The sequence below is a fragment of the Protopterus annectens genome, chromosome 7.part0, assembly GCF_019279795.1.
Source record: "Protopterus annectens isolate FY-2018-M chromosome 7.part0, PAN1.0, whole genome shotgun sequence".
Classification (NCBI taxonomy): domain Eukaryota; kingdom Metazoa; phylum Chordata; order Ceratodontiformes; family Protopteridae; genus Protopterus; species Protopterus annectens.
This window is the reverse complement of record NC_056739.1, coordinates 1,937,706,682-1,937,850,860: the sequence shown is the minus strand read 5'-3', so window position 1 is coordinate 1,937,850,860 and position 144,179 is coordinate 1,937,706,682.

Sequence of the window (144,179 nt, the reverse complement as noted above, 5' to 3'; positions counted from 1 at the left end):
GAACACCGGTCACCCATGTTGGTGATGACCAAGTCCAATATGTTGTCATCTCTGGTGGGGGTCTTGACCAGTTGATCCAAGGCGTTCAAGTTTATAAATTCTAGGAAGCATTGGGCAAGGGAGTTAGTACTTGAGTAGTTCTCCCAGCTAATGTTTGGGTAATTGAAATCACCCAATATTAGGCATTTGGTAGGACCTTCATATTTTCCAGTGTCTCCAGAAAACCGGAATGGGAGTCCTGGGTCATGGTGGGTGATCTATAGCAAGCTACAATTTGAATTGCAGTTTTGCCTGTTGTTAGTTGCACATGGATGATATCTGAGGCCTTGTGCTGTGCCACTAACCTGGAGATGTGAGTATTCTTGATGAATATGGATGCACTCCCACATTTTGTGTTTCGGTTCAGGTTCTGTGGCCAAAAAGTATGGTATGAGTTATAGCCTGGTAGTGCTGGGGTGCTCTCTGGAGACTTAAACCAGGTTTCTGTTACTGCACAGATATCAATGTTCTCCATACTGAAGAGTGGCTCGAGTGCATGCATTTTGAGGTTTAGACTTCTGGCGTTAAGTAGCATTACCCTCAGTTTTTGGTTACTTGTGCTATTTATGGTGGTGGGTTTGTCTTTTGAGTCTTGCCTAAAAAATGGCACTATGGGGGCAGCAAAAGCCTTGGCCAGTATTCAAAAGCCTAAGGGTGACAGGTGCAAGCCATCTCTTGCGAAGCAACATGGCTTATCAAGCATGTCATCCTAGGTGGACAGATACTGGATTCCCTTTGAATGACACTAGAAACTTAGCCAGTTGTTGAAATTGATCATTTTTCTTTATACTGTGGCATCATTCTTGGTGAGGACAGGATGCTACTCAGGGTCAGGGTCATACCAGCATGGGCTATGTGATCAGAGTGCTCTTCCATATCTCTTTTCGTGTAGTTCAGGGAGGTACGTCGCAGGTCATTCACACCAATATGGACAATGACAGAATCATATTTGTACTTGTTCTGGAGTAACCTGAGTGCTTGTGCTATGTGGCAGATCCTGGCACCCAACAGGCAGCTAACTGTAACCTTCTCCTTGTCCAGCCTAGTTTGTGGGACATCAGTGTGCCTGACTATAGAGTCACCTTTTACTAGTGTGTTGGGTATGTTAATTTGCCTTAAGGGCTGTGATTGTGTGGCACACTGATTATGTGAAGTATGTGTTTCATTAGCTTGTAAGGACGAATAGAGAGTCTTGCCCTTTTGGACAGTATAGGGGGTCTAGTGCTAGGGTTAATTAGTGCTTGCTATGAGTTTTGAGCAAGTGCTGGGCTGTGAAATGAATGGTTTGAGTGCTTAAGTTGAACATTTGTCTAGTTCCAAGGGAAAAATTGAAGAGCAGACTTCATGGAGCTAGGAATAGTTTAACCCTAGCTAACCGGCACTGCCCGGTGCGCAAAACCGCACAAATGCAGTTTTTATAGCAGGGAAATGAAAGAGATAGAAATTTGCTCACAAAATGGCCAATAAACTACTTACTTCTGGGCCACAGCAAAAAAGGCACACAAATTTCAGAAAGAAACAGATCAAATAAGCAGGCACAATAAGCCTTTAACCAGAAATTCCCAGCTCATAAGGGCATAATCTAGCCTCTCCTCCCACAAGAGTGCAGACTACAAACCTTCTTAATGTGAAATAACTGGCCTGAAGCCCAAGTGCTTAAACCAGAACTAATACACTTTTAGAATAATAGACACTGAGCCTTCAATTTGCAATTCCCAACTTATAAGGATGTAAACTACCTGTCCTGCCACAACAATGCAGTCCACAAACCTTCTTAATGTAAACTAACTGGTTTGAAGCCCAATTACTTAAACCAAAAGGCTTAAAATAACAGTTACAATTTACTCAGGCTACTACCAAGCAGTAATAACTGCAGCAGAATAATACAATTGAGTATTTTTAAGAAGAAGCACAAGCAAAATAAGGTAATAAAGTGGGAAGAAACACAATTACAGTAAAACAGATGAATAAAGTTACTATATATATATATATATATATATATATATATATATATATATATATATATATATAAAAAACAATAGAAAACAAGCAAACTGTCTATTACCCAACTAACCAGTAAAAAAACTCAAAACTGAGCCCTGTTCCAGCAGTCTTCAATCTGACAAGTTCTAACTGTACACTCCTGACACTAGGGTGCAGGGTAACCTTCTCCAGAAAAGATGGCCTGGATTAGTGCTCAAGTTATGCAAACAAAGCTAGATTCAGCAGGCCTGAATCTAGTCTATGCTAGAGCAGACAAGGCACACCGATATCAGAAAAAAACAGTTCAAATGAGCAGGCACAGTAAGCCTTTAACCAGAAATTCCCAGCTCAGAAGGGTAGAATCTAGCCTCTCCTCCCTCAAGAGTACAGACCACAAACCTTCTTAATGTAAAATAGCTGGCCTGGAGCCAGCCTACAACAGAAACTGTATTGCGGGACTAAAATATGGAAGCTAGCCAAATAGTACTGACAGATAGTGAAAGACTTTACAAACATTTAGACATGTGCAGTGTTTTGATCACAAGTAATGTTGTATATAAGAAGCTGGAATAAGAGTAACAGTTTTCCAAGCCCCTACCTGCATTTCTTTTGTTTCACCTGTGCGTATCTTCAGTATGAGCACATAATACATGCTTAATAAATCTTACTTTAATATTGCTGATTAATATCTTTAATATTGCTAAACCCTGCTATGGATTAAAGTAAATGCCTGATTATATTTGCATTCGATGTACATTGCTAGAAAAAAATCACTGTTTAGTGATCATTGTGCAAATAAAGCATCGGCAATGAGTAGCATTCTGTCATACTCAAAACTAAAATACTTTGACCTGAGTAAATAATTAATTCTTCCAGAAGTCTTCCATATAAGCAAGTTTACCGGATCTGTATATAGATAACCAATTGAAACAGTTACTACAAAAGGTAACAGTGATAAACAATGCAAGGAACTATACAAAACTTACTACTCTGTTTTGTTGAGATAGTCACTGTGTTATTAGCATAACATTTTCCCTACAAGATACAAAATTTATAAAATGTAAGGTTTTGTAGGTAGTTCAGTTGCTTCAATGGCACAAAATAAAGAGATATACTAAAGGAACTACTGATTCTTCAATGTAGTATAAAGATTACCTTCAAAATTATTCCAAGCCGTTAATTCTAAAGTCTGGAGAAATCTAACAATTTACTTAAAAGCTTGTCATATGCATGGCATAAGTGTCACAGTAGTTATGCATGTTCAGAAAAAAATATATTTTCAGATTGCATGTGAATGGGTTTGAAGCCATAAATTATTAGAAAACTGGTTTTACTTTAAGCTACACTACTTCTTCGGTGCAGGTGTTTGACATTTAGGATACCAAGAAGTAAGAAGGATTGTGCTAAAATTACAGAGCATTTTTTCATGCCTTGGGTTCCAGTAATCAAATTTCTCGAGTGGATGTATATGGCTGTACAGCCCATTGCGAGAGGCTTCCATAGAGGGGGACTGACACTCAGCATCCAACCATAATTCAAAAACAATGTACTAAATGTTTAACTATGCTATAAAATGAGGAAGCTCGCTTGTTTACTGTAATTGTATATTCAGTGGTACTACTATCACTGTCAATCATGAATGTTAATCACTTACTTTGTATTTTCTATAATACCTATGGATTAGAAGGAATAAATGTCTTTCTTACACTGATGAATTGAAACTCTGTTTATTAAGATGTAACATCCATTTTAAAGCCCTTAGCCTCACAGTTTCCTACTAGGTAGTTGGTTTGGGCAACCATATACAGTCAAGCTATGCAAGCCAGAGAGTCTACCCAAAAGATTTGGCACCCTGTGCAGTAAGGACCTTGCTGCTTAGCATAGGAATTAAATTTGTTAGTACACATCTGATCTTCAAGGCAGAAATTCAAGGAAATAAATCTGTTACATTGTTTATCATGAAAGAACAGGTTGTTTGATAGAGAGGAGATTTGTTTGGTGAAGAAACTCTATCTCTGCAATAGGTCTTATGTTGTGATCAGGGGCTTGGGTACCTGGGTCGATGGTTTCCTCTTCTTTGATCACAAGATATCAGCTGTAGTCCAATAATCCTTCTACATCTCATAAGTAATCAGAAAATAATTAATCTAAAATCAAGGAAGTTACTGTTCCCTGTAGTCTGCCCTGGTTATGCCATTTTTTAGGTTATGCATTTCATAGGTTTGTAGGTATATACTAAACTAATAACAGATGGTGCAGTGGTGTAGCAGTTGCATTGTTGCCTCACAGCAAGCGGTTTTCTGGTTTGATTCTCAGCTGGGGTGCTTTCTGTGTGGAGTCTGCATGTCCTCCCCACATTCATGTGAGTTCCCTGTGGGTGCTCTGGTTTCCTCCCACATTTCAAAAACATGTGACTGGAGTGTTTCTCCCTGGGCCTCTGCTGAAAATTGGCTTCTTTCCAAGTTAGACTTTCCCTGTAAGCAAATGTTAAATAAATAATGACAACCAGGGTCTTTATAAGTCTAGCCATGGAACCCAACCCAATTTTGTCATGTATCACGGGTATTCATTAGGAGATGGTAAGTCAGGACATTTCTAGAGGTTTTCTCTGGGTGGTATGTTAATTTGGGCATTAATGTCTGCTTTTGTCTATCAGAGACAAGAGAGCGAGACCCAGGGTGAATTTCTGATTTCCCATCCATTTGTCAAGGTTACGCTTAAATAGGGTTAGGGATGGGGGGATCCTCAGAGATGCATATCTATCTTGCCAGCATTTCTTATTAATGTGAGAAGTAAAATTTAAATCTTTAGATCTAGTGGTTCTGATGGTGTTCATTTTGTGGATGTACAAAAGGTCCATCTTGGCTAGATTCAAGGATGCCTTGTATGTCAGTCATAGATCATCTCTCAGTACCCTGCAAGAGACCAAGTGTAAAGATAGGGCTTTAAGGTGATCTGTACAGGACAATGTGTTTATACCCTGGATTCTCCTGGTAAGGAACCTTTCTGGGCATTCCAACTGTTGCATATGTCTGGTCAGGTACATGCCAGAGGGGCCATTATACTCAATAATGGGTCTGATAAGGGCTGAATAAAGTGGGACTATGACTTCTTTGGACTTGGATGTCATGCCCTTGATTATAAGTTGGGTGACATAGAATAATGTTCGTATATATACAATATAATTTGTCCTTTGGCATATATCTCACTAAACACATCAACAAATCTTGAAAAAACACCAGATTTCCTAACAAAAAATATCTTAGGTCTCAAAAATCTTAGTTATCAGGAAAGGCTAGAATTTCTATTCCTGTTCTCTGTGTCATAGAGACTTTACTGGGGAGACCTGTGCCTTACTTTCCATACACTGAAAGATCCTAATATTTATGACCTCCTCTTTCTCAATATATCAAATAGTGTAGCCAGCATTAGGAAAAGAGATATGAGTTTACATCAGGTAATAAAAAAAGTAAATTAAGAGATAGTTCATTACCTAGCACCTCCCTGGAACAGAATTCCTTTGCTTGTCAAGCAGTGTGACCCCATATCTAGCTTTAAACATAGTTTATATTAATGAATGGGTACTCCAGGATTTACAGGCCTTGTCCTCATTCAAAAGGTTGGTTGACCCTGAAGGTGGCTATTGGCAAGGTATGCATGGCCTTTAGCTGAACAGCTTTGTATTTCCTATGATTGCTATGATTTCTATGAAGGTTGATGTCTGCAGCAAGTGTTTTCAGCATTATCATTATTTCTGTGAAGTATTTCTCTTTAATTGAGAAGTAAAGAAAAAAAAACTTCATGTATGTTTTAGGATCAAATATCTGACATTTCTGGGTAAAAAGAATAAACATAAAACTCTTGCCTAAAACCATTTCATAATGAAGTTATATAAGACATGTATAACATGTTGGGCAGAAAAGCATGCATTTGGAAGCAATAAGACACAATGGGGTATGCAGTTTACAGATAGCATGACACTCCCAACGGTGTTTTCGAGGGGCATGTCCATAGGATGAGTACATTACACATCTTTGGGTGTACAAGGATATCTGTACAAAGCACACCCATGGCCACCTTGGTGCATTTACAAAAGGAGCATCTGTACTTTTTATCTAATTCAAATTATCTAGTTTTATCTAGCCAAATAATGCATTTCATATTATATTTGTATATAACATATTATATTTGTATATAACATGATTAAAGTGTAGCTATCATTCAAGTCTTTTGGATTAAGCACTTGGGCTTCAGACCAGTTGTTTTACATTAGGAAGGTTTGTGGCAAGCACTGTGGTGGCAGGACAGGTAGCTTTCATCCTTCTAAGTTGGGAACTGCTGATTGAGAGCCCAGTGTCCAAGTGTATTAGTTCTGGTTTAGGCACTTGGGCTTCAGGCCAGTTATTTTACATTAAGAAGGTTCGTGGTCTGCACTCTTGTGGGAGAAGAGGCTGGACTCTGCCCTTCTGAGCTGGGAATTTCTGGTTAGAGGTTTATAGTGCCTGAATATTTGAACTGTATATTACTGAAATTGGTTCACCTTGTTTGCTCTAGCATAGACTAGATCCAGGCCTGCTGAATCTAGCTTTGTTTATATGCTTGTTGTTTGTTTGCTTGTTATTTCCCTGGAAGCTAATTCCACCTAATACGCAACTTCTCAGCGCTTCTGTGGATCACTAGTGATATCTGCATTGCTTACTGTACTTATTTCCTTGTTTCACTTGAAAGAAAGTTACTGTTTGTCATTTTTGCATTTAGTTACTTGTAACACATTGCACTCAAGTTACCTGGCACTTGCTCACTAAAGCAATTATATAAGTCAGCACTAAAAATTAAAAGCACTACACCCTCACTCCCCACTGGCCCTTGTTTTCAATTAAGGAATTCCCAATATTATTCTAGCATGTCCAAAGGTCAGTTGTCAATCTTCTCTCCGGTCCAGCTGGTGAATCTGGGAATCTTGAGGCAATGTTATAACTGCCTCATGTACACAGACAGCCCTCTCCTCCTCCCACATAACACAAATACTCACGAGAGATGCAGCTATTTAGCCAAACTGGAGGCTGAGCTCTCTCAACTCAGGACTGGCAAGACCAGACAGGAGGAGAAGGCAACTACACACACCACAAAACCAGCCTCACATAATGCTACCACTCCACTGAATCAAACACATAAACACACAAAGACATACTCGGAGGCTCTGAGTAAAAATTTACCTAAACAGCAGAGGCCTCCAAAGCAGACACCCAAACAACTGCTACCTCAAGACACCCCACAAGCAACACATAAACCACAAAAGCAGTGTGCAAAGCAGTCACAGCCCTTAAGGCCAAATACAACACCAAACATACTTGTCATAGGTGACTCCATAGTCAGACACACTGACGTCCCACTCACCAGGCTGAACAAGGAGAGGGTCACAGTAAGCTGCCTATCGGGCACTAGAATCCGCCACATAACACAAGCACTCAGGTCACTCCACGGCAAGTACAAATATGACACAGTCATTGTCCATGCTGGTGTGAACGACCTGAGATGTACCTCCCTGGACTACATGAAAAGAGACATAGAGGAGCTCTCTGATTATGTAGCCCAGGCAGGTATGACCCTAACCCTGAGCAGTATCCTTCCTTCACCAAGAATGATGCCACAATATAGAGACAAGATGATCAGCTTTAACAATTGGCTTAATGTCTGGTGTCATTCAAAGGGGATCCAGTGTCTGTCTGCCTGGGATGACATGCTTGACAAGCCACGCTGCCGCAAGGGACGGCTTGCACCTGTCACCCTGGGATTCCGGATATTGGCTAAGGCTCTTGCCACCCCATAGTGCCTTTTTAGGCAAGGCTCAAATTCTAAACCTACCACCCTAGAAAACAAAAATGGGAAGAAACTGAGGGTAATGCTGCTCAATGCCAGAAGTCTAAATCTCAAAATGCACGCACTCGAGGCCCTTCTCAGTATGGAGAACATCGATGTCTGTGCTGTAACTGAAACCTGGTTCAAGGCTCCAGACAGCACCCCAGCACTGTTAGGTTTTACCTCATATCATGCGTTCCGGCCCCAAAACCCGGACCACACCACAAAAGGAGGGGGTGTATCCATATTCATAAAGGATACCCACACCTCCAGGTTGGTGGCAACTCACGAAGCTTCGGAAACCATCCAGGTGCAACTAACCATAGGCAAAACAGCTCTACAAATTGTAGCATGCTACAGGCCACCCTCTCAAACTCAGGAATCCCACACAGCCTTCCTGAAGACACTGGAGGGTATAAATGTATCTCCAAACACCATCATATTGGGTGACTTCAACTACCCGAATATAGACTGGGAACATTACTCAAGCCCTAACTTTCTAGCCCAACGGTTCCTGGAGTTCATAAATTCAAATGCCATGGAACAGCTAGTCACTGTTCCCACGAGAGGAGAAAATATACTAGATCTCATTGTCACAAACATGGGGACAAAATGCTCCACACCGAAGTATATCCCTCTTTGGTGAGATCTGATCATAAACTAATCTCACTGGAAATCCACATCCCGCCCCACCCCAAACAAAAAGACCATAGTGAAGAACTTCTCTAAAGCAAACTTCACACTACTCAAGACTGGTGTGGTATCCTTCAAGGCCCCTGAGCCAGTGGAAACCACAACCCAAGCTGTGGAAGCCCTTACAAATGCCTTCTATGAACACCTCCAGGACTGCATGGATCAGGCAATCCCAAATAAAACCAAGACTCTTTCCACAAAGGGCAAACGTCCAGTCTGGTGGACCCCAGCCATTAACAAACTTTACAATAAGAGGAGAAAGCTATTACATGATAGAACAAAATCCATAAAAGGGAAGTCACCCTGATCATTATTAGTAAAAAATACGAGCACTCATAAAATCAACTAAGGCCAATTTTGAGAGAAAAATTGCCATGGATTCAAAGGACAATCATAAGGCCTTTTTCAGCTATGTTAGGAACCTGGGTGGAAACTCCCAGATATGCTCAGAATTAGTCCAAAATGATACAAAATCACTGAACCCACAGACATTGCCAACATACTGGCAGACAGGTTCAGTGCAAACTTCACCCCTCTCCCCTAAAGGAGAGATAACTATCCCAGCCGAGTGTAGCCTCCCGGACATCTCAAATGTGCAGGTGAAAGCTGCTCTCTCTAAAGCTAAAAACACAGCATCAATGGGACCAGATGGTGTCCCCGGCTGTGTGCTACATGAGCTAAATGAGGAATTAAACCCGCACATAAGGCAGCTGTTTAATCTCAGCCTTACCACAGGATACGTGCCCAAGGAGTGGCGACGGCAACTGTGGTCCCACTCCACAAAGGCGGCACCTCTATGGACCCTGGTAATTACCGCCCCATAAGCTTAACAAGTCTAGTCTGCAAAGCTATGGAGAGGATCATAATGGAGCTCATAAACAAAGATATAGGGGACTTGCAGACATTGGACCCGACCCAGTTTGGCTTTGTCAAGGGAAGATCATGCCTTTTGAACTTGGTCGACTTCTTCGAAACAGTCACCAAGGCCATTGATGAGGGAAAGGCAGTCCATACAGCCTACCTTGACCTTGCAAAGGCTTTCGACACAATACCCCACTCGGGTATTGTAGAAAAACTTACCAGCTTAAATGTAAACCCATATGTCACAAGATGGGTTGCAAACTGGCTTAAGGACAGAACCCACAGGGTTAGAGTTGCTGGCGCTGTGTCAGACTCCAAGCCGGTCACAAGTGGTGTCCCCCAGGGCTCGGTCCTTGGCCCCCATTTTTTGGCATCTACTTCCCAGAAGTACAGGCCAACATGGGGGGGCTTTTGCTGACAAAGTTTGCAGATGACTGCAAACTGGGCCATAGTGGAAAGTGCATCGGACACGGATATCCTTCAGAAGGGACTCACGGAAACAGATAGCTGGTGCCAGAGCCATGGCCTGAAGTTAAACGCCAAAAATGTATAGTCATACCCTTCAGGAAAAACAAGGTAACCCCAAGCTACCATATAGGTGGCAATCCACTAAGCACAGAAGAGGTTATCAGGGACCTGGGGACCCAGGTTGACAGTGGCCTTTCTTTTGACACTCACATTGCTAAAGTGGTTAGAAAGACCTTCTACATTGCCCACCTGATCATGAAGGGATTCACATCCAGATCTAGTGAGGTCATTGTTCCCTGTACTCTTCACTTATCAGACCAATGATCGAGTACAATGCCCCATTCGGGATGTATCTCACCCGACATCTGCAGCAATTGGAGAGACCCCAAAAGTTCCTCACCAAAAGGATAAAGGGACTCCAAAATCTGTCATATGCTGCCAGATTGAAGAAACTCCAGCTCTATTCAGTCGCATACCGTCTGCTCAGAGGTGACATGTGCCTGACATACAAGGCCATGTCCAACCCGGAATTAATGGACATGCTCCACCTCAAAAAATCCAAATCCACCAAAACCACTAGAGCAAGCGACTTAAACCTTAGCACGGATATAAATAGGACGTGCTGGAGGGATAGATTTATCACTCAGAGACTCCCTATGCTGTGGAATAAAATCCCGGTCCATGTGAGGCAGATCACCTCGCTGACTCTGTTCAAGAGAAATCTAGACCTGTGGATGGGAGATCGTAGGTTTACCCCGGGAATCATCTCTGTGTCACTGCTGGACAGAGGCACAACAAACTAATGGGCACAGTATTTTTTCATATAAGGGGTGGTGTAAGCCACAAAAATTTGGGCTAGGCTTATAAATGCCTTAGGGCAGATAGCCTAGTATAAACCTATGAACCTATGAACCTATGAGCCTCTCCAACAGTGATTGCATATGACTTTGAGATAGTGGAGAACATACTTCTCTCTGGATTTTCATGCTGACTGATATTAGATTTGCCTTAAAATGGAAATAAACATATTCATGCTTACCCAATAATCACAGACACAACTGTGCTGAAATGAAATACCCACTAACATTTATTTGTCAAGCCATTTGGTATTAAACTTCAGTTAAAGCCAAATATGAAATCATCTGCAGTCAATGTCAATCAATCAGCAGATGTGTACAAAGAGCAGGGCAAGGAAGGAAACTAATCAGCACAAGGTTAATAAAATACGTCATAATAATAAGAAGCAACCTGTAGAAAATCTGAAAATCAACTCATCCAATGTAAATAATTGAAGGAGACTATAGAAAACAGCAATTGCCTGCTAGACCCTTGTCTTAACCCACAACCTTGCCTGCTATGAAGTTAAAGGTACAAGAGTCTTCCTCCCCATCAATGCACCGAGGTACTGGTGGTAGCAGCTTACCCAGTTGAAGGGACTTAAGCTGTCTGAACTTGTTCCCCATTATACCATGTATCCACACAACTGTATCCTTCCAAGCCTGCCCTTATGCTGAACCATGTCTGCAATGACTCTGGCCTACTTTCTCTAACAATAGCTGAGGAGGAGAATCCTGAAAAATGCAAACTTTGGGGAAGAGGATAGCATTGTTTCCCACTCAGTTTCTATGTCTGTAAGGACCTTACCTCCCTAACCTAGATGCCTTTTTCTTTTTTAAAGACACATACATAGGTGTGTGGCTTTCTTCTTTGCTCTCTCATTTTTTTTCTGTCACTTGTACTGAAACTAATCAATGTCCACCTGCCTCACAAGGTCTATTTTGGCAGCTAGCTGACTATTCAGGCCCCACACTCCCTCTTCTGTATCACTTACATCCTGCACTCATGTCCTTATTGTTTTCTTCTCCTCCCCCCCTCTCTTATTTTGAATGATTCCCCCACCCCGGGCAAATCCACTTGCATTCAGTTACGTGTCCTCCTAACGTAGTCTTAGGATGGATATAAACATGCTTTTACCTACCCAATAACCACTGACAAACTTTGAATGAAATTACTTACCTGCCACCATGTACTTATTAAGCCAATTAGTATTATATGCCAATTAAAACCAAATACTAAACACCACAATGAGTCAATGACAGTCAATATCCAGATGTGAACAAAGGACTGGACTTGGAATGAAACCAATCAGGCCAACAAATAGCAACCATCTTATGAAAATGAGAATTATTTGTTTGAGCCTATACTCCCATTCACCCCTCAACAAGTTTAGCCTTTCAGTTCTGACCTTCCACCAGGAACGTGACCCTTCATCTTTTCCGAAAAGCACATCTGACAGAATTTCAATGAGCCATTTCTGAAAATCACATACAAACTTTGATATGCCTTGTTCTGATGAATGGCTCCCATCCAGCCTTGGCCACTCAAATGCCTGCACACTGACATCTTGATGCTGAGCTACTGTTCAGCCTAATGACTATAGTACATCTGTTGTAAGGATCCTAATGATTTCTTCTGTTCACTTGTTTCTAGCTGCCTCCATTTCTAAATCCAAACTAGGGTCCACAGGTGCACTATCTTGCGTAGCCCTTGTCTGAAATTTACACCTGTCTTTTGAAACTGCCCTACTGAAAATTAGAGCATATGCTGAAGTCTGAAGTTAAAGCTATTCTGTACCAATGTGCCTATTGCATCTGTAAAGACCTAGCACTCCTGATTTTAAATATTTTTCTGAAAAAAAAAAAAAGAAAAGCATTATTCAACCTCTCAAAAGTTACTCCCAGGTAATTCTGCATTTCCTTAAAGACTATTCAAGCTGTGTTGTTGTTTGCAGCAGCCCCTGTTCCACACTAGCAATTGAGGCATGAAAGATCTTCCCATGAGAATGGTTCTACATGTAAAGTTCATCAGAACTGCTAGGGACAATAACTCCTTTAGAATTACTTTCCTCAACCCCTTTACAATGTTTGTTTATTCCTATACATTATTATCTTATCTAATGAAATTGGTCCACCATTTCTTTCATATCAGTCTCTGTCCCCAAGAAGGCCAACAGAATATGAGACCCTTCTGTGGTATTTTCAATTAAGGGTATCTCATAAACATTGAAGATAACTCTAAACGCTCATGGAACTGTGACACACTTCTCTGGTGCTGCAGTCAAACAAAAAGTCTAGAAAATGTGGAAATGACCACTTCCATGCTTCTTGTCTAACTCTCACTCCAGAAATGAGCTGAACTTCTGAATGACTGGATAAGCTAGTGCATATTCTGTAAGCACACAGTACTCCACAAACATTTGTAATCTACTTCAAAGCCCAAAGCTCATGACATTGCTTAAGAGTGGGCAACAACAACAACAAAAGGCAGAATTACTATCCATCTTTAATAGGAGTGTCCTTTCTCCCCTTGTCCTCAGTATACTCAAATTCTTGCCAAAAGATGACTAGGGCAGTGAGGTATCCTCTTTCAGTATGGTGTCATTAACAGATGCCACCTATGAAAAAATATAGTTAGTGAACAAACCTAAACTTCATGGCACTATTACTTTGACATCAATTAATTAAATTGCTACATAATGATAGGTCTGTGTGATCTTTTCTCATGTTTCATCCTTACTGATTTTAAGTTGCTTATTTCAAATCTTTTTTTTTTTTCTGTTGCCCCTTAAATGCTATCACAGTTCTCCTTATAAATCCCACCTCAAACGTATTATATGGATAGAACATGGTTCCACTTTTCTATAGGGACTGGAGAAGATAGCCTCCCCAAAAACTACCCCTCTCTTTCCTTCCTGATTTAATATAGTTAACAAAGCTGTGCAGTCTCCCCATGGGTATAACATACACATTTAAACTGGCACTATTCTTTAAACCCCTGGCTTTCATTGAACTAGAAATAGTGCATTTTGTCTTCCCCTTATGTTGTCACGCTCAGCACATTTGCAATTCTCCTATATTCATGATGTTTTTTGCATAATGGGAAAGCTACAGTCAGCATGCTGTTCCCTGTCCTCATAACCTATGTTCCACAAAAGGGCCATGTCTATCTTATCCCATGGTATAGCTAGCTAAATATTCTTAAGGCACCAGAATGCCTTATCATACTCTAGCCTTTCAGACTCTTACCTGTTAGCTGGCATCTTCATAATACAGCACTGATACTGATTTATTTATTTATTTATTTTATTTTACATTTCTTTACTGGGAGTGTCCAATTGAGCCTAACAGGCCTGTTTTCAGATGAGCTCCGAGGAGAAAAGCTCCTAGTTACATAGTAAACAGTAAATACAATTGAACTGAGTGAAAAAAATAATAAAAACAGGGGTCTGTATTAGATAGATGAAGTTCCATAACTCCGAACACCTAATGGTCGAACCATTATGTTCGAAGTTACAGAACTTCGAGTATCTAAAAAAAAATAACAGCACACCGCACAAAACAAAAACTGGTTTTCAGCAGGACGCAAGCCCCCCTGCATCCCCCTCATGGGGTGCTGCACTCCCATCACCCTCCCGCTACTTAAATATACCAACTTCGAGATCGCACCACATTGAAGTGAATGTAAACCTCCGCTTACAGAGATTTCCATTCAAACGCTCGAACTTTTACAAATTCAAACATATGATCTCGACCATATGTGGTTCGAACTTGTAAAAGTTCGACTACGTGATAAGAACCCTAAAAACAGTAATACAATTGAACTAAGTGAAAAAAAACATACAACAATAAAGCAAATGAATAAAAAAATGCTTAGTTCTTGATATTACAGATTATAAGTGTTGGACACAGAATACATGACATAAGAACAAGACATTAATATCTTTCTACTTAGGGGGTGACGTGGTAGCCTCACCAAATTAAGCAATTACAATAAAGATATATTGTAATAAGCTAGTGATATGTTGAATAAGGAAACAAAGTAGTCAAAGAAATGACACAGACAGGAAATATTGTAGGATGAAGATGCTTGAAGTAAAGTAGAATTACTGAGTGGCCTAGATATGACCTTATGCTTTGTATGTTCTTTTGTGAACCCATTATAAACTGGGCACCTACTAGCCAATTCCCCATGTGTATCAGATAAAGGGGTTCATCATCTGATTTACCTCCTTGTCCTCTTCTTTATCTTTTTTTCTCTTCACCTTTAGGGCAGTTCAATAGGTTAAAAGAAATCTAAAAACTCAGCTTTTGCTGTTTGTTGCATGCTTTCTGTTAATTTCTTGCCCAGTGGTCCAGAAACTGAAATATATGAAGTTTGACAAATCATCTGCTCTAACCCTGTCATATGCCTCTTTTCTTAGAGCTGTCATAAACGGTTTACCTTCATGTGCGCGTATTGCACACAGGAGAACGGCAATTGTCTGAAAGGCAGTTTGCAAAGTTTGCAAACGCCGAACAGAAAAAGGTTTGAATGTGCAATGAGCGAATGCACAGTGACATTTACTCGTTGCACATTCGATATTTTGGGGCAGATTGCACTATAGTGGGGATCGGAAAATGGTCCCTTTCCCCACTGTAGTGCGATTTCGGATTTAGAATATTAAACTGGGGGGGGTGTGCAGGGGGGCTTGCCCCCCTGCTTTACACTTCATTAGATTGTTTTTCAACATTAATGTTTGAAAATCAGCGAATCTGCTTTTCAATTTGCTGATTTTCGAATATTTAAAACTGTCGCTGTTTTAATTTATATTAGGATTTTTTTCGATATTAATGTCGAAAATCGGCAAATCTGCTTTTCGATTGGCTGATTTTTGAACATTTAAAACTGTTGCTGTTTTCATTTTCGTGGTTACGATTCGCTCATATTAGCAATCACACCACTGTGATTCGGCTTTGTAAAGGTAAACCGTCATAAACATTCAACATTGTCTCATACATGGTCTTGCACAGTATAGTCCTTCAAAAACTAAAACTCATAGGTTTCTCAAACTCAGCTATACAATGGATCAGTAGCTATATTTCAAATAGACATTAAGTGGTTGAGTGGGAGAACAAAATCCTCCTTTCTCCTAGATACAGTGAGTTCAGTCTTCGGCCTTAATATTTTGATATTTTCAATAAAGGACCTTTAGACAGACAGTGTTTTCAATAAAAGACCTTCAGGCAGCCTCTAATTATGCCATTCTGGAATAATATGCAGATAACTCAGTGGCCAATCTGTGCATCAGAAAAATCTTAACTCATTCCAAATAAGAATTTAAGAATCAATTCCCCTATGGAATCTTGCATCTTCCAACTCCTGCTAAATCCCCAAAAGACCAAATTACTCCTCTTCACAATCAAATCATGCAATGATACCAACCCAGACAATTACTTCCCTGAGCAATGTTAAAATTCAACAAGTTACTCACATCAAACTCCTCTAGATCACTATCAATGATTGAAAACGGTCACCAAAGACACGACCAAATGACAAAAAAGCAAACTGAGTGGTACATATAAAAGTCAGCACACTTTAATAAATGTAAAAAATACAAAAAGGTAAGCACTTTCACATTTTAACAAATGCTTCTTCAGACCAATAATCAATTCAGAACAAAATGCTTAAAAACAATAGGCTGATCAGCATAACCAATCAAGTACCACAAGGTAGTTCATTTATAAAAACTAGTCACATGATCCATCCATATCCAATCAATACATTGCATTGTATTTAAGCAGTTTGTTCTGAATTGATTATTGCTCTGAAGAAGCATTTGTTATAATGTGAAAGCACTTACCTTTTAGTATTTTTTACATTTATTAAAGTGTGTTGACTTTTATTTATATATATATATCTATATATATATATATATATATATATATATATATCTATATATATATATATATATATATATATATATATATATATATATATATATATATATTGCTGAGCTTGTTTTTCCCACTTCGTCATATCTTTGGTGACAGTTTTCTTTTGCCTTTATACTTAGTTCATTTTGTCAGTCACCAAAGTTTCTTCAGTGTTTTTACATTTTATTTCAATAAAATTTGACTTATACATACAGGAAGTAGTAAAAAAAGATATATCAGAAGCTCTGGACCCTAAACTGCATACTAAATTTCTTACTGAAGACAGCAGCAAAACTGCAGCCCGTCTTCCTACTTGCATCACTACTTTATGCATCTCCCATACTGACTTCTTCTTCTTCTTTTGGCTGCTCCTGTTCGGGGTCGCCACAGCAGATCAACTGTTTCCATTTCTTCCTGTCCTCTGCATCTTGCTCTTTCACACAAACCAACTGCATGTCCTCTCTCACCACATCCATAAACCTTATCTTAGGCCTCCCTCTTTTCCTGTTACCTGGCAGCTTCATCCTTAGCATCCTTTTCCCAATATACTCTGAATCCCTCCTCAGCACATGTCCAAACCAACGTAATCTTGCCTCTCTGGCTTTGTCTCCAAACCTTCCAACCCGGGCTGACCCTCTAATATACTTATTCTTAATCCTGTCCATCCTTGTCACACCCAGTGCAAATGTTAACATCTTCAACTCTGCCACGTCAAGCTCTGACTCCTGCCTTTTTGTCAGTGCCACTGTCTCCAACCCATATGACATAGCTGGTCTCACTACCCTCTTGTAGACCTTCCCTTTCACTCTTACTGTTACTCATCTGTCACAAATCACTCCTGACACTCTTCTCTACCCACTCCATCCTGCCTGTGCTCTCTTCTTCACCTCTCTTCCACACTTACCATTACCCTGAACTGTTGATCCCAAGTACTTAAACTCATCCATCTTTGCCACCTCTGCTCTCTGCAGCCTCACCATTCCTCTATCCTGACTCTCATTCACACACATATATTCTGTCTTAGTCCTGCTGACCTTCATTCCTCTTCTCTCTAGAGCATATCTCCACCTCTCCAGGGTCTCCTCCACCTGTTCCCTACTCTCACTACAGATCACAACGTCATCTGCAAACTTTATGTCTGATCTCGTCTGTCAACCTGTCCATCACCATTGCAAATAAGAAAGGGCTCAGAGCTGATCCTTGATGTAATGCCACCTCCACCTTAAAGGCATCCATCACTTCCACTGCAGACCTCACCACTGTCACACTACCCTCGTACATATCCTGTACCACTCTTACATACTTCTCTGGTAATCCTGACTTCCTCATACAATACCACAACTCCTCTCTAGGCACCCTGTCATATGCTTTCTCTAAATCCACAAAGACACAATGCAACTCCTTTTGACCTTCTCTGTACTTCTCCATCAACACTATCAGAGCAAACATCACATCTGTAGTGCTCTTTCCTGGCATGAACCCATATTGCTGATCACTAATCATCACCTCCCATCTTAACCTAGCTTCTACTACTCTTTCCCATAACTTCATGCTGTAACTGATCAGTTTAATCCCTCTGTAGTTACTACAACTCTGCACATCACCCTTATTCTTAAAAATCGGTAACAAAACACTTTTTCTCCATTCTTCAGGGATCCTCTCACTTTCCACAATTTCATTAAACAATCTAATTAAAAACTCCACTGCCATTTCACCTAAACACCTCCATGCTTCCACAGGTATGTCATCTGGACCAACAGCCATTCTGTTCATCATCCTCTTCATAGCTATCCTTACTTCCTCATTGCTAATCCACTGCACTTCATGATTCACTATCCCCACATCATCCAATCTTTTCTGCCTTTCATTCTCTTCATTTATCAACCCCTCAAAGTACTCTGTCCATCTGCTCAACACACTCTCCCATACTGACTAATCTGTATAATATGTTCACTAAACTATAGGAATGCTAAATAAAACTGCAGAATTTTCATGCTATCTTCCTTATAGGTTTAGTCATTTTGTAACCCTTCAAAAACTCAAATGGCTGGAAGTACCTTGACAACTCAGCTATACCTAACCCCTTATGGCACACAGTCTACCAAAACAACAATTCTTCCATCTAAACTATTCTTATACCATACATACTAACAAAAAGTCTGTGTTCCACATGCAAATCGATAATAAGCATACACAAAGCTAACAATTCAGCAGGTGAAGTTCTATATGATAGTCAAATTCAGAATATAGAACTCTCCCCTCTATATCTAAGTATCCATGACAACCTTTCCTCATTAAAAGAAATGAAAATCTATATAGCAAGTTTCATGACTATATCCTTGTAACACACCCGGATAATCTCAACATTCCCTTTCCTTTACTTCGCCATCTTTGACTTCATCAGCTATTATCGTGATAGGTAAGCCCCATGCACCCCCCATGTGTTGGGCAGAGCCCCACACCCTCCAGTCTTATATACCAATTCTGATATCACTATACTTTGGAGAAAAGGGAATAGTCTGAGAAATGACATCTCAGACTCAATATATTTAAGTCTGTTCTTTTAGCTATTCAGTCTCCATATTTCATGAATTGCTTTAGCAGCTCCAGACATTTCAACTGTTTACCCTTCTGTTTCACTAAAAGCTCACTTACCTTGTCTAATTTCCTTTCTGTTACCCTTTCTCCAGCTCCTATTATATCTTCCTGACCCCCTCCGTTATGTGTAATACTCCTAGTGTGAAATCCCTGTATAACACAAATTTATCTCCCTTTAGTCTCCCTTTCAGTCTCCCTCTCCTGAACAAATGTGTATGACTACCTAACGAGTTTTGGTTGAAACTTTATATTTAGTATTGTTTTAAACCTAATCCCATGGCCTATTGTTTTTAGCCATTACTTCATCAATTACTTATTCACCTTGGTCTGATATAGAGTCATCCTAAATTGTCTTTGGTATTTCCTCCTGCTTTTGCCTCTCAACGACTCAAATTGCACTGGCACAGGTGCTGCTGGCCCTTCTGCTTCCACTTGCCTAACTGGTTCTGAAAGTGGCAAACAAACCTTTTCAAACCAGTATCTTAATTTTTTACTTAGGACATCCTGTAGGTAGTGTTCAGATTTGCCAGTCATAGTTCTTTGAAAACAAGAGGAATACTTATACAGACCAAAAACAAAACTCAATATTTTATTTTATTTAATTTATTTGATAACAGATGGAGAAGTTGGAAAAGGAATTGAGAGAGGGGAGACTGTGGAAAAAGAGGGGATGAGTACAGAAGAAGATAGTGTAAGGTGGAATATCAGTAGGTTAAGTAGGATAGGAACAATGTGACTGTAGCTGGTGATCCCTATGTTAGTTTAGGTTCACATACTGAGATTAGCTAAATGAAGAATGAAGGTACAATGTTAAGTTATCCTCCATGATGGGAAGCAATGGAATTCAACTTCTTTAATTTGATGTTTTCATAGCATGCAGAATTTTGGGTATGTGGGGACTGATTTAAGATGAGGGGCTAAGATTGCTAGGACTGTGGATCCAGCAGTGAAAAGCATGCTTTGTGGAATGTATCTTGGTATGAGGGATCCGAAGGCTAACAGTAGTAGGAGGGATGGATCTGAATTTGTAGAGCATGGAAATTTGGAAGAGTCTGCTAGCAAAAAAGTGGAAGGTGTTTATAGATAGGTGAGCATATACAGTACACAGACGCCTCTTGCACCTTTAATCAAAAAGTTTCAGTGGGGTATCCCTTGAGTTCCCTTTTGTGAGTGTTAGAGTCTTTATGTATAGCTGCATCCAACCTCAATACCTTCTTCCAGTTCTAAACTGGATCTATCTTTCACCATTTTAGTGCTTCAATGGATTAGCAGTCAAATAGTCAGCCTAAGTAGTACAAACTGATAGGGTACAGTCACATCTGTTTAACTAGTATACCAACATGCCATGAGTAATATTTGTAATCTTAATTATTACTATAATAAAGCCACTCCAAGATATACCAGCATAACTGCATACCTTTTTACAAGTGCTGAACCTATGCAATTGCCTATATGTTTTCCTTTAGGTATGCACTCATGATTTCTACCTATGCCTACTCGTTACACTTCCAGTACTTTACAGCTATGCAGGTAAGGTTGATACACATAATGTAACCAGAAGTTTATAAATCATAGTGGAAAGGGATGGTGATGGAACATGGTGGAAGTTCAAGAAAAAAGTAGAGAGAGGGATTTTGGATGCAGATCCTTAAAAAGAAGATGAACAACAATGCAGAATACTATATTCATAAAGTTGCAGGAAGTATTCCAAGAACTAAACAGAATATGGATGCAGTGAAAAGAGAGTTTGATAATAGGGATAACTGCAATTAAAGATATGGAAAATAGGCAAGAGTTACATATGGAGTGGTGGTACTTATGCACATGAATGGGGAATCTGTTCCATAGAAGGCATAATCTCTGAGACACATACCTGTCTCTCCAACATGTTTTGTTTATGTCACAGATGAGGTTCAGATCCTTAGAACAGGTAATTCTAGGTAATTCCATTGTTGTTTGTTTTGTGAATGTGTAGCAGCTATATCAGGGTTGTATTGGAGAATACCATGTAAGTTATGCATAGATCACCCCATAGCAATATGTAGAATGGAGAATACCATGTAAGTTATGCATAGATCACCCCATAGCAATATGTAGAACATCGAATAGAGATACAAGTTCTTGAGGCACTCTGCACAGGACAAGTTATTTACTCCTTGTATTCTTTTACTGAGGAACCTCTGTGGCAGTTCCAACTGTTGTAAATGCCTGGTGAGGTACATGTCAAGACATACATTGTACAAGATTATTGCTCTATGGAGGGTTGAATATAGTAGTACTATGATCTCCTTAGACATGGATGCCATGCCCTTACTTATAAGTTATGCCATGTAGGAGGATGTTCTCACCACCATGGACATATGGTGATCAAAGTTCAGGTTACTGCCAACTGGAGTTCCCAAGTAACTTACCAGTGGGTCTAACCTTAGGGAAGTATTATCAATGTTGTAATTCACAGGGCTGATCATCTTCCCAAAATGAATAATTATGAATTTTTTGCAGTGAGTTTTATGCCATGGTTCTGGCACCAATTATACGTGTGTGTCAGGCACCCTTGTGAGATATCGAAATATTTGGAGGATCCAGTGATAGAAGACCTGTGCAAAATTCCCAAAATCACCTGCAAATTAACCCAACAGTGAGGGCTCCAATATTCATCTCCAACTTTTTGAAGAACCTAAACAGCTGCATAGAAAAGTCAACACTTGTCCACTTTAAATATTATGGTAAATTCTAGAATATACCTCTCTAATGAAACTTCCATATTAATAAACTGTATAATGCACATTCAATTCTCAGTTAGAGCATCTTCTGTGTGTCGACATGCGTGAATGGGCATTCCTTCATTGAAGGTTGTGCGTTAGGCCCAGCAAGCCAGCACGGAAAAATCTACTGCCAATCATTAGCAGACCGGAGTTCCGCTGTGGCGACCCCTAACCGGGAAAAGCTGAAAGACAGTTATAACAAAAGAAGGAAAATGATGGAAAAGATGTTAGAAATCCCCATTCCCTTAGCAGAGGAACAAACTGAAACATGCCAGCAAGGAACGTAAGAGAACTACCAGGAAATGTAAAGCAGATTATGTGCTTAAGACTGCTAGTGATGCCAAAGGAAACTGCAAATATTTTAAACAAGTGAAGTATGACCATGTTGTCTGTGCAACAGGACTCATAAAGTGCTGTGCTGGCTTTCAAAGCCAATAAAACATCTTGCCCCTTCTTTTTCTGTAACTGACAGTACAAGGAGTAAATAAAATTCCATGCACTACAAAAACTTATGATTAGGTCTTACTAATCCTAACCATTTATAATGTGCTCTTAATATGGATGGCAAGATTCACCTCTTAATCTTCTGTCTTGAGGTGAATTTCTAGGAATCCATATCAGAAACACATAATACGGTTACAGTTGGAGACCTGATCATTATCCCATTGTGTTTATCATGAAATATGGGGGTCTTGTGTTTAACTACTTATGTTTCCTTAAAAAATATAATTTCTTCTTTCTAGCTGTTCAACAATTTCCAAGGTAGCCATTCAATACCATGGTCCACAATGATTCATCTCCTTGTTAATTATATAATGGAAATAAATACTTCACAAAATTTTTTTGTTGGTTCTGCAATGTTTCACTATACAAAGAGCTATCAAAAAAACTTTATGCCATTTAAGGTGAAGCAGCACATAGGAATTAACAGGCTGTGCATTTTTGAGCACACAAACACAGTTAGACACATACACACACACACACACACACACACACACACACACACACACACACACACACGCAGGGAAAGAGCAGTAGGTTAACCTTGCCAGCTAAATCCAAACAAAGTTCTAGCAGTCAAATCAATTTTAAGAAAAAAAAACAAAAGCAGCTCTATATTCAGTAAATATTTCTGTAGCTAAAACAGGTCAGCTGTGCTTACCTGAAGATAAATACCAATTAAAACAGACAGAATGAAAATTCCAAAAGTTTAAGCAGTTATTTGCTCTTCTAAGAACAATAAAGGTCACAGTAGTCCCTAACCTAGGCACTTTATTACTAAAAAAATATTAAAGCTATGTCATGAAGGACAAAACAATTTTCCTGTTTTCCTTCCTTCCTTTCCTTTAATACTAGTTGTAAAATTAGAAAGTCAGTGTTTTTAAGACCAACAGCTAAAGCATATTTTAAGTTCATAGATATACCAGTAGAAGAAAAAAAATAAGCAAAATGAAGAAATCCCTCAGTCTTGTCAAACCAAGGCTAAAGAAAAGAAAATGTTCAGGTGGTTTACTTTTAATTTGTGCACAAAATGTACAGACGGTTACTGAACATGGCATGTTTTAAGCATGTTTAATCAATATCAGATCTGGTGAAAATATAAAATGTGTGCTTGTTCCCAAAGTGCTGCTCTCTGGTATGTCTAACAGCAGAAATGTACAAGTAAAGTATATATGCTGTTATTTATAATAGGTTATGTTGTTTATTACAATCCTTTTCAGTCTAGCCACAGTGGAAAAGCCATCTTTCAGGTATATATATAGCTTTCAGATATATATATATATATATATATATATATATATATATATATATATACATGCATAAACTTCAAATGTAAGCATGGAATAATTGTAGAAGAGAGAACATTGATTGCATGGGCTGTATTATCATTCATGCCTATTATGTCCTGACAATGTCAGAATTTTTTTAAAATACATGTAAAATCCTAGACATATGTGATACCTTTCTGAACTAGTAATGCAATATAATGGAATAATTTCACAATTAAGGAATAATATAGACACGTGCATGTCTTTCCACAAAAATGTGCACCTCAGATGCATTTACCATTCTCTGAGTGGCAGTCTACCTAACATAACTGCTTGGCAGAGTCAATGACTTGGGAGTACATTATTATAGGTAAGTGGTTGCCATGCATTACTTTCTCAATAAATTGAAGCCAAAATATTTATGTGAGCAAATAACATGCAAAACAGTTTCACTCACATACTTGAGCAAATGGCCACAACACACTTCAGTCACATAAAAAATGCATATGCTAATGTATGTATTTATTTACATTGGTCAGAATTTGATTTCATTTTAAGACATACACAGAATAAAAATAAACATTTTAAAATTGATCAAAAAGTTATAATTTCATGGAAGGATGCTTACGACTGCACACTGTAAATCTGTGTAGAATACTCAAAAATGTCATTTTCCAGAACAGTCATACTCTTACTAGGTTAAGTATCTTGCAGGTTAGCTGTAATCCACGTCTCACTTCTAATCAATAAAATATTTTTTTCTCTAGCTGTTATAACATGAATGCATTATTTGTATCTTCACAAATAATTTGTGCCACTAAGTGTTTCTGTATGTGCCATGTTTCTTGCCACCTATTGTGATATCAGTTTGAAAGACTTTAGTATACATTTAAGTAATTTAGTATTATGACATGCAATATAAGATAAGTTTAAGAAAAGAAAGTGTGCATCTCTTTGTTTGATATGAAAATTAATAATGAATATATATGGTCTAATGCCTAAAAATCATAAACATCTACATTTCAATCTAGGAAACTTTTTTGTTTCATTATGTTACAAAATTGTAGACTTTGGTACATCAATATATGCATATATATTTTTCTTTCTCATACTTAAGTCATTTTGTGACAGCTGCAATTCAATTTAATCCATATCTTTTCTTATTATACTAGCAAATCATTTTATACTTAGATGCTTTGCTAATTAAATGGATTACTAGAAGCTACAAAACAGCAGAGGTGGACATTTCATCTTTGTCCGTTTATCAAATGGAAAAATATACGGGAATGACCTGTTTTTATGTTAAACTGCTTATTATTCTTTCATCTTTTAACCCAGATTTGCATTTGTCATTTTTTTTTTCTTTCTGTAGGATGACTTTTGCTTCAAAGCTTAAGCAAAGAAATCAGGACGTATGCCCATGAAAAGGATACAATCTACTTAGTATGTTGGGCTAATATACATAATGTTAGCTATAGTTAAAGTCTGAAGGTGGAATAACAAATGTGCAAGAATCACTGCAATGGAAAAACATCTGGATTCTACTGGCATTTTCATATGTACTTTGTGTTTCTGCAAATGACCATTGAATATGAACTGTCATTAAGTCAGTGAAGACATTTTCGTAAAAAAGCCATAAAGACAATAAACTATTATTGTACCTTTATGGACTATTTGAATGGCAAGATTCAGATAAAATATACGTATCAGTGTCTAGTATCTAAAAGGTATTCGTATTAAACTTATTACAATTAAAGTATTTTTGTTACTCGATAACCATTTATGTAAAATACAGACAGCAAAGAGGAGGCAGAAGGCCACAGGCAAGGCTGTGGGCTGTGCATATACCTTATACAGACAAGTGATTATAGATAGCTCTAAGCAGTGGGTGTCTGAGACACAAAGGTATTTAAAAAGCATCTTTGCTTGCAGTAATTTACTTGAAAGGAAACATCATGCAATGTGAAATTCAAAAGCATCTATACTTGCAAGTAATTGACTTGAAGGTAAAATGTCGTACAATGCAAAACACCCTTTTAATAAAAGAAGATACAATTCCAGTCCAGCTACACTAACAACTTTATGTAATTTGTAATTTTTTATGTTTTAAGCACTGTTCCAGAATCCAAAATGGATGCCTAAAATATAATATTAAAAGAAAACCACAAGGCATTTTCTATTTGTATAGATAAAACCAGTTATTCTGGCTTGAGATGAAGAACTGTCCTAGACACAGGTGTAAAAGCTGAAAATGTCTTATGCCAGACAAAAGAGTACAACAAATGTTTCAATACAACCTTTACACATCTCATTTTAATTAAGTATAACTAAATTGTTACAACAGTTAAGACACTATTAGATCACGTAAATACTTAAAACTAGATAAATGTAATGGGACAGCAAAAATTCTCACAAATATTTTATCAAATTTTGCCATGGCCAATTTTATTTATTTATTTATTTATTTATTTATTTATTTATTTTTAGTTCAGATACATGGGATTACAAACTCGGCACAACTATGGAAAGGAATCCATCCAACAATATTATTAGGCTTTTGGCTTCTGCTTCCTTGCAAATAAGATCTACAGATGCTGGGGTATTTCTGCATATATAAGAGATCACTAATGTTATGGTTCTCCCCACCTAGCTCTGAAGAGTGCACAGCAAAATAATCATATATTTTCTAAAATTAATGCTCTGTTATTCCAGGTGTTGCAGTACTTTATTGATTCAAGACATATGTAGATTAGATAATTCTAGTGAAGTGCATGATGGGAGCATCAAATCTGATAAAGGGTTAGAATTTTTTTTTTTTGTCAAAACCATAATGTATAGAAGAGGAATTTGTTTAATCATTTGATCTATGACATCACCGTGGTGTAGTGGTTAATACTACTGCCTCATAATTCTTGTCTTTCCCTTTTGTTACCTTAATCATGGCTGGTGGGGAGTGAGGATTCTTTGTGTAATCCTCATGTTCTTTTTCTGTCCTTATGGGGTTTTGAAGGATGATTTAGTCCCCTCCTGATTCCTAAGGATATGCTATAGGTGAATTTCATAATTACCTAAACTGTCTGTAGGTGGGCATATATATACACACATATATCTTCCTCTAGATAAGTGAGGAAAGTGAGTACAAGAGCTGTTTTACTCTAAACAAGTGAGGAAAGTAAGTACCAAAACTGTTTTCCTCTAGGTAATGAAGAAGGTTGAGTGCTGTAGTAATTAATAGGTTATTTAGTGCTTACATGTTCTGAACAAGTGCTGATCATGAATAAGCAAATTCAAGTGCTAAAACTAAGAATTTGTATCTGGGCTAAACTAGTTACAGGAAAGGGGGGAAACAAGTGCAAATGCGGGCATTTAAATCAACAAGTGGAGAGAGATGGAAAAACTGCCCAGATGGCCAATAACTACAATTTCTGGGCCAGAACCCCTCCTTATGTGGTAGATAGGTAAGCTAGTGCTTTCCACTCCCACTGATAAGCTAGAAGGCTTCCCTCCAACACAGAAAGCTTGAGGGGGGGGGCTCAGAAGCTTACATACAGTTCTGGATACAGCAAATCTGAATCTGGACTACACTAGTTACAGGAAAGGTATTTATATATATATATATATATATATCTATATATCTATATATATGTATATATATATATCTATATATCTATATATATGTATATATATATACAGAAAAGTAGCTAAAACAGCAGTAAAAACAATTAAAATGCAATGCAAGCTAGCACACTTGAGTATGTAGCAATGTTAGACCAAACAGTTTAAAAAATGCAATTAAATTAAAAATGAGGAACTTTTCTCCCCGGGCCTCCGCTGAAAATGGACATACATCCAGTTGGACTATCCCGGTTAACAAATGTAAAATAAATAAAAAATAAATATAAAAGTGTATGTGTGGGTGGGTGGATCTACTGAAGGTAGTCTAAACTTCACTAGATTGGCATTAAAAACAAGAACCACAAAAGGTCAAAGAAAAACAATCGATACCTAGGCACAACCTCCGACCCAGCAAAGGAAGTCTACTATTTTTTTGCCCTCCCTTCTAATTATGTATAGTTACTACCTGTCAACCATCTGTTTTCTCAACCAAACTGTGCCGACAAAACACAACTGAATGAAATTTAGGAGTTTTACTTACACACACACACACACACACACACACACACACACACACACACACACACACACACACACACACACATATATGTCAGCTCTTATAATATGTATATCTCTATATTTATCTATATATATATATATATATATATATATTTTTTTTTTTTGAACACACACACACACACACACACACACACACACCCACACACACACGTGTCACCTCTTATAATATGTGTATCTCTATATTTATATATATTTATCTATCTATATATATATATATATATATATATATACATATATATATATATATATATATATATATATATATATATATATATACACACACACACGTGTGTGTGTGTGTGTGTGTGTGTGTGTGTGTGTGTGTGTGTGTGTGTGTGTGTGTGTGTGTATGTGTGTGTGCATTTGTATGTCCAACCTGTGATGGACTAGCTTCCTATACAGGGTCATCTTTCACCAACTAAGTGCTGTGATAAGATTTAGCTGTCTTATGACCCTGAATAGAATAAAATCGACAGCGAGAGTAAATTAATGAAATAAATGTTTGAATTGGAGTATGCTTTGACTTTGGACTTTTTATAATTGAAATAGTAATAACCAGTCACATTCAGAGTTGCTACCACCTGAGCTGTATTAATTTTTATGAACTGGAGAACGAGTCAGAATTCATTATTTGGTGAAAAAAGTAAATGCCATTTTATAACCTATTATAGCTTATGAAGTCTATTACAAGAAGGAATGTTTAAGTTCTGGGAAGTGGGTCTCATCTTAGCTGAGGAAAAGTCATTCATTTAATTTCTTTTTGAAACGTGATATAGTCTGTCACCTGTTCACAGATTATTATGGCATCTTACATTTTATAGAATGACTGTATAACTATTAACCAGTAATAATATATTTTCAATTAATATTTTTATTAAAATTATAATATTCTTAAAAAGCATTTGAGACATACACATCAACTATATGGATCTTTATTGTTTCTTTGATCATATAATGATAGATTATAGCAATTACCAACCAAATTCTCACACTTCTTTAAAAAAAATTGACAGCATTTCTGAGAAAACAGTCTTTAGATCTATGGAAAAAAGTAATTCTCCAAATTCTGTTTAGATACTGCCAGCCAACTGCCTGCAATGTATTATTTCAGCATCTGCTTAGTTTTGCTGGCTAATGTCACAGCTTGCTGTGAACTGTAATTTTTTTCTACCTATTTTTGGGCTTATATCAAGGTTCTCTCTCCTCCTTACTCATTGACAGTGACTTTTTTCTTTATTGTCACCCTTAAAATTGCCTGTGATGCTCAAACCTCATGCAGATATTGAGCCAGTTCCTTAGCACTAATATGTAATGGCATCATGACAGAGCCATCATCTGACATCTGCTGCAGATGTTATTACAATGTTTTCCTTACCTCAATGCAATTCTGCCTGGATAATGCTCAAATGTGCCATTGCCTCACACTCACCATAAAGGTATCATCTGTATAAAAACTATCAGTGTTGCTCACTTTCTAGTAACCCTCATGGCCATTTTTAAGATGTAGTCCAAGTCTCCCAGCACAGGAGAACAAAGCTAACTTAACAACTTATTTCTGTATTCCCCAGCCCAGTACTCTTGCTGCAGTTCATATCCAGTTAACTGGCAGTATAGGTTGCTACAATTTCCTGTGACAATTATTAATCCCAAATTTGCAAGTTTTAATACTAGTCAGTAAATATTTTTTCAGTAGTATGTAACTGTCTTTAGAATGCATTTAAGATGAAAAGCAAGATAAATCTTTGCCAAGTGTATTAAGCAAAATCACTGCAAATGTTTACTGAAGACATTTCATAGCGTAGATAAGGAGACACATATACCTGGAGATCTGTGATGTTGGCCTTCAGATGCAGCAGTGCACTGACCAGTTTTACAGATTTTCTGTATAAAGTTATATCCCTTTAAGGGCATAGCTCAATTAAACCCATATGAAGATTTTTCTTTGCTAACAATGTGAGCTAGTATTTAAATATCTTGTTTTCTAACACCAAGAAGTAGTCATCTTCCAAACTTTCTGATATGTTTTTAAGCAGAGCTCTATAGCAATATATTGCTCAGAGGAAGAGTAGTGTGGTGCAACATTAGAATACAATCAAAATGGAATATTTGGTTCTAATATCTTGTTTTACATTATTTGCTGCATTTGCTATGCTTTATGGTTTCTAATGCATGCAGATCTCATAAGTTAACTGTTACTTTCAAATTCAACAAATTAAATATAAAAATATTGTAAAATCACTAAGATAATTGGTGATTATAAGTATTCTGCAAATTCTTAGTCACAAAATGCAGCATGTACATGCAGTGCAGCAAAATGGTTAGCCCAAAAGGTTTCATTATTGGTCCCTTACATTGTCCATATTAGTAAAATCCAAGACGAAACACTCGTAGCTTCTGTCTTGGATTTTACTGGTTTGCTGTTTTCTTATTATCCATATTAGTACCGCAGATGGAAGCAATATTATCATTTAAGAGTCTTATAGTGTAAATGTGATCACTTACACACACAGTATTCTCACTTAAACTGCAAGATGATATAAGAAAAACAATTAGGTGTTAACATTTATTCTGAATACATAGAGTAAAATAAATGCCATAGATAATATTTCCTGCTTCTAAGGATGCCCTAATTCATTATGCTTACAAAACTCATAAATAATAAAACATACAATAGATATGCATTTGGCTGAATATAATAACAGCTTCTGACAATCGTGAATTAACTTTTCCTATTGGATGTGATAGTTTCATCTCCAGATTTAGTCACTAATTCCAAAAAAGACCTTTCTGTTTTGTACACTGTCACTTGTTCATCTCTAACACATATGGCAAGAAGCCTGGGGTTTATGTTTGGATGTTTAAATACACAGAAACACATCAAGATTGATAGCAGCATCATTAAATATGAACAAACTATTTAACAAACAGACCTTACATACATGCATGCTTACATCTCAACTGCTCACTACAAAATGGCACTCTAGCTTGCACATGATCAGTATTTATACTCTTGTGCAAGCCCTTGGATAGCTTCCTAAATGTATGTACACACACATAGATCTACATTCTTCCTCACTGCCCTTGGGAAAAAAACAATATTAGAGTCAGGCATGCATTGGAAACAAAACACAATGTTCATGTTCAATTTGCTTCATATCTACTACTGGGTTTATAATTTATGCCCCCGATGGATAAACATGTATTGATATTTCAAGAATCAGTTATTAAGAATTTACACTCTAAGAATTGTGAAGCTAAGATATCGAATTAGAGCCTAACAGCTGAAGAACAACAGGCATTTAAAAACCTGAAAAATAACACTAATATTGTAATTGTTCCAGCAGATAAGGGTGGGGCGGTAGTAGTTATGGATACCGAATACTATGTATCAGAAGCATATAGGCAGTTGAAGGATGCTAGACATTATATGTCTATGCCACTCAACCCCACCTTTTGTTTCAAAAAAGAAATTGACTAATTTTTGGATCTGGCATGTGATGAGGGAGTGATTTCACCACATACTAAACAACAGTTAATAGTTGATGACCCCCAGAAACAAATCCTCTATTTGTTTCCCAGAATTCATAAAAATTTGGAGAAGCCAGCGGGGAGGCCTATAGTGTCTGGTATCAGATCCCTGACTGAACCACTTTCCGTGTTCTTGACTCAATATCTGCAACCATTGTTAAGGGTGGTTAGATCAAGAATTCAGGATATGACTGAATTTCTTAGAATAATAGAAGATTCTCATTTGGAGTCACATTGGCTACTATGCACATTAGATGCGACAGCATTATACATGAGTATCCCACATTGGACTGGCTTAGAAGCTGTCAAATATTGGTTGGAGAAACTGGATATTTATCCACCAGGCTTCAACACATTGTTATTATGCATGGTAGAACATGTGCTAACCAAAAATTTTATATATTTTCAAGGAGACTGTTATTGGCAGGTTCAGGGAACGGCTATGGGGGCATCTTTTGCCCCTATATATGCCAATTTGTTTATGGGCTACTTAGAGGACTAGCTTATATATGACAATTCACATATTTTTTTGTTTGAGATAGATATCTGGAGAAGATTTCTTGATGACTGTTGGTTAATTTGGTGTACTGATGAAAAATATTTATTGGAGTTTGTTTAACACCTAAACGAAAATAAGTGGGGAATTGAATTCACTTTTAATATAGATATGCAACGGATTAATTTTTTGGAAGTAACAGTTACAAGAAATAAAGATAATACATTAGCATCCAAGATATTTTGTAAATATCCACAATACAACAATGTGTTGCTTGCTATTAGTTTACATCCTCACCATGTAATTGATAACATACCAAAGTCTCAATTCTTACAGATGAAAAGAATTTGTTCTACTCCAGATAGTTATAAATACCTTGAGGATGATCTTACACACAGATTTTTGGTTAGGGGATATCAACATGACAATATTATGTCAGCCACAAAGTGGGTGGCTGGTCGGGATAGGTCTGAAATGCTGACATATTATGGCAAAAGGGGTGATGATAGAAACATCATTAGGTTTGTAATCACGTATGGTAGGAATATCAATATTATTGGAAATACCATCAATCAAAATTGGAATATTCTGTTAGCCAATGAAGAATTGTCTAGTTTGCTTACAGACAAATGCCAGTTTTCATATTGGAGAGGGCGGACATTGGGCTCTTACTTTAACCACTACAAATGAGGCAATAAGGACCAAGATACAGGGCAACAGCTTACATTGACTGAGGAAAGAGTAATTGGATCATTCCCGTTTGGGCATTGTTTATTATGTAGACATATGTTGAAAACAAAACAATTTTCTAGTAAGAATACTAGTAGAGTATATGACATTAGATTTTTTTGCAAATTGTGGATCAGATTGTCTGGTATATTTAGTGACATGTTCATGTACTGCCTTTTATGTAGGGCAGACTTTGAGATCTATGCGTGTCCATATGTCTGAACATCTCAGTGATGTCCGGAATAAACATACATCAAATGCCCTATATAAACATACTCTCAAACACAGCAATGCTAAGGTTCATTTTACGATTATTGACAAAGTATGGTGGGACAGGCCAAACAAATTGGGGTGGCATGTGATATTAAATAAAAAGGAGAGGGGTTGGATAATTAAACTTGGGGGTTTGTTTTCACCAGGGCTTAATGACCACCTGTAATATATGTGTTGAAATACAGCCCTGACAATTTAATATTGTTGTTGCTTTAAATGATGATGTATCATGGTTTAATGGTAATTAATCATGGTGTAAATGACAGTGGTTTGTGTTTTTGTATGTATCACTGAAGAAGGCAAGGTTGCCAAAACCGGTCTGGTTTTTATGTTGTTGCCACAATAAAAGAAGGTTGGATATGCTTTGCTTTTTTGACTAATGAATGTTACAATCTGGTCCAAGCATAGCAACAGGGACATTCTGCAGTTCACAAATCATATTAGGAATGTCTGGATTCATCATAGGAATGGGAATGTCCTCTTGAACTTCATCTGAAATTGGAACATTGGACAACTCACTCTGAGATAAAGAGTCTTTCTCACAGGCTATGTGTTGTGGTATAGGCCCAGACACCAGTCTCAAATGCTTCCAATTCCACCTAAACATTGCTCCTTCTGAATCCACAATGTAGGATCTCAGCTCTGGACCAATATTCTTCATGACATTAATCCAATTATAACCTTTGGATGTTTTCATCCTTACCACTTCTCCTTCTTGTAATGGATTGAGTTGCTTGTTGGTCTTATCATAGTAGGACCTCTGGGTTAGGCATTTCTTCAACAGATGGGCTTTCAATATTCTGCTGTTCTTTACACCTGGAACCAACAATTAACTACTGATTTGTAATGTGGGCCTGGTTTGTCTTGACAGAAGTCTATGAGCAGGTTAAGAAAAATGTTTATCACGAGGAGCATTTCTGAGATTCAAGAGATCTAGAAAAACATCCCTATTATCTTGTTTTGACTTCTCTAGTAACTGTTTTGCACTTTTAACTGCATGTTCTGCCATACCATTTGACTGCAGATACTCTGGACTACTTGTGATATGAGCAAAGTCCCATTCTTCAGCAAATCTTTTGAACTGTTGGCTTGTTAAGTGTGTGCCATTGTCAGAATTAACTTTGTGTTGACTCGTACATGGTAGTCCAGGAATCTGGTTAAGCTGAAGTGCTTCCTTCTGTCGATGTGGCTTTGTATTATTACACACTGAACAAGATAAACATTGTCTCTCAATGTCAACTATATAGCCAAACTGGAGGCTGAGCTCTATCAACTCAGGACTGGCAAGACCAGACAGGAGGAGAAGGAAACCACGCACACCACAAACCCAGTTTCACATAGAACTATCACAACTGCAAAACAAATACATAAACACACAAAGACATACTCGGTGGCACTGATCAAAAATCTACCAAAACTACAGAGGCCTCCAAAGCAGACACCCAAGCAACTGCCACCTCAAGACATAAGACATGCAACACATAGTTCTCAAAGTCAGTGTGCTAAACAGTCACAGCCCTTAAGGCCAAAGACAATGCCAGACACACTTGTTATAGGTGACTCCATAGTCAGACACACTGACGTCCCACTCACCAGACTGAACAAGGAAAAAATCACAGTAAGCTGCCTGTCAGGCGCTAGAATCCACCACATAACACAAGCACTCAGGTCACTCCACAGCAAGTACAAGTATGACTCAGTCATTGTCCATGCCGGTGTAAACAACCTGAGACGTACCTCCCTGGACTACATGAAAAGAGACATAGAAGAGCTCTCAGATTATGTAGCCCAGGCCGGTATGACCCTAACCCTGAGCAGTATCCTACCCTTACCAAGAATGATGCCACAATACAGAGACAAAATTATCAGCTTTAATAATTGACTTAATTACTGGTGTCATTCTAAGGGGATCCAATGTCTGTCTGCCTGGGATGACATGCTTGACAAGCCACGCTGCTTCGCAAGAGATGGCTTGCACCTGTCACCCCTGGGCTTCCGGATATTGGCAAAGGCTCTTGCCACCCCCATAGTGCCTTTTTTAGGCAAGGCTCAAATGATAAACCTACCACCCTAGAAAACAAAAATGGAGAAAAACTAAGGGTAATACTGCTCAATGCCAGAAGTCTAAACCTCAAGATGCACACCCCCGAAGCCCTCCTCAGTATGGAGAACATCGATGTCTGTGCTGTGACTGAAACCTGGTTCAAGGCTCCTGGGAGCACCCCAGCACTATCAGGTTATACCTCATATCATGCTTTCCGGCCCCAAAATCCAGACCGAACCACAAAAGGAGGGGGAGTATCCATATTCATAAATGATACCCACACCTCCAGGTTAGTGGCAACGCACGAAGCATCAGAGACCATCCAGGTGCAATTAACCATAGGTAAAACTGCCCTACAGTTTGTAACATGCTACAGACCACCTTCTCAAACTCAGGAAACTCACACAGCCTTCCTGAAGACACTGGAGAGTATGAATGTCTCTCCAAACACCATCATATTGGGTGACTTCAACTACCCAAACATAGACTGGGAACATTACTCAAGCCCCAACACCCTAGCCCAAAGGTTCCTTGAGTTCATAAACTCAAATGCTATGGAACAACTAGTCACCATTCCCACAAGAGGAGAAAATATACTAGACCTGATCATCACAAACATGGGGACAAAATGCTCCACACCGGAAGTATATCCCTCATTGGTGAGATCAGACCATAAATTAATCTCACTGGAGATCCACATCCCGCCCCACCCCAGCAAAAGACCACAGTGAAGAACTTCTCAAAAGCAAACTTCAAACTTCTTAAGACTGGAGTGGTATCCTTCAAGGCCCCCGAGCCAGTGGAAACCACAACCCACGCTGCTGAAACCCTTACAAATGCCTTCGAGCACCTCCAGGAATGTATGGATCAAGCAATCCCTAATAAAATCAAGACCCTTTCCACCAAAGGCAGGCGCCCAGTCTGGTGGACCCCAGCCATAAACAAACTCTACAACAAGAGGAGAAAGCTACTACATGACAGAGCAAAATCCCTAAAAGGGAAGGCATCTCTAATCAATACTAGCAAAAAACTACGATCACTCATAAAATCATCCAAAGCCAACTTTGAGAGAAAAATCGCTAATGACACAAAAGACAATCATAAGGCCTTCTTTAGCTATGTTAGAAACCTGGGTGGAAACTCCCAGATATGCTCAGAATTAGTCCAAAATGATAAAAAAATCACTGAACCCACAGACATTGCCAACATACTGGCAGACAGGTTCAGTGCAAATTTCTCCCCTCCCTCCCCCTGAAAAGGAGAAATATCTATCCCACCAGAGTCTAGCCTCCCAAACATCTCAGATGCCCAGGTGAGAGCTGCTCTCTCTAAAGCAAAAAACACAGCATCAATGGGACCGGACGGTGTCCCCAGCTGTGTGCTACATGAACTCAATGAGGAACTAAACCCACACATAAGGCTGCTGTTTAATCTTAGCCTTACTACAGGATAAGTACCCAAAGAATGGCGTACGGCAACTGTGGTCCCACTCCACAAAGGCGGTGCTTCTACGGACCTGGAAATTACCGCCACATAAGCTTGATGAGCCTTGTCTGCAAAGCTATGGAGAGGATCATAATGGAACTCATAAATAAAGACATTGGGGACCTACAGACACTGGATCCTACCCAATTTGGCTTTGTCAAGGGCAGATCCTGCCTCTTGAACTTGGTCAACTTTTTCGAAACAGTCACTAAGGCCATTGATGAGGGTAAGGCAGTTCACACAGCCTACCTTGACCTAGCAAAAGCATTTGACACAATACCCCACTCGGGCATCATAGAAAAGCTCACCAGCTTAGATGTAAACCCATATGTCACAAGATGGGTTGCAAACTGGCTCAAGGACAGAACACACAGGGTTAGAGTTGCTGGTGCCATGTCATACTCTAAGCCGGCCACGAGCGGTGTCCCACAGGGCTCAGTCCTGGGCCCCCTCTTGTTCGGCATTTATTTTTCTGAAGTGCAGGCAAACATAGGGGATTGTGGCTGACAAAATTTGCAGATGACTGCAAACTGGGCACCATAATTGACACTCCATCAGACACAGACATCCTCCAGAGAGGTCTCATAGAAATGGATAACTGGTGCCAGAGCCATGGCCTTAAGCTAAATGCCAAAAATGTATAGTCATACCCTTTGGGAAAAACAAGGTAACCCCTAATTACCACATAGGTGGTAATCCATTAAACACGGAAGAAGTTATCAGGGACTTGGGGACCCAAGTTGACAGTAACCTCTCTTTTGACACTCACATTGCCAAAGTGGTTAGGAAGACCTTCTACGTTGCCCACCTGATCATGAAGGGATTCACATCCAGATCAGGAGAGGTCATTGTCCCCCTGTACTCTTCACTTATCAGACCAATGATTGAGTACAATGCCCCATTCGGAATTTACCTTACCCGACACCTGCAGCAGTTGGAAAGACCCCAAAAGTTCCTCACCAAAAGGATAAAGGGGCTCAAACATATGTCATATGATGCCCGACTGAAGACACTCCAGCACTATTCAGTCGCATACCATCTGCTCAGAGGTGATCTGTGCCTGACATACAAGGCCATGTCCAACCCGGAATTAATGGACACGCTCCACCTCAAAAAATCCAAATCCACCAGAGCCACGAGAGCAAGAGACTTAAACCTCAACACGGATATAAATAGTACATGCTGGAGGGACAGATTCATCACCCAGAGACTCCCTACACTATGGGACAGAATCCCAGTCCATGTGAGGCAGAGCCCCTCACTGACTCTGTTCAAGAAAAATCTTGACGAGTGGATGGGAGATCGTAGGTTTACCCCGGGAATCATCTCTGTATCACTGCTGGACAGAAGCACAGCAGACTAATGGGTATAGTATTCTCATCCTAAGGGGTGGTGAAAGCCACACACACTCTGGCTAGGCTTATAAATGCCCTAGGGCAGATAGCCTAGTATGAACCTATGAACCTATGAACCTATGTGACATAGAAGACCAAAATACTAGTCCTCTCGCCCTTCTTTTGGTAGATTTGGAACCTGGCTGACCATGATGCAAGATAGTAATGTACTCTTGTTGCAAGGACTTTGGAACAATTACTTTTGGACCTATCATTATATCATTGTCAGACAAAATATCTCTATATGGAAAATAAGGTTGAATTCTTGAGGTAAACTAGATTGCTTTGACAGCCAACCTTGATGATAAGCCTTTGTAGAACTAGATCTGTGGCTGTGTGATCTCTAAACTCATCAAGACATGTTGAATAAAATTTTCTCACTTTCATGACTTCAAAATCAAGGTTCTCATTCTCATACTGTTGTGTGGTATTTCTGTGCAATCTGGATAATGTATCAGCAAGATAAAGAAGTTTACCTTTCTTGTACACAAGATTGAAATTGTTCATTTGCAATCTTGGCATAATGCATTGCAGTCTGTCTGGAGCTGAATGCATATTTTTTCTCAAGATAGTGACTAAAGGTTGGTGGTCTGTTTCAATCTGGATAAGTCTACCATGAACATAATCACAAAAACCTTTTGAAATTATTCCATTTATTATATTTGTGGCACGGCTGCCCCAAAACTAAACATTTCTTCCTTTTAGATTCATGGCTTCCACCACAGTTACGATAGTTGGGAATGAAACTAAGTTGGAGCCCATGCTTTAAGTTTGCTGACTCACTCTTATGCTTCACCGAGACTGTGCAAATGCTGGAATTTGCTAGAAAGCTCTGAGATTTACCAGTGAGTGCTGCAGGGTTTACAGTTGCTGCCATGTGCTTGGGTCTGTTTCTTTTAGTAAAGTATGACATACTATCAACATGAGCTTTGTCACTGTGCCTTCTACAGCTGCTCTTATTTGTAAGCATATTTATGAGCTTTTCTGTGAGCTCATATATCTGACAAATTTCAATGGCCTTATTCAAAGTTAAATCACTGTCACAAAGCAAATCTTCTCATAACACTGTCTTTTATACCACACACAAGTCTATCCTTTATCAACTCATCTCTTAAGTCACCAAATCTGCACGTTTTAGCTTTGTTTCTTAGGTCAGTTGTATATTCTGCAAAAGTTTCACCACTCATTTGATCCCTTGTGTAAAATAAGTACCTTTCCATTGTTACATGTTTCTGGGGGTTACACATTTCTCTAAATTTATGTTTTAAGCACTCTGGGTCTTCCCTTGACTCAGCATGTACAACAATATGATGGTTTCCCCCTCTCCAGCATAGAAAGCAGGTGCATACACAAATGAACACTCCCTTTCAATGACTTCTGATCCATTTTACAGTCATCTTTATCAGAAAGTTCTGCCTGTATGAAAATGTTGTACTTTTTCTCAAACACTCTTCAGTTCTCAGCAATATTACTGGCAATCACAAGTACACTGGGTATTTAAAATCCATCTGCCATACCCATAAAGTATACACAAACACACTAGAAATATGGCCTTTGTAGTTATGTATGAACAAACATTTTTGTGAGCTCGTAACAGCATTCAAATGCACAATAAACACTTCAAAGTACTGCACGCAGTAAAATTTGCTCTGTAATGGCTGCACTCTGTGAAATATGCCCTACAATAGCTGTACTTTGCAAAATATGCCCTGTAATGGCTGTTTTGTGAAATATCTTTACTGTTACACTGCACAAACATGCAAACATTTTTATACACTTCTGATATCTGGGATAGATTTGCTTAATATGAAAATATGGTTGTTTAATTGTATTTATTTGTATTATGCAATTCAGACTTTATTTCAAACATTTTCTGTAGTAATTTGAATATTTGTATCAATATCATACATATCTGTTTATGCAAATATCATTTAGGATGTTTTGTATGCCGTGTTTCATATTATGCAAAAACAAATAGTGCTGACCAAGTTTTAATACCTGAAATTTGTTTCTGACCTTTTTTGTGAAGTGGGCACAAGATTAAATGCTGTATATTTTCCATTTATAGTCAGTTGTCTCATGGCTGTAACTCCGGATCCCACTTCTGACACCATGTTGCTTGTTCATCTCTAACACATATAATAAGAAGGCTGGCGGGTTTATTTAGATGCTTTGATCCATAGAAACACATCAGGATGGATAGAAGCATCATTAAATATGAACAAACTAGTTAACAAACAGACTTTACATACATACATGCTTACATCTCAACTGCTTACTACAAAATGGAACTCTAGCTTGCACATGCTCAGTACTTATACACTTGTGCAAGGCCTTGGATAACTTCTTAAAGGTATATACACACATATTGATCTGCACTATCTGTGATCAGATTTCACTGAATACATTGAAATGATTCAGAAAGGATCAACATAATATGCTGTAAAGGGGTTTCTTTCTATTAGTGTAGATGCTAATCAAGGCTTACCCTCATGTAATTACAATGTGCTTTATGGCTGGAATTGGCATTTAAAGTTTCCTCTGGAAAGGTGTATCAGGACTATTAACCTGCATGATTCTACTAGAAACAGAAAACATGCACACACATCTCTTATTCTTGGGGAACACTCTTTCCAAACTGAAAACGTCAGTGCCTATAACAGACAAATGTTTCCAGTCATTATTCTGAATTAGATATTATAAAATTAAATATTAAACTCTTTATCAAAAGAATTTCAGTAATTCTTTACTGGGTATTAGCGGTTGTATAGTAATCCTGCTGAGATGGTTGATAGCTAGGCACCACATAATTATTTCAAGAATTAGCTCATGTATTTTTTTTTACTTATATAGCAGTCAGATATGTAGCAGCACAGATCAAATCTACTGAAATAGTATTCAATAGTGACAATGAAAGAATGTTAATGTAATGAAAAGGAAACTGTCACAAACAAGAAAACTCAACAAAACAGATTGAAAGCATTACTATCATCATTCATGTAAATATTGGTAAAGTGGGTAAAACATATAAAATTAACATTTATGGGAGCAGGGTACCTACAGCATCAATGTAGAAGAGCATTTGGCAAGGTACATCACATAATTGGAGCTACATGTTAAAAAACCTGAAACTGTATAAGATTCTTCACTCCCGAAGACCTCAAAATCAGGACCTTAATAAATGTATCTGCACATGAAGCACTGCTGACATTTCTACATGCCCCTTTTACCAAACATGGGCTTATCTCCTTTCACCCTTACGATGAGCACTCACTGAATGAATAATTCAGAGATTATTCTGTTTGCTTATTCTCTACCTGTGTTTTCTATTACAAAGGTAAAAGAATAGAAAGATGGAACATGGCAGCATCTTTCTGGAAGTCCCTAATACTGCAATACAAAGAAATCCTTCACATAAGAGCACTGTTCAGTTTTATCACCTCCCATACTTTGTCAAAGCAAGTGTATGGGGTTTTACATATCCACAAAGTAAAGGATGGTGTGGTTAATCTAGCAGCATGGCCCTGTCAAAAGTATTTGGGTTACATCTATTCAGCAAGTAAGTTTGCTTTTACAAGAAGAAAATCAGCCAGGTTGCTCTAACTGTATATAATGTGGCATTGCTGCTGTCTTTAGTCATTTTCTACTCTAGCTGATCAGGGAGGTTTTGACACTAGCATGTCAATTGTAATATGAATTCTGAGTGGCATAGCAATGTACTTAATCTTTTAGCTCATCCAAACTGGATAATATTTCACAAGCTTTTGAGGGAGTGAGGAAGTGATTTACATTTATCACTTCTTTGAAAAGCATTGCTGAATGCAAAGAAACCGTTATGCCACACCACTAAATATGGTCAGAATTTTAACCAAAATGCTGAGGTGTCACGTTTTGTGAAATTCTTGAGAAACTGTAACTTTTTTTTCTCTTCTTTATTACATAATATAGTCTGAGAATAGCAGCAAGTTGTGATGTAGTAAATTAAAGCTTTTGCATTTCACATTGGTGTGTTTTACACTTTTGTTTACTGATAATGTTATTTTACATATGAGTATTTTCATTATACTCTTGCCATTTGTCACTAAATGTAATTCTATTTTTTTTTCTTTTTTGCATTCCTAGGCTAAGACTGCAATTGGCCCTGCTGGGTTGATTAAATGGTAGGGTGTTGGCTTTATATGTAAATGTCCTTAATTCAGTTCTTTCTTTAGATAATTATTTAATCTGACAGCTAGAGCACAGGCCTAAACCTCTGACTTAATAAGCTGTGTTCTGTACCAAAAGTATAGGATTTGAGTCATTACTCCTTTATTTTTCCTGCTTTATGACCTCAGACAATTCACTTATCCATGCAGTGTTTTAAAGTAACTGGAGAGTTGAGTTAATCTCCTGGATGGTCTCCTTGACTGCATGTGAAGCAAGTACCTATGACTTTGTGATCAGTGAACAGCCCCAGTAAACAATTAAAGAAAATAATAATGTATACAAAGTAATGCAGATATATTAAAACACTGTACCTGCATCATGCCTTCTACGTGCTTTCAGCTTTCTGTTAACATGTCATGGGGATACTTCTGAAATTCATCGACTGCAGTGTTACTACAGAATCTTGATTCAGGTGTTTTCAGAAGTAGGTCCTGCTCCATCTGTTTATCTGGTGTAATAACAGGATACCTTTGATAACTAAAAATGCAAACCAGACAGCTGCTAACTGAATTCCTTCCTGAGAAGAACCACACAGTAAAGCTAGAGGCAGTGGCACTTTCCCTAAAAAGCAACTGTCTTCTCCTTCTTCTTCTTTCAGCTTTTCCCTGTTAAGGGTCACCACAGTGGATCACCTTGTCTGCTCATGATTGGCAGTGGAGTTTTACAGAGCAGAGTTGCCAGCCCGGCGCCCAGCCTTCCACAGAAGGCACACACATGCGTGGACTCATGCCTAGGGCCAATTTAAAGTGCCCGATCGACCTACAGCATGTCTTCAGGATGTGGGAGGAAACCAGAGTACCCGGAGGAAACCCATGCAACCACAGAGAGGGCATGCAGGCTCCGCACAGAAGGTACCCCAGCTGAGGATTGAACCAGAGAACCTCTTGCTCTGAGGTGGCAATGCTAACCACTGCTAAAAAGCAACTGTAAATGCTTTCATTCTAGAGGCATCACCACATAACATCATTTTCTGTTGTCAGCATTCCATTTTATTACTGTCTACCTTAAGGTTTTAATCACCTGCCAAATAACAGCATATTCCACCATATAGAAACTACATTTTATTACTAAATACAGTGAATATAAAAAGTTTACACACCTCTGTTAAAATGCTGGGTTTTTGTGATATAAAAAATGAGACCACAATAAATCATTTCATAATCTTTCCCACCTTTAATGTGATCTATAACCTGTGCAATTCAAATGGAAAACAAATAAATCTGTTAGGGGAAAAAATATAAAAAAAAATGTACAATAAGCCGGTTGCATAAGTGTGCACACTTTTAGACTAATACTTTGTTGAAGCACCTTTTGATTTCATTACAGCATTCAGTCATTTTTGGTAGGAGTCTATCAGCATGGCACATCTTGACTTGGCAATATTTGCCCACTCTTCCTTGCAGAAGCACTCCAAATCTGTCAGATTGTGAGGGCATCTCTTGTGCATAGCCCTCTTCAGGTCACCTCGCAGATTTTCTATTGGATTTAGGTCAGGGCTCTGGCTGGGTCATTCCAAAACTTTAATTTTCTTTTGGTGAAGCCATTCTTTTGTTGATTTGGATGTATGCTTGGGGTCATTGTCATGTTGAATGGTGAAATTCCTCTTCATCTTCATCTTTCTAGCAGACACCTGAAGGTTTTGGGCCAAAAGTGACTAGTATTTGGAACTGTTCATAATTCTTTCCACCTTGACTAAAGCCCCAGTTCAAGCTGAAGGAAAGCAACCCCAAAGCATGATACTGCCACCACCATACTTCATTGTGGGAATGGTGTTCTTTTGGTGATGTTAAGTGTTTGTTTTTGTGCCAAATGTACCTTTTGGAATTGTGGCCAAAACGTTCAACGTTGGTCTCATCAGACATTAACATATTTTCCCACATGCTTTTGGGATGCTTGATGTATTGTTTTGCAAATTTTAGCTGGGCCTGGATGTTTTTCTGTGTAAGAAAAGGCTTCCATCATGCAACCCTACCCCATAGCCCAGACCTATGGAAAATACAGGAGATTGTTGTCACATGTAGTACACAACCAGTATTTACCAGAAATCAGCTCCTTCAGTGTTGCTGTAAGTCTCTTGGCAGCCTCACTGACCAGTTTTCATCTTGTCTTTTCATCAGTTTTGGAGGGACATCCAGTTCTTTGCACTTCACTTTTTGATGACTGTCTTCACTGTATTCCATGGTATATCCAATGCTGTGGAAATTTTTTTTACCCTTTTCCTGACTAATACCTTTCAACAATGAGATCCCTTTGATGCTTTGTAAGCTCTCTGTGAACTATGGCTTTTGCGGTAGCAAGCAACTGAGTAAATGTTAGGAAAATCCTACTAGGACAAGTGAACTTTATTTGGGGTTAATCAGAGTCTCTTTAAATGATGGCAGGTATGTAAAGAAGACGGAATACTGTAATTAAATGAAAAAGGTGTTTCAACAAAGTATTAGTTTAAGGGTGTGCACACTTATGCAACCAGCTTATTGTACGTTTTTTATTTTTTATATTTTTCCCCTAACAGATTTGTTTGTTTTTCAATTGAATTGTACAGGATATAGGTCACATTAAAGGTGGGAAAAGTTTAGAAATGATTTATTGTAGTCTCATTTTTTATATCACAAAACCTTGGCATTTTAACAGAGGTGTGTATGCTTTTTATAGCCACTGAAGCTTACAGTTTGATTGCTACTACTGTAGGTACATCTACATCTTTGTAGTTATTATACATTGTCTGGATTCTGCAAACAACAAAAACTTTCCTCAGGATTTAATAAAAATCATGTAGTCTCTGTGTAGAGCCTACATGGAATGTACCCACATACATGGCCACAGTTCTCCCTTGGCAGCATGCCATGTATATTAATCATAGTGCACTGCCGAGGGAGAGCATAGTAACAGGGATACTGAATTTGTGTAGGTAGAATTGCAGAGGCTGGTCAGATGTTCTGTACATGGTGAGGCTCCCTGCAATGTTGCACACTACTGTTGAAATATGCTATGTATTAATAGTTTGTGTTTTAAATTTTTAAATTGTGTTTTTGTTATTTTTTATTTTTTTTATTTTTTTTTCTTAATGTCTGTTTGGATGGCGTGGAGTGCAGCAATGCCAAGCTGTGCTTATATATAGACAGCTGACACCTGCCAGACATCTAAAAATAGAAACCAGATGCAATTAATTATGATAACTGTTTGTTTTTTTAATTTTTTTTAATGTCTGTTTGCACGCTGCGGCAAGGAGGTAGGAATAGGTTCATAGGTAGGTACTAGGCTATCTGCCCGAGGGCATTTATAAGCCCCGCCAGAGTGTGTCGATTTTTGCCACCCCATTGATTAATTAACTGATCCGCTGTCATGCAGAGTCAATGAAGTGATCCCAGGGGTGTATTTTCTGTTACCCATCCACTCAACAAGGTTTTTCTTGAAGAGTGTTAGTAAGGGACTCTGCCTAATGTAATTTGGAATTTTGTTCCAAAGCATGGGGAATCTCTGTGACAGGAATCTATCCCTCCAGCATGTCCTATTTATTGTTGTGGTGAGATTTAGCTCACTAGAGCGCGTGGCTTGCAGTGACTTGGATTTCTTTAGGTGGAGCATGTCCATAAAGTCTGAGTTGGACATGGCTTTGTATGTCAGGCAAAGATCACCTCTGAGTAAGCGATATGCCACTGAGTACAGCCGGAGGTTTTTCAGTCAGGCTGCATAGGACATATGTTTGAGGCCAGTAATCCTCTTGGTGAGGTACGTTTGTGGTCTTTACAGCTGTTGGAAGTGTCTTGTGAGGTACATCCCAAATGGGGCATTGTACTCTATAATGGGTCTACTGAGTGACGAGTAGAGGGGCACTATAACCTCTTTATTTCTAGATGCAAACCCTTTAGTAATTAGGTGGGCCACATAGAAGGATTTCCTAGCTACTTTGGCAATATGATTGTCAAAGGAGAGATTACTATCTACCTGGGTCCCCAGATCTCTTATTACATCTTCTATATTAAGGGGGCTGCCACCTATGTGGTAATTTGTGGGTTTTTGTTTTTCCCAAATGGGATGACTATGCATTTTTTGGCATTTAGCTTGAGGCCATGACTTTGGCACCAGGTGTCCGTCTCAGTAAGGCCCTTTTGGAGGATGTCCGTGTCAGCCGGAGAGTCAATTATGGCTCCCAGTTTGCAGTCATCGGCGAACTTGGTTAGCCATAGTCTTCCTGTGTTTGCCTGTACTTCTGAGAAGTATATGCCAAACAGTAGGGGTCCCAGGACCGAGTCTTGTGGGACACCACTTGTGACTGGTTTAGAATCTGACCTGGAGCCCGCTATTCTTACCATGTGAGCTCTGTCTGTAAATCAGTTGGCAACCCATCTCGTGATGCAGAGGTTTATGTTCAGGCTGGTGAGTTTTTCTTTAATACCTGAGTAGGGAATGGTGTTGAAAGCCTTGGCAAGGTCAAGGTAGGCTGTGTGAACCACCTTTCCCTCATCTATGGCCTTGGTGACTGCATCAAAGAAGTCAGACAGGTTTAGTAGGCATGATCTGCCCTTAACAAAGCTGAACCGGGTTGAGTCAAGTGTTTGGAGGTTCCCAATGTCTTCATTAATGAGTTCCATGATGATGATGATGATGCGCTCCATAGCCTTGCAGACCAGGCTAGTCAGGCTTATGGGGCGATAGTTACCAGGGTCAATTGTGGCCCCTCCTTTGTGGAGAGGAATAACCATTGCTGTGCACCATTCTATCTGCACATAGCCTGTGGAGAGGCTGAGGTTGAACAGTGTGTTTAGTTGGGGGGTTAGTTCATTCTGTAGTTCATACAAGATGCAGCCTGGGACATCATCTGGTCCCATTGATGCTGTGTTTTTGGCTTTTGATAGGGCTGTTTTCACCTGTGCATCTGTGATTTTTGGGACACTACACTTTTCCGGTATTGTTGTGGGCCCTTTTGGAGTCCAGGTTAGGCAGAGTCCCTCATTGACTCTCTTCAAGAGGAATCTTGATGGGGCGTGGCCAAGGATGAACACAGGATAGCAGCAGATTTCTTCAGCTCCACCAATTTCATTACACTGACAGGAATTAATTACTTAAAAAATTAATTTTTGAAGTAATTTTCTTTCTAAATATGTTTGTTTTATATAGTTCTTGAACTATATCTAAAAAAGAAAGGACATTTTAACAATATTCCCGTTAGAAATCACATTGGAAATTTTCCTGTCAGTTTATCAGTCTGAAATGAGTTCCAGTAAGAGAAATTCTCAAGACTCCAGCATCAAGAAAGAACTTCAGTCTCTGATAAGTATAATCCAGCAACTTACTGCTAAGATGGATAAAATGGATACTAAAATTGATACCTTCATAGAAAAAAACTACAAAACAAATAGACTTGTTGCATATAGACCTGCAACAACAGAAGATCCAGATGACAGGCATAGAAGAATCTGTGAATGACATGGAAAATAGAATCCAAGAAGAGGAAATAAACATTGAGTTTCTGCTGAAACAAAATACACATTTACAAACAAAGCTGGATGACTTGGAAAATAGATCTAGGCGCAATAACATTAGGATTTTTGGACTGCCAGAAAATATTGAAGGTAACAATATTATTTCTTTTTTAACAACATGGCTCCCTAAAACTTTAGACTTACCAGAAGCATTCTCTTTGGTATCGAAAGAGCACATAGATCTATAGCTAATACTAACTCTAACAAAAACTATCCTAGATCAGTTATAGTTAGATTTCTATCATCTTTGATAAAGAGATGGTTCTTAAATCTGCTTGGGCTAAAGCTCCTGTTAAGATTAATGAGACAACTGTGCATTTTGACAATGACTATTCTTCCTTGGTAATAGCTAAAAGAAAAGTTTTTCTGCCACTAATAAGGGAGCTTAAAAAGCACAGTTTAAAACATACCTTCTGTTTCCTGCCAAGCTAAAAATCTTCCTTCCTGATGGTCCTAAAATTTTTGATGACTTAGACTCTGCTTTACTGTTTATCAAAAAAATAAGATTTTGGATAAAATAGAGGAAATGGAATGGGCTAGTCCTTCATTAAAGAGACTGGCAACTGAAACTTCGTGGAAGACTTCAGAGAAGAAGAAGAGACTAAAGAACAAATGATTTGTTCTATGTTTTTTTTTTCTTTTTTCTCTCATCATTTTACTTCATTATTAATCTTTTTTAAATATAGTTCCTGCATTTCCAGAAAGCCACAAATGTTCTGAAAAAGATTTAATTAAAGTTATTCTCTGTGTGCAAAGAAATGTTTTGTTTCATAACCAGTCAAAATACCTGAGGAACTAATAACAAGCTATTATTCAATTTGTTTCTCTTTCTGAAAAAGAGAAGTAAGGTCAGTGATTTGATACATTTTTTTCTTTTTTTTCTCCTTTTCTTCTTTTCTTTGTTTAAACAATGACATTCTATTTAGATTATGTAGTGGGTAAAGGGTGGGGGAGGGCAGGGAGAGAAGAGTAATGAAAATATGATAAATGGAATAATAACATATTTATTCCTTGTAAAAGTTTATATGTTCTTCAAATGCTATTCCTAATTATACTTTCTTGATTATACTGCTTAAGCTTGTTTGTCAATAATCTATCATGCTTTAACTAATAATAATTAGAACTAAATAATAGTAAATAATATGTTTTATTTTTAACTCTATTAATATAAACAGTAAGTAATATTCCATTGTATATACTTCTTATAGCTTTCTCTTACATTTTTTTTATTTCTGCTTTACACTCTTTTATTTTCTACTCTTTTTCTTTTCTTTATTCTTTCTCTATTTTTTTCTCATATTAATATATAGAAATGCTTTTGATCATATAGACACAGTAAATAATAAGATTTGCATAAAAATTGAGTTGGGACAAAAATATTGAGTTTTATTACTTATTAATAACTTTGGGCTTAATTTCACTTACATAGAGGCTGTAATAACCTGTAAAATACATTGCGAAGGTTTTGTCATGTTTAGATGCATTTACACTGCTAAATGAATGTTTGTCACTAGTTTTTAACAAGTTTCCCACCAAAATGTTAAGGGAGACAATCTGGGATGTGGGCTACCTCATGAACAGTGTCCTTGAGCTGTTTCAAAAGCTTCAACTCTCAGAATTCTCACAGAGAAGCTGAAAGCAGTCAATCTGACCTTTGACCCAGATATCACACTGACACATCACAGATTCAGGAAGAACACTCTACCAGGAAGTAGAACTGATGCAAATGCGACTATGTGAAGGAAAATGAACTCTTTGACATTTAAATGTGTTATTTTATATAATTACTTAAATATCTATGTTATAATTCATAAAATATGTCAGTTATAATGATTTTAAATGATGCAGTTTCTTGTAGTAAGTAAATGTCTTATTTTAGAAGGCATAGAAAATGAAACATTTATTCATGTGTTTTTGAAAATCTACTTGACTGCAGCATACTAATCTGTGTTAAAAACTTATGTTCCAAACATATACATTACTATAACTCATTTAATTCATCTGATTCACAAGCATAAATAACTTTATAACTCTATACTGGAAGAAATAGTCATGTGATATATTTTAAAGCAGTAGTATAGACATACAAAATACAGATTTTTTTTTTACAATAATGCAAGTGTTTCTGAGAATTTGCATAACTATGCAGTATGATTTATAACAATTTCTATAAATATAATATTTTATTCTATTGACAATAATGAGTATGAGTAAAATGCTCATATACAAGCAATTCAAGGTTTTTTTTTGGAAGCTGTTGACTGCATTTACATGACAGAAAATAGATGCATCTTAATATATGTAATGCCTGAACCATATTAGCCAAAGTTTTTGATTTAAATGAATGTTAGAACTTATTTTTACATACTTTGAATAAATTAATATGTAAATATGCCTTTCTTTTTTTTTTTCTCTCTTTCTTTCACTCTCTCTCCCTCTTTCACGTCTTTTATTTCTCTCTCTCCTCTTGGTTTCTAATATCAAGTTTATTTGAATGCTATTTGAATACAAGTGTATTATACTGCATAGATGTATATAGTAGTATGAATAGTTTTTTTTTTTTTAAAAAAGTTTATTTTAGTTTATATGATGCTGTTTTATCAAATGTGTAGTCTTGTCTTGCTAGATAATTGAATTGAAAGCTGTTAATTTAAGTTAAATATAACCAGTATTAAATTGATAAGGTGGTAGCTGAGGTACTGCTGCTTAGGGTAGGGGGTTAACTTGAGTGGTAAATACTACTCTAAGTTGGAGTTTTTAACTCCAGGCTGGATGCAAGGTTTAATCCTTACATTATTTGCACTTGTTCATTGTTATATGTATATAGTTTTGACATCCACAATATATTTTGTACACTCATTGTCACTACAAACAAAATTGAATCCTATACAAAATCCCATAAGAGATTCAATAAATACAGCTATATTTAAAGGTACACCTAAAGGAGGAGATGTAACACTACTTATGGTGTTATTTGTTATTTTGATCATAAGATTCTTAAATTTAAAAAATGCCAAATGACATCTTTAAAAGGAATTTCTTTAAACATTAATGGATTGAATAATCCATGTAAAAGGGCAAGCCTAATAAGATACATTAATTTACATAAGGCCAACTTAGTCTTCCTGCAAGAAACCCATCTCTTGAAAAAAGATATTGATAAACTAGCCACAAATAAATATACAGTATTGGTTAGTTCAGAGCACACTCAGAAAAAAAGAGGAGTGGCTATTTTATGGAATAAAAGTATGCCCATTCCTAAAACCATTAAGTCTTATCAGGATGACAAAGGAATGTTTTGTATGGTTACAATACAAATTAATGGGAAGACATACACTTTAATTAATGTATATTGGATACCTGGAATTGGTATTAATACAGTGAAACATCATCTTGATAAGATCATATCATTCTCTATAGGAGATATTATTTTAGCTGGTGACTTTAATTGTATACTACATGAAAGTGATACTACCACTATAGGAAACAGAAGAATTACATCTAATGCAAAACATTTAAATGATTTTGCTAATTCTTATTATTTGAATGATATTAATAATCAGATAGATTCAAAATCATTACCATACACCTTTTTTTCTAACAGATACAAAACGTATTCAAAAATAGATAGGGTCTTTATTTCTAACCAGATGGTAACAGATTTAATTAATTCCAAAATCATTTCATGTCCTATATCTGATCATAACTCAATTGTTTTTGAATTCATGATAAAAAATACTCATAATGTTCAGATCAAAAGGATACCAGCATACTTAACTCAACTAAAAGACTATAAAGAATATATACTTTCAGAAGTACAACATTTTCTAGACATAAATAATACTCCTGAAGTCTCCATTGTCTATGTTTGGGATGCCTTAAAATCATATCTATATGGACAAAGTATAAGATGGTATAATAATAAAAGGAAATCTTGGGATAAGGAATTGTTAGATATTCAAAGTACATTAGACTCTTATAAACATAATAATAAAGAAAATATTATGGATAAGAAAGTCATTGAAGAAATAAACAAACTAAATGAGAAATACAAAGAAATTTTAACTCATAAAGTTAAAATAACTCTAGAGAAATACAAGTTTTTGTCTTACTCAATAAGCCCCAAATACTTACATAGACTTAAAAATAAAACAAAAAGATTGAATAAACAAAACCATATCAAAGAAATCTTTTCTCTAAGGAAAAAGAAGAATGTTTCTAGTCTACCAGAAATACTAGATGAATTTAGAAATCACTTTCACAATATTAACAATAATAACATTAACATGGAACCTAAAGATAAAATAAAGGAGTTTATAACCACAAACATGAATAAAAAGCTTAATAAACAACAGATTAAACTATTGGACAAAAGTATTTCATATACAGAGGTTATTACACAAATAAATAAGCTTAAATCAAACAAAGCACCGGGTAATGATGGTATTATACCAGAGATATATAAAATCCTTTCTAAAAGTACATATTCATTAATACATAAGGTTTTTATTTTGGCCCAAACTGAGTTAATAACACCCCCATCTTGGCAATATACATTTATTTCGCCAATTTTAAAACCTAATAAAGATCCAACTAGATGTACTTCATATCGGCCCATCTCATTACTTAATGTTGATTATAAAATGTTTATGAGTATTTTTGCTGATAGATTGAAGACAATCATTCCCGGCATTATAGATATAGATCAGACAGGCTTCATTGTAAATAGAAATACTTTTGATAATATAAGAAGAACTTTAACATTAATTGATTTTGCAAATAGGAAAAAGAAAGATTTAACACTTATTAGTCTTGATATAAGTTCAGCATTTGATTCAGTAAGTTGGGACTATCTGTTTACCTTACTGAAGTGCACAAACTTCTCAGATGCATTTGTAAATCTAATTGAGCATTTATGCAAAGGAACGTTGGCTTATATTAAGGTAGGAACATATGTTTCACAAAAATACCCATTCTTAAAGGTACAAAACAAGGATGTCCACTTTCTCCACTATTATTCACTTTAGTAATGGAGCCTTGGGCTAATTTGATCAGAAACAGTACTGACATAGAGGGTTTTGAAATAGATGAAAATACAACATCCAAAATTCAACTTTTTGCAGATGATGTTCTAATTACATCAGCAGGATCTAATTCTTCTATGCAGTCTCTATTTGATAAAATGATGAATTTTAAAAGTATTTCTGGTTTAATATTCAATGAAGAAAAAACTAAAATACTACCTATATATACACGAAAAAATATTCTCATTAGTGATTTTACTAAATATGTACCCAATTCAGGTCAGATAACTTATTTAGGTATAATACTATCTAAAGATATTAAATATATTATATATAATAATTATAATACCTGTTTTCTTAATATAATATACAAAATCTTTTTAATACCTGGAATAATATGTTTTTTACTATGGAGGAGAGACTTACAATTATTAAAATGATAATATTCCCCAAGATTTTATACTTAATACAATCAATAATACTTCCACCTACAAAAATAATTATCAAGAAACTGAATACACTAATGTTAAATTTCCTATGGGCACCTAATAGACCTAGGATTGCATTAAAGAAACATACTAATAGCTGGTCTCAAGGGAGTATTTCTTTTCCAGACTTTAATTTATATACTATCTCTTCTATTGTAAAAGTTATTACTTTATTAATAGATCAGTCATATGTCGCAAAATGGAAAGATTATTGGGAGCTAATTAGTATGCACTTCATGAAAATCTCCTTAACACATAAAAATATGATTGTAAATAACTCCATGTTATGGTTACTAAAGGAATTTTGTACTTCACCTATTACACCTAAACATATGGTTTGTTACCCATTAAATATTATTATTAGCTATCGTAACTTTATATTCATGCACCCTAAGTATAGGGAATGGAATTTTATTATATTCCCTATAATGTATACTCAGGGTATGCTTTTGTCATCTACTTCTGAAGGAACTCATTTAGCTATAGATAATGATCTAAAGTACTGGTATCAGTTGATATCTGATAATAAAGTTAAAAATCTAGATTTCTTAAAACAAGAATTTGATCTAAGAGAAACTTTCTGGTTAGAGGTTCAGACCTTTAGACAGCATCTCATTGATAGACTAGATCTAATGTCTATAACAGCTAAAGAATCTATTCCAACACTGATTGATTACTTGATATTAAATTTACAACATAAAGTTTCTGATAAAGGTAAACTTTCATGCATACATAAAATTATCAGACAAGAAACTTTTTACAGTGTAGATACATACTGGAATTATTTCACTTCTATTAATGGGGACCCACCAAATCAACAAGATAAACAATATATATTGGAATCTGCCTATAGAACTACGTCTTCCATTGTCTGGAGACTTTATACATGGAAATTTTTACATAGATCTTTTTATACACCTTTGATGATGAATATAATAAATAATAAAGATAATCTATGTAAGAGATGTAATGTAGAAATTAATGCTGACTGGGCTCATATGTTTTATGACTGTATAAAATTGAAAGAATACTGGAAGTCAGTTAATGAATTTTTGAAGGCTCTTTTTACAGATAATTTCATTATTTCTAAATCTCTTATATTATTCAACACACCTGTACCTCAAAGTGTTAAAAAGGTTAAGCTTCCCTTGTTGTGGTCTATTATAGCAGTGGCTAGGAAAATAATAACCAGAAATTGGATTTCAGATACACCTCCTTCGTTCAATGAATTTAAAAATGTTATGAATATAGTGTGCCATATGGAAATAAACACAATTAGGTCAAGAACAACTAGAAAAACATCTTATTATATTGTATGGGATAATTTACAAAATTTGTTTAAAAAATCCTAATTTCAATAGCATGGTATTTTAGTTTAATTAATTGATCTGATTGTAGTGGATGTCTTTGTAAATACTTTAGTTGTTTTGTTGAATGTTATAATCATATCTATTTTTAATTACTTGTATAAAATTGTTATGATATTTCTCTTGTATGTTAAAACAATAAACCTGTTTTGAAAAAAAAAAAAAGAGGAATCTTGATGAGTGGATGGGAGATAGTAGGTTTACCCCGGGTATCACTTCTGTGTCACTGTTAGACAGAGGCACAGTATACTAACCAAGAAAAAGGGCATAGCAAAATTCATTTAAAATGGGTGGCAAAAGCCAAACACACTCTGGCTAGGCTTATAAATGTCCTAGGGCAGATTGCCTAGTATGAACTTATGAACCTATGAACCTATGAACCTATGAGAGGGGTGTGAAGTTTGCACTGAAGTTGCCACTTAGTTTCTTAACATGGCTAAACAAGGCTTTGTGGTTATCTTTTGAATCCTTGGCTATTTTTCTTTCAAAGTTAGCCTTTGATGATTTCATGAGGGACCTTAGTTTCTTACTGATACTGATTAGGGATGTCTTTCCTTCTTGGGATTTGCTTTTTTGCTAAACTAGTTTCCTCCTTCTATTTTATAGCCTGTTTATTGCAGGGGTTCACCAAACTGGTTTCCTTCTCTTAGAGGAGTGAGTCTTGGTTTTTCTAGGTATGGCATGATCCATGCATCCTTGTAGGTGCTCATACAGTGCAGCTAAAACAACAGTAAATACAATTCAAATTGTAGTGCAGGCCAAAACACCCGAGTGTGTAGCAACACTACGGCAAATACAGTTAAAAAAATGCGGTTAAATTAACAAATGACTAAAAAACAAGTGCAGAAGGCAGTAAATTAGAAGGCTACTAACAAGCAGAAATAAGTGCAGAGTAAGAGGGACTGAACAGATAGCACTCAGAAGAGCAACTAAGACAGTTACAGCAAGAGCAGCTGAATTATATATATATATATATATATATATATATATATATATATATATATATATTATTTTTTTTTTTGTGAGGGAAGGAACAGAGCAGGATTAAGAGGCTACATGGGTTGTCCTTCCCAAAATGTTCTCTTTGTGCACAGTAGGAGTGCCTGAAATCAGATAATGATCTCACTGCACTCAGTTGAGTGAGCAATTGAGATGGGCCCAGAAGGAGTATCCGAATACAAATCTAAAAGAGGGGCAGGCAATTTCAAAGCCAACAACATTAACACCAAAACAAGAACAGGGAGGGTGGGTGGGGAACTAACTGTAGAGAGACAGCCACAACTTCAGCTGAGTTAATATTCAGTGAAAAACACAAATAAATAAATTAAAACAGTACTATATGCAAAAGAGCAGATAAAATTGTACTTAAATTCACTTATATGTCCAGCTGATTTCAAATAGATGTTAGCCAACCAAAGCTCTGATATTAAGCAGAGATAACGCAAAATGTACCACTTACATAAGGCAAGACAGAATGTCAGTGATGAGGTGAAACTACCCCCCACTTCTACCAATGGCTACACAGACATTCTAACAAGTACTCTGCAGGGAGACAGCCACAACTTCAGTTGAGTTAATATTCAGTGAAAACACAAATAAATAAGTTAAATACAGTACTATATGCAAAAGAGCAGATAAAAGTGTACTTAAATTCACTTATATGTCCAGTTGGTTTCAGGTAGATGTTCCAACCTCTGATATTAAGCAGAGATAATTTAAAATGTACCACTTATATAAGGCAAGACAGAATGTCAGTGATGAGGTGAAACTACCCCCCACTGCTATCAATGGCTACACAGAAATTCTAACAAGTTCTCTGTAGAGAAACAGCCACAATTTCAGTTGAGTTAATATTCAGTGAAAAACACAAATAAATAAATTAAATACAGTACTATATGCAAAAGAGCCGATAAAAGTGTATTTAATTTACCTATACGTCCAGTTGTTTTCAGGTAGATGTTAGCTGGCCAAAGCTCTGATATCAAGAAGAGATAACTCAAAATGTACCACTTATATAAGGCAAGACAGAATGTCAGTGATGAGGTGAAACTACCCCCCACTGTTATCAATGGCTACACAGAAATTCTAACAAGTACTCTGTAAAGAGACAGCCACAATTTCAATTGAGTTAATATTCAGTGAAAAGCACAAATAAATAAATTAAATACAGTGCTATATGCAAAAGAACAGATAATAGTGTCAAAGCCAACAACATTAACACCAAAACAAGAACAGGGAGGGTGGGTGGGGCCACAACTTCAGCTGAGTTAATATTCAGTGAAAAACACAAATAAATAAATTAAAACAGTACTATATGCAAAAGAGCAGATAAAATTGTACTTAAATTCACTTATATGTCCAGCTGATTTCAAATAGATGTTAGCCAACCAAAGCTCTGATATTAAGCAGAGATAACGCAAAATGTACCACTTACATAAGGCAAGACAGAATGTCAGTGATGAGGTGAAACTACCCCCCACTTCTACCAATGGCTACACAGACATTCTAACAAGTACTCTGCAGGGAGACAGCCACAACTTCAGTTGAGTTAATATTCAGTGAAAAACACAAATAAATAAGTTAAATACAGTACTATATGCAAAAGAGCAGATAAAAGTGTACTTAAATTCACTTATATGTCCAGTTGATTTAAGGTAGATGTTAGCCGGCCAACCTCTGATATTAAGCAGAGATAATTTAAAATGTACCACTTATATAAGGTAAGACAGAATGCCAGTGATGAGGTGAAACTACCCCCCACTGCTATCAATGGCTACACAGAAATTCTAACAAGTTCTCTGTAGAGAAACAGCCACAATTTCAGTTGAGTTAATATTCAGTGAAAAACACAAATAAATAAATTAAATACAGTACTATATGCAAAAGAGCAGATAAAAATGTACTTAAATTCACATATACGTCCAGTTGATTTCAGGTAGATGTTAGCCAGCCAAAGCTCTGATATCAAGAAGAGATAACTCAAAATGTACCACTTATATAAGGCAAGACAGACTGTCAGTGATGAGGTGAAACTACCCCCCACTGTTATCAATGGCTACACAGAAATTCTAACAAGTACTCTGTAAAGAGACAGCCACAATTTCAATTGAGTTAATATTCAGTGAAAAGCACAAATAAATAAATTAAATACAGTGCTATATGCAAAAGAACAGATAAAAGTGTACTTAAACTCACTTATACGTCCAGTTGATTTCAAGTAGATGTTAGCCAGCCAAAGCTCTGATATTAAGCAGAGATAACTCAAAATGTGCCACTTATATAATGCAAGACAGAATGTCAGTGATGAGGTGAAACTACCCCCCACTGCTATCAATGGCTACACAGAAGTTCTAACAAGTACTCTGTAGAGAGAATGTAAAGTTTTGCTTACATATACACAGTGGACTCCTGCCAGACATCTAAAAACAGAAACTGGATGTAATTAATTTGCTTGTTTAAACCCGGTTGTGTGGTGTGCCCTGATTGCGTAGTAGTATATGTGAAGGTATACGACTTTATATACTATACAAGCAGCTAAATGGGTAAAGTGATGGTCTACAATTTTGTAGGTCCTGGCTTTGAGACCCTAGCACACATATCATTTGTTGAATGTAACGTAAAATGTATTTTAAATTAAAATCAATATTTTACATTTTTGTTTGCACATTGCTAAGCTTTGTTAAAACTACAGTTCTGCAAGTTTTCGCACTGCTAAGTTTGCTTAGCTGGTTTGCTCGATGCCAAGCACTGTGGTGCTTTTTCGAATGTTGCTGAATGATGTGTAAGGGTGGAAAAACAGCATATATTAAGGCCAATAGGTGGGAATTCTGCATCATTTGTTGGAGTCTGCTTATCTGCTGATATGCCAGGTGGTGTTGGAAAGGATGTGTGCTTTGGGGGATAGAGACGGGGTGTGCAGGAGTCCAGGGTTTTTGTTGGACTCCTATACAGAATTATTACCCTAGGCTGCTGCAGGGTGGTTACCAGGACTCATAGTGTAAGGCTGAGGCCTGACATCAGTTGGCCAGAGTTCTTACCAGTGCTACTGGTATCTCCCACACTGGTGAGTAGTGTCAACACCACTATGATTACCTGAAGCAGAGAAAGAGGGGGATGTTGGACACCTAGGTCCAACAGGCTAGGGCTGGGCTTGTCCTATAAATATCTAAGTATTTTCCACTCTGTTACCAAAATGCAAGCTGTATCTGTACAAAACTAGTATGCATGATGGTGTGCTTCTCTCCCAACAGCTGCAGCTGAGAGGATTTGCAATATTCAGCCAAATGCCGGGCACCTGGCCAGGTTGCACTGTGAGTGTGGTAAGTACGGATATATTATGCTACCTGTTGTGCAATAAACAATAGAGAATAAAAAAAATGTACTGCAATAAAGAATAAATAATAACAACTATAGTGCAATAACTAGGCAATTAGAAATGTAGTACAATAAATGTGCAATTAGAACTGTAGTGAAATAAATGAACAATAGCAACCGTATTGCAATAAAGAAGGGAATTATCAGCAATACCAATAAAGTGTTAAGCAGCATTGTAGTTTCCTAAATAAATCTGTGTTAATAATATGGCTGTATTCATTGCATGTGTGTTCTACTGTCACAGTCTTGCAGTCAACTGTAAAACTGTAATAGCTCAAAACTGCAAAAGGAATGTCCTTTAATTTGTTTTTTTCAAGTAATAGTATGGGTCACGATTGTCTCAAGGCCAATATAAGTCACATAATGTTCACGTTTTCTTCCACTGCAGGAACAAAATGTATGTGACTGAGGCAGTCCACTTTATGAGCAGATAGTGTGTGTAGATTTCACAGACAGTTACCAGCAATAACAATAAAGTTTTAAACAGCATTGTGGTTTCCTATATAAATCTGTCTTAATATTTGCAATAGGGCTGTAGTCATTGCATGTCTGTTCTAAGTTGCTGCAGGCAATTGCTACATTATTTGCAGATGTCCCCTGCAGTCACAACTATTGGGTTTTACACCCATGCCTGCCAACTAAGGCATGACGCCTGTCTAATTTACTTAATGTACACAAACATGCCTCTCAACCATCATGATTTTTCGTAATGTAATTATAACTGCCTAATCTGTCTGTTTCATGATTACCACATAAATGATCATCTGGAATGCTATATATTTACAAATCCATTTACATAACACCTTGGTAGTTATGTAAGTCCATGTTATGTGAAACTGTCCTGTATAGTTCTGTACCTCCATTTGTTACTGCTTGGCCCATACTGTACCATGCTAACAGTTTGAGTGGTATGTATGTGCTATATCAGCTGTAGAAGAATTATAGTCAATGTGCTCACAACTGACACTGCACACCTGTAGAAGTTTGTAGTTGTATTCTGTGTAGTAATATTACCTGTGAGGTAACTAATGGTATGTTTTTCTGTCTCCCTCCACCCCTTATTTTTTTAATTTATTATTGTTATTTATTATTATGATTTATTATTAACATATTTTTGTTACACTTACTGTTTTACTGCCCATATGGTTTAATTCATACTAGTTTGCTGTTAACATACTTACTGTTATGTTACTTTATGTTCTGCTAAACATAATATACCTTAATATGTATTTGGATTAATAAATATTACTATGTTTCATTCTGTTAATACTAATGTTGGTTTGGTTAATACTAACTTTAACTTATTGTTAAAACTACTTTACTACTGTGCATCAAGGTTGGCTGGTTCCTCATGATCTGCCTATCTTGCTTTCTTCCGACCATGGCACCAGGTCCCAGCATGTCTGGAATCCAGCCTGGTAGTTCCCCCTCTGCTACCCCTGCAGTACCTGTGGTATTGGGTAGTGCAGCCCCATGGGAAGGAGACAGGCCCTCCCTTCTGGAGTGGTAGTGGAAGGGAAGTTGTCACCTATGCCAAACTGCCATGTGCATGATTGTCTTCAGTGAGATTGGACGACACCTGCACTGGATGGAGAGCATGCTGGCCACCCTGGTGGGGAAGGCTCTCCCCAGAGCCTAACCTCCACCACTGCCATCCTCAGGGCAGTGACAGAGCAGTGTTGACAGTCCCATAAGTGGGGATGTGAGTCATGCTGCTACCTTGTGGAGGCACATGAGACTGAGTTTCCAAAACTCCCTTCTCATCCAAGGTGTTCCCCCCCACTTGTGTCACACACCACCCATGTCTGCTGTACTGTCTGTCTTGTCTGCCTGCAAAACCTTCCTCATCTACCCAACTTACTTACCCCACACATACCTATGTCCCTCCCACAACATTCCATTCTCACCTTAAAACAAAAAAAAAAATGGGCACCTGTCTGAAAAAAAAAGTTTTGTCCCATACATAGCTGGCCGTTTCACACACGTGTCCACTGGACATCCATAATTTCATCCAAATTGCTTAACAATGCAATTATGTTGTACTCACTCCTCTCTCTGGGGGTTAGAATCCAAAGTCATCTACAAATTCTGTCAAAGTGCATAGCTGTTGCTGTACAAGAACTGGATAGCTATGATTCTTTCCTACACCCTTTCTGCACATACCTACCTGCCTTTCACTATGTTTTTCACCCCGCTTGCATCACATTTCACCACTTTCCTATCTCCCCATTTTTCTTTTCTTTATATTTTTTTAGTGCAGCTTCGCTAACCTCAGCTAAATGAAGCTACATCGATATAGGTGTTTTAAATAATAAACATGTACAAAATAAACACCTGTCCCCTACTTCAAACCCAAAACCATCACACCTGTAGGGTGCTGCATTAAGCAGCCATGCTACACAGCTGTTAACAAAAACAGGTGGTTTAAGCAAAACAGTAATTGCAGCTTACAGTCATTAAGCATGTTTCAGCAGAACTGTGAATCACGCCATGTCACTTAAACTTGCTTAAAGAGCAATGCAAAAATTGGCCTTGCATTTTGCAGTCTAGTGCAAGACTACACTACTAGAATGCCAAACACATAAGAATGGATGTAAGTGAGGTCTCTAATAGCAGGTAAATGTCCCCTTTTATCAGCAACATTTACAAGTACACCTGCTAAGGAGTTACTGGCAAAATGAATGTACAACAGAGACCTTGGTGCAGAAATGCGTCCATATAAAACCATGCACATAATTATGGCTGCAAAAGAAGTATGTCACAGCCTGTATGTGTGTACTTATATCTTGCAAATAAAAGCAAAATGAATGAACCAAAGCACGAATGTCTACACAGTATAAATTTATTAAAAGAGCAAAAACGTGTAAAGCTTTCGAGTAAAACACTCTTTAACGATGCATAAAAATCTTTGTTCAAAGCACTCTTTAAATAATTCTTGCCAGCCAATCATATTACAGAATTAATTAAATAGTTAATTAAATACTTATTGCACTAATCATGTTTTAACACTGACCAAATCTAAAAGAAATAACACAATTAAACATAAAAATGTTTCATTTTTCAGTAAAGGTTTAATGTTGTTAATTTTGTTCGGACCCGGCGGCATGTCAGCTCTCAAAAAATGTATCCACTTGTATTCAGCCATTTCAGTTCTGTTTATGATGTCACCCCCCATCTTTTATCTAAGTAAATCTTTTGTAGTACCCTAAATTTAAATGTATGATCATTCCCATTCTCTATGTTATGACTGGATAGAGCATTTGCCTCTATCCCTCTACGAAATTCTGAGTCATGTGAAGATATTCTTTCCCTAAGACTGCAGTTGGTCTTACCTATATAAAAACAAGTACATTTTACACAATTCACTAAATAAACAACATTCTCAGCTGTACATGTAGCAAACATCTTGAATAAAAACTTAGTTTTAAGGATAGGATGTTCAAAGTCCAGATCTGTATTAATAAACTTGCAAAAGTATAGTTATAACTGGCAGCTGTAGTCTTTTTTTGTACTTGAGTCCCTTGCACACCATACTTCATATCCTTATAACATAATAATTGTTTTACATGTTTCTCATTCTTAAATACAAAAAATGGCCTGGCTCCAACTATCTTTTTAATTTCATTGTCAGACTGCAGGATAGTCCAATTCCTTTTTATTTTACTTTGTATCTGCCATGAATGTCTATTATATTTCATTATATAGCCCAAGCCATATTGCTTAACTTCCCTTTCTTGATGATGACCATGATTATATGAAGCACCACTATTAAACAAAAAAGGGTCTAGCTAAGTTAAGACATTCAGATGCAACATACTCTTTACTATCCCTTAATAAGTTCTTGTCATAACGTCCACATACAAAATCATTAACCATATTCCCAACTTCAGATCTGAAACCTTCGTCAGTGGTATTTAATCTGTTAGCCCACAAGAGTTGACTTTTTACGACACCTTTATATATGTGTCTAGGGTGCATGCTATTACTGTGAGCATACTGGTTGCCTGAACATCCTTCTTATGTATAGAGGTATGTAGCATACCATCAACTTTACATAAAGTAACATCCAAAAACCTAATTTCTTTATCCGAGTAATTCATATCAAAATGAAAGAAATCAGTAGTCTCATGCAATTTTTGAACAAACAATTCAAGGGTGTGATTAGTTCCCATCCATAATATTATAACATTATCAACAAACCGTTTATAGAACATTAGCTGGTTATTCTTAAACCCAGTCATCATAGAATCAAAAATGTAAAGCTCTTCCCACCTGGCCAATACAAGGTTAGCATAGCCACACCTAAAATCTGATGATATATAGTATCATTAAACAAAAAAAATTGTTTTCTAAAACCAGTTCTAGGAGGGAACATATCAAAATTACTTTACTCTGTGTATAACTACTATGTTTCGCAAAAAACTCTGTTACATATTGTATTCCAATGTTATTGGGAATCACAGTAAACAGTGATTTTATATCCATAGTTACTAAAAGAGCTTCATTAATATTATTGGTTTCCAAAAATACTCTCAAAGAATTTTAAAAAATCATATGCATCTCTAATATAACCATTACTAAACCAACAAAGTCTTAGGTTGTTGATCTAGGTACTTAGAGATAGCTGTAGTAGCCCATTACCCCCCCAGAGACAATAGGTCTCATTGGGGGTACTGTAAATTTTTGTGGATTTTTGGAAGACCATATATGAATGGACAAACCAGGTGCTCAATATATAGATAATTATACTGTTCTGGAGTAATTATTAATTGTATTAAATGATCATACAAAGCTGTCTTAACTCTTTATATTATATTTTTCAAATCTACATTATTTATAATTTTAAATGTGTTCACATCCATCAAAACAATTTTCATTAAATCATAATACATATCACTATCCATTATAACAGTTTTCCCTCCCTTATTAGCAGGTTTAATTATTATGTCAGCTCTTGCACACAATTTAATCAGTGCTTTCCTTTCTTCTTTTTCTTCCAAGTTAAAACACTGATTAGGCACACCTTTAAAAAACAAATCATATATATCATTTTCACACATTCTGTAAAAAGCCATAACAGTTACTGAACTAACAGGTACAAACAAACTACTCCTTTTAAGTTCACAATTACTACCAGGGTGTTCTTAAACATTGTTTTTAAATCCAAATTTCTAATGAATAGATGCAATTCAATGGGAGGTATAAAGGTTAAATATTTATCTAAAAGTTAGTTCAGCAGCATGAAAAATAATACTAGACAAATTCACAGCAGTGTGTCCAATCAATGTCTGTTGCTCCATGTTACCAGGCCTACCTTTGGTGATGTCCCAAGTCCTTTCTGTGGGTGAGAGACAATTTTCTGCATTGCTTCTCTTACTACTGGCTCCTTTCCCTGCTCCTGGACGGTGTTGAAGGTTGAACCTATAGAGATAGCTTCAGTTATATCTTGGTCATTTCTAAAAATACCCCACCAGTAGTTCCAGTCAGCTCTTTATTACTCTGCACTCCCCTATCAGCTTGGGAAGCATTCATTTCTAAATGACCAGCAATAACATCCTGCCCAGAATCATTACTAAAGGAGTCAAGCACACTAATAGCTTCCCCTATATGTGTAGATGTATTTCCTTTTTCGCAAGCTCTACCATATTTAGCCTAATAGAAGCACTGCTAGAGTCAATACAATTTCCTATTTCTGAAGTCAGTGATGCTTGTTCATTAGAAGACTTATGTGCAAGCCTCTCTGCTGTTCTTGGCCACAAAAAAACATGGCCATTTTTGAAATTGCTCACATCCCTGATCATTTTACACCAATGATCATTTTTATCTTATTATATTTATTTATTTATTTTTATGATAATTTTTCACCAATATTAGAGAATTTTCAAAATCTTTCAGTCTATCTAATATAGTATCATAATCATGAATCACCTCATTAAGTTCCCCACAGCTTACAACAGAATCATCTGAGTTGTTAATCTCAGCTATGAGTTCATTCTCAGTGGCAAGGAAAAAGTAATTCATTAAAATCATATACTTGGTGCTGGTTTGTAAATTGAGTTCCTGCCATTTTTTTAGAAAGTCCGGATATTTATTGCCATAAGTTGGAATGTTGGTTATCCTTAGTCCTCTAGGTATCACACCCATCTCAATATATGCTTAAAAGGATAACCTCTGCTACTGTAGTCTTTTATACTTTTGAACCAACACCTCCAAATCATGCATCTTCCATAGACACTCTTCACATTTAGTGTAAGAGTGCTGAACTGCATTCATGAAAGCTTTCAAAGATGATGAAAGTGACAAAAAAGGATTCTCACTCACTGTTAGAAAATTCTTCATTGTAGTTCCACTTATTATAAGTAACAAAAATGGAAAATCTTGCAAATATACCTGCTGCAACAGTTACTCCTACAGCATGTTGTCCTCCAAAGTGTTCACACACTCTGCCTAGGCCTATTACCTGCAGTTGCAGCCTGTACCACACACATCTCTATGAAACAGTAGCTTCTATAGACCTACCCTCTGCGATGACATAGTCTTCTCACCCCAGGAATGTCCAGCACAACATATCAGAAATGGCTTATAATCTACATGGAGGCCTTATATCTTGTACAGTTGTTGTATGTCATTGGCTGATGATACTGCAAATCAGCTGTGTTGCCTGCAATTATCATTCCAGAACCACAGATTGGTTAGGAGGCAATCACCTGCTAATCAGAAGCATGTTAAAAGGCAAACATGCTGACTATGGGGAACCTTTCTGCACACAGAACACACTTTTGCAAAAACCTAAATATCACCACATATCAACAGAAGAGTTTTGCACTCCAGCAGGTATGTAACCTTTTTGTTTACACCAGGATGCAGATGTGTGACCATACTTACAGGGAATTAGGGGTTACAGCATTAAGCCTGTCTTAGAACCATGATAATGACATGTCATTGAAATCCAGATTTCTTATACCTACAGAGGGCATACAATACGTCAAGGGTGGAATACTTTTTGTCAGTGTGGCACGCTGTTCTCTTGGGACTCTCTCTGTATAGTATTTGTAATAGTACACTGAAATTGTTTGGAAGTGTTGCTTTAACATATTATCAAGGGGGAGTTGCTCCTAAGGAACACACTACAATAGATTCCAGTGTTGGGTATATGATCATACAGCAGTATCTGTCATGGCACACATGGGAATAGCTATCGCTAGCATCTTACTTGTATCCACACACTTTGTATGTTTGCACACTGTGGAATATGACATATCTGAGCTAGCAGTGGATACTGGCAGCTGTTATGTTCTTGCTGCATCTCTACATAGTGTACTTCTGCATATGTGATCCTGACATGTGTTCTCATTCTTGCAGGACACATGTATCTGCGCTGCCGTGCACTTTTCATGGATATGGAGAATGAGATTATACTTGAAGGACTTTGGCAAACCATGAACTCCTCCTGTCCAGGGGAAGGCAAAACAGGAACAGCAGGCAGCACCGTGGGTTGACCTTGTCTGTGATGTGAATGCTAAAGGTAATGAGAGCAGAACATATCAGCAGATAAGACAATGTGCAACAGACATGATCAATACTGCATGGAGAAGAGCAGCAGATGTAGCCAGGGATCATGGTATCACTGGTGGAGATCCTGCAGAGGAACAACCAGTCTCAGCCACTGAGGAATTCCTAGCAAACCTAGTCACACATGACAGCTCCCAGGCATCCATCACACCATATATCGTGGATGTGGGTGCCACAGTTTCCACAGCAGAGGAGCATACAGGTAAGCTTAGTTTGATCATCATTGCAATACTGTAACATTCAATGTGTCAGGGCATGCATAATCTTACATGGGTGTCAGGTCTGTGTTCTTTGTGGGGGGAAGGGTGTAATTTCAGTTTGATTCTCCTGCTCAGATGTTGACTGATATAACAATGAATACAATAGCTACTGTAAATGCGATTGCTGTGCACAGAGCTTTTATTTACAAGTAACTTCAACTGTTTGTGGGGATAGTAATGTTCTCTTAACCTACTATATGAGGTTGTAGTTTCAACAGGTCTGTAATAGTGCCAACAGTGTATAGAGCTATACATTTTTGCAACATAGTACTGCAGAGCATAACAGTGTGTTATATTAATGGACTGCTTTCTCCTCTCTTATCACGGGTTACCAGGGGAGGTTGAACTCTGTCCCCTACACAACCTGATGTCAGTCTCTCTTCAGACTATGATGATGATGGTGACCAGAGTGAGGCACAGGTGGGGGTATCAGGGGATGAATATGTCACAGAGTTTGACATCACTCTTCTACCCTCATTATCACTTTACACAGTCAGTATGCCTACACATACCCAGTCCCTAGAGGCCACAGATATTGGTCAGTCAGAGGGTGGGTGCATTGAACAGGAAAGTATGGCAACTATGGCTCCACTGAGTGCAGACACTGGCCATAGCCAGAAAGCTGACAAGGTTTCACAGAGGTGGATTGATGGGAGTGTTCATAAGAGGCCTGCTGTCCTTCTGACACCTGTTTCAGGTGTCACATCACAGTTCACTTGGCTTATGTTTCGGGCTGTCATGGAGGGACAGCCACATTCTGAAAGGGACTCCAGATGTATACTCAGGGTTATGGATGTAGCATAGTCTGACATCTGTGACTGCCTCCACCACATTGGTAACACCTGGATCAGTTCACTGATGAAGTGGACAGAAGGTGGGCTGAGACAATGTCTGTTTTGAAATGCACATTGTCTTTGCTGGAACATGTGGTTGGAGTTGAGCATCAGCCTCTTGGGCATAGGGCAGCAACCCCATCTGCTAAGAAGTCCATGTGGCCGTGCACAGTCACACTCCCATAGTGGCAGTACATCCAGCACTACAGAAGGGAGTGTGCTGTCCAGACCAAGACATGGCCGGCCATGGGCTGTTTGTTTTGAGCATTCCTGTGGAGGACATTTAAAGTGGAACCTGTGTGTTGAGAGACAGCCTTACAAGACTATCTGCAAATATATAGAGCTGAGTATATTTTTCTGTATTATTCTGTATTATAGAGCTAAATTGTTGCTTAGATACCTGTTGTCTTACTGTTCTGCAAATATACAGAGATCAGTATATATTTTTTTGGTTTTATAATTTGCACTCTGATTCCTCACATCTCTGTTGAAACTGTCCCCCCCCCCCTCATTTTGGTTTCTATTGCTTGTGTGTTGTTAACTCAAGATTCCCATAATTTGAACTGTTAATAGCAGCAGTCTGCATTTAAAGTGTAACCTGTATGTTGAGAGACAGCCTTACAAGACTATCTGCAAATATATAGAGCTGAGTATATTTTTCTGTATTATTCTGTTTTATAGAGCTAAATTGTTGCTTAGATATCTGTTGTCTTACTGTTCTGCAAATTTACAGAGATCAGTATACATTTTTTTGTTTTTATAATTTGCACTCTGATTCCTCACATCTCTGTTGAAACTGCCCCCCCCCACCTCATTTTGGTTTCTATTGCCTGTGTGTTGTTAACTCAATGTTCCCTTAATTTGAACTGTTAATAGCAGCAGTCTGCATTTAAAGTGGAACCTGTGTGTTGAGAGACAGCCTTGCAAGACTATCTGCAAATATATAGAGCTGAGCATATTTTTCTGTATTATTCTGTATTATAGAGCTAAATTGTTGCTTAGATATCTCTTGTCTTACTGTTCTGCAAATATACAAAGATCAGTATATATTTTTTTGGTTTTATAATTTGCACTCTGATTCCTCACATCTCTGTTGAAACTGTCTTCCCTACCCCCCCCCCCCCCCCATTTTGGTTTCTATAGCTTGTGTTAGGTTCCCTTAATTTGAACTGTTAATAGCAGCAGTCTGTATTTAAGTGGAACCTGTGTGTTGAGAGACAGCCTTACAAGACTATCTGCAAATATATAGAGCTGAGTATATTTTTCTGTATTATTCTGTATTATAGAGCTAAATTGTTGCTTAGATATCTGTTGTCTTACTGTTCTGCAAATATACAGAGATCAGTATATATTTTTTTGGTTTTATAATTTGCACTCTGATTCCTCACATCTCTGTTGAAACTTTTCCCCACCTCCCCTCCCTGTTCTTGGTTGTAGTTTAAATTTGGTGGCTTTTGCAGTTGCCCGCCCCACTGTAGATTTGATCTGTGACACTCCCCAGTCCCATCTCTTTACCACATTCTACCTAATAAACCCTTTCTGCACTTGCTTTTAGTCCTTTTTAATTTAATTACATTTTTTCAAACTGTGTGTGGACTAATATTGCTACATACTCAAGTGGGCCAGCTTGCACTGCATGTGAATTGTTTTTGCTACTGTTTTTGCTACTTTTCTGAAAAAAAAAACAAAAAAAAAAAATTGTAAGCCTGTTTCCTACCTTTCCTGCAATTAGTGTTCCAGATACAGATTTGCTGTATCCAGGATTGTTTGTAAGCTTCTGAGTCCCCAAGCCTCTCTGTGTTGGAGGGAAGCCTTCTAGCTTATCAGTGGGAGTGGTAAGTACTAGGTAACCTGTCTACCACATAAGGAGTGGTAATGGCCCAGAATTTGTAGTTATTGGCCATTTGGGTGGTCTTACATCTCTCTCAACTTTCTGATTTGAAGGCCTGCATTTGCACTTGTTTCTGTACTGTAATTCCTGGGTCCATCTCATTTGCTCACTCAAAAAAAAAAAAAAATGTATCTGCTTTTACTGTATTTGTGTTTCTTCCTACTTTATTTTGCTTTTTGCGTCATCTTAAAAGTACTCAGTTGTATTTATTACTACTTGGTGTAACTCATTCTAAGCCTTTTAGTTTAAGCACTTGGGCTTCAGACCAGTTGTTTTACATTAGGAAGGTTTGTGGTCTGCACTGCAGTGGCAGGACAGGTAGCTTACATCCTTCTAAGTTGGGAACTGCTGATTGAGGGCTCAGTGTATGTTATTCTAAAAGTGTATTAATTCTGTTTTAAGCACTTGGGCTTCAGGCCAGTTATTTTACATTAAAAGGGTTCGTGGTCTGCACTCTTGTGGAAGGAGAGGCTGGACTCTGCCCTTCTGAGCTGGGAATTTCATGTTAAAGGCTTATAGTGCCTGCATATTTGAAATGCTTTTTACTGAAATTGGTGCATCTTGTTTGCTGTAGCATAGACTAGATCCAGGCCTGCTGAATCTAGCTTTGTTTGTATAACTTAAGCACTAATCCAGGCATTCTTTAAAGTATTCAATTGTATTTATTACTACTTGGTAGTAACTTGATTAAAGTGTAGCTATCATTCTAAGTCTTTTGGATTAAACACTTGGGCTTCAGACCAGTTGTTTTACATTAGGAAGGTTTGTGGCCTGCACTGTGGTGGCAGGACAGGTAGCTTACATCCTTCTAAGTTGTGAACTGCTGATTGAGGGCTCAGTGTCTGTTATTCTAAAAGTGTATTAGTTCTGGTTTAAGCACTTGGGCTTCAGGCCAGTTATTTTACATTAAGAAGGTTCGTGGTCTGCACTCTTGTGGGAGGAGAGGCTGGACTCTGCCCTTCTGAGCTGGGAATTTCTGGTTAAAGGCTTATAGTGCCTGCATATTTGAACTGTTTCTTACTGAAATTGGTACACCTTGTTTGCTGTAGCATAGACTAGATCCAGGCCTGCTGAATCTAGCTTTGTTTGTATGCTTGTTGTTTGTTTGCTTGTTATTTCCCTGAAATGCTAATTCCACCTAAAACGTGGCTTTTCAGCGCTTCTGTGGATCCCTAGTGATATCTGCATTGCTTACTGTACTTATTTCCTTGTTTCACTTGAAAGAAAGTTACCGTTTGTCATTTTTGCATTTAAGTTACCTGTAACACATTGCATTTAAGGTACCTGGCACTTGCTCACTAAAGCAATTATATAAGTCAGCACTAAAATATTAAAAGCACTACACCCTCACAAACTCCCCTTGAGTACCTCATTCCCCACTGGCCCTTTTTTTCAATTATAAAGGAATTCCCAATACTTTTCTAGCATGTCCAAAGGTCAGTTGTCAATCTCCTCTCCGGTCCAGCTGGTGAGTCTGGGAATCTTGAGGCAATGTTACAACTGCCTCATGTACACAGACAACCCTCTCCTCCTCCCAACAAATTCCAACACATGTGAGAGATGCAACCATATAGCCATACTGGAGGTTAAGCTCTCTCAACTCAGTACTGTTGAAACCAGTCAGGAGGTGAAGGAAACCACACTCACTACAATTCCAGTCTCACATAGACCTACCACGACAGCAAACCAAACACATAAACACAAAAACATATTCGGAGGTTCTAAATAAAAATCTGCCTAAGCAGCAGAGACCTCCAAAGAAGACACCCAAGCAACCGCTACCCCAAAACAAAACACATACAACACATAGCTCACAAAGCCAGTGTGCCAAACAGTCAGAGCCCTTAAGGCTAAACAACACACCTGATACACTTGTAATAGGTGACTCTATCGTCAGGCAAACTGACGTCCAGCTCACCAGGCTGAACAAGGAGAAGGTCACAGTGAGCTGCCTGTCGGGCGCTAGGATCCACCACATAACACAAGCACTCAGGTCACTCCAAGGCAAGTACAAATATGACTCAGTCATTGTCCATGCTGGTGTGAATGACCTGAGACGTACCTTCCTGGACTACATGAAAAGAGACATAGAGGAGCTCTCTGAGCATGTAGCCCAGGCCGGTATGACCCTGACCTTGAGTAGCATCTTACCCTCACCAAGAATGATGCCACAATATGAAGACAAGATGATCAATTTCAACAATTGGCTTAAGTATTGGTGTCATTCAAAGGGGATCCAATGCCTGTCAGCCTGGGATGATATGCTCGACAAGCCACGATGCTTTGCTAGGGAAGGCTTGTACCTGTCACACCTGGGCTTTTGGATATTGGCAAAGGCTCTTGCTACCCCCACAGTGCCTTTTTTTAGGCAAGGCTCAAAAGACAAACCCACCTCCATAGGTATCACAAGGGATAAGAAACTAAGAGTAATGCTACTCAATGCCAGAAGTCTAAACTTCAAGATGCACGCACTCGAAACTCTCCTTAGCATGGAGAACATCGATATCTGTGCAGTAACAGAAACTTGGTTCAAGGCTCCCGAGAGCACCACAGCACTACCAGGTTATACCTCATACCATGCTTTTCAGCCCCGAAACTTGGACCCAACCACAAAAGAAGGGGGAGTATCAATATTCGTCAAAGATACCCACACCTCCAGGTTGGTGGCACAGCACGAAGCATCAGAGACTATCCATGTGCAACTACCAGTGGGTAAAACTGCCTTCCAGTTTATAGCCTGCTACAGACCACCCTCCCAAACCCAGGAACCCCACTCGGCCTTCCTCAGAACACTGGAAAATATGAAGGTGTCTCCAAACACCATTATATTGGGCGACTTCAACTACCCAAACATAGACTGGGAGTATTACTCTAGCTCCAACACCCTAGCCCAAAGGTTCCTAGAATTTATAAACTCAAATGCTATGGAACAACTTGTTACCACTCCCACAAAAGGGGAAAACATACTGGACCTGATCATCACCAACATGGGGACTCTATGCTCCAGACCAGAAGTGTATCCCTCACTGGTAAGATCAGACCATAAACTAATCTCACTGGATAGTCACATCCCGACTCCACCCTCTGCCCTGAAAACCACAGTGAAAAACTTCTCTAAAGCAAATTTCACACACCTCAAAACCGAGGTGGAATCCTTCAAAGCCCCCGGGCCTGTGGAAAATACGGCCCAGACCACAGAATCCTTTATAAAGCATTCTATGAACACCTTCAGGAATGCATGGATCATGCAATCCCAAATAAAACAAAAGACCCAATCCTCCAAAGGCAGACGTCCTGTCTGGTGGACCCCAGCCATAAACAAACTATACAATAGAAGGAGGAAGCTACTACATGATAGAGCAAAATCCCAAAAAGGAAAGGCATCTCTGATCAGTATTAGCAAAAAACTACGGGCACTCATAAAATCGTCTAAGGCCAGCTTCGAGAGAAAAATTGCACAGGACACTAAGGATAATCACATGGCTTTCTTTAGTTATGTTAGGAACCTGGGTGGGAATTCCCAGATATGCTCAGAATTAGTCCAAAATGACAAAAATACACGAACCCACAGACATTGCCAACATCCTAGCTGACAGATTCAGCAAACTTCTACCCTCCCCACCAAAAGGGCAAATATCTATCCCAGTAGAGTGCTGCCCCTGACATCTCAGATGCTCAGGTAAGAGCCGCCTCTCCAAAGCAAAAACACAGCATCAATGGGACCAGACAGTGTCCCGGCTGCCCTACATGAACTCCAAGAAGAGCTAAACCCAAACATAAAACTACTGTTCAGTCTCAGCCTTACTACAGGATATGTACCCAAAGAGTGGCGTACAGCAACAGTGGTCCCTCTCCACAAAGGTGGTGCCTCAATGGATCCTGTAAACTATCGCCCCATAAGCCTGACTAGCTTGGTCTGCAAAGCTATGGAAAGGATCATCATGGACCTCATAAATAAAGATATTGGGGACCTACAAACACTGGATCCTACCCAGTTCAGCTTTGTTAAGGGCAGATCCTGCCTCTTAAACCTGGTTGATTTCTTTGAAACAGTCACCAAGGCCATTGACGAGGGGAAGGTGGTCCACACCTGGACCTCGCAAAAGCCTTCGATACAATACCCCACTCGGGCATTATAGATAAGCTACTAAAAACAAACTGGAATTGAGAAATAAGCCAACGACCCACAGGTTGCTTCACCGCAATTCACAATAACAGTCCAGAAAATGTTTTAAATAAATCCACTTCAGAATGAATGAATGCAAAAAGTTTACAGTTTTAATTAAGCGCTTTTCGTCGCTCTCACGTAAAGCGACTTCTTCAGATTAAAACTTCAAATACAAATGAACCAAATAAAAGGTGTTTCGCTAATTGCAGTGAAATCATGTGATAAAGTTGACCAGTTAAATTCTACATTTCATTACTAAACAAAGTGAATTGTGTCCTGATCTACGCATTATAAATACTGCAATCTAGTTTACAAAGCAGGAAGTGTTTCTAGTGCTTTGTCAATGCTTAAAAATTCTCTGCATGTCACATAAGTTCGTTACAAACCCCAATGCGAACAGTCAGTAGATGTCAACTAAAATAGTTTTATACCAAAATAATTCTATATAAAATACATATGTCTTAAAGCTGTTAAACACAACAATATTATGTTGTTTATTAAACTGCACCTCTAATAAAAATAATAATAAATCTAAATCCATGTATAAGAAACTTTATAATAAAACCAGTTATTTATGTTCTTTTTAACCTATATATATACCATTTATGTTACTTTTAAATTCATATTATAGTATCGCATTTGCTTTATTTTTCTGTTGTTGATGTTGTGTTAAGTTACAAATTGAACTAACATTATTGTTTTCATTATTCAATACATCTTCAAATGTATTAGATGTGGGGGGAGGTTTATTTAGAATAGGGTTTAACCGTCCACTAGTTCTTTTAATAAGTATCTCATCCAATATTGACTGAATTAATAATAAGGGGTACCCTCTTTGTGTAAACATTTTCTCAAGTAGTTCGCATTCCTCTATAAAGTCTTTATCTTGTGATGTCATCCTCGCTGCCCTCACCATTTGCCCCTTTACGATTACATTTGAATACTCATTTATCACTACTTATTGTAGAAATAGTGAAATAGTAAAATGGATAATTCACAAAAATTGGGCATTACTAAAGTATGATGTAACTCTAATAGGAAAACTCGATCTAAGACCAAGTGTAATATTCAGGAAAGTTAAAAACTTGAAACAAATTATGGAGACTAGTAATATTTACAACAATATTCCCATACACTTGAAAGGGATGACAGTTTGCGGAAACTGTAACTTGTGTAAATATATGAACACTGGTTATTCATGGAGTTGTAATAATGTTAACTACCATTTGAGGCATAATTTCAACTGTAATTCTAAAATGGTTGTACATATTGCCCTATGTTCATGCAATGCGTTCTATATTGGAAAAACCGAACGCAGATTGAAGGAAAGAGTGTATGAACATATTTATGCGATTAATAATAACAACACTAACAATGCACTTGCGAAACATATTACAATTCATCCATTACACAAATTTTCTTTCAAAGCTATAGACCAGATAAGCTACGACCTCAGGGGAGGACCGTTCAACTTAATTCTTGAGGAACGTGAACTCCAATGGCAGTTTAGAACAAATGCATTTTGTGAACCAGGCCTGAATGATGGATGTAATATTAAATGCTTACTGAAATTAAGGAGCATAAGAAGATAAATTAAAAACATTTAACATCACTATGAGTGGGACACCCTCTAGTGGTATCTAACAATATGAGTTATAAATTAATACAAATTTTAAATTTTAAAGTATATATTAGTTCACTTTATAAGTCAGTTTTTATAATTAATAATAATAACAAGAATAAACAATAAATAAAAAATAAAAAATAAATAAAAAATAAAAAACAAAAAACATATAAAAAATTGACTATATTAATATGTTTAATTTAACTTCATATACTATAATATGAATTTAAAAGTAACATAAATGGTATATATATAGTTTAAAAAGAACATAAATAACTGGTTTTATTATAAAGTTTCTTATACATGGATTTAGATTTATTATTATTTTTATTAGAGGTGCAGTTTAATAAACAACATAATATTGTTGTGTTTAACAGCTTTAAGACATATGTATTTTATATAGAATTATTTTGGTATAAAACTATTTTACTTGACATCTACTGACTGTTCGCATTGGGGTTTGTAACGAACTTATGTGACATGCAGAGAATTTTTAAGTATTGACAAAGCACTAGAAACACTTCCTGCTTTGTAAACTAGATTTCAGTATTTATAATGCGTAGATCAGGACACAATTCACTTTGTTTAGTAATGAAATGTAGAATTTAACTGGTCAACTTTATCACATGATTTCACTGCAATTAGTGAAACACCTTTTATTTGGTTCATTTGTATTTGAAGTTTTAATCTGAAGAAGTCGCTTACGTGGAGAGCCATTTAAAAGCGCTTAATTAAAACTGTAAACTTTTTGCATTCATTCATTCTGAAGTGGATTTATTTAAAACATTTTCTGGACTGTTATTGTGAATTATAGATAAGCTCACCAGCTTAAATATAAACCCCTATGTCACTAGATGGGTTGCAAACTGGCTCAAGGACAGAACCCACATGGTTAGAATTGCTGGAGCCATGTCAGACTCCAAACCAGTTACAAGTGGCATCCCACAAGGCTCAGTCCTGGGACCTCTCTTGTTCAGTATATATTTCTCGGAGGTACAGGCCAACATGGAAGGACTGTGGCTGACCAAGTTTGCAGATGACTGCAAACTGGGCACCATAATCGACTCTCCAGCCGACACAAGCATCCTCCAAAAGGGCCTCATTGAAACAGACAACTGGTGCCAGAGCCATGGCCTCAAGCTAAACGCCAAAAAGTGTATAGTCATCCCTTTGGCAAAACAAAGTGCCCACAAATTACCACATAGGTGGTAATCCATTAAGTACAGAAGAAGTAATTAGGGACCTGGGGACCCAAGTTGATAGCAATCTCTCATTTGACAACCACGTGGCCAAAGTGGTTAGAAAAACATTTTATATAGCCCACCTAATCATGAAGGGATTCACATCTAGATCAGGGGAGGTCATCGTGCCTCTTTACTCATCCCTCATCAGGCCCATAATTGAGTACAATGCCCTTTTGGGATGTACCTTACCAGACACCTGCAGCAACTGGAAATACCCCAAAAGTACCTCACCAAGAGGATCAAAGGGCACAAATAGATGCCATATGTTGCCCGGTTAAAGAAACTCCAGCTCTACTCAGTGGCATACCACCTGCTCAGAGGCGATCTGTGCCTGACGTATAAAGCCATGTCCAACCCGGAATTAATGGACATGCTGCACCTCAGAAAATCCAAATCCCATCAAGCTACGTGCTTGAGAGACTTGAACCTCAGCACTGAAATAAATAGGACATGCTGGAGGGACAGATTCATAACCCAGAGGCTCCCTTCACTCTGGAATAAAATCCCAGTCCAGGTTAGGCAGAGTCCCTCATTGACTCTCTTCAAGAGGAATCTTGATGAGTGGATGGGAGATCATAGGTTTACCCTGGGTATCACTTCTGTGTCACTGTTAGACAGAGGCACAGTATACTAATCTCGAAAAAGGGCATAGCAAAATTAATTTAAAAAGGGTGGTGAAAGCCAAACACACTCTGGCTAGGCTTATAAATGCCCTAGGGCAGATAGCCTAGTATGAACCTATGAACCTATGAACCTATGAACATGGTCCCAACAGACAGCACTCACTGTCAGGTACTAGCACTGCTTCTGGCCTTGGGCATGGAGGTGCCAGTACAACTCCTGCCAGAGCCAGTTCCCATGTTTGAGCCCAGAGATGGTGAACTGTCAACTCTACCATGCATGGTTCAAAGCTGTCCAACATACACACTTGTAGTACTAGTACTGAGCTTGACTGTGCACATCCACACACTCACACACCATTGTGAAATGAAGGTCACCTACACACACGCATGACACAATTCCATGGTCCATCTTGCCTGATTCCCTTCCTGACTCATACGCATGCTGTCATCCTTTTGGCTCAGCCTAGGCCTCCTGCACCCCCACACAACATCCTGTGCAAGTGATGATACTTGTGCCACATCCCTGTCATTCCATCATCAATGCAGGGAAATGAAGGTATGTGTTTGATGTACAGGGTGACTATATAAATTAACATGTACTTATCTAATGCATTGTTTAGCCATGCCACTAGTAGGAGTTACTGACAGATACTGTATGCTAACATTGGTAATGAGTAAGCTGCATAATTTTGCGTACCTTATGTTGTATGATATTGTAATGGCTGCATGCTTACACAAGGAAAGGTGTGCCATGGAGTTGTTTCTGTTTCTGTTTCAGGATTCTGTTTGCCACACCTATGGACACACAGACACAAGACAGCCATAGACATCACAGGACAGGATGGAGTGCACAGAAGAAATATATCCTCAGCAAATTACAGCACTATAGGTGCATGGCTCCATAAATCCATATGCATGTAACAGGCTAACAAGGACACTGGCCTTATGCAATGTACTTATGCATCCCTAATCTGGGAAAAGGTCTGATACCCTTGATAAGTGTCAACAGAGTATTGAAAGCCATCACATCTACAAGTTGTGGTGCTGTGTGTGATGCCACTGCACTGACCCACTAATCAAGGAGCCTCAATCCTCACCACTGGCAACAGTGAGGGATGTACACATTGGGAGGATTACAAGTACACATACAGTAAAGTACAATTTCCCTTAAGAGTACACAGAGATCACAGTGAGTCTGGGGCTGGTTTCTACCTCTTTCTCCAGATCCCCAATAAAACACCCCACTGGCACAGCTATAGGGTTAAGATCTCAGCCGAGTGGTCAAGCCAAAACCTCCAGCACCCTCTCTGTCCAAGCAGTGCTTTGTGTCCCTGCCCAAGTAGCTGACACACACACACACACACACACACACACACACACACACACACACACACACACACACACACACACACACACACACACACACAAATATACACATGCACACACACACACACACACACACACACACACACACACACACACACACACACACACACACACACACACACACACACTTTGAGATTTGATTTATATACAAACACACAGACACTCCTGGGGAAGGCTGGCACAGGTTTACTAGCTATGCCTCCTTCTGCCCAGACTATAAGGTAGTTATCACTGCCACCAACCACTACTTATTAGCTACTCTAAGGCCTTTACAAAGGGTGCCCAATCCTACTGTTACTATTATCCAAATGGTAAGTGTGACCAAGAGCAAGACTATTGGAGTGGCCTATACAGTGTCATCAGATACATACGCAAGTACTCCAAGAGCTTAAATATCTCAAAACAAACCAGCCACAATTAAAAGGTTTAAATATATGTAATAATAAACAATAAAATAAGACAATACTCAAACAACACAATAACTACAGAGTTCAGAATCACAGGAAATATTTTAAAACAATAGACAGTCTCAAATAAATACTGAAAACATATAAACTAATCTTTACTATATTCCTATCTATGTCTAAAAGATATCATGCCCTAAATCACCATACAGGACTCATCATTGCTTCAATCTAAAAAAATTAGGGTGGCTAGAATTACTCCACCAAATACAATTTAGTCAACTTACAATTGCCCATAAAGCCCTTTACCACCCTGACAACCTCACATGCTCTCCATCCTCATAAAACCCTATAACAATCTAAAACTAAAAAAACTCCCCTAACAAAAAAAATATCATACTTCTCTCTCTAATATAAACACCAGTGGTGACTCACATTTTCAACTCGGTTATCAACTACCTCAAGACCTCACAGCTCAAACATCACTCCCAATATTTAAAACTAAACTAAAACTCTTCTTATCCAACCATGACTAAGCATTCTTACCTTCTTCTTTTTGATTCTTTACACCCATTCTTTTCATCTTATATCTAACACTCTAAATTATCCTCTATATAACTGTTTCTGTTATTCCATATGTAATAAAGGCATACATAAATATTTTTCAACTTCCAATGAAGTTGTAATAGATAATTAAGTTCTTTACTTTTATCTTTCTTTGCTAAATCTCTTACTGTACCATTGTTTTTCTATTATTAATTTGTATTTTATTTGGTACATTTTGTTTATTTTTTAAGTAGTATTGCGGAGCTTTTCTCCCCGGGCCTCCACTGAAAATGGACATGTATCCAGTTGGACTAGCCCGGTAAACAAATGTAAAATAAAAATAAAATAAAATAAAAATAAATAAATAAATAACTTACAGAGCAAAGCAAATGCAGATGATGGATGTTTCTAGGTCCAAGACAAGATACAAAATGCACACTCTGTCTCTGAGAGAGTTCTTAAATTAATATAACATATTACTGCTGGGTTAGATCGTGGTAGTGGTGCTGCGGTAGTGTTGTCGCCTCACAGCAAGACATTGTTGCATTTGATTCTCAGCTAGAGCGTCTTCTGTGTGGAGGCATGCATGAATGGGCATGCCTTCGTTGAAGGTTGTGCATCAGGGCTGGTAACTCGGCACGTAAAAATCCACTGCCAAACATTAGCGGACCGGAGTTCCGCTGTGGCGACCCTTAACCGGGATAAGCCGAAAGACACAACAACAACAACAACTGCTGGGTTAGCCTGGATGACATCACTCTTTGTTACCTGCCTTCAGTTCCCAGGCTAACAGAAACTTAACAAAATTTAACATTTCTGTATGAAAATACATATCTTTCAGATGATTGCTCAGAACTGGAAGTCATAAAACAATTAAACACTTTTACATTTGAAACCTAGTAATTAATTCTGTTTCAACACAACAGGAAAACCTCTAGCTTTAAACATTGTGTCTGCTTACTGAGAGATAACATAATTGTAAATCACTTTACTTTTCAACTTATTTTCTTGATGTTTTACAAGTTAACTCGGTATGTTCCAGATTCTGCTATGAAAACACACATTTGCACAGGTATATAGTTTATATACATTTCTGTTCTTTTCCAGTAGGGTACACTGTGGTTACATTTTTGAAGCTCAATACATAGCATACAGTTCTCTTACATTTGTAAGACAAGCATACGAATCATATTAATATTCACAAATGACATATGATTATTTACAAAATTCCAGATAGACGGGCTGGCTGTGTCACATTGTGGATGACCCATCTTCACATTTCCTTTGTCCAGTACAGACATTTATCCAACAACAGCTATAATTATCATGTTCTGAATCCCATGGTGTAACCTGAATATGATCTGTGCCATGGCAGATCTGTGCTTCACATGCATGGGGGGACTGTTACATAAAGGGTGTACTGTCTGTATAACATACCTGTCTCTCCAACATGTAGTACTTATACCACATTGATGGTGTAGGTTGGTTAGGACATGTGTTAGTCCTGTCATGGATGCACAGGAAGTACACAGTGGTATCTGACACCTCCCTGTATGGCAACCATACACATCTCCTACAAAGCATTTATGAGACAGACTACACATGTACGGTCATGACATGGACTCCATAGGACATGTCATCTGCAATGTGTATTGCGGTACCATGGAACCTGTGTGGCTGCTACAGTTAGAGGATATGCCTGTGTTGTGACATAGCAAGGGTCCTATTGGACATAATAATAGGTGTGATGAGTGCCACCTTCAGTATGGCAATGACAGTCTGAGAGTTACATCACAGACCTGTCTGTTTATAATGTACAACACTGAATGCATCCCCACATCTCACTGACCACTGAAAGTCAAAGGCTACATTTCTCCCTGTGTTCATATGTTTATGAATAATGGCTCAGCAATGTGTGGTGTGTTGACACTACTATATTTCCCATGGGTGGATGACTTTTCAAAGGATAGTATTGTGCAGTTGTTGACATTTAGTATTTGTCAGTGGCTCAGACCGCAACTGAATGTGTGTCATAGGCCATCTGGGATAACTGTTGGTTCTGTGTGGGATTCAGTGACAGGACCTGATATGCAATCACCTGCTAATATAGGTAGTCAGAGCACACTGACAGTAGCTGTGACTGCAGAGAGGGAATGGCTAGAAGGGTATGCCATCAGTGATGTCTGGGGAACTCCACTGGTGACTGGTGTCATTGCAGCTTAGGTCTCCCAATGCTATTTTCCCAAATTATGACTGTCAGACACTTGCCTACCCACCAGCGGACATAACACTCAGTAGATAACCTACACAGTTTCCAGCAAGACCTGCTGGCTTAATATTGTCAAACATCATGTCAGGCTATGGTAGGTAGAGTGAGCAATATCCCTGTCATCCATTTCATAGTGTAACACTCAGTGGGGTCCACCAGTTAGAGTTGGTAGGCATGATTTGGCATTGAGCATAGCAGATGCTTTGTGATCCAGTGTCAGTAGGTGTATGACACTGTTACTGCTTGTATCCATGCTAATTCCTTTCATGGCATTTCATGTCACATGAATCAGAGATCTGGGGGTACTGCTTGGTACTACATGCTAGTTGTTCTTTGTGCAACTAAGTATTGCAGTTGCTTCCAGCATGTTCCAATAAGAGAGTCATGCAAGGTGTGTGTACCGAGCCCAGAGAAACCAATTAGGGAAGTGTAATATGTATACCCTTTGAAGGTAAGGTGGGGGGTTCACACAGGTATTCTGCAGTTGGACATTACCCAAGCGATGTGTACTGGAAGGACATGATATCCTTGTGAAAACTGTGGAAACCAGGGGAGTCCACAGAATTGTCAGTGTCTCGCAACTATTAATGCTGGTCTCACTGACACCACTCTCACATTGGGTACCATGCCCAGATAAATTTTCTGTCATCACACATAAAATGCTATTATGAAGCCCATGATGACAAGCAGGACACAGCCTGTTTGTTCATCCACATAGCTGTCCCACATCATGAAGGCTGTGTAGGCTTCACATAACTTTTTCCAAGTAGATGCCTTGATTAGCAATCTGGGCAATCTGTTGGCTTTTGCATGTGTTATGCCATTTGTTCCAGGGTTGGTGGTATGTCACTAGGGAACTGACAAGAGGGTGATTAGTAGCACTGCTGTAGTACCACAATATAATTTGCAATGTCCATTGACATAGATGTCCAGTCTTGCTGTAACAATCAGCATACTACCGGTGAGCCATCATGTTGACACTTTCACAGCACTTCATGCATCCTGCCCTTCAACACATTACTGGTGCATATCTGCATGACATGGCTGTGAGGTCTACTGCAGTGGACTGGTCACCTTTGGCTAAGGTGTGTCTATCTGCCACATGTCCTAGGCATGTCATACTATACAGTTATGTACCCAACACACATCTCTGTGTTCCCACATCATACCACACAACAACCAGTATGTTGTCTAGTTGCTTGACAGGCATCATATGTTTGTGAGGTCACCATAATGTCAGCAAAGTTGAACAAGTCTGCTATGCATGCATGGGCTTCCACATCTTCACTGCAAGGTGTGCCTACAAACATTGTATATCAGGCTGTCAACCTCAAGGGCATAGCAGCATAACCCTATCTTTGCAGGACCTGTTGCTGAGGTTTTGGGACTGTCACCACCCCTTTCCTCCTATTTTACACAAACACAATGTGTGACAGATGTGACTGCATTTCAAACCTTGCTGCCATGGTGACTTCAAAAGTAGTCGTTACATATGGTAATGATCATTATGCCACCATGAACAGCTCACATCCTGCACCATCTATGCCCACATCACACACACCTGCATGTGTGCAGCTCCTTACCAGACACATTGCCAAATAGACACCTGAGAACATCCTCCCTCTGGAGTGCACAGTATACATAATACTGCATGTGCCACTCTCTCACCGGTCAAACACCCAAAGCAAAACACAAAATCACATCCCTTAGTCAAGTCAAAGGTGATTACATTGTGAAACACATTGATGTCTGTGTCAACTGGCTACATATGGGGCAGGTCACAGATAGCTGTCTGTGGCATGAAAATATAGGCCTTACTACACATTGTCACAAATCAAGGGATATCAGTGAACATAATGTTGACATTATAGTTTCTTCTGGTGTCTACAACTAGGGTCATACATCACACCATTCTGCTGCAGTTGACACTCACCTAGGATGATGGCTCCATACACATGTAAACTGATGGAAGTCAATAATTTCCTTAGCATCTGGTGTCATTGTCAGGGGATCTACTGCATGTCTGCCTGGGATGCCTTGCTAAATAGGCATCAATGCTTCACCAGTGATGTTACTCATCTCTCACTCCTGAGATGTGGAGTAATGGCCACAGTTACTAACACCTCCACAATGTATCTTAGATGCACTGTTCATGGAAAAGTTGGCAATGAGAGCACCATCTGTATACGACATCATGGTTATTCTGCTACACAGCGGGTATGGCAACACTAAACCCTACTCTATGTAATGTATCCCCACCCTGGATAATGCAGATGTGTGCAGTCAAGGACATCTGGTTCAAGGCTGTGTACAGCACCATACCAGACTACATGTCCATCCACATCTTCACACCTCAAGATGACAGTGTTCAATGTAATGCAGGTGGAGTATACATACTCATTAAGGATAAATATGCATCCAGATTTAGTGAAACACTATAATTTCCCAGAGACAATGCATGTGCCATTCAGTACTGGAAGGGCAAATACTCAAGCAATAGCCAGCTACAGGAGCAGCTCCATGTATTCAGACACCCATTATGCATATTTGTATGTACATGTATATCAAGATATATCATTACACCATGTTGTGGGGTGTCATTAAGTGACCACCAACTGTGTTGCTTAGTAGTGCTGCAGCTAACTTGCCCAAAGGTCATTCTACGTCCTTAACTACATTGTCCTGGAGCAGTGCCATGACATCTCCGCAAGGGGAACCAACATATTGCAACATGTGTTTATCAATATGGGTGACCACTGCAGCCCCCAGTGTGAGGTCCTCCCTTGTGGAATCTGACCACAGATTAGTGTCATTAAAACTACCATCAGTAACCCCCCTTGCAGACAATGCAGACATATATTTCAACAAAACCATGTATTACCTCCTGTGGGATGCTTTACATAGCTTGACTGCAACACCCACCTCTGACGGAATGGCATGTATGCAGAGCTGTACACCCATACATTATGGCATCAGCATTACAACTGCATGAACTCAGCTGTACCTGACAGGAGAAACACAGGATCCTCATGGCACAGCAGATCTGCCTGGTGGACAACTGCCATTATCAGGCTGTACAATAGGAGGTGGACATTGTTGTGTGACAGTAGGGGTGAGGGTGCCCCTCCTAAAATGGTGACACAACCTCCTCAGCTACAACAACCACATAGTGTTGTGATCTTGTGTAGACATAGTACATGACAAAATTAGCCACCCACAAAAAGCAGAACCACAACACACAGTGTAGTTACTAGTGTAACCTCAAAACACAGGCCCAGATTGTCGGTGAACTCATACTTAATGATGCCACATAGAATGGGTCTGTAGCCATAGCTAACCTATAGTTCCACATGTTCTGCATCAACTTTACTCCCCTGTCCCCATCACATTTGACACATGACATCCCTACAACCTGTAACCAAAAAACGGAGGATGCAGAACAAACCAGTAAGCAGAAACAAAGCACCCTGAACCACTGCTAGGTAGGCACACAAATTTATTAAGCCGAACAGTTCACTCGAAAAAATAACGCTGAATCAAATCACCATACGTTTTCGTCCACAACTTCATCAGATTACACTAATACATTCAGTTAACTGCTTTTATATACTCATCCAACTTTTAAAAAACAGCCAGTAAAAACAATCATTATACATAGAAATACATTGAGTTACTGCCCTCTACTGACAAGGAGGATTATTACACATTAATGTCACAATTTTGCTGATCTCATTTTTAATACAGGGGCAAGTGAGATCATGTCATTTAAACCAGGGAATTTACTGGCCTCCAACACCACTTGCCAGTATAATTCCCTGTATTCAACTAAAGTCTCCCACATACCGGCCTGGGGTCCTTTGGCACAACCTCTAATATAAAAAACTGAAATTCAGCTTCAGGACAAGTTTTTGTGTGTTTGTACAGAGAATTTGTTTCACATTTTATACGAATATCATAGGTGTGCTCATAAATTCTCTGCTTAACCTTTCTTTCACTCTTGCCAATGTAAAAAGCATAACATTTTTTATATAACCCAACAAAAATAATCCCTTTTGTGTTACAATTGCAAAAGTTTTTAAAGTTAAAATTTTGTTATTTCTGGCAGGTAAAGTAATGGTATCCCCAGTAATCAAATAAGAACAATAATTACAAGCACCACATTTAAATACACCAGCTTTTTGTTTGTACCTGCTAACCTTGAATTCCCTTTACTACCTCTTTCAAAAATATCCTTCAGGGTGTTCCCTTTCCTATAAATATGTTTTATTTCACCCTGGAAAATGTGATTTAAGTCAGAAACTTTAGAAAAGTTTATCCACTCTTTGTCAAAAATTCTTTTGATCACACCAGCTTGTCCATCATATGTGGTAATGATACCTGATACAATTCATTATTTAACGCATCTACTTTCATGTATGTGACTTGTTGAGTTGCAACATCTTCAATTATACCGAATACAGGGGCAAACCTTCCTTCCTCCCATCACTGACTTCTTTGGAAACTCTATCAATGAGCTCTTCCGGTAGCCTCTATTCAGGAACATGTTTCTCAGGTTTTTACATTCGTTACCATAACATGCATCATCAGAAGTCATTCTACACAAGCGCACAAATTGCCCTTTTATAACACTCCTTTTCTGGTGTAGGGGTGCGAACTTGAGTAGTGCAGATAAGAATTAGAAAAGGTCTCTTTTCTATAAATTCTAGACTCAAAGCCATACTCAGTTTTAGATATGTTAACATCAAGGTATTTCAATTCATCAGTAGTGAATTTGTGAGTGAATTTTAAAAATTCTGTGGTACCATTTAGGTATTCCACAAAACTACCAAATTCATCTTGAGTGCCTGCCCATAAGAAACACAAGTCCAGAAATCTACCATACAACTTCCATAAACTACTATATTCTGAATTCAGTACAAACTTATTCTCCCAGAAGGACATTATAGTGTTAGCATAAGTGGGAGCACAATGTGCCCCATGGCCACACCTTTAGTTTGTCGAAAATACTCGCCCTGAAAGAATATAAAATTATTCTTTAGGACAATCTCCATTAATAACAAAACAGTTCTGAACTCATTGTGCCCTAGTAGTTTGGATTCAAGTAGCATTTCTTCAAACCATTCAAGGCCTACATCATGGGGTATACTTGTAAATAAGTCAATCACATCCAAGGTACCAAAACCTTTTGTTTCATTTGCAAGTGATTCATTTAGTTTTCCTAAGAAATGCCACGAATCTTTTAAAATAACATTGTTGTCACAAACAAGCTTTTTATCTTCTGGTCAATGTACTTGGCCAAAGGTGCAGTGACCGAACCTTGCTGACACTATCACTCTCAAAGGTGGGTCACTTTCATCTTTATGCACCTTTGGTATCCCAAATATGGAGGGTATTCTCGGTTTGTCTACATGCAAATATTTAAAAGTACTCATGTCAATAACTCCATCCATTAATAAGTCATTTAAAATAACATAAATTCGCTTGTAGGCAATATTAATTTCATTCAAGGATATTCTGGTGTATTTAGTATTGTCATTTAATATGTCAAACATTTTGCTCTCATAATTAATGGCATCCATAAGCACAACCCCCCTTATCGGGCTTCATAATTCTTATATTCTTGTTCTCACTTAATGATTTCAAAGTTTTCAACTCTGGGTCTGTTAAATTAGACTGCACTTTGTGACAACTCAGAATTTTCCTAAGCTCGTGTTCCAAGCTCAATTCAAAGTTTCTTAGCTGAGGGTGTGTTGGGGGATTAAAGGTGCTCTTAAGTAGCAATTCTACATTGTTCATGTTGACACCATTTCCTTTAAAATATAATTCTAAGTTTTTCTTCCTAATAAATAATTTAATATCAATTAAAAGTTTAAAAATATTTGTTTTCTCTCTAGGTATAAAACCAAAACCTTTTGTCAATAGTTCAAAATGACTACTGTTAATTGCTACATCTGTGTAATTGAAAATATTAAAATCATTATAACTGTATTTAAAACCACAGTTTGTAATTATTCCCAGACTGGTCGTCTCCTTTCCTGAGCTCCCCAGTTTCTGGTTTTGTAGTTTTTGAATTGTAAGTAACAGGTTCCTGTGCATAAGTCTCTCAGACCGCCTTAAAGGTGGAAATGCAGCATCATAATCATTCTCTAAAGGCAATTCATTGTCAGAAATGTCATTGTTAGGTTCTCTGTAGTGATTAATGTCATAATTTCTAACATTTCTCACCCAATTCTTAGGCTTCGGCTATTGTTTCTATGGTTTGTATGCAGGTAAATCTCTCTCACTCTTGTTTAATTTTCTGTTTTAACCTCCAAACATTTACTTTCTAAATTATTTAATAGTTTATGATATTTGCTTCTCTCTTCGTCCACTGTAAATAGTAAATCGTGAGTAATGTCCTTGTTTATACATTCTACAGTTTCTTGCAACTTCTTTATTTCTACCTCATTGTTTTTAATGATAGCCCTCATTATATCAAAACCACAATTATCAAAAGCCTCTATTAGTTCAAAATAAAACTCTGTACCTTCCACAACCTTGTTAGGGTATTTGCATACCCTAAGCCCTTTGGGCACAATTTTCTGTTCTAAACAATACTTTAAATAAGTGTTATCCATTTCTAACATTTTGCATTTGTATAAAAATAGTCCAGGTCATCAAGCTTTTGAGAAAAGTTCCTTGTAGTTTATCATTAGTGTTGTTTTTGCTAGCAAAATCATAAACAACATTGAAAAAGTCACTGAAATGTCTTTTTGTACCTGTAGAGTTTAAACTACCACCAGGGCCAAAACGAACTCCTTCACCCATTTTTCTAACATTGTTAGGCTGCTCAGATTGTCCGTGGTCGGTTTCTTCAAGCAAAATCCGAGGGAAACCATCCAGACTGCTGGATCCTGCTCCATTTCGTCTTTCTACATCTCTGGAATCATTTTCCTCACCAACAGCCCGTCTCTCTCTCGCCTCAACACTCCGATGCACTTCCTGGTTTCCTGGTTCCAATACAGACGTCAATACCGAGGCCAAAGATTGGCTGACTGGGGTCAAAAGCCCCACAAGTTGAGTGAGCTGTCCGTGTTATAAAAGGGCAATTTGTGCGCTTGTGTAGAATGACTTCTGATGATGCATGTTATGGTAACGAATGTAAAAACCTGAGAAACATGTTCCTGAATAGAGGCTACCCGGAAGAGCTCATTGATAGAGTTTCCAAAGAAGTCAGTGATGGGAGGAAGGGAAGGTTTGCCCCTGTATTGGGTAAAATTGAAGATGTTGCAACTCAACAAGTCACAAACAAGAAAGTAGATGGGTTAAATAATGAATTCGTATCAGGTATCATTACCACATATGATGGACAAGCTGGTGTGATCAAAAGAATTTTTGACAAAGAGTGGATAAACTTTTCTAAAGTTTCTGACTTAAATCACATTTTCCAGGGTGAAATAAAACATATTTATAGGAAAGGAACACCCTGAAGGATATTTTGAAAGAGGTAGTAAAGGGAATTCAAGGTTAGCAGGTACAAACAAAAAGCTGGTGTATTTAAATGTGGTGCTTGTAATTATTGTTCTTATTTGATTACTGGGGATACCATTACTTTACCTGCCAGAAATAACAAAATTTTAACTTTAAAACTTTTGAATTGTAACACAAAGGGATTATTTATGTTGGGTTATGTAAAAATGTTATGCTTTTACATTGGCAAGAGTGAAAGAAAGGTTAAGCAGAGAATTTATGAGCACACCTATGATATTCGTATAAAATGTGAAACAAATTCTCTGTACAAACACACAAAACTTGTCCTGAAGCTGAATTTCAGTTTTTATATTAGAGGTTGTGCCAAAGGACCCCAGGGCGGTATGTGGGAGACTTTAGTTGAATACAGGGAATTATACTGGCAAGTGGTGTTGGAGGCCAGTAAATTCCTGGTTTAAATGACATGATCTCACTTGCCCCTGTATTAAAATGAGATCAGCAAAATTGTGACATTAATGTGTAATAATCCTCCTTGTCAGTAGAGGGCAGTAACTCAATGTATTTCTATGTATAATGATTGTTTTTACTGGCTGTTTTTTAAAAGTTGGATGAGTATATAAAAGCAGTTAACTGAATGTATTAGTGTAATCTGATGAAGTTGTGGACGAAAACGTATGGTGATTTGATTCAGCGTTATTTTTTCGAGTGAACTGTTCGGCTTAATAAATTTGTGTGCCTACCTAGCAGTGGTTCAGGGTGCTTTGTTTCTGATCCCTACAACCTGTCCCATAACTTCACCGTACGAACCAATCCAAGAAAGAAGTTCCACAAAAACACCACCACGTTGATGATACACACATTTGTTGAGCGCTTTCTTCGGGTTATATCAAATGACTTCCTCAGAATTATTTACAACAGCTTACAAACCCATTAAAATAAAAAACAAAATGAAACACATGACTTTGCAACCAATAAAATATTCAGATCCATTATATAACCGCAGGCATTCCTAATTAAAAAGACCTTACTGAAAAATACTATTGTGAAAGGCACATTTATAAAAAAGCACATTTATAAAAACTTGATTACATACAACAACACAAATACTATACTAAATGCAACCACTAATCAAAGCAGTTAGCAAAACTATACAACATAAGAACGTAACCTAAGAAGGCTACCAATACTGATGTTGTCATTAAGTCCTGGGTGGACACAAACATTTAATCTAACCTGCCAGCAAAGTTCGCTAAACTCTAAGTAGTCTTCCCAAGGATCTCCCCTAGGGTCTTTCTTTACCCATTCAACAACTAAGAAATGAAAATAGTGCGAGGAATGTTTTGAAATGTGCTTACATAAAGAATTATTTCCATGGCCGTTTCTAATGTCCCTATAGTGCTCATAGATTCTATCCCTGAACCTCCTTTTAGTTTTGCCTATGTAAAAGCAATTTCAGTGGTGGCACAGGGTGGCATAAACCACTCCTACTGAATTTCAGGAGAATTTCCCATTTGGTTTAATAGGAATCTGGTTGATTTTGATGTAATCGCTGTTCAAAATAAGATGACATTGTGAACAACACCCACATTTCTTAGTCCAAAATGTACCATCACTGCTTCGGTCAACACCCTCACTTTCAAGAAGATGTTTTATAATAATACCTTTTTTGAAAACTATCTCTGGCCTACAGCCCACCTTATCCAAAAGTCCTGGGTCACAACAAAAAAATCTGTCAGTTTTTCTTCAGAATCCGGAAAATGCTACTATTGTCATTAGAAAACCTGGTAACAAAACAACAAAAAAATGTGAAGGGTCAGTTTTTTTATTTTTACAAGAAGCACTTCCATTGGTCCTGGTGGTACTACCACCCAGAATCGACAGGATACTCTGACTGCTTCTCTTAAGGGCAACTTCTTTATGTATTTTGGTTACCAAATTCTTGGGATATCCCCTGTCCATAAACATACCTATAAGTGTCTCACACTGCTGAAGAAAATCATCTTCTGTACTGAACATCTAGACAATCATGTCATGGATTGCTAACACCATTGGGAACACCTTGCAATCACACTGAAACCCAACTGACTGGGCAATGGCAACTGTTATACCCTTGCACAGAGGTGATGCATGCATTGACCACCAGAACTATAAACCTCTTTGCCTGAATATCCATATCTGTAGGGCCATAGGGGCAATCATCATGGAGCTGATCAGCACACATATATGTGATCTACACATAATTGACTTTACACAGTTTGGATATCTGACAGAGGGACCATGAATGTTAAACATGGTGGACAGTTCTGAGGCCAGGATAAGGTTAGCATATGTGTTAGCTACAGGGGTGCCCATGGCCACCCCTAGCTGTTGGTGATATATCTGACCATCAAACAGAAATACATTATTCTCATAGATAGATTAGGTTAATAGAGTGGTAGTAGGCTAACTGCGCTTGTAGGCCATTTCATGTCTAGCCAATTACCCCATGTGAGAATCAAACCTTGCACCTTGTCTCTGTAAGGTAAACACCTTAACCATTATGCCATCCTCCCACCAATCTTCCTCCAATGCTATTTCAAGCAATGAACACCCCTTCTCAATTTTTGTAGCTGAACACATATTATATTTAACTAAAAATTCTCTTATATGTTGTATTCCAATATCAATCGGTATAACAGTAAATAGAGATTTCATATCTAAGGTTAAAAACTTCCACTTCAAACCCTTATTCTTGGTAGACCATTCATATTACATTCTCAAAAAAATTAGAATCTTTGATATAACTCTGACTAAATACAAATAATTATTCAACTGATTTTCAAGATATTTTGAAATTGGTGATGTAGACCATCTATTACCAGACACAATCAGTCTCATGGGCGGCACTTGCAAATTCTTATGTATCTTGGGTAAGCCATAAATAATTGGTGTTACAGGGCTAGATACATACAAATAATTATAAATATCAAAAGTTATAGAATTTTCCATAAGTAAATCATACAAATAAGTTTTTACCTTATAAATAACCCTACTTAAATGTAGTGAGATAATATTCCTAAAATCACTATCATCAGATAGCAGACAATACATCCTTTTAAAATATTGTCGTCTATCCATGACTACAATTTTCCCACCTCTGTCTACTTGTTTGATGATAATACTGTCATTATTGCTCAAATGTAATAAAGCTTGTCTTTCGTCCTGCATAACATTAAAAAATTTCTGTCTCACCACTAAAATAATCTGCTATAGATTTCCTCTTCACACATATCATAAAAAGCTTTTGTTATAGGGGAATTATTTGGTACAAATGCACTTGTTCTGGCTAGTGGTAGTCTGGTATCATGTTTATCCTTATACATTAACTTCAGTTTAACATTCTGTACAAATAAACATAATTCACTTAATAACTCATTAATTGTACTAATTACTGAGGGTACAAATGTCAGTCCCTTGTCTTCTTCTTCTTCTTCTTTCAGCTTTTCCCAGTTAGTGGTCACCACAGCGGATCATCTGTCTGCTCATGATTGGCAGTGCAGTTTTACAGTGTTGAGCTGCCAGCCCGGTGCCCAACCTTCCACAGAAGGCACACACATGCACACACTCACACCTAGGGCCAGTTTAGAGTGTCCAATCTACCTACTGCATGTCTTTGGGATGTGGGAGGAAACCGGAGCACCCAGAGGAAAAAATGCCAGTCCCTTGTCTAATATTCTTAATTCATTAATATCTAAGCTATACTTAGATAAATTAATAACATTAGAGCCCAGGATATTTATCTGGTGGTGTTGGTTTTGCTGTGTGTGGTGGTGCCTGTTCTCAAAGAATGCTGTTCTACCTGGGGTCCCACTTGTGTTTCTGTGGTTGAATGCATCCGCTCTTGCAGCTAGGCCTTCTCTCTGGTCTTGCTTCTCCCTCATTGTACCTTCTGTAGCTGAATGGGAAGTTTCAATTGAATTTTTGCAGCCAATAAAAAAGCCCTTTCAGAATCGGTATTTATGAAGGTTGTGCTCATTTCCATTGTTGATGTTCAGAAAGTATTACTAGATGAATCATCGGATAGATTAGTTAGCTGAAAGTTCCCATTATCAGTAGATAAAGCATTAGTATGCTCAGTAGACGAGAAGCAATCCAAATCATGGATGGCTTCACTTCACAGTAAAATGAAGAGAGAATGTGTTTAAAGTATCATTGTGTGTTTTACTGCTATTATTCATTTTTTTATATATAGGTTTATATGTGTATTTTTAGGGCTGGAATTTAATGTATTTAATTTTAATTGATTGGCTTGCAATATAAAGGATGTAACAAAATGAATGTTTTTATGGCACTGAAGAAGAGTTTGTGTGACTCAAAAGCTCTGCTTTTTGGATTCACTATTAAAATATTGGGCAGTTGAGTTTCTGCTGTTTTCTTTTCTGGTTATTTTCTTTGCATTTGGAACTCTATTGGCCCATGGAATTTCTTCTTTTTTTGCTTACATGGCATGGCAGCACAGCAGGAATATGACTTCAGCAAGATACAGCAGTATACGTGCATAGCTCCATAGGTTCACATCTGTATGACAGTCTACCAAGGACAATGGCAGCAGTCAGCGTACTCATGCATTCGTAATTTGTGATGAGATCTGCTACAGGGCAAGGTGTAACCCTGCTTGGAGTGCATATGCTGCCTGTCTGTAGGGAGCATAGTAGATGGATGACTCACTCTAAGGAGATTAACCTACAATGTGACGTTAGTACTACATGCTTGTCAGAGACATTTGTCTAACAAACATAAACACACCCTTGAAACAGACCCTGCCTAATGGTACACAGAGCACCTCAGTGCACCTCAGCACATGCCATCTGTTTGACTGGCTGGGAAGCCATCATTTCAGTACACAGCGTCTGCCTGAGTCCCTCTTGGACTGGAGCAATATATGCTAGTCCTGTACCGAGGGGTATACAGATGTCTCTGACTGTGAGGGCTGTATGGCTATTATGTTCATTAAGTTCACATGTCCTATGGCTCCATTATATGATGTATACTGCTGTAACAGCTTCACACACAAACATGACCACATTCAGGCTAGCACTACTTCTACTCACTGCATACAGGACACGCCAAAGAGCACACATAATGCAAGTTGGCTGTATGTAGATTAGAACACTTACCTATGTAGTGGTACACACTACAGATCACAATACCAGATGCACACAGCACAACTCATGTTTGCTAGTACTATCAGTTTAGAACATATAATGTTTGTTGATGTCAGCAAGCTTTGTTGTGGTCAGACATTTGGGGGGGGCACATCACCTACTACAAATAAAATGATGCAAAACTGTAACTATGTCTAAGTTACAAAGATTATCATATGTATGCCTTATGGATATACACATGCACCATGTTGGGCAGAGTGACATTAAACCCCTACCTATCTAGGCTTATACACCATAGATCACAGTATTTCTCGCATGTACCACAGGTTCTGCCTGTTATATATTTGATTGCAGGCACAGTACTTGTGCATTACGCAAACTAGGCTTGTGTTTAACAGCATCTGTGGCCTGCAGAGGGATATTGTTTCATACTGTTATCTGCATCTAGTATCCTAGCAGTGAAATAACTGTTGTTATCCTAACTTGGTGTGTACAGTTACCATTATGGCCATATGTGGCTGCTTGCAGTTAGATAGGCGAGACTGTGGGAAGGGACACTATGCCCTGTCCATACGTGAGTTGACACCATTATACATTAGACCACCTGCTAATCTGTGTAGGTCTCAAGGTGACATCCAGCAGGCATAGGAGTCTGTAGGTAAGTGGATTATGTACTGTTGCGCCCTTAGTTTGCAATATTTGAGCAACATTATGGCTGTGTGATAGTGCAGTTTAGTCACCATTATTAGGTTATGTCAGACAATGCAGACATCCACACACATATTTCTGTATATAACAAGGATGTATATATAAATGTAGCTGCACATCTGTATGATATGTATACGTTATGTAGATATATGGGAGTAATCTATGTATCATTTTAATATATATATATATATATATATATATATATATATATATATATATATATATATATCAGTATATATTCATTTGTCACTACATAGCAATAGATATACTATGAATGTGAGAGAGAGAGAGAGAGATACTGACAGACGAATATGTATATGTCTGTATGTATAGACATTTATACGTAACAGGTTATTTCAATGAAGGGTTAACAGAATTGCTCTCATTTTTACTAAGTGCACGGGCATGCCCAGTGGGACTGTCAGTACTTAGAATGTGACTCCAGGCCACACTTACCTGTTTTCCAGTCCAGGATTTTTTATGTTACTGACATTAACATCCGCCCCTGTTTCTACAGTACTCCACTTCATTCAAAATGTCCACATCATTCCCCAGCTGTCTGCTGTACTTAATATTTGACTGAGGTTGGTAATATTACACCACCAACAGACTGACAGTCTGCATGCTGCTCAACCAACTTAATTTTCACAGAATGTCCAGTTTTGCCTCATATCTTTGGTCTGTTCTTCACACATCTGTGGTCTTCTGGTGGTTTGTTGAATGTTACATCAATACATTCTACAAACTACAGACAAACAATTGTGTGTCAGATTATATCCTTCAGAAAATATGTACTAATGCAACACCTTTAATTCCAGCAACCATCTAGGTTTATGTAACCAATATTTGAAATCTGTCCTTATGTTTGGGCCTTTGCCCCCCTCCCTCCCAGTCTTTCTGGCTTTACCCAGATTTCTTGCACTAAAAGGTTGGGAAGTATGACATTTTGTGAAAACACCAACATACTACTACCTCACATGCAAAAGATGTGAGTAATTCCAGATTAGAACCATCAACATCATCACCCATGCTAGCTTCCTTAGTCCACTCAGCCACACAGGTTCCTAGACAGAGATGGTCATTCATTGCACAATCAACATCATACTTATGTACATTGTTATTCTGCATGAAGAGAGACATACAATGTGTGAGTGCTGTCTATGTTACAGCCCTGAGATTGCCTGGTCCACTGATAGACCATAGCTGATTTTCTGTTAAAGTGGCTATATGGGTACACTGTTGTGTTGGGGGTTGGGGAACAAAAGCATATTATCAGCTTGGGTTGACAGTAGTCCAAAACTATCATGTGTGCCCACTGCTTAACACCTTCCTTGCCTGATGTCATGAATATTCCAACCATGAAGCCTAGTGAATATTAAGGAACACATACTATTGGACTGGGTATCAGTAGTCCCATGTGGTTGTTAAATCTTACCAAATAGTCCACTATATTTCTTTGCGTAACAGCAGCAGATCCTTACATGTGATACCTTATTATATTAACCCTTACAATTAGTGTGCAGGTTAGAGATTTACCTTGAGAATGCAGCAGTTGAAAGAACTGTAGTTCAGTGCTGACTCTGTGTGATGCAAGTGGTACATAGCCAATATATGGATAGGTACAGGTGGTGTGGGTTGCCTGGCATCAGCTATTTTAATATATGTATGTGAGTAGGAGTAAGGTGTCAGTCCCTATGGCCATAGGTTGTCAGTGAATATGCATTGTCTCTTAGCCAGTGCCAGAGCATACTGGGCATGCCTATATCTGCCAACAAGGACATTGTCAGGGGTTCCTCCTCCAAGTCCTCCTGTGAGTGTGGCTGTTGTGACCTTGGCACTGGTGGGGGCTGTGTATCCTTTCACTATGCTGATCCAGCTGCAGCTGCTTTTGCATAATCATATTGTGCAGCATGGCATATACTGTGAACATATGTGCACATGTGGCTGGAGAGTACTGCAGGGCTCCATCAGATATATCGAGGCACCAGAACCATGACTTCAGCAATCCAAACACACACTCTATTATGTTTCTAGTTTGTGCATGTGCATCATTATGGCATTGTTCCATGGCTGTGTGTGCATTTCTGATGGGTGTTATCCACAGTTCCAGTGCATAGCCAGCATCCTCCACTAAATGGTCATGTGGGATGTCCCCCCAAGCAAAAATCTGGTATAGTTCTACTGTGTGCCAGATATGCGAGTCGTGATAGCTGTCAGAGCTGCCAGCATACATACATTCATAATAATGCTCTGGACATTGCACATGACCTGTCAGCTGATGGAGTGGTACCCCTTGTGGTTGATGTACATTCTACCCTCCTCACCGAGTGGTGCCTTGATGTGTACATGAGTGAAATCTATGGCACCCAGTACCTCAGAGTAGTGTGCTACAACGTAGAAGTGTTGCATATTGTTGGCCATCACCTCAGGGGTGAGGGGAAAATATATGTGCTCACTGGCATGTGGTAGCATGGCATCCAGGAACTGGTGGAGTACCCTGGATGCTGATGCCTGTAAGACCCCCATCATTTCCCCACCTGGTCTTTAGAAGGCACCTGTGACTATTATCCTAAGGGCTGCACATACCTTTGTTTCCAATGGGATGGGTTCCCCTCTGTTGGTTGTGGGCTTGAGTTGAGGGTGGCAAAGCTAAGTGAGTTCTTGTACTATGTCCCTGTCCACCCTGTAGTTCTCTACAATCTGCAGCTCATGTAGCTCCTGGAAAGTTACCCTGGGCCTGCACACTCTTCTCCTTCTCTCCCTATGCCTATTGTCAGCAGCAGAAGCACTGACTACAGTATCTAACACATACAGAAGTAGCAGACCTGCAGCAGCCCCTAGCATGCTTTCTGTTAAAATTCCCAAGTCTGTACTCCAATGGTGCAGAGTATGGGGGAAGAATCAGATTGTAGGGTATGTGCATACTTTATAGTGCTTAACTGTAGCTGCTGCATGTGTGATTGGCTACCTATGATGCATTGCACCTGCCTAGTATATCAATGGCTTCATTTAATTGCCCTAGTTTAAGTTAAGAAAGGATCGACACTAATTAATGCATCATTGACCTTTTAAAGACTGAGCACTATGGCCCACTGCGTAAACACGTGCCTTGTAGATAATGCTTAGCAATCAGGGCACACCCCTCTCCCAAGACTTGCACGTTCAGCATGGCAGTGTGCCATGCAAACAGGAGCAGCTATGTTCCAGTCAGCTCAGAAGTTAGTGGACACACCATTCCTGATGTCAGCTACCTCCTCTGTAGACACCAACAGGGTTCTGTGCCTACATGGAGGGGATCTGCGGACATGATTACCCCATTATGCTATTCAGTAACTCCACCTTATTTGCATAGGGATCTGTACTCACCACTAGTATACTACATGCGTCCAAGCCCTACCACATTAGCAACAGCACCAAAGCACCATTGTAGATATTGCATACAGGTTCCTGTAATGCATTTCTCTCTCATGATATTAATTTTTGATTTTTCCAATTTTTTTTTATATAAGGCACATTGGCCCACTGCAGCATGCCATTATTAAAAATAATAATTTTATCATATTTACTGTAATATAACAGCAAAACAGGAGGGTGATGCCTGAAGAAAGTAAACCACTGAAGTGCAACAAGTGAAAATGAACAAACAAATTCTTCTCCAAGTAGTCCACAGCAGATGTAAAACACAAGTTGTAATGACAGAATAAAATACAGATAAGCGCTTTCACAGTAAGCTTCATCAGATCTTAAATGCATTTCAAAGCTACAATCTTAAAAGTGCAGAAACAGTCACAATCAACAAATCAGAACAAAGTGCATCCAGTATTATTAGCTGCCAATTGGCAACTAATAATAATGGATGTACTCTGTTCTGATTTGTTGATTGTGACTGTTTCTGCACTTTTAAGATTGTAGCTTTGAAATGCATTTTAGATCTGATGAAGCTTACTGCGAAAGTGCTTATCTGTATTTTATTCTGTCATTAAAACTTGTTTGTTCATATTTACTGTAATGTTTGGAGCACACAGAGGATAGTTTCACATATCTGTGTGTGCTATGCCATTTCTGTCTACCTATATTTTTACAGCCCCTTTGTCTGTCGACAGTCCTGTACACAGAATTTTTCTATGTATGGTATGGACACTGACACGGGGACTGCAGGGTTGTCTAGCTGCTTGCTGGATCACTCCACCTGCCTTATCTGTATGAGAGCCACCTTCTTATGAGGTGATTTGCATGCCACAGAACTTCCTGTGTTGGCACATGCATGAGCGTCACCCAGCAGTGCTTACTAGATTGCAAACCTACTTACTTTCACATAAGCAGCATAGCACGATGCCTGCACAATAAAAAAGACCATGTAGGCTTTATTAAATTCTCCCCATTATTTTGCATTTCTTAAGGTTACAATAACACCTTCTGAGAATAAGGATGACATGATTGTTAAGGAATCTTAAAGACTAGTATAATTGCCTAGTACTTCTGATGATTGAACTGTGAAAGGTTGATAATAAAGTATATATAGTTTATATAGCATTCTTATCTGTCTGTCTGTATAAATACCTAGTTTTGAATTCTCATTTTCTATACTTACCTTCTTTTCCAATTTTTAATTCTTCTATTTCTATAGTTCCTTAAATGCATTTCCTTTCTTTTTAATTTTCTCCTTAGGACTGATGATTTTAGTATTGTTTATCTATATCTATACATGTATATATAGAGAAATAGGTAGATATAGGTAAAATAAAGATAGACAACTCTACTTTGGGTTGAAAACTGTTTTGCTAACATAATTTGATCGACTAAACAAATGATCAATAGATGTGCTACACTGGACAGCTCGCATGGTAGGGAACATGCCTTTTGTCCGAGATTGTGCAATCTCAGAGTTAGTATATACTATTAGCAAGGGCTGTGGGGGCTGCAGACCCCCCCACATGGGTGTGCAGATAAGTTTGCCCTTGCAAACGACAACTTTTTTAATTATACTTTATGCTAAGTTTTGCATGCATCGAGAATGTCAATCAGCATATGTGAAGTAGTGAGTTGACATTTGCAAATTCAGCATGTTGTGAGATTTGTGTTTTTCATTCAATTTCAGTACGCACACACACACCCTATATATTTATGTAAAACACTAGCATGCATAGTATGTATTTCATAGGTACTTTGCCTGCTTGTGCAGTGCCTTTCCATCTTTATTTTCTTTGTTTAGCAAGTAGTTTTGTGATTTTTTTTAAGTATTGCTGTTGTGATATGTTTTAAGGTTCCTGTTCAAAGATTCATAGGCTGGTACTAGGCTATCGGCCCTATGGCCTATACAAGCCTAGCCATAACAATTCCCTGGCTATTTTGTCCCACAGTATTTACTTCCCTGGACCCTTGTCTAGCAGGGCAACTGACGTGATCCCCAGGGTGAATTTTTTATCTCCCATCCAATCATCAAGGTTCCTTTTGAAGAGGGCCAAATAGCCACTCTGCTTGACATGTATGGGCAGTCTATTCCAGAGTCTGGGGAGTCTCTGAGTCAGGAACCTATCCTTCCAGCACGTTTTGTCCATTGTGATGACAAGGTTTAGATCCCTGGAGTGTGTGCCTCTGAAGGATTGGGATTTCTTTACGTGTAGCATGTCCAACAGTTCTGGGTTTGACATGGCCTTGTATGTTAAGCTTAGATCACCTCTGAGTAGACGATATGTGACAGAGTATAGGTGGATGTTGTTTATATGGTCAGCATAGGGCATCTGCTTTAGGCCTGTGTTTTTTTAGTGAGGTATTTCTGCGGCCTTTCCAGTTGTTACAGATGTCTTGAGAGGTACATACCAACATGGGCATTGTATTCTATAATGAGTCTAATGAGGGATGACTACAATGGGACAATGAACTCCTTTTGTCTGGATGAAAAGCCCTTCGTAATGAGGTGTACCACATAGAATGATTTCCTGACTGTTGTGGTGATGTGGTTATTGAAGGTGAGACAACTGTCCACCTGTGTCCTTAAGTCTCTTATCACACTTTCGATATTTAGTGTACTACATCCTATGTGGTAATTCACAGGTACATGCTTTTTTCCCAAAGGGGATAACTATACATTTCTTGGCATTGAGTTTGAGCCCATGCCTCTGGCACCAAGCATCTGTTTCTGTATGTCCTTTTTGTAGAATATCCACATCATTTGGGGATTCAATAATGGCTCCCAGTTTGGAGTCATCTGCAAACTTTGTTAGCCAGAGTCCCTTAGTGTTGGCCTGTACTTCAGAGAAGTAGATGCCAAACATGAGCAGTCCCAGGATTGAATCCTGAGGTACTCCAAATGTCACTTGCTTAGAGCTGGATTTGGAGTCGGCTACTTTTACAGTGTGGGTTCTGTCAGTAAGCCAGTTGGCAACCCATCGAGTGATGTAGAGATTAATTCCCAGCTTAGTAAGTTTATCTATGATTCCAGAGTGGGGAAGGGTGTCGAAGGCCTTGGCGAGGTCCAGATAGGCTGTGTAGACCACCTTACCCTTGTCCACAGCTCTGGAGACTGATTTGAAGCAGTCAGTCAGGTTCAGGAGACAAGATTGGCCCTTCATGAACCCAAACTGCATGGGGCCTAGTGTTTGAAGGTTGCCAATGTGTTGTTTATAAGTTCCATGATAATACATTCCATGGCCTTGCAGATCAGGCTCGTCAGATGGGGCGGTAGTTCCCAGGATCCAAACTGGATCCCCCCTTGTGGAGTGGGATAACTGTAGCTGTGTGCCACTCAGTGGGCACGAAGCCTGATGTGAGGCTATGATTAAACATGACACTTAGGTGAGGTGCCAATTCATTTTAATACATTTTGTCCATCATTCTATATCATTACATTTTGTAATGTGGTTTTATGTTTGTGTTTGCAGAGGCTGAAATTCAGACATATGTGGACTGCACAGGGCTTTAGAGTAAGGCGGGGAACTGTCAACAATGTTCAGAGATAAGAGTGAAACTGGGTACCATGAGTGATACATTAATGCACACCATAGGTTATATTGTGACACAGTAACAGATAAAGATGCAATGCTAAACAATAATTAGCTGTGGTGCCAAATGTAGATATTTCCATTCACTGCAGCATGCTTATATAGATATCATGTTTCAACTTAAACTGATGTGAAAATATTAGAAAATGCAGAGATATTGTGAGCAAATGCATCATGAAACACTACAGCCAACAAATGTGTGCCATCTTGTTATTTTTCAATATCTTGCTGTCTGTGCCAATATACAGCTATACCTCACAAGATAGGCACTGCCATCAGTATGCAAGGTCTCAGGGATTTAATGAGATGTAAATTAGCAATATCCACTGAAATAGGGAATGTAGTATGCAAATGTATATCTGATTCTGAATTGTGAACTGTCAGTCTAAGCTGCAGGTCTTGCCCAGAATGGGAAGGACCATCCTGTAACTTACTGTTTCTGTACTACGTGAGACAGCAAACCATTTCCCTCTCAGCAGATACAGGAACATTCTTGTTGTACAGTAGTGGCAGCACTTGTTCTTCTCTGACCTCAGCTTATATTAATAAAAGGGTGGGCATGAGTAGCCATCAAGGAATTAAGGCAAAGGACTATAGCTCGCTATATTATAGTACAATACCTACTGTATTCAAAATCTGCTTTGTTTCAATGTATTCTTAGTATACTTTCTGGAGCTATATCATTCAGCAAACAAAAGCACCTTGAACACTATCTCTTCAGGCCCAATGCCTTGAAATCACATGTTCTTCAAAGTTTTCACATATATTGGCTATACTGCAATATTTCACTGTTGGTAGGTGCTTCTCTTTTTCTTACAGGTGTGTGACCATGTGGTTAATACAGGAGGGTAGCTTTATCCTCAGATATCAACCACAGTTTCTGCGCTTTTGTGTTTTGATGAGTTTAATCCATGCAGTCTACTATTAGGCAAGTGATGGTTCAGCTCTAATACTGGATCCTATTCTTTCAGACAGATACAGAAAAAAACACATTTAGCTAATCTCACTATATTTTTTAACTGAATGAAGAATTACTGTTCCCTTATTTCTTACTAAAGCAAGGCAGATGAATGAGTTTCTTGTCAGGTTCAAAAACAGAGTGCACTCCTCACATCTTTTGCTAGTATTCAGGTACAATTCCAGTGCTGTATACAAAATAACATCACATCTGGTCACCTGACTCTGTGGTTCCCACACTACACTCTCACTAGAAACTGAGCCAGGATCTGATACTGATATGTCACAATACACACATAGAACTTTAGCTAAGGTTTATTACAGCATCTAAAAACTGTGAAATAATTCCAACACTTCCCGCCTTCCTGCAGAAACTAACAGGCCATTCTCTGGCACCCTAGGGTAGCAATTAGTTCACCATAAGGACAACAGAGCAGGATCCCAGCACAGGCTTTTCACAGATATTAAATTTCTGGTTGCATTCAGACCTGTGAGATAAAATCTTCATGGCCTAAACCAAGTCATTTAATTTCAGTCTATTTTTCTTAAGGTTAGCTGGGCTGAGCTTAACCCCTTCCCTTCCAGCATCGTCTGTTAAAATATATACATTTCATCAGTTACAAAAATACGGTCTGACATACAAGTATATTTATTTTCTGTCCAACAGGACCCACTGTCAATGCATTTTTAACACAAGCAACTTTACAAATACATTTTTAACACAAGCATCTGTACAAATCAGTTTGATATTCAAATGACATATAATTCTTTACAAAACTCCAGCTAGCTATGCTGGCATATGTTAAACATGCACTGCCCTACTCCCCTGGCACAGCTGGCACTACCTCACATCATCACAAGAGGGATATGAGGCCAATGGAAAAAGTCCAGAAGAATGTTATTAAGAGGGTGTATTGAATGGAACGGACAGGATAAGACCAAAGACTTTTAGATTTGGTGCTCTTCTGACTATGAACCAGAAGAAAGAGCAGTGAGATAGTACAAATGCATGTAATCATATCAAGAAGATGCAAAATGGTTACACTAAACAAGAAGGACAGAAGAAGGAGAAGGGCCCATTGTAGTGGGGGCTTCATAATCCCACTGCTTTGAGCAATGTACTTACCGCTCACTAAGTTGTTGATAATGCAGCAAGCCAAACTGCCTTTTGAGTCTAGGAGAGGTGAGCCAGCAACAGTAAAAGTAGATTTTCATGGATATTCTGGGGACAGATGGAGAATGTGGGAGAGATTGTATTGACTGAGATGAAGTAAATATTAAATGCAGCTAATCATCAGACAGAATACATTTATTGACTCCTTCTGCTGCCAAACAAATGCAATGCAATAAAATTGATCGTATATGTATATGTATGTAGACAGATACGGTATATATAATATTTATATGGTTACAGTTACATTTGTTAAATGTACTTTTAACCACAAAACCAACTTTTTTTTATCAAGGATGGTTCTGTTTGAAACTTTCCAAGATGGCTACTCACTGATCATTATTTAATATTCACAAATTTAGTTCATAACTTTGTCATCATCCTAAGCTTAAACCACATAAGAGTCACACACAAAGCCATTCCTGGTGCTGTATTATTCTACCTTTTCATTAGCTCTCATGCACATGCTAATGACCTACTAATTTTGTAACCAGGTAAAACATCAAATAACGTTCAGACATTGCTTCAGCATTTTTAAATGAAGTTGTACAATAATTCCACAGATCCTTCTCCATTTTAATAAAATAATAATAATAATATTAAAGCAATGCTGTTTGCTAAACTAGGATATTACAAAAGTATTCTGCCATAGCTATCTCTCACTGCTCTGGAATTCAAATCTCAACAGTATGCCTTTTTAAAGACTGGCCAATACCCACACATTGTGTTGTATTACATTCTGAAAAATGAATTAGATGACTCAGATGTGCTACTTAATTTAACATGTTATCTATGTACGCAATCAGATGTGTCTTACAAAATACTGTCAACACCTAAACAAGGGTATACCCTTCGTCTTATCTCATCTTATCTTTCCTTCTCAAATATAATATTCTACACAAGGCAGAAATTCAAAATGTGAAGGATCAAAACATTAGATGACTCTTACCAGCAATAATACCAGGCCCATTCAAAGGCCAGCTGGCTAGGTTTTACTATGAAGGCACTCCTACTATTATCAACATGGACCTTTACATTCTTCCAGATTTTACTGCCCCTACAACTGGCATATAAAGCAAAACATAATTTACTTACTAATTCCACAAGTCAACCTCTATATAATTGAAAGTGTATTCAAAATTAACTCCAGCCATTGAATTCACCCCCATATTATTACTAATGAGAATAATTGTGACCTTAACACAGACAATCTGAGGGGACTCTTGCATGGGATAAAGCATTTATGAGCTGCCTCTATCCACTAGTAGTACAAGGGGCATTCAAAGGCCAGCTGGCAAGGTTTTACTAACAAGGCAATCCTATTATTATCAACATGGACCTTTACATTCTTCCAGATTTTATTGCCCCTACACCTGGCATATAAAGCAAAAACAGAATTTACTTACTAATTCCACAAGTCAACCTCTATATCATTGAAAGTGTATTCAAAATTAACTCCAGCCATTGAATTCACCCCCATATTATTACTAATGAGAATAACTGTGACCTTAACACAGACAATCTGTGGGGACTCCTGCATAGAATAAAGAATTTATGAGCTGTCTCTGTCCATTAGTAGTACAAGGGGCAGTCTGGGGGTACATTTTCTGCTTCCCACCCATAGATTTAACCTGTGCTTGAATATGGACTGGGATAAACTGTTTTATGTGGATGGAGAGTCTGTCCCAGAGCAGTGGTATCCTCAATGAGATAGACCTGTCCCTCCAAACCATTCTATTGATGTCACAGAAGAGGTTTAGATCCCTAAACTGAGTATTTCTAATGCCATTTGACTTGCTAGTGTGCAGTAAATCCATCAGCAATGGATCAGAGGATGCCTTGTATGCTATACACAAGTCACCTTTTAGCTGTATAGAGACAGGGCTTTGAATTGGTCCATGTCGGGCATGCTGCTTAGGTCTTGTATCCTTTAGGTAAGGTATGTCTATGAGAATTTTAGTTATTCCATGTGTTTGGACAGATACGTGCCAAAGAGGGCATTATATTCAATGATTGGCCTAATGAGTAATGAGTAAAGGGAGGCAATGGCAACCCTACATCTTGACACAGCCCTTTGTTCGTAAGCTGTGCAATACAGAAGGACTTTCTTACAACAATGGATACACGTTAGTCAAAAGTTAGGTCACTATCCACATAGGATCCCAAATCCTGAATAACTGGGTCAATTCTTAAGGGTGTATTGTCAGTGTGATAGTTCCCTGAGGTAGATTACTTCCCAAAGGATACAATAATGCATTATTTTGGTATTTAGTTTCAGTTCATGATTCTGGCAGCAGTTATTTATTTGGGACAAACCTTCCTACAGGAAGGCTAAGCAAACTTAGTCAGCCAGAGCCCTTTGGTATTGGTTTTTACTGGTCTCTTTGTGGCAGTAACTACCCCCATTTTGATTATCTGTGTGCTATCCGTGGGAAACTTGATAATCCAGAAGGTGATATAAGGGTTTATTCCCAGTTTATTTAACTTTTCTACTGTGCTTCAGTGGAGAATTGTGTCAAAAGCTTAGATCAGGTTGAGGTATGTGGTGTGTACCATTTTTTCTTCACCCATTTCTTTGGTGACCTTTTGAAAAAAATCCTCCAAGTTGACTAAGCATGATCTGTCCTTGAAAAATCCAAATTGAGACAAGACCAGTGTCTGAAATTCCCCAAGACCTGATTAATTAATTCCATAATAAGTTTTTCCTTGGCTTTGCATATGAGGTTGGCCAGACATATGGGCCTGTAATTGCCTGGGTTTGTGGAAGGTCCTCCTTTATGCAGTGAAATGCATGTAGCTGTTCTCCATTCACTTGGTGCAAAACTTATATGAAGGCTGAGATTGAATAGTGTTGTTATGGGTACGCCTGTATCATGCTTCATGCTGTTTAAGATCCATCCAGAGATATTGTCAGGATCTATAAATGGAGTTTTTCACCTTTTGATAGCACTTTTAGGACTTGTTTTGTATGATAGCTGGAGTGAGACAGTTTCAGATATATTCTGTGATACAAAAAAACAAACAAAATTCGCTCAGGAGAATCCAAATAAGGGTCCAAGACCTGGAACAATGGTGGTGATTGAAAAACAGCTTTATTCACAAACCAGCCAAGCACACTTGGAAACAAATCAATAACCAGCTTTTCTGGATACCCCCTTTCGCTAAACAAATCCATAATAAATCCAGCATCATTTACAAAGTCAGATTCATCAGAGGTCATACAACTGGACCTAACCAGTTGCCCCTTAAGAAGATTCTTTTTCTGAAAAAAGGGGTGACCACTCGTGAAATGTAAATAGGAATTCGAAAAAGTCTTTTTCCGATGAATTTTGGATTTAAAGGAATTATTAGACTTGGTTAAGGAAACATCTAAATAGATGCATTCATGCTTCTTTAAATTGTATGTGAAATTCAGAAAATTAGTTGTGCTCCTGAGATAGGTCAAAAATTCAAAAAATCTTTCCTGGGAATCTATCCAAAAAATACAAATATCATCCAGGAAGTGTTTATAAAAAACCCAAGACTTGACATATTCACAATTGTTAACAAATAAGTGTTCCCACCATGACAAAACTATATTGGCATAAGAGGGGGCACATTTTGCCTTCATAGCTACACCCCTTTCCTGTTTATAAAATTCACCTTCAAAATACATACAATTATTTTTCAAGATAACTTCCATTAACAAAAGACATGTTCTAAAATCATCAGGTGAAAGACCACCATTCTCTCTCATCCTATCCTCAAGCCATGCAAGACCAATTTCATGTGGAATGGAACCAAACAGGTCCACAATATCAAGAGTCACAAAAATGATCTCTGAGGAATAGAGGTTAGGTTTGACCTGTCTCAAAAAGTCCCATGAATCCTTTAGAACTGTACTACTCTGATTAGCCAAGTCCTTCAATTTCACATCAATAAACTTTGCTAAAGGGGTTGTCACAGAACCCTCAGAAGAGACTATAAGATGTAATGGAGGATCTTCAGGGTCTTTATGTACCTTTGGTATTTCAAAAACTGAAGGAACTCTAGGGTTTGAATTATTCAAAAAAATTGAATACATCCAAGTCTATAGAACCTTCTAGCAACAAATCATTAATTAAGAGATTGATTTTAGATTTGGCAATGTTGACCTCATTAATCATGGCTCTAGAATACTTGGAAGTGTCAAGTAAACAATCCTTCATCTTAGACTCATATAAAATAGAGTTCATAAGAACCATTCCACCCCCTTTGTCAGGTTGTATAATTCTTATTGTCTTATTGTTTTTTAAGAAATTCAATAATTGATTTTCATTCTTAGATAGATTAAAAACTATCTTATGCTCATTGATAGTATTTCTGATTTCTTTTTCTAATAACTTTTCTAGATTTTTAAGCTGGGGATGGAGTGAGGGGTTCATAGTGCTTTTTTTCTTCAACATAGATGAGTCACTAGAATTGGAATTAATATCTTGAAACATTAAGGACAAATTTTCTTTTTTTAAAAAATTTTTAAATCCACAATAGCTCTGGGAACACTCATTTTTCTAATAGGAATAAATGTAAAACCTTTGGAGAGTAGATTGAAGTAATCCAAATTGATGTCCTGATTATTACTCAAAGATATTTTCCCGCTGTGTAATGTTGTTGCAGTGTAATAAGAGTTTTACCTCCTCCTGTTGGTCCTGTGGTTGTGATAATTGTAAAACACTGGGTTCTGATTGCGTATCCTCTCTGACCTCCGTGGGAGGGGTGGATGGTCTAAAGGGATGTCTTGATGGTCATTTGAAAAAACATCCTGCAAATTTTCTAAGTTTCCCTCTTCGACCACTGTATGTAAATCCTGCCTACCACTATTTGACCGATTGCTATTATAGGCCCTAGGTTTAGGATACACTATCCCTTGCTGGTATTTTCTGATGTCCCTCTCCAGTTTCCCCACCTTTCTTTTCATGTTGTGAATACATTCCTTATCTATTTGTGAAAAAAATATTATAGTATAAAGCCTTCTCAGATTCAACAGTAAATAACAAATCATTAACAATGCTGGAATTAATTGTATTCATTTTGTCTAAAAGGAAAGTTCTAACCCTTTCATTTTCTGCCAAGATAGCTCTCACAACATCCAGACCACATTTATCAAAAATCTGGATCAGTTCTTTGTGAAAAACCGACCCCTCCTCGACCCTGTTTGGGTATTTGCAGATCCGTAAACCCTTGGGAACTATATTTTTACTTAAACATTCAGTCAAAAAAGTGATATCACAACCTAACCTCTTGTATTTGTCCATATAAAAAAATAGTGAGTCAAGATTTTCCCTATAAGTGGGTGTAATAGTGGCTGAATGTGAGGAAACAGTTTCAGAAAAATTAAAACTGTATTTTCTGTCCAAAAATTCATTGTAATCAACAGGAATTCTGTTTACAGAAAAGTCACTTTGGTTCCGAGATGTTCGTTGTTCTTTAGGAACTGCAGAGTGTCCACTTAGTGGTTCATGCTCGTCAGTAGAATGAGAACGTAATAGGTTGGGAAAATTCTTAAAATCACGGTCCGTTGAGCCCAAAAGGGCATTAAAACGATCTTCTCCATTAGTCCGATTAGATGCACTAGTGGAAGGACCATTGTTCTGTGTGCAAGAAGTTACAGGCAAACCCGCTTGGCTGGAAACAATGGAAACAACTGAATTGCACAAGGGGGTTAACAGCTCCACCAACTGGGAGAGCTGACCAATTACCTTCCTCAGGTCCCCTCTTTCATTATTAGAAAGTTTGTTGTCAGTCTCTACCCCTGGCGCCTCTGCCATCTCAAGCGTAACAGTAAACCACAAAGGAAATGAAGAGCGAAAAAACAAAGACCAAAACCAAACAAAATTCGCTCAGGTGGTGATTGAAAAACGGCTTTATTTGCAAACTAGCCAAGCACACTTGGAAACAAATCACTAACCAGCTTTTCTGGATACCCCCTTTCCCTAAACAAATCCATAATAAATCCAGCATCATTTACAAAGTCAGATTCATCAGAGATCATATGACTGGACCTAACCAGTTGCCCCTTAAGAAAATTATTTTTCTGAAAAAAGGGGTGACAACTTGTGAAATGTAAACAGGAATTCGAAAAATTTTGGATTTAAAGGAATTATTAGACTTGGTTAAAGAAACATCTAAATAGATGCATTCATGCTTGTTTAAATTGTAAGTGAAATCCAGAAAATTAGTTGTGTTCCTGAGATAGGCCAAAAATTCAAAAAAATCTTTCCTGGGAATCTATCCAAAAAATACAAATATCATCCAGGAAACGTTTATAAAAAACCCAAGACTTGACATATTCACAATTGCTAACAAAAAAGTGTTCCCACCATGACAAAACTATATTGGCATAAGTGGGGGCACATTTTGCCCCCATAGCTACACCCCTTTCCTGTTTATAAAATTCACCTTCAAAATACATAAAATTATTTTTCAAGATAACTTCTATTAACAAAAGATTGAGATACAGATGGAGGGGAAAGAGTGTAAAAGTTACAATTAAATGTATTGAACAGTAGGTTCATTGTAACTTCAACTTCAGTGTAGGTAACATCATTCTCAATCTGCTCAGCGTATTTCTTGCATTGTGCTTTTCAGATTACAGACATAACGGAAAAATGCCTTGTGATTGTCTTTGGCTTGGGAATCTAGTTTAGCCTCAAACTTGGCTTTAGTGGATTTTATTAAGGTTTTGAGTTATTTTATTTCAGTGACAAGGGATCTAACATTCTGGGAGTTAGTCTTCTTACTTTTGGTCAAAATTATTTTCCTTTTATTATAAAGCTTGCTGATATTATGGTTCCACCATGTAGGATTGTTTCTGGGATTTACCCTGCACTTGTTCTTATGGGTAACAGCTGCATCTATGCAGCTGTTTACATGCTGGTATGGTGTGGTGGTGGTGTACATTTTGGTGTATTCAGTGGAGTTAATTGGGTTTGGTGGGGTCGGCATTGAAGTTTGCCAATATATCCCTTAGGAGTGGGTAGCTTGTCTCAAAGAAATTTCTAAAGGTAACTTTGGTGGAAGGAGACTGTTTTATGGTAAGACCTAACAAGTGATGGAGATATGCAAGGGATGGTGCAAGATGCTCCCATATTAGTAAAGACAAGATCCAAGATGTTATTTCCCCTAGTGGCTACTATAACTAATTGCTCTAGGACATTTGTATGACAAAGTCCAGGAATCTCTGTGCTTGTGCACTAGTGGTGGATAGTTTTGACCACCTAGGAAAATGGTATCATGGTTAATACAGAGTAATTCCTATTCCTGTAGATAGGTGTTGTGTTTTTTTGTCATAGAGGGAGTTCTAAAGCTAGCTAATACATTGGACAGGACTTCTCTGATGGTTAAGGGACCACAAAGAAGCTCTATTGCATCATGCTGCTTTACCAGCTTTGATGTGAGTCTCTTCTTGATGTAAATTGAGATGCCTTCACCATTTCCCCTCATGTACAGTAATAGGTCTAAATGTGTGAAGGCATTATAGCCCTGCACAGCTTGAGTACTCTCCACTACTTTAAACCATGTCTCAAGCACTACACAGGCATCAAGGTCCTCCAGGGAGAGAAGGGCTTGTTGGGAGTTGAGTTTTTTTGTTCTGAACATTGAGCAGTAACATGTTGGTATTTCTCTTTGCTTGTTTTGTTATGTTGCTAGGTTTATTGTGTTGGCATTGAATAAAAATGGAACTATGGGGCTGGACAATGTCTTTACTAATAATCAGAGCCCTAGAGAGGATTAATATAGGCCATCCCTGGTGAAGCAGCATGGCTGTCAATCACATCCTCCCAGGCTGACAGATATTGGAGCCCTTTCAATGACCCCAAAAACTAAGACATTTATTGAAATCAATTATTTTTTGTTCATAACAATGCATCATCCTTTGAGAAGGTAGAAAGCTGCTCAATGCTAGGCCCATACCTGCCTTAGTCACATAGTCTGAGAGGTCCATCATTTATCTCTTCATATAGCCCAGGGAGGCACTCCTGAAGTCACTGACACTTGTACAAACTGTGACAGAGTCATACTTGTACTTGTTCAAGGACCTTAGTGCATGTGTGATTTGATGGATCCTGACACCCTACAAACAACGAGTCATCACTTCTTCCTTGCTCAACCTGGTAAGATGCATACCTTTCTGTCTTACAATGGAGTCATCTATAAAGAGAATGTTGATTGGGTCTATGCCTACATTATGGGCTCTGCATCTGTGACTTTGTGACTCCTTGTGCTATGTGAGGAACTTTAGCTAGCAGAGCTAGGAGACTATCTCTCTGTCTCTGATACCCTCCCTGTGGGAGGAATAAAGATGTCTTGTTGAAGTTTCAAGTACTTTATTCAGTTAAGTAGGTAGATGAACAAGAACACTCATCCTTCTACCTACTTAACTGATTAAACTACTTGAAACTTCAACAAAGTGCCTTCTTTCTTCCTCCCACATGGAGAGTATCAGAGTGAGAGTGCCTGAGATCTGCTAGCTAAAGTGATTTTATCTGGACAAATAATTTGTACTCAGAATTATTAATATGGGGATAATTGTGTATTATGTTTGGTATGTTGCAAAATATTAATATGTATATACATGTTTCTAGAAATTATTTTTTTGTTGCTTACAAAAAATAGATTTTTATTTGGAGGACTCTTTATGGCAAAATATATAATGCCTGAACTTTTGATTTTCTCAGGAATACTCACCCTACCATCCCTGCTATATTTGGCATACCAAAGATACATAAACATATATTTGAATCTCCTTTTTTCTGATTGTAGTGGCCCATAGTTATAAAATCTACCCTCTGCCAGAGTATGTTGACAGGAAGTTAAAATCCATTTTTGAGTCCACCACCCATTTACTTAAAGATTCCTGGGATCTTTTGGGTAGAATAAAATTTGATTTTTATAGAGACAATATTGGATTCCTTACCATTGATTTGATCGACTTGTTCACCTGCATTACTCAGGAAGCTGGGATGATTTTTTTTAACAATATTTTGAATTACTTTAAATTTTGTCTGGTTATGACAGCAAATTCATTTCAGAATTAATGAATTTCATTTTGGAGATTACATCTTTTTTTTTTGGTTTTGAAGGTGAACTATATTAACAAACTAAGGGGCTAGCTATGGGTGCTACTTGTGCACTGGTATATGCTAACTTAGTAATGGTTGCTGGGAAAATAAATGTTTATTTAATAATAATTTTTGGCCATTATAAAACATACTTGAAATATTTTGATATATTTATTTTGTGTGATGGGTCTGAGGAATGCATAAAAAAATTAACAATTATTTAAATGTTTTTTATTTAATATTATAATATATAATATAATATAACATTTTTATTTTTAAATTTGCATACAATAAGAACAGGATACATTATTTAGATATCACTATCTCAAAGAAGGATGGTGCTGTCACATATAATATATACAGAAAGCCTAATTTTAGTAATTATTTTTTACATTAGACTAATAATCATCCAATTAGTCAAAAATGTGATTAGTAAAAGGTCAGATTATTAGAATGTCTCATATGGTTTCTGACAATAATTTATTTAGAACTGAAGTAAATCAAAAATAAGGTCCATGTTTGTAGAGAAGGGGTATTCTACATCATTAATTGATAACATTATTTATGAAATATCCTCTAAGAGGGAGTCCAATTATTCCCTTAAGACATGGCTTCAATACTAATCCTACTTCTGATCTTAATATTGACAGTGACTCCTGTAGACAGGCTTTAATACTAACATTTTACAATGGTTCTAATGATTTTAAAAACAATGTGAGAAACAAATGGAATATTTTTAAGACTAATGAGTCAGTTGTGGCTATTTAAGGTGAACAGCCATCTTTTGTTTAGACAACAGGCAGAAATTTAAAAAATCTGTTTGAACAGAAACCAACAGAAACTGTATCTAAGAATTTACATGGAGGTACCACCAAATATGGGGTTTATGGGCAATGTCCTTATATTTATAAAGGAAATACATTATTATTAAATAACATTCTTGCCAGTATATTAAGTTTTCAAAATGGTAATTGTGCCATAGGGGAGTGGTATACCTTGCTATATGTTACACTTGTCCTGTGTTTTACACAGTTAAACCAAACATCCTCTTAAAGAGGATATATGAACATAATTATGATATTAATGGGAAAATGGTAAAAAAACATTTTGTATAAGCATTCATTGTATGTGATGAGTTTAAAAACTCTGTATTTGGTATACTTAATATAGTAGAGCAAAATCCTTGGGCTTGTGCCTGGAAGCACGTCTTGAATTTAGAGAATTATCGCAACTTAAACTTGATGCTTCCCATAAACCAGGAATTAATGAATTTCTTTTCATTCACCTGGTTTTGAAAATGAGGGCAGCTCAAATTTATCAAGATTGATTTGCATTTTCTTAGTTATGTATCCGGTAGTAATTTTAGGGTTGACATCATTGTCAATGCAGAGTTGCATAACAAACCAAAAATATTAAAGCAAATTAAGCATGAGTATAAAACATATATTTTCTTGTTTAATATTTCCAGCTAATGAGTCTAAATAAGACTTCCATACCTAACACAACAAATAATGCTACTCTCATTGAACTATATAAATTCAGTTACTACTAGCCAAAACCAGCTAAGATGATATTTTCTTCTCCTCTATCCTCATATAAAAATAATAAGCCTTTGATTGATGATTTCAAATGTTGTGCTCTGCCTGAATTTACAGCAATAATTACTTTATTCCTGTAACTTTCAGTACCCCTTGAGGATAATCTGATGCATCTGAAGTGATTTCAGTACTATGTTCATCTTATGAGCTTTTTGGTATCTGAATATTATTATACAAAGATTGCAAGCCTTTAGTTGCTGTCCATCTCCACAAACATGGGTCATTCACTTACTTATCTCAGTATAGACCTATAAAGCAGTGGTTCTCCTCTTGCAGAAAGCCTTGAGAGATATATTTATAAACAGCTTCTGATCCATCTAATAGTTAACAACATTCTCTCTTCCATACAACTTTTCTTTTGACCAAAATATAGAAAAAAGGCCATTCTACTTACATTTACAGATACACACTATAAAAAGTCATCAAAAATTGTCAGCTCATTTTTTCTTGAATCTCTCCAAAACCTTTTTTAATTGATTTCACATTCCATTATACTCCCACATTCTAAAACTAACTAAACATGTCTTGAACTGGGGCCTATAAAGTAGCACATAAAAACGCTACACTCAGATCATGCACTATCAGCTCTAATAAGCATTTTGTCTTGTAAAACTGCACAAGTAGGTATTTACTGGGGTAATGTGCACCATATCTGCCTACTCAAAATGCTTATCTAACATAGTGTGCAAATGTCTCAGTAATTATTTCAGCCACCAAATTGATCTCTGAGGTAATAAACCTATTGCAGTCATCTTCTACTATCATCCAACATTAGTTAGATAATTCAGGTATCCTACTAATACTGAAAAAATTCCAGAGGTGTAATATTCACTAGTTATAAATGTGTTCCTAACTTGCCCTCTAACCATTAAATAACAAAAAAGGTCAGTGTTATTGTAGTTGTTAAATTGGTAAACAATTATGAGCATCCACTTACTAAAATTTGACCAAAATATCACTAAAACAGTTGCATTGGGATTACTTTATAGTGTAAAATTCTTTCTTTGTTTCCATGTGGCCTCCTTTTTGCATATGGTATCCTTGCCAGCCTGCAAACTACTTACATTAATAAGCTTAGAAATAACTGCAACTGAGAACCTAGGTTTGCAGTTAACCTCCCTAGCCGATCCCATCACTGTTTTTATGCTAAAATAAAAAGTCTAATGGATGTAAATGAATGGTCATATTACAGACATTGATATCAAGTATACACAGTATTTTCTGTGTACCCCAAATAGATGCCCACTTATATAGCACATCATTCACTGCTAAGCAAACCCACTGCATCATTTCTGGGTCTTTATTCATATTCAGACTACTAAATAAAAAAAAAAAGGTTTGTAATTATCTGTTTTTGTATATACCATATCTAATCTACAGAATAATATTACAAAATCTTTTAGCAAGGTGCATCACAAGATCACTGTACAAAATGAATATGCAGGTCATTGATGAGTAAAGCCCTTCTTTTACCCAGTCATCTCAGATTCAGTTACTTGCATGGGGATGGGATGCTTGGTATGGGATGGAGAAGAGTGATGTAACAATACCTGCTTGCCTTTCTGAGGAGGGTAGTTTGGGCATGCATGCCTATGATACACAATTTATGATAAAATTCACTATGCCTAATGGAAATCAGAAGAAACCGCTTGGTTGGAAGAGGTCTAAGACCTGCTCATTGGGTTATTTAATTTATGGAAACAGGTAAAGTCCAGTGCAGCATGTCAAACTCTTTAGCATCTGTTGGCATACATGATGAAACTACTAAGTGCATTGGCCAGGTCATCATCAGGAACAGGAAGTCAAAAAATTAAAAATGGATATGTAATTGTACTTACAGTATAACTGTGTTATGCATATGATCTGTCTGACCCTGTCTCCTCCATTTATTAAAGTCATACTCTATCCCCAATGTTCATCATCTGTTTATGAGTGTTACTGCCCCTCCCCTGCTTTGCAACATTACTCAGTGTCTCTGCTACTACCAGTCTGTGGCTTATGAAATTCCTAATCATAAAACTAGGTACTGCTGCTTACACTATATCTATAATAATAATCGCTGATGTTTGTGCTGCTGCTATTACTAGCTTTCCATGCAGTCTACTTTTTCGATGTAATACTCCTTACTAATAATTTTAATGAAATGTATCAAAATCTCATTGGACTGTTTTTGAAAAAAAAAAGTAATCGCTATATAACATGACGATAATTTGAACACTGTAAGCGAACAAAAACAATAAGGAATTAGAAATTAAACAAAACTTGTAATTTTTTTCTGCATTTTTAATTGTTTGTGGCCCCTGTATACAGCAGACCACTGTCTGCTACTGATACCTTGATCTTATACACTATGGGGTCAGTCTCCTAACCACACACCAGACCAAATCCGAATGTCTCCTGTTATCTGAGATGAGACTGAGTTGTGCCAATACATGTGGACATAAGAATTTATTTAGATTCCATGCCAATCTCCATGGCCCAATAACAAACCTGCAATGTCATAAGGTCATTATGTCAGAGAACATATGCTGTGTGCCTAGTATTTGGTAAGCAAGGGATGCTTATCCTGCTATCGCCGCCAGGACTATCATCTCTGCTTATGACTCCTCCCCATTCCTGGGATAGGCAAGTCTGTAAAATGCCACTGCTTTTCCTACCCCCATTCCTTTCCTCAGGTACTTGGCTCAAACCCAGTGGGGGCCAACTAACTTTAATAATTCACACAGGGACTTCATGCAGCCAGTAAAAATGTAAGATGTTGCTCTAATACCCACACAGATTATCTATGGCAGAAAATAACTCTAACTCATTAAATAAACTCATATATTTTAGGTTTTCTTGATCTGTTTGAAAATGAACATTGTGTAAAATGCATGATATTTGTTCTAGCACTATATAATTATGTGTTTGCATTAAATGTTCAGAAAATACTGTCATAAAACAATGTGAAAGATATCTAAACATATTACAAATTTTGTTGCAAATTATGTTTTAAACTAATAAGTATTTAATTGGAAAGATTCATAAATGGCTGATAACAGCTGTTTTGTATGCCAAAATGTGTGGTTCTACTACGAAACATGAACTTCCTAGAAACCAGTGAGCTGAAAGGGCAAACAGCAAATGCTTGAAACTCAAAAAGGCTGAAAAAGTCCATTTTAAGTATTTTTTTCAGGGGAGGAAAGTTACCCACACATGCGAACTTATATATCCCAACTCCATTGTTGCCCTGATTCAAAGAAGGGAGAAATCTCCTTAAAGAAGTTAATCATTGCCAACACACACTTAGAACCAGCAACAGCAATGATTTCCAATGGAAAACAGAGTTGGGAATTATGTTTTTCATTGTTTTTTTTTTCTTTGTGCTACTGACACATGAGATTTTTCAACTCAAGCATGTTTAATGGAGAGTCTTAATGTATACAGTATATGGACAAGGGAACAATCTCGTTGATACTGTTTTAAAAAATGTTTTCTTTCTCATATCCATTTACTGCTTACTCTGCAAGATTAATCACTCTGTGAATCAGAAGTCATTTTTAGTGACAGTGATCAGGACTGCAGAGCATGTGTCACTTCTCTGTACCTCTGATTAATCTGAAGAGAGTTTGCTTTATGCCAAAGTATACATCTTCAATAAATCATTCAAGAATGTTCTTGTTTCTTTCAAATCTAGTCAACAGGATATAATTACAGCTTATCATTTGCACCTTAGCATTACTTAAAACATAAGCATTCATCTTTCCTGCATTTGCAGTTTTGTTCTCTGCATACCACTGCATTGACTCATTTCTTATTCTATTTATATAGTTTGTGTAATTAAGTATGAATGACCCATTTTATGCAATCTGCTCTTACTGCAAATGAGGGAATAGTATACTATTGATAATAGTATTTAGATATTCTCTTTGCAAAATACTTATCACTGGAGTTAAAACAAGCATACACATTTATGAAATATATTCAGAGGTAAGTGAAATTATACAGCCTTTAGGCAAACATGCATTATTCATATCTAAGCTGAAAAGGCAGTAAAATGATTTATGCCACACACTGAGAAGCCAACCTATTTTATGCCAAATCATATGTGCATTGATAATTATGCTATTGCTTTTCTTAAAATATCCTTAAAATGCAGCACCACAGACAAAGAAACATGTTTCGTCTAATGTTCGAATATTTATTTTACCATTCTCTTTTTGTTTTACTGCATTATATTTGTTGTATCATTTGCAACATTTTTTACCTTAGGCAACCATTAAAATCTGGAAACTATTAGTACTTCAAGAAATGAGGCTTGCCTTGATGAGAAACCTTTATGAATTCTTAATGGATTAGCATTATTCTGCAAGTAATATGCTGCCTATTCATCTACATTCCGTTTCGTATTTCAGCCTATTATGGCTGGATAAAATGTAATACTGAATGAGCTAACTGTTTACGTTTGGTATACATTTTCTACAGTGATTTATTAGATATGTTCACTTTACTAACAAGGCTGAGTCTCTATGTGGTTGTAAATATCAATATTTAGCAATTATGAATGCAGGCTAGAAGACTAACTAAATCAGTAACATAAAAAAGGCTTTAAAGAAAACTTGATGACATTACCAGCAGTCTGAAAATGATAAATTATTGAAACATTAAAACAAGTATGCATTTATTTTTTATATGTTTGCTACACACATTTTACTGTTATATAAAACTGCTTATATGCATTTAAAAACATGCAATCTAGGCAAGAAAAACTGAAGCTGAAATGAGGCATGGGTCCTATTCTAATGGTGGGCATTAATGGTTTTTGCACTCATACTATCAAATGTCTTTTAAGAAATCATTTGCAATGCATGTTATTTTTGGTAGTAAATTCATTAGTTGTGTTAAGAAATGAAAATTTCTTTGCTTTTTTTCTTGAAGTAAAAAATGTGAATAAAGGTGATTCTTTTCTATAATCTTTATGATTAGGAATATAGTCTAAGGTGCATTGCGAAAAGCAAAAAAAAAAAAAAAAAAAAAGATGGTCGTTTGCAAATAACTTTTCTGGTTATTGTCATTGTGGTGCTCATGGAAAGTTGTCTAGTTTATTTATTTTTTATTTATTTATATATTTACAGTTTGTTGGCTTGATTACAACCAGTAACAAATGGGGTCTTTTCGAGACACCTGAGATGGTATTCATAATGACTAGGGGATATTTGGCAAGGACACTGGGGAACTTCCCTTACTCTTGCTAGTAGGGGAAAGAGTTTGTGTGGGGCACAATAGACTTCCTGTTCCCATCCCAGGTGCAGAGGCAGCCCAGAGGAACATGGAGAAAACATGGCTGATTCAGCTTTTGCTGAAACTGAAATGAAAGTTGTTGAAAATGCAGTGGGAATCATAAAATCACTACCAGACATTGTTTTCTGATGATGTAGGTGCAGAAATAACAGTGATGGTGGAGGAAAAGGAGATTGTAGCCGAAAAAGAGATGGGTTCAGAGGAAAGATTTCAGATGAGACTGTTTGAAGGTGAGACAGTTATCTCTGAAAAATGCATAATTACAACCCTCCAGTCAGGAGGGGGGAGGGGTTGTGGGATGACTATTTGGTAGAAATTTTAAACCAAAGTGAGTCAGAAAAGGGAGTGGTGATTTCATGGAGTGACATCATGGAAAAAAGTAGAAGAAGGGACTGTGCCAGAAAAAGTTGCAGAGACAGAAACTTATGCACAAATTGCTGAAGAATGAACAAAGAAGAAAGAGGAAATAAAATAAACAAAAAAGAAGTGTATGGTACATGTCAGCAGTAATAAAAGAAGAAAGTTAGACAGGTATGAGGTTTGGGATTCTGTCATAGCCCCACAGGTGTGAAAGCAAAAGAGGTAAGAACATTTATTTTAATTAATAAAGATATTTTTGTGACTTAATATTTGAGACAGGGCAGGCCATGGAAATGTTTTTGGGTGGATATGAACAAAAGAAAAATATTTATCAATGGTCAGACTATGTGGTGCAAGCTTTCTACAGACAAAGAAACATAAAAAAAAAGAATAATGATCCAGTTTAGAATGGAAGTTGAAAAAAAAGAACTTAAAAAAAATGTGTTAGCTATATGTAAAGGACACTACAAAAATATAGAGAGAGGACTATGGACGGGGGATTGGAATATGGAGTAATACTGAAAATGAAAAATGATAATGTTATACATGTACCTAGTATTATTGATGTTCATGCTAATAAGGGTTTTGTGAAATACAGGGGCTAACCAAAAACATGTTATTTTTATGGAAAAATGATAATGTGATAAAAATATGTCATTTATGTGGTAAAAGAGGGCATAAGGCAAAAAATGTAATTTAAAGTGCAAAAAAAATGTAATACTGGTCATTCATGGCTAGAATGTGAAATGAATGTGCAAGAAAATTGAAATGAAAATGAAGTTATATAGGAGAAATAGATAGTAGAATGTGCTATACAAGAAAATGTAAAATACGTTGTGACTGATAAAGAGGTTGTACATGAAGTTAAAGAAAGTAACAAGGAAAAAGAAACATAGGAGTCAAGTGAGGAAGAAGCTAACTGATGTACAGTAAGAAATAAAAATTATTTGATAGGGCAAAGAGTTAAAGAAAGGAGAAGAAAATTCTAAATATAATGCTTATAGAAAATAACGAAGGAGAGGGATAAAATGTTATTATATTAACTGTTCTTAAAAGATGGTATAGAACTAAATGAGTGAGGACCACCACGAAAAAACGAAAGCGAAATTTATTGCATATAAAAAGGATTAGCGCTTTCACATACTGCCAAGGTACGCTTCATTAGATCTCAAAAACATTCACAAGAACTCATATTTTTATATAGCAACTGATTAACTAATTAACACAATCAATCATTTAAACAATTAATTCATTAGCCAATTATTCAACCAATACACAACCATAGTGAAAAAATACTCCTAAAATGGTTGTGACAATGCTCTTGAAATACATATATATAACATTCACAACAACAACTAATGCAATAGATAACTTTAAAAAAACATTAAAAATAGATATTAAATATACATATATATATATATATATATATATATATATATATATATATATATATATATATATGGACATGATGTTAACATATAAAACACTCTTAACAAATAACAAATACTACCTCAGTAGTTATGCGTTAAACCTATAACTATTTAATAAAAATACTATTGGTTAAATAAAAGAAAAAAGAAAAACTGACTAAAATAACACACTATCATGTCTATTTTAATCTACGTGCTTCAAGTATAGGTTTAATAGTTATGAACTGATTAAGACCCGGATCCTGATGTGCTCGCAACTTAAAAATCCATTGGAGTTCCACTATCTCCAGATGATTCATATTATTCTCCCCTCTTTTATTAGGGGTTACTATACCAGGTGTTTTTCGCTTTTTAGTTACTGAGTTGGACCTTCAGATAGCAGCATTTTCTGTGTTTTCAATATAATGTTCTTAAAAGATGAAAATATTAGCTTTAAATGTGAACAGTATAAAAAATCCTAAGAGAAGAACAGGTATATTATAATGCAGTAGAAGCACATATTGTTTTAGAAGATAGATTATTAGCAAAGGAAGAAAGAATACAAACAGAAAAACTTTGGAATCATGCAATACTTTGGAACATGGGGAAACAAACTTGTTCAGGCATATGTATATTATGTCAAGAAGGCATTCAAATATTAGATTTAACCATAGTGCAATTAAGAAGAATTACGATAATAGACATGAGATGGGAAAAATATGTGCATAGAATGATCGCTTTATATGCATATGTAGTAAAAACCAGAGAGAAATGATGCTTAATAATAATTTTTAATATGTTTGTGTAAATATGGATATTATAGTGATGGGTGATTTTAACTGTAACTTAAGAAAAAAAATAAGAGCAACTGTGATGTTAAAATGGTTAAAGAAATTATGAAAAATGGAAAGTTAAGTATATGGGAGAATAATCACTGGATTTACAAAAGCAATGAAATTAGTACAGAAATTGATTATTTTTAATACCTGATAGTTTAAAAGTAAAAAAAAAAAGAAGTGTGCTAGATTTTCAGATCATGTGGCAATATGGGTTAAAGTATAGGAAAATGAAGAATATATAAGAATAGGAAAAGGAAGAAAAAGAATTAATGAAAGAGACATAGATTTAGAAGAGAAAAATAACTTATGGAATTATGGGAAAATCATATAAATATGAGAGTGTTTTATGAGAACTGGGCTGCTTTGTGGCTTAATTTTATAGATAAATATAAAAAGTGTTTTAGAATGTATAAGGAAGAAAAGAAAGAAGAAAAAAAGAAATATAAGTTATAAAGTCCGGAAATATTTAGACACTTATTAGGGAAAAACACTTGTTTTATGAAAAAGAAAAAGAATATACAAAATGAATCAAATTGACATTAATGACTTGTTATATAAACAAAAATATTGTTTGCAAGGAAAAAAGAAGCAGTAGCACCATATTTGAGTAAAATAATAAAAGAAGGATAAATAAAAGAATTAAACAATAAATAAGGTAAGCTAATAAGACAGATAATCGGAGACCTATAACATTGAATAATATGGATTATAACATTTTATGAGAATAATAAGGTTACAAAAATTAATACAATATATGTTCAAATTGTATTCAGAAGAAAATGTAAAGTAAGTCAAGAGTTATTATGGATAATAAGAGAAATAATTATGATATCATAAATAAAAATGTAGAAGCAAAGGTTATAATAGGTGATATAAGTAAAGCCTATGACAATATTAAATATAAATCATTATGGGGATCTTGCATGTATATAATGTAAGCAAAAAATAATACACGTAATAAAATATGTTTATGAAAGTAACTATGTGAATCTAAATGTTAATGGCCAGATTGGGGAAGACATAAAAATAGATGTGGAATAAAGCAGGGCTGCTCAGCTAGTTATGAAATTTTCTCTTTAGTGATGAGTGTAATAGTGAAGGAAATTAATAAAATGTCAAGTATTGGTGGATACAAAGTGATGAAGGAAGTACAATTGGCAATAATGTGTAATTATGTAGATGATATTGTACTAACTGTTAAAAATAAATTATGGATGGAAGAAGTAAATGAAAAATTAAGTATACATTTTGTATTGTTGTATCTCCTTCCTTTTCTCTATCTCTTTATATTTGTAATGTTTACCTTGATTTGGGCATTGTATAGCTGTACATACTTTTTTTTTTTCTTTTTAGTTGGATGTATTTTTATCTTTTGTGATGTTTTGTTTGTATCTTTGTTTATTTTTGGAAGTTAAATAAAAATAAAGAGAATTTAAAAAAAAAATTAAGTATACATTAAAAATTGGTTTAAGTATAAATAAAGATAAAAGTAAAGGATTTGGTTTTAAGGTATGAAAGGAGGCACTGAGTTCAATGAAAAATATATAGATATATTAGGAATAATATTTGGGAGGAATGAATGCTGGCAACAATAATGGGATAATATATTCAAAGAAATAAAAGATGCTAATTTTTGGAATCATATACCTTCATATAGAAACAAATCACATTTGTTGAACACCATGGTAATGGAAAAAATTGCTCATATTGCTAATATCTATATGGTTCCTATTAAGTATGAAAAAGGAATTAATTATGATTATATTATTATTATTATTATTATTAGATTATAGCCATGATTGCTCCCCAGGCTAGTAAAAGCAGATAACACATACATACAAAATCTAGAGCATGTGATAATAGTTTTCAATGTTACTCACAAACACTGGCTAATCTACAATGTATGTACTGTACCTGTGTACTGTGTATGTATTCTACCTATGTTCCAAATTTCAGCTGTACACCACAAATCTATTAATTACCTTTATTTTTAAAATTAATATTTTTTTGTTTGTTCTCTCCACTGTAACTGTTTATGTGCCACATACCACTTTAAAAACATGTCTCCTGTAATTTGTGTGTATACTGATCATGTCTAAATAACTAAATGTGTCGGTAATTTTTCTTTATGGAGCTTTTCTCCCCGGGCCTCTGCTGAAAAAGGGCCTTTTCGGCTTAGTCAGACACCCCCGGTTAACAAATGTAAAATAAATAAAATAAATAAATTTTCTTTTATATGGGGTTCTAGACTAAATCCAGTCAAGAGAGGTATTATATATATATGAAAGAAGAGCAAGGAGGCTTGGGTTTAAAAAAAAAACAATAGTATATGCTGCATCTTTAATTTGATATAAGGCATTAAAGGGAATTATGAAGGAAAATAAAAACTTCATAGAAATTATACTATATTATAAATATAAAGAATTGTGGGAAGGAATGGGAGTTAAAACATGAAGTAAAAGCATTGTGAATGAAGAAAGAGTACCAAGACAAAATTGTGTTATGGAAAATAAAAAAAGAATATATGTGAGAAACATAGAAAGGATTGGTAAAATATTATAAAAGTATTTTATAGCATTGATCCATGGAAAGATTTAGAAATATATAAGGAAAAAGCCATAATGATGAGCTATAATAACAGAATGTAATGATTTGTTTATGGAGATTGTCTATTAGAAAATTACTGGTCAAGGCAACTATGCCATACAAGAAAAAGCAAGATAGAATATGTAACAAATGTGGAGCATTTGAGATTACTGAGCATGTGTTTTTAAAATGTGAAACAGTTAATTTGTGGAAAAAATATGTACATATAATAAGGTGAAAATCGTGTTAAAATTTGAGCAAATAAATATAGACATGATAGAACTTGGTTATTATGGAGCATGAAAACAGGAAGAAGTGAAAAAATAGACAGTGTAATGTTTTATGTTTCATGGACTATATGGAATAAGAGACTGAATGAAATCAAATACAATAGAAAATGAATTTTGCAAAGATTCTTGTGAAAATAATGTTTTGTTTGTTGATAAAAGAGTGGGGGATACTTAAATTGAAGTTTATAATGTAGGGAGATTTGTAAAAAGTTGCAAATGTAAATATGTAAATAATACGGAATGTATATATATATATATATATATATATATATATATATATATATATGTGTGTGTGTGTGTGTGTGTGTGTGTGTAAATATTCATCATTGTTGCGAGTGGGACTTAACAGGGAGAGTTGGAGAGAGAAGGAGATGATGGAGTTGTGAAAGAAATGAAGGAGAAAGCAAATATCAAGACCAGAGAATGTGTGCAGGATTCTGAGGAAATGTTTCAAAGAATCCTGTTTGATGGAGATGAGTCAGCAAGTAACGGATGTATAATTACAATCCTCCAGTTGGAAAGGTATTGGGATGATTTACTTAAAGAAATGGTGGTGTAAAGTGAGCCAGAAAATCAAGGAGATGTTTCCTGTGGGGACATTATGGAGAAAATATAAAAGGAGGATGTAGAGACAATCCTGAAGAATAGCTGTGAAATAGAAAAGAAAACATATGCACAGAAAGTAAAAGAAGGAAAAGGTGGAGTAGCAAAAAAGCAGGCAAAAGAAAATGAAAAATGGAAGTATGTGGAAAGGATTCAAAATATGGAAGACAAAGAAATAGACAGTTATGAAGTGTGGACTAATTTAATAGTTCCTTTGGGTGCAAAAGCACATGAGGCAAGTGCATTCATTCTCATTAGAAAATATTTTGGGACATTATATTTGAGGCTGTTTTTTTCAATGGAAATGTTTCTTGGAGATTATGAAAAAAAGGAAATACTCTAGTTCATGAAATCTTTATGTGACAAACACATTTAATAGGGAAAACAGAAAAAAAGACTCATGTACAATTTTGAACAGTGGTAGAAATAGAGACATTGAAAGGACATTTGAAAGCTTTATATAAAGAAGTGCTGGACACTACAAAACTTCATGATAAAAGGAGTTTATAGACTGGTGGCTGGTTTTGTAATATTGTGTTAAAAAAACAGAAGGAGAAACATTTATACATATACCAAGCATGATAAATGTGGAGGGGAATAGGGTTGTTGTAAAATACTGGGACAACACAAAGCATGCTTTTTATTTATTTTTTTATCTGTGGAAAAGAGTGATACTTGATAAGTAACTGTGATGGAACAGTATGCAAAAATGTGAATTGAAATGTTATAGATATAAGAAAATTGGACATTTATGGAAAGATTGCAAACATGAAAATAACAGTAAGGAAAAAAGAAGATGAACAAAGAGAAAAAATAATAGAAGTAGTAGAAATAAAAGTAAAATTAGATGATAAAAAAATAATAAAGAGGACATAGAAGATGGTTCTGAAATAAGTGATGATAAAGACATAAATTGGGAGGTAGTAAAAGGGAAAAAATAATTATTTTGATAAAAAGGTAAGCTAAAGACTGAGTCTTGGTATAATGGTTAAGGTGTTTGACTCACAAACACAAGGTTAAGTATTTGATTCTCACCTTTAGCAATTAAATTTGTTAGGCATAGAATTGTCAATTAAGAAAGCTAGTCTAGTAATTATCCATGAACTTCTGAAATCATGAATCTAAGGGAAATGAACATTTTAGAGTGCTTTCTGTAAATGTGAATAGTATTAAGAATATATTAAGAAGAATAGAAATTTTGGAGTGGTGTAGTACATGAGATTTATACGTAATTATATCAAAAGGCACAAGATGTTTAACAAATGAAGAAAGATTACAAACAGAGAAACTATAAAGAGGAAAGATAATCTGGAATTTGTAAAAAGAGGGATGTTTTGGGATAGCTGTATTCTGTAGAAATGCAGTAAAGATGTTAGATATAACTTTAGCAAAAATGGGAAGATTAACCATTGTAGATTTAGCATAGAAATAACAAGTATATAGAATTATAACAGTATATGCATTCTGTAAAGAAAGAAAAAGCATATTCACCAGATGTTAGAATATGCAGTGATAAACATGAATATTTTAATAACATGAGACAAGGGCCAAGTGTAAAAAGAAAGAAAATTATATAAGAAAAATGTTAGAAGTTATAAGATGTGGTAAGTTAAAACTTTGGGACAAAAATTGATGGACTTACAAAAGGGGTATGTATAGAACTGAGTACAGATTATTTTGTAGATCAGAAGGTAGGCAAAACAGGATTTTCTGATCATCTAGCATATGGCTAGAAATAAAAGAAATCAAGAAAGATATAAAATAGGCAAAAGAACACAAAGGATAAATAATAAAGCATGAAATGAAGAAGGAAAGAGATTAGTAATACAGTTATGGAAAGATCATATTATTATGAGGAAATTTTATAAAAAGTGGTATTAATGGTGGGTGATATTTAAGGAAAATATTAAAGATGTTTCTTGCAGTGGTAATTTGATGTGAGTAAAATAGAGAATGAAAAATATAAAATAACAAATGATGCATTTGAAGATTTAGAAAATAACGATAGTACTTTGACAAAGAAAAAGAATTATATGAAAGGAATCAAGAAAAATACAAGAACTGTTTTTAAGCAAAGATATTTTTACAAGGTAAAAGAGAAGATATATCAAGCTACTTAAACAGATTAGTAAAGGAAGATGGTAGTAAGATGAGAGAAATAAAAAAAATGTATAAGGAGAAACAGAACTCAAGAAAGGCTTCTGAATAGTGCAGTACAATATGTACAAGGAATGTTTAAAGAAAAAAACCTGGTGAATAAAGCATGTAAAGTAAAACTATTAACAGAAAAAGAGAAAAAAAAGAATTGGAAAATGAGAGTTCTTTAAATGAACTAGATAAAATATTAGGACAAGTAAATATAGATTTGGCTGCAAGCCCAGATAGAATAGGGTCTGAAACTGTATAAAAATGTAAAGGACTGGCAAAAAATATATTTTTAAAGATATTGAATGAATGGCTAAAATTAATGTTTTATGTATAGAAAATTATGTAGTGGAATGCTAAAATTCATATGGAAGAAAGAAGACAGAAAAAATGTTAAGGATTATGTAGTGGAATGCTTAAATTTATATAGAAGAAGGAATATAGAAGATAATTAAAAAACAGGAGACCAATAGTATTGAATAATAATGATTATAATTAGATCTTCATGAAAATCATACAAAAAGAGATTTGAAACTAAAATGGAAAATATTATGGAAGATAGCATATATAATGTAAAGGGGAAGGAATGTAAAGAATTATTAATGATACAGAAATTGTGGATGACATTATCAACAAAAAAGAAAAAGCAAAAATCATGGTAGGAGACTTTAATAAGACATTTGACACAATTGGACATGAAATCTTATGGGTAATAATGAAAGAATATATGTGAGAAATTTGCCAAATTTACGGATCAGCAATTTTTGCTGATCCGTGTGTTCAACATTTTGGGTTTTCAGTGATTGTTGATTGATTATATAGTGCTCACAATACAGTGCATTCACTTATATAATATAGACCCGTTTTAAAGTGATTTTTATGGAGTCTGAGGAAGCATTAGTTTGGACATGAAAGTGCTTAGTTTGCATTAAACGTGTTCCACTTCCATCATGTTTGTACTTTTCATTGTTATTTCTGGATATTATTTGAGTTCCAAAGACTCTATGACTGTCACAGTTTAAATGTAGTTTATGTAGGGTTCTCTGCAACTTGTGACAATTTCTATATTGGTAAAATTATACAGAAACTTACAAGCTATATAAAGGAGCACTGTGCAGCTGTACCTAATGTTGACACTAGAAATGCTTTATGTAAACATAGCTTGTCATGCCCAGGTTTTGGTAAATTTAAATTCTTAGTGCTAGAACAGATAGACTTGTTTTTGGTGAAACAGATATGTTACTAGAGGTGTGTGAATTAAAGTGGCAGCTGGTACTTAATGGAGAGCCCCACCCAGGATTGAATGAGTCTCTTAATATTAAATGTGCTTTAAGATGGCTTAGATAGCCTGTTAACCATTACCTATTTCTTTTGTTTATATTTGAATTGGTTTGAGACATTATTTCTAAAAATGGGACATTACATCAAGGAAACTGTCAAGCCACATCAAAGTACATTGTGCAGCCATACGTAATAAAGAGGCAAATAATGATTTAGGTAAACACAGTCAAGTATGCACAAGGTTCTAGAAATTCATATTCCTAGTTTTAGAACAGGTAGATTTTTTTTATGGAGATGTGGATACTTTACTGGAGTTTTGTGAGTTAAAGTGGCAGTTAGTCCTCAATGCAGAGGCTTTCCCAGGAATAAAGGAAGCTTTGAATATTAAGTGTGCTTTACTGTGGTTAAATCAACCCCCTCACCATTACCTATTTTCTGAAAGACTTTACAGGTTCACTAAAACAATTAACTGGTTGTTTGTAACATTTTATTACCTTTTGACTTGCCTTACCTCAAAGGTTGTATTTATCATTTAAAGCTAATTTAAAGATTTTTTCCACATTTTATTAGCTGCTTACTTTGCACCAACAAGGATATTTAATGTACTGCTTACCAGCTGCATATTCATTTCTAAAAATGTTTTTCTGAAGAAGTTCTTGTCACAATTAAAGAACAAAAGTTCTCAACACTGGCTCTGTTTTGTTATTTTCCTTCTTGCATGGTTTTAGAAGTTTTTTTTTTGTTTTTTAGATTTAAATTTTTCATCTTCTAAACTGGACAAGATCTTTTGTTTTGTAAAGTCAGGGAATTATGTATGTCAGCATATAGTAATAATAAAACAAAAATAATTGTAAATGGCTGGTTAAACCAAGAGGTACATATGAAGAGTGGTATAAGACTTTGCATTAGTTATGAATGGACTAATTTGTTTAATAAATTCCAAAATGAAGGCAGCAGGGTATATAACACCTGAAGGGTTAAGAATTCCAGTTCTGTTAACATATGTAGATGACATAATAACTGCAAAAACAAAATTTCGATAAATATTTAATAATTTATACAAATGACTGTCTAGAGATGATAGGGATGGCTTTAAATAAAGGGAAAAGTAAAGGTTTAGAAGATGTAGGAATGATTGGGGCATATATTTTACAATTAATTAAATTGCTGTGTTTGTTATAAAATTTTGGAATAAAGATATAAGTAGAATTCAATGGTGAAGAAAAACAATTGAAGAAATGCAGTAAACATTTTTCTGGAGAATGTATAAATTATCATTCAGGAAAAAAGGCTTATTTAATAAATTCAGTACTGATGGAAAAAATAGCATACTTAGCAAGTGTATTTATGTTGCCAACGGTATTTGAAAAATAATTATTGCAGATTTTTTTTTCATTTATAAGAAGCCATGGAATATGTGTTTTTGAAATGTAAATGAATAAAAATGTTATAGGGAAAACTATGTAAAGAATTTTTTGAATATGTAGAAAAGTGGATAAAATAAATATGCATATTATAAGAATAGAAGTAAAGAATATGTTAAAAGAATGGACAAAAAGTTATTTTATTTTATGTGGGTTATGTGCAATAAAAGCCTAAATGAAATTATGTTTAATGGTAAATAGATTTTGGCAACAATATTAAGTAAAAATCAGATGGTTGTTATGAAAAAAACAGTGGGGGTCTAATAGGGATAAACATTTAGCATAATTATAAAGGAAAGTATGAATATGTGTAAACAGATTTGTATATTTACATATCTGTACATATGTAAATATTTGTAAATATGTAAATATTTTGTAAATAAGAGTTATTTTGTATAGAAATAAAGGACCTTTACTGTTTAGAAGATTGGATGTGATGTGCCCTCTGGACCTGCTAGAAGGCTGCTACTGCCATTCCTGGAATCCCATGATGGAGGAGAGTACAACACAGCTATAGAGAGGAGCAGGAGAAACTTACTTAGGAAAGGAGAAGAAGATGAAATAACTGTTACAGAGCTGGGAAATGGAGGACTGGAGACTCAAGTTTTGTAAATTTGATGAATCAGACAAAGCCAAAAGAAGTAAAAGAAGAAGTTGGAGTGATATCATAGAGAGAGCAAGAAGAAAATGAGGGACTGGAAACAAACAGCTACTAGTGAAAGGAAAACAATGGAGATATCCTCAAATGGTAGAGTAGACAGTTTTTAGAGCATGCATCTACAACAGCATTTTTTTGTTAAAAGAAAGAAAAAGTTATACAGTTGCAGCAAAGCAAGAAAGAATGGAAGAAAGTAATGAGAAGTGACAAACAGTTGTAGTTTCAGCCAACAAAGAAGATGATCCATTGTAAGAATAAAAAGCAGAAGTGATGGCAGTTTGAATAAGTATGAAATTATAGATGGTATTATTTTGCCAGTAGGATTTAATATTAAATACCTGAGAACATTAACTATTTGGGAGCTGAAATTTTTTTGTGAAGTTAAATTTGAAAGCTTGCAGAAGTACTATGGAAAGGATATTTATTTCAGAACTTGGGACTACAGCAAAAAAAAAAAAAGAAAATGCATGTGCAACTTTGCACTTCAAATATGGATTAGCATGACTTAAAATATTTTTTCTCTCATTATGTAGTAAATTTAATGCAATTAAAAACCCGTGTAATGAAATAAATATATATGGACTTGAGGTTGGGAAGTGTAGGTAACAATGGTGTTAAAGATGTAAAAATTAAAAATATTTCAAATATAATAATTGTGAATGGTAAGAAACTCAAACAGCTAAAGTTAACTTTGTACCTTATACCACTCTAAGTATTCAGCTGCTGTACCACCTTTATCTTTTATCCGACTGGTGGATACATTGTTATAAGAAAAGTGCAGCCCGGGTCTGAACTGTCTGAAAACACAAACAGCTAAAGTTAACTTTGTGCATGTGTCTACCTGTTTGAGCTAATATTCATTATCCCCTGGAGAGCACTCTGATTTGGCTTGTAAGTGCCCCCCACACTCACACTCATCTTCCATTTCTCTTTTATTCCCTTCTGTTAGCAAATAGTATCCATAACTGATCAAATACTGTGTGTTTGTTAATTTAAACTGAGACCACAGTAGCCTACTGATACAGGTTATCCTGTTCTTCCACCTGAGAAATGGTTAAGAAATGACTTACAGCTTCAGAGCAGTCCTTTGTCAATTCTGATTGTTTCTTAAACGCAAACTTGTCTTTGCTTGGATCTTGGCTCATTAGCAGCAGTACAAAAGAACTACTGCTCACACCCTTGTTCTCCCCCTCCCCGTCCCTGTTTATTATTTTAAGCCAATCTCAAAGTTAATAAATATTACCTGTGGCAGGCACCATTTTTAAAACTACAACCATCCTGCTACAGGCCCCATGAAGAGCTCAGTGTCTCTTCAGTAAGTGTTTTACAAATGTATATGCTTATTTATGTTGAATTGTGTTACACAGACATCTAATATGATGTATGCTTTATTACTGGAGGCTACTATGGCATGCTAGCATTGTGTTTTTCTGCACCAAGTTGTGTTTAGTATAATAGTATGTACTATCTGCATAGCTGCACCTTGTTAACTAATATTACTCCTGTATATGTGTTGTGCATCAACAGCTCATACTGGTGTCTAATTATTTCTATATAACTGTGGTGTTAGTGGTGGATAGAATCCCATTAGAGACCCAGGACAGAGTGCTGCTCACTATATTTTTATCTATGATTGCATACCTGTAAGCTGAGGTCCCTTCGCACTGATGTGTTTTTCCAGTTGGCTCAGTATCTGCATATACTAGTAATTGATTCAAGATATATTTTCTTGTATGCAGTAGCTATTTGCTCAGTTTGTTTTTTTCAATCTTTATAATGGATCTCTACCATCTCAAAAGTGCTTACTCCTATCTGTACTCTTCTTTTCTAGACCTAACACCACTATAAGTATTCAGTTGTGGTACTATCTTTATCTTTTATCTGACCAGTGGATACACTGCTATACAAAAAGTGCAGTCTGGGTCTGAACTGTCTGCAAACACAGACAGCTAAAGTTAACTTTGTGTATGTGTCTACCTGTTTGAGCTAATATTTATTATCCCCTGAAGAGCACTCTGCTTTGCCTTGCAGCCCCCCCCCCCACTCACACTCATCTTCCATTTCTCTTTTATTCTCTTTTGTTAGCAAATAGTATCCATAACTGATCAAATGCTGTGTGTTTGGTAACTTAAACTGAGACCACAGTAGCCTACTGATACAAGGTTATCCTGTTCTTCCACCTAAGAAATGATTAAGAAATTATTACAGCTTCAGAGCAGTCCTTGGTCAATTCTTATTGTTTCTTAAACACAAACTTGTCTTTGCTTGGATCTCGGCTCATCCTGCTCCATTCCCTCTCACTACGCCTCCCCAATACCTGTAATTTAAACTTGACCAAACCATACCCACCAGAGCTCAAACCACCAAATCTGCTTAAGTAATTAAAACTAACCCTCCCAGTACAAATTACTACCTATCTGCAATACATTTGCACTCTCACACAGTAGCAACTACCCAATAGAAAAATACCCTGTAAACACCCCAAACATCTCATACATAACTTCTAACATTGAATATGTGACATTATAATCCACTCCTCCTATGCCAAAACTTCCTACCACATTAACACAAACTATCTGTATTACCTTCTCAGGTGCCCAAACCCATACTTTAAATTTTTACTAATATCTACTTAATCCCAAACTCACTCCCCATTATGTCCTGAATAGTTATCATGTCTACCAAACTTCTTTCACTTCTAACTCAAATACTACTACTTATTACCATATCTTACCTTACCTATATCACCCAATCTCTCACCCACCCCCATTTCATACAACTAACCCAATCTCCATGATGCACACATATTCCTCAACCTGCATATCACCCAGTCTCTACCCCTTCAACGATAGTATGCTCTTCACCCACAAACTCTTACCTAACCCCAAAACCTCAACTCACATCTATATTAGCCACATCCCCATAACATTACACCCCATAGATTACATACTAAGCAAATCAAATACCTCTTCTGCCATCTCATCTTTATCCTTCTCTCTGTGACATTCACCTAAACTCTGGCCCTTCTCCTCCACACATCTCAACCTCCCAATCCCATCCTCCTCCCACAACTGGTAAACCCCTCCATTTCTCAGTTCTAAATGCTCATAGCATATGCAACACAATTCCTAACCTCCATGCCTGGCTTCTCTATAACCAACCTGATATTCTGGCCATCTCAGAAACCTGGCTCAAAACCCATATAAAAGACTCTGAACTAACACCACCCAACTACTTCTTTATTAGGAAAGATAAAATACATAAACAAGGAGGGGAGTCGCTCTCCTCTACACATCATCCCAGTTACTTACCCCTCTATACCAAACCTATTCCCAAATTTGGAAAGCTAGAACTAATTCTAGCCCTACTTCATATAAACAAATAGAAACTTATATGCATAGTCTCCCTTTATATCCCTCCTGGAGACAATATCTCAACCCCTGAAGATATTCTCTCCTGATTCTCTAACAACATCAGTAATGAAACTATAATCCTGGGTGATGTTAATATTAACAGGTCAACAATTTAATCTCCTACAAACTCACTTAATATAAACTTGTACAACTTCACTCAGCTTATTAACTCACCAGCTATGCCTTCCAAGAACTTCCTTACTGGAAGGACCCTGGGCTGGATTCTAGTTTCTCATCCACATTACATCTCTGATAGTGGCACTCTGCCTGACCCATTAGGTGACCACTTCCCCACTTTTGCCCACTGTCTTCCCTCCTCCATACAACTAACTCATACCAACACCTTCACTCACTGTCTAAAAAACTTTAATCCTAGCACATTCTCAAATGCACTAAAAAATGAACTGGAACACACTAAAAACAGTTCGCTTAGAAAATGCTGTTACCTACTTTAACTCAACGTTCCTCAACTTGCTTGACACCTTTGCTACTTTGAAAATAAAATGCATAAGAAGCAATTCTGTACCTTGGCTAACCAAAAATACCTTACTAGCTATGCAGTTTGGGGATAAAGCCTGGAAATGCTACAACAAAAATAAAACTATCACCACCCTTAATGAATTTAAAACACTTCATAACAAAGCAAAAAAACTTATTATCTCAGACTGCAAAGCCTACTTCTCTACACTCCAAATCAATCATAACACCAACCCCAAAAAATTCTGGCATGGAATCTCCTCCCTTCTCAACCCTGACAAAAAAGAAACCCCCTGCCTTGATCCAGATGCCTCTGACTTGGACTTAGCCACCCAATTTAACACTTTCTTTATCGATTCCATAAGTAAACTTACATCATTCTTCACTTCCCATTTGGCTTCCCCACCCTTATTTCCACCTATCCCTCCCTCCTCTAGCATCTCATGCTCCCAACCTCCTGCTTTCTCCTTCAACCCCATCCCAACAGCCACCATAACCAAACTTCTACTAACATTGAAAGCCGGCTCCAATGCCTCTGATGATATGCCCTCATATTTCTTAAAAGTTGCCTCAGAAGGCATAGCTCTTCTCATCTGCATTCTTATAAATCCATCTATTGCTGAATGTCGAGTTCCCAGCTCTGGAAAAAGGGCTTTATTATTACACTCCATAAAGGTGGTAATAACAATAATATCACAATCTTTCGACCGATCGCTATCTTATACCCCATTTCTAAACTTCTCGAAAAATGCATCCATCTACAGCTTCTACCTTACCTCATAAACAACCAACTTCTAACCCCTACTCAACATGGTTTCAGACTTGACCACAGCACTTCCACAGCTCTCATCTCCTTCCTAGAAACAGTTAATAAGGCTCGTGACACTGGCCACATCATGTCCACTCTCCTCCTTGACCTCTTTAAGGCATTCAACACTATCTCTCATAACCTTCTTTTCACTAAATTTTCCAAACTAAATCTATTCCACTCCTCTATTAACTGGTTTACCAGTTACCTCTTAAACAGGCAACAAACAGTCAGATGGAAAAAAGCCACCTCCCCTTTTCTCAATACTCCCACAGGTGCCCTGCAGGGTTCAATTTTAGGCCCCCTTCTATTCAATATATTCATAAACGATTTCTACCAAGCCATCCCAAATGCCAACCTTGTCCAATATGCCTACAATTCAACAATAATCTGCTCTGCCTCTTCTATACCCACCCTAGTTAAATTAACCCAAGATGCATTCCCCTCCATTGAGCAATGGATGATGGACAACCATCTAGCACTCAATGCTACTATAACTAAACTCATGATATTTACTGCTTCCAAAACCACCACCCTAGATAAAACCTCATTCTCAGTACCAGTCAAAATAATACTCCTCTCGAAATAGTCTCTAAACTACTAGGAGTCCTGATCAATGACCAGCTAAAGTTTGATAATCATCTACAAGTAAATATAAAAAAAAAACACACAAAAAATAGGCATGCTTTCTGCCACAACCATTACATCTCTCCCTCCACTAGGCTCACCCTCACCAACACTTACCTTATCCCATTCCTCCTATATGGTGCCTCTATCCTTACTAACCTGCAATCCTCTCTCAAGACCAAACTCTCCTCTTGCTATTATAAAATAACAAAATTTTCAACTGGCCATAGAGCCACTTTCCATCACTGCACTGCCCTACACCAACTGAATTGGCTTGAGCTGTCCAGTTACCTCATCTATATTCAACTTGTCCAAGCACACAGACTTACTTTCACCCCCTCTCTCTGTCCCTCTCTTGGCACCACCTTTAAAATGCACCAAGCAAATAGACTTTTGAGATCTAATTCCCAAAATCTAGTTGAACTGCATAAGCCTGCCCATCCACCAGGCAAACATCTAATGTCCTTCTCTTTAGCACACCACTGGAATTCTCTCCCACCTCTCATCTGCACCACCAGCAGCCTCTCTTCATTCAAAACCTTACTTCACACACACCTAACTTCACTATGGGAATGCTCTTGCTCCCACCTCACATAATCTCCCTGCACTATAGCTACTCTTTATAAGATATAATTCACAATAGCCTCCAATTGTTTTGTACCCCTAATAAACTCTAGGAATTAGCATAACTCCTAGAATGGTACAATTCAGTAGCCTAGAAATTAACTTCATGAATTAGCATAACTGTTAAAATGTAGACTGTTTCTGTTATTGCATTGTGCTAATATGTTAAACTGTTAACTTTGACTGTTTGTAAATATCACTCTTATTGCATTGTACTAATATGTGCACTCTACTAATATGTGTTTTTCTATTTGTTTAATTTTTCTTCATTTGTGCACGTTGCATTTCTCTAATAACTTACTCTTATGTTAAATCTGTAATTTGTAATTTTCTGGAGCTTTTCTCTCGAGGACTCCATTGACAACGGGCTCCTCATGGCCCAGTGGACTATTCTGGCAAACAAACTATAAATAAATAAATAATAATAAAAAAAATGTTAGGCACTGGGGTCAATGCAAAGCATGTTATTTCTATGGGGATGAAAATTATTTAGCCCAAGACTGTAACAAATGAAAGTGTGGCCTATGCAAGGAGATGGGATTTACAGCAGAAATGTAAGCTTTTTTTTGAAGAAAATATAAAGAACTGGGACACTTCTCATTTGACTGTCCCATATTAGAAAAGGAAAAAGTATATAAAGAGGAAAGCTCAGAAGAAAGATAAACTATAGAAAAATTATTACAGAAACATATTGAAAGAGATTGCAGTATGGGGAGAGATATGCTGAGACAATGTTAAAATAATGAAGATGTACTTAGAGAAGAAATAACAGTTCAAAGTGAGGGTATTAATACACCAGAAGAGAACAGATTTGCAATTTTAGAAAGTGAAGAGGTAGAAGTAGAAGAAATTGGGGCAGAAGAAGAATAAGAACAACATAGTAAAAAATCAGTTACTCGGAGACTTAGGAGAGGTGAAAGAAAAATAACATCTGGAAGAAAAACACAAAACAGGAAAAGGTTGATATAGGTTTTTTTGCATTAGATGTGGATAGCATTAGAAATATTATAAGAGATTTGATGTTGGTAAAAGGGTGTAAAAATAAACATTGATGTGTTTTCCTTGTTATTTGCTAGATACCAGACGTAGCAATAAAGAAAAAAGGAAAAAATACAGGTAGTATTGGGGGAGGCAAATTGATCAGTAGGAAGTAAGATGTTCTGAAATAGGAATTCCTATGAAAAATGAATAAATAAGAATTTTACATGTAACAATAATAGTACCAGGAAGGGTAGTGAGGTTCCTATTACGTTGTTGAATGGCAACAATGTCGAATGCTCAGAAGAGCAAAAGCAATGCATATCGAAGTTCGGATTGCGACATCGCAGTATAGTGAAGAATATTTGCCCTTTCCTCACTGTACTGCAATGTTGGAGCTGGTATATATATTTAGTAGGGGGTGTGGGGGGTGCAGCCCCCCCACAATAACAGTTTCGATATTTGTTAGTTTTGCTCTTCGAAATTGTTGTCATTTGACAACATAATATGAACCCGGGAAGGACTACATGATATGAGAATGAGACAAAAATGTATAAGATTAATAGTGATTTATGCATATATTAATATGATGGTAAGGATACAATTGTTTGAAGAAATCAAAACATTTGTATTAGTAAATATGCCAATAGTGATGGTAGAAGGTTTTAACTGCAACCCGAGGAAAGATAAAGGTTATTAAGATGTTAAGGGATTTAATAAATGCAGGCATTTATAAGTAGGAAATAATAGAAAATGGACATGAAACAATAACATTTTTAACACAAATTGATTATATGATTTATTCTAGAAATAATAGATTTTGTTTAGATGGCAAAGTTTTTAGATCATAGAGCAGTATGGCCAAGAATGGGGAAGTCAGTGAAATAATAAAGGAAGGTGTAGGGATGAGTAGTTTAACTGTAGATTTTTTAAAGGAAGAAGACATTTTAAGACAGAAAGAAATATTATTGAAAGATTATATGACAGTGAGACCATTTTATAAAAAATGGACATATTGGTGGGTAGTATATAAGTAAACGTATAAAATATATTTAGAAATGGAAAGAAGAAGAATAAAAAGTAATAATATGAAATACAAATACATTTTATGGAAATATACCAAATAAATAGAAAATAAAGTGACAAAAATAGGGAAATATAAAAAAAAATAAGAAAAGAACAGAGAAAAAGTAAAATGGTGTTACATAGGCAAGGGTTTTTTTCCTGAAAGGAAAGAAAGAAGAGTATTCTTCTTATTTAGAAAAAGAATAAAAAATGAGAGAAAGAAGGATGGATGCTGTCTTAGATGGGAAAGGACATATAATATAAAGTACAAACAAGACAACATTATGGAAGCAGTAGAAAGTTTTGTACAAAAAATGAATGGACAAGAAGAAATGGCTGTGTAAGAAGCATGCAAAGAAAAAAAAAAAATATATATATATATATGAAAAAGTAAGGCCCAAGGATTCTGAGTTTAATTGTTTGCATGTGAACAACAGTGCTAATCACACATGCATGCTGTGCATCATGTTTATATGGATTGCTGGCCAGGAAAACATGTGAACAGCATGAAGGCATATAACATGAGCAGACAAGTTTACCTACAGGATGGACAGCCACAATGACTACTAGGGCTAAAATTAATGTAATGAATGCATTATTAACACAAAAAGTGTACTCAATGCAGTGTACACTACAACATGCTTTTGGCATACTGAAATGAAGGTTTCATGATGATCATCAACGGTACATAGAATCCAGTATAAATGCACTATTCCTGGGAAGTGTGAGGATTGAAAAGGGCCACAGACATGAATGCTAGGAATGAAGAAAAATGAAAAAGACATGACAAACATGGTAACATACACCAGACAAGGGTATGTCAATGTATGTACACATCAAAGACAAGTCAGTAGGATGAAAAGTAATCACACATGTACATATTACTGTATGGACTGCTATTTGCACCTCCTGTGCAGGGATATTCATATCATCAAACAGTTATATGTGACTGTCACCCAAGGTCACATATCAATGGAAATGATTGGTTGTAATATAAACACCCTGACATAATCACTGGAGAGGATATTTAGCAAAGACAGTATATTCAATAGGGGTATGTGCATATTTTGAAGGTGTGCAAAATGACTCGTTTGAATATGACTGAACTGTCAGCATAGCTCTCAACCAATCAGGGACACTGAGCAACAGGCTTATAGACAACAGTAGACAGAAGCAGGCACAATCATGAACAAAATATCAGACACTGACATAAAATGTGTGATTGTGAGTTATTATGCATGTTCTGCAAGACAACACTTGTACTACTGTAATGAGTTGTTAGTAATCCATAAGGGGAATCAAGTGCACCTTCCTCAAAAATAACCACTTTTTGGATGTGTTAACAGGGACACTGTTGCACCTATAGTTTAAATTAGAATTCTTGGCTGTTTGAGAGGTTTCCATGACACATATGCCACAATCCACACTTGTAAGAATGTAATCCATGCCATCAATGTCATCACTGAGCTGTGTATTCACTGGGTGCATCACAGGAAAACTTATCACACATGCATCTTGTAGAATACATTGAAGGGAAGTTTGCACAGTCAACTCCTAATGTTTATGCACACAAAGAATACTTACGTATGGCCCAAAAGATGTGTGGAAGCTCAGTGTGGTCAAAGTGATACACTTGAGTAAATCATCCCTGGAAGACATAGGTATCAGCCATATTGATAATAACACTTAAAAACAACATACTATTATCAGCAGACTTCCTACAGACAGCTGTGTTTTGCATTTATCTGCCACATGTAATAGGAATGAATATTGTCTGCAGCATCTGCAACTGATGTGTGAATTAAGGAGTGATCCATTATAATGAATGGTACAGCAATATGCAAGACTGATGGCAATGCATCCAAAAGCTGATGTTTACAGAAACTACAGCACTGCAAAGTTTAGTGTCAATGAGCGAGGACTCTGTCATTGTGATACTGTTCACATACCATATGATACAGGTTGGTATGATATGATATGGTTTGGGAGGGTGGCCTAATGGTTAAGGTGTTTGCCTTACAAACACAAGGTGCAGGGTTTGAGTCTCACAAGTGATAACTGGCTAGGCTTACAATGGCTCACAAGGGCAGTTAGCCTAGTACTAACCTATGAACCTATGAAGCACACTTTATATCAGCACGTCAAACCAAAGATGTGCCACATGTTCACTACTGCCCTGACATTAAAATGGAAACTTTCATACTACCATGAAATCCTGATATGCATGCACAACTGTTCATGTGAACTATCAGGTTGTAATACTGATGTGATGCACTTGTACATCTGTGATGCTGTACAGCCACACAATGGCTGTACTTGGATAAAATTGTACATCATACGTTTATAGGTGCTTGAGAGTTCTAGGCTAAAGTCCCAGGATCCCTTAAAAGCCTAACCATGTGTAACATTCACAGTTTTAAATAACTATGTGAATGATGCTCATATAAGTATGAGCCTATGCTATGTTATCTAATACCAACTGCCTCTATCCATAAGGGACATGGCTTCAACAACAGGAGTACAATTATGATTAGCCATACATTGCTCTAAGTTGCACTTGAAGAGGATCAGACAAGACCTTTGGTTTACATGACTGGGAAGCTTGTTTCAGAGAAGGGTAGTGTCTCACAGTTGTATCTATTTGTACAACGTGATTTATTATGTCAGAGGCTCAGTTAACATCCTTGGAACAATTGACCTTTGTGCAGTTTGTGTAACATTCCCATCATAGCCAGATTGGAGACTGCCATGTAGGCTAGACACAAATCGACCCTTAGAAGTCTGCAGTTGATATAATACAGTGATAGGGCTTTTGATTTCTCTATATAGGACTTGTTTATACCATGTATCTTCTTTGTGTGATAACTCTGGGGTTGCTCCAGCTGTTGCAGATGTGTGATGCGGTACATACAAAAGGGTGCATTGTACTCAATTATTGGTGTGCTTAGGGCTGAGAGCAATGGAATTATAATGCCATTTCATGTGGATGGCTTTCCCATACATAGGAGTTGTGCTACATACAAGGGATTTGTCAACATTGTGGTCACATGCTAGTGAAAGTTCTGGTTACTATCTGCCTGAGTACCCAGGTCATGTACCACTGGGGCTACTCATAGGGTTGTGCTGTCTATATTGTAATTAGCTTTGGTAATTGCTTTCAAAAAGGAAATAATTATGCTTTTGGTTCATTAAGTGTGTCTCCGTGGCTCTGGCAACAATTATTTTTGGTGCATTAATACTTTATGCAGTATATCAATAACATTCTTAAATTCAATGATTGTTCACAATTTTCAGTCATCCACAAAGCTGGCCAGACAAAGGCTGTCTAAGTTTGTCTTGACTTCTGAAAATTAAATATCAAACAGGAAAATGCCTATTACAGAACTCTGAGGTATGGCCCTGGTCACTGGCCCCTCGCTGGAGGTGAATTCGCACACTTCAACAGTATGTGTCCTGTCTGTGATCCATTTGTCTACCCACTAGGTGATGTAGGTATTTATGCCCACTTAAGACAGTTTCTCTCTAATACCTGATATTGGATTTGTGTCAAATGCCTTGGCCATACTAAGGTAGGCATGATGCACAGTTTTTTTTCTTCATCCATGCCCTTGGTGACCTTCTTGAAGAAGTCAACCAGATTTAACAGACATGATGTATCCATAATGAATAAAAAATATGTTTGCTACATATGTGTGCAATTACTTGTGCCCTGTTTGATAAGGTCCATGTTGATTCTTTGTTCTGTCTCACAGATGTGGTGAGTCAGGCTTATGGGTCTATAATTCTGTGGATCAGGGAATGTTTTTCCCTTGTCCAGATAGATGACTGTTGCTTTCCACCCTTTTGTCAGAACATAGGCTGTCTGGAAGCTGTGTTTAAGTAAGGATCCAACTATTTTTGGTAGGTCAGGGTTTAAGTTCTTGGGAAGGCAACCTGGGATGTTCTCAGGGCCCATTGATGATGTATTATTAGCCTTACAGAGAGCACAAATGAGCTGGTCTCCTGAGGAAACAAGCTAAGTAATGTTTGGATGTATAATTTGGCTGATAGCCAGTGGGGATGGGGGAGGTGAAGTTTGATATAAACTGTCAATTAGCAGATTGTCTGTTTTCTCCAGCTGAGTATGGCTGGTGGCATCAACAAATAGCTCTCCACTTAGTTGTCTACTCCCCTTAATAGTATTCCGCAGTGGTACAGCGGTAGCGTTGTTACCTCACAGCAAGAGGTTCTCCCATTCAATTCTTGGCTTAGCTTGGGAGTGCCTTCTGTGTGGAGTCTGCATGCCCTCCCTGCAGTTGGGTAGTGTTCAAAAGACATGCATGCGTAAATGGGCATGCCTTTGTTGAAGGTTGGGCGTCGAGCTGGCACCTCGGCATTTTGTAAAAATCTACTGCCAATCATTAGCAGACCGGAGTTCCGCTGTAGTGACCCCTTACCGGGAAAAAGCAGAAAGAAAAACAGCAGCAACATTTAAAAAATATTTGTGACAAA